The sequence below is a fragment of the Thunnus albacares genome, chromosome 20 (assembly GCF_914725855.1).
Source record: "Thunnus albacares chromosome 20, fThuAlb1.1, whole genome shotgun sequence".
NCBI lineage: Eukaryota > Metazoa > Chordata > Actinopteri > Scombriformes > Scombridae > Thunnus > Thunnus albacares.
The window spans coordinates 4,733,540-4,850,967 of record NC_058125.1 but is presented as its reverse complement, the minus strand read 5'-3'; the positions used below and the strand labels follow the sequence as shown (position 1 = coordinate 4,850,967).

Genomic DNA, 117,428 nt, shown 5'->3' with positions numbered 1-117,428 from the left:
TTTCATGTTTTGTTGGATTTGACATTGCTACTCTGTCAGAAATACCACAGAGGAACAATGTGTACAGTATATTTGTTTGTAGCTCACCCAAATTATTGGCTGAGAGGATTCATTGTTGTTTTAAAGCTGCACTAATCAATCATTTGATATTAATAATGGATCAAATGACTTCATATAATTCACTCCTAGTGATGCACCCACAGAGAATTATCACCAGACCAGACTGTAGTTCCCGGAGCATTTTAGCTTCTTTTAGCTCTCTGTTTTGGTTTTACAACCTGCAACTTCAGACTCATTCAACTGTCATCAACCTAAAGTTAGCAAGTAGCTGGTGAACATGGTGGAAAATTTAGCAGCTAAAGAACCAGATATTATTTTCAGGAGTTTATGGAAACCAAAAAGAGATAATGGCAGAGTGAATATTAGACTTACATTCAATCAGTAGCCAGAAACACAACTCTAAATGAAAGCTTATGTTGTTCTGTGTCTGCTGGTTCTGTAAATATGCAACTAACATGCTTGCTACAACAACTATTTATTATATGTTACTGTTGTGTTTCACTGCCCCAAAGTGGCCAAAAAACTTAATTGCTGCTGCTTTAATAATGCTGACTAAAGAAGACAGTCAGCTATGTCGTCCAACACTGGCTGCTGTCTTCTGCATCACATCCAGTATGTGCAGTTATTCTTGAATATCCCATCTCCACAAAGCCTGAAACTGTGTGCACATTGAAGTAGAAGTGTTAGGGCAGACCCAACCTGTCAACCCAGCACACTACACCGGATTAAACTATTCTTTCAAGGTATAATCTTAGCATCACATGTCATCTTGAGAAGGGATTTTTCTTTTTTTTGTCAGTGAAGTCTTTCTAATCCCTCAGTCTTGTTTAGTTTAAAGATTACACATATTTAATCTTAAAGGGAAAGTTTGCCTTAATCTCTTATAAATCCCAGCGTGCTCTGCTTCTCATATCCCTTCACTTTAGAAACTGTTTCTCACAGACACACAACAGTCTCCACAAGAATAAGACTGCACTGCCAGTCACAGATTAGAGACTTTTAATGTTGGTTATGATAATCCTTCAATTTTCTTGCTTTTGGACAGAAAAGCATTATAGGTTTCTCATGACCCTCAAATCAAGAGGGACCACAGATATAATTATGTTACCAAGCGGATGTCGAAGAGAGATTTAAATCAGTGCAAACTTTAGGGAATAAGCATTACAGTTGGCCAGACAAAATCCTCTCTGTGCAAATGCAACAAAAAGCCAAAGCGAAGCACGAAGCCTGAGTCTTTGTACTGAAAATACATTTAGATTCATCTGATAAACGCAGAGCTAATAGTTTCTCGTTTAATTTTGACCATTAGTAATAGCTCTTTGTTAGAATGTCAGGGTGTCAGAGCCCTTATTGATCTGACTGGGTCTAACTGGAGATGTTAATAAAGTTCGAGTTCTCTATTGATTGTCTGCCTATTATCAATGTATCGGGGGTTAACTCAATGTTCAGTGTCAGGCGCTGGGCTGATGTTTTGGTTTTATTGCTATCCTTGTAAATAACGTAATACAAGACTTGTTCCCCGGCACACAAACAAAGAACTCGATGTGTTATTTCACTATTCACTGAAAAAGAAATTGATAATATGGGCCTGTAACAATGACACACTGAGAACTTTTGTTTATTGAGGATCCATTGTTAGTTGTGTGGATATGTAGCGTGTGAGCTCGCAGATCGAATGAATATGGAGGCTAATAACCGACATCCAATTTTCATTTCATTTGACTATAACAAATTAACCCGAGGTCTGCTCGCCTTTTCCTGAGCTTTCAACTGCATTTCAGTCGTCATGAAGATGGCTCAGTTGTCGTCACGTTATCTGAGCATTTTTATTCAACTTTTTTTTGAAAAAGTATTGATTGTCCTCCCCCTCTTTTTAAATTAATTTATACTCTTCTTGTATTTTTTTGTGTATTGCTTCAGCATGCTGACTGTTTCCTTATATAAAGTTAGATTGATGATGTATGTCCTGTTTTAAATGTTATGCTCCATCATTACTTGGTGCATGAGGTGATGTGCTCTCTAACATGAGCCCTGGGAACACATTATCATTTCATGAGCTTGATGAAGCAAGAAGCAAAAAGCACTGCTCATGTTGTTTAAAGGGTCCAACAGCGTCCATGTTTGTAATACAGGCTTTCTATTATAAATGTGAGTGTTTTTCTAAGGTTTCCTGTCTCAGAACACAATATTACTTTGATATTGATATATTTGTGACTTATTTCCATCCACAAATATGTTTTGAAAGAAACTTAACTCCATAAAATGTTCACACTGATCGTATGTGCAAAATATTCACTGACAAAGTCTTTTTTGTTTTGCTACACTCATCACAATTAAATCATGATTACCCTTTTTATGGTTATGTTTAAGCAACTCAAAGCTCTTGGTTAAAGTTAGTCTTGGTTAAATATGGAAAACATTGAATGGTGACAGCAAACAGGATATTTTCTACACTTTTTAGAAAATAATCTTTCCTGAATTTAAGTGTCTGGTTTCTGGCATCAGAGTCCTGTGCTTTGTTGTCTCACCACCCTCTTAGACTGCCTGCTAATGACTTTTATACAAGAACGAGGTAGCACTTTGTGGACTGGAAAAACATTGATCATAGTCCACACAACAATTGTATTTCTTTCAAGACATATTAGCAAAACAGGATTAACAGAAGACATTACACAACTGTTCTCTCAGGTTGAGTAGTTCTCCGTATGACAAGTAAACTGACCTTTATGTCTAAAATCGATGGATAATAACAGATCCTTAATCATATACTTAAGTGTGCTATCACAAATCATTGTGGTTTATTTTATCGTACTAATCTGTAATCTCTTTCTGCGATCACTAGCTAAAAGAAAGCTTTTAATTTAATTAATATAATTTAATTTACATAAAAAAATGGAGGCTATTGCACACATCACAGAAATAACGGACAAAAACACCAAAGCAGTAACTACAAAAGCAGAGATGCTCCAAGAAAGAAATTTAATGTGACACTTTGCACGTGCACAGATCTAAAGAAAATTGCAGAATAATACAGACGGTGACAGTTTGCAACCTGATATGAGTGTTTATGTGCCCTGGCCTAGTTGCAAACCTCCAGCGTATTGAGTTCTGATGAGCCATCCCTCTTTGTGCATATTATATGAGAGCTATGGGAATCTAAATGCAACAATATTGACACTGTGCAATTAGAGTGGGGTCATTAGGTCTGCTGCTATTTTAGAGAAAGAAAAGCAGGAGTTGCATCACTGGAGTCCTGCCTAGCTATGAGATGGAGAAAACACACACAATCCAATAAACTTGAACACACACACAGTCTCAATCCTGCCTTCATCTACCCACCTCCAACCCCCCCACCCCCATACACACAAACACACACCCTCTCCCTGCTCCTCATCTAAATTAGAGGGGGGTGATAATGGGAGGAGGGGTAGCTAATGAAACAGAAGGGGCACCAGGCGAATAGGGATTTCTAAAGCCTGCCTTCACTGGATGCCTTGACCCCAGCTCAGCTCCTCACCTTCTTGGCCTCCTTGGGCTGCCATATTCTGACCCAGGGAGGCTCGAGGAGTGGCAGGAGCTTTTCAAAGGACTTGATTGGATTTTTCTGTGAAAGGGAAAAAAACCCACTGTGCCTCTCAGTGCCCTGCCTCACAATGACGAAGAAGCTTGCGTGTGTGCGTCAGCATAGCTATCAACTTCTAGAGGATCACGCCTGAGTGACCCTTGGATGGCCTAGAATAACCTTACATAAGCTGTGTTAGAGGAGAAAACACACTTGTGCACACACATGCTCACTTAAATTTAAATATGTTGTGTTCAGTCATATTCTATGGATCTGCTTTGATCCCCTTGAGTCACTGGGGAGGGGGGGGGGACTGTTTCCATAACAACATTGAAAAAATGGATTAATACTCTCTTGGTTTTGATCATTTTGAACATCAGACTCATTTCCAATGCATGTCAGCACCAACACACACAAAATTAAAGGGGTACATACTGTATATAATTTTTTTTAGAAATTGAGTGAGTGAGTTGAGTCAAAAAAGTTGGAAATTTCATAAAAAAAGAAAGGTTGCAAAAAAGTTTTTGCGCTTGGTGGAAAGTTTGGTGTATCGGTAAAAGCAAAATGTGACAAAGTGAAGTGGAAGTGGAAAGATGAAGTATGTATAATTATGTATGATTAAGTAGGTATAATGTTTATTATGTTCACTATCTTAGTTTAGCATGTTAGCTAACATTTGCTAATTGGCACCAAACACAAAGCACAACTGAGGCTGATGGGAATATACATTTTGCAGGTATTTTAACCTAAAATCTATTTGACAAGTGGAAAATTTTACCTGATGATGGCACAAGTTAAAAAGTCAGAGGATCACAGAAATGATTGCAACACATCCCTGAAGGGACAAGAATGTGTGTTTCAAATTTCATGGTAATCCATCCAATATCTGAAAACCACAAATGTCAACCTGCTGATGGTAGTGAAGGAAAAGTCAAGGAAACAGCAATGTCATCAGGGTTCATCATCTGGAAACCATGAAAGTCTGTACTAAATGTGCCAATCCATCCTCTAGCTGTTGAGATATTTTAGTCTGGACCAACCAACTGACCGACAAACAGACAGTGACATTACTATCCAATGTAGTACATTTACTTGATAAAATTTTAGTTTAACTTTAATGTACTGTATACTAGAATAACAAAAATGAACCAAGAAACTGTTTCCAAGCATATAATACACATAAGTGTCAGAGTCTGTCAATACCTATGGTCCTCCTTGTGCCTTGTGGAGTAAAACACATAAAATCAGTGCCACCAGGGGAAACATTAAGGCAAAATTGCATCAGTAAAACATGTCTTCACTAGTATACCTCATCAAAACAGAAGGTACAATGGGCTTTGTGGTGACAAAATTGCCTGTCAAACAGAAACGACCCACTGTAGACTGCTTAATCTATAGATTTTTAGGCAGATTTTTAGCCTTAAATGTTGCCTTTTGTCACACCCATTCACATTTCCCAAGTGGCCCGTGTTAAAACTGTTTTGGTGTCTTGTCTCTTCGGTCCTAGTATGAGCTGTAAATAGTCCTGAAGGAGGCTCAGTTCAGGCGATGCAGAGAGGGACATGGATGGAGGAAGGGGATCAGGGTGGGAATGGGAAAGTATGGGAGACAGACGGAAGGCATGCATGGATGTAGACAAGGACAGAAGCAGGAATCCTAATTGTCTGTTAGGAAGACTTTTGTTCTCTTGCACAGGGCTGACAGCATGTTTCTTTATATACTCGCTAAAAGGTCCAGTGTGTGTGTGTGCGTGTGTGTGTGTCTTTTACATGGCCACCACTAACAGGTCTCGGATCACTGGTTATGAAAAGAGCGGCTGGTAACCGTTGTGTTTCTGCCGATGGAACTCTGCCCTTTGATTGGCTGGCTGGAGTTGTGTTGCCGCTGCAGGCAGGAAGGTTTATTTTGGATTTGTGAATGGAGGCCATGTGGGCTGTTGGGTAATCTTTGTGAAGAGTTACTGGGACCCAACAATATAATGGACCAAAGAACGTGGCCTCTGTTATGTACATGTGTTCCTATTTACCAAGCTGTTATTCAGCAGATTTCTTTGTGGTATGAGAAGAAGTTTAAAGGATTTTAAAGAGACATTTAATATGTTTTTCACACTATGTAGCAATTATATAAACCAGGGGAAAACCAATGGATCATGGGTTTTCAATAAAGATTAAATATTGACAAGCCACTCTTGTTCATGGGCAGTATGATCTTGTAAGTTTCAATGAATACAGACATTAAAACAATTATCAAAAACTTTACAGACTTATGTTTATGACAAATGGCATATATCAGTTTACAAAGCATGGAAATATAAACTGCCCAACAAAGGCAGAGAGCAGTAACTACAGAAGCAGTGAAGTTGAGAAAAAAAAGGTAGAAAGTTCAGGCTAATTGCGTAACAGATACAAATGTTTTAATTAAATGTCTTTTTAGGCTGATTGTTTTGCCCCCCGAAACACATTGCCACAGAACCTACATAATACCAAATACTTTATTTTGATTATTATTTACAACCAATAGTTCCTGGGGATTGAATAAAAATCTGTATTGCTAGGTTTCTGTACATCTATTATGAATATCAATATTGAAATCAATATAAGGAACTAATAGTCGAGCTGAAATTAAACAGCCTTTTTTGTCTACTACAGCTACAAACAGTATGTGTTCTATAAATCACTTGTCCTGTGTTCTCCTTGGAGAAAAATCTCAAATAACAAAATTGAGAAATTTATATTTTAAATTGTCCCCCCCTAGTTTTGCATCCTGCTACATAACACAAGAGCCACAGACTCTGAAAAACAACACACATTAGCTTTCCTGCTAAAGTCTCCTTCTTATCTAACTTATGAACATGAACACGCATCTTGTCCTGAGCCTTAGCTTGTTGAATGAGCCACCAGATAAACCTGCACTGCTAACATCAGTTGCAAATGTCACTTTGGTCCCATTAAATGCTGCTTTGGTCATTGCTCTTCAAAATCGACAAACTGTCTGTCCATTACTTGTAGCTACAGCAGTTTGTTTACTTTGTCTCTTGTTTCTTACAGCATAACACTGATAACCTGCCAGCTGACGTAAATCAAACAAGCCTCCGACACGCCCCTCCAGCCCTGAGACAACAAGAAGCATTTCTGATATTTTTTCTTCATTCTAATACAAAACTATTAATTTAATTTTATTACATTTGAAAAAGATGTTAAAATTATTTTTGACTGCAGAGGGATGACTAAATATGATTTCAGTTGGACTTAAATATATTTAAATGATGGATTTAAAGGACGGGTTCACAGTTTTTCAAGTGTGTCTTAAAACAACAGTCAGGTGTCCATATGAACAGTGAAAGAGGTTTTCCTCACTGTAATCATTCCTCCTGTTCATACTGGCTATTAAAAGATCCCCTTCAAATGTGCTTTCGGTGTAAGTGATCAAGGACAAAATCCACAGTGTGTTCACATTCATGGGTCATTTTGTGCAAAAATACATTTAAAAGTTGATGTGAAGCTTATATGAGGCTTCAGCAGTCTGAGTTAGTCATATCAAACAGATATCTGCCACATTCACAGTCTCTGTAGCATCAAATTCCCTCTTTGTGTTTCCTTGGACAGTGTTTCCCTGTTGAGCTGCGGTGGAAGTATAGTAACAAAAAGAGACTTTGGCACTAAAAAGACTGTAACATTGAAAGATATCTACTTGATTTGATTCATTTGGATGGAAGCTTCATATTAGATTCAGATAAACTTTTAAATACATTTTTGCACAGAAGGAGGACTGCGGATTTTGTCCTCCATCACTTATATTGTAAGTACATTATGAAGGGATCGTCTAATGGTCAGTATGAACAGGAGGAATCATTACAGCAAAAAAACAAAAAAACAAACATCTTTCAATGTTTATTTGGGCCCCTGAATGTTATTTTAAGATAGATTTGAAAAAATGTGAACCTGTCATTTAAAGGCAGCTTAACCACACAGAATTACATGAATTGCAGTTACTGCTATTCTGCTAATTACACTTAACAGGAATTCATATGTTTTTATTCTCCATTATAATTGGATTTAGCTACTGCTTCATTTAGTTGTGTGGAATAACAAATACATTTACCAAGATGTTAGTTCATTAGAATTGGTATTTTTCCATTAGAAATAACAGCTAGGTAAAAATCAATAAGTACATTAAGTTTTAGCTTCAGCTAAGGCTAGCTGTAGTTATCTCACCAGCTAGCTTTCCCTTGATAAAGCTCTAACTTAATTTTGTAGTTGCATATAATTAATGTGTTGGCTTTCTAAGGCATCATATGACGTGTGAAATATTTTGTTACTGTATCAGCCCATTGCCATTTGATGAATTTGGGATTGTTATCAGCCCTGATGGAGGCTCGGCTATAGTGGTCACCACAGGGACGCTGGGAGAAGCTGTGCTGGGCTCAGGGGACTCAGGGATCGATGGAGGGACTGCTGGCTGTGATCTCCTCTGCTAAGCTGAAATAATGGCAAACCACTCTAGTCTCTGTGGGAGTATTAGAGTATGTAGATAATGGCAAGGCTGGATTTGAGCAGCTTAGATGTGCCTTAAACAGAGAAACAGAGATCATGGAGACCATATTTTATACAAAATTATACAAAAACATATTATAACATTGATATTCCTACAAGAATCTAACATGTGGGTATTTAATATGCAATAATAAAATTAGTTTATAAACTTTTGCACATATTATGTATTAGAAATTGTTTTGATAAGAATCCCATGATACTATTTACTCCTCTACTCGACAGGGATGGGGGTAAATATTGGCAGACTGGGATTTCAGCTCTACAAACATTTATCTGGGACCAAGCTGCTTTGAGCTGAGTTCACATGTAGTGTGTTTTCCTCAGTTTTCCACAGGAAATGTGAAGTGGCTGCAAGATGCTTTGAATACAGCTGATCTTAAGAAGTGATCTAATCATCCTTGGAAGGTGGAGGGACCTCACCCAGGAAAAACCACAAGACAGCAAATACTGACATATCTACATTTATTGACCCAAGATATCCGTGTTTAAGGCTTACCATCGCTCACCTCATCAGACGATTCAATAAACTGCAGTTTGACAATACATCACGATATCCTTTAAATGTAGGTTTAATCACACTAGACATTGACTGACATGAGGCATCCATATTTATTTCATTTTCAGGCATTTCTGCAATAATAAGTTGGATATATCAGCTTTTAGAGAAATCACTGTTTCCTAGTCATAATTACAACTTGGATGTTAACATTTACAAGTCAGAAGTCAGACACTGGTAATTATGTGCATGTGAACCCCTGCATTTGGACCCTAATAGAGAGGAGCAATGTTGTTGGCCCCATCCATTTAATTCTTAACTGGCAAATCACAGAAGAGGCAACAGTTCTGGTGTTGTTCATGGAAAGGGAGTTCTGCTTCAGTTCACTCAATAATACTGGGAATTATAAACAAACTGAACCTCATCTGCCTCTGTCTCCATCTTAGTCCACAGGCCTTTTTCACCTCAGACATTTTGACATGAAACAGCAGCAACAGTATCAGATGTAAATGATAAAATGAATGATGGCTGAATTCCCTTTAGCTGCTTCAGGTTCAGGCTCCTGGTATTGCACATGATTCATGACAAGAGCAAGTCATGACTTACTGGGACACTTGAATTGAACAGAGCCATTGTTAATGTTATTAGTAACACCTGCGCTTTTCCTGCTGTGACAAGTCAAAATGTCTGCTGTGATGAAGGCCTAATAAAGGACCAGTGTGTAGGATTTAGTGGCATCTAGCGGTGAGGTTGCAGATTGCAACCAACTGATAACCACTCAAACACCCCTTCCAAGCATGTAGGAGAACCTACAGGGGCCATGAAAGTCGCAAAAAACATGAAAGGTCCTCTCTAGAGTCAGTGTTTGGTTTGTCTGTTCTGGGCTACTGTAGAAACATGGCGACCTCTGTGGAAGAGGACCCGCTCCCTATGTAGATATAAAGGGCTCATTCTAAGGTAACGAAAACACAACATTTCTTATTTTCAGATGATTATACACTAATTAAAACATACTTATGAATATTATAGTTTATTTCTGCTAATAGATCCCACTAAAAGTTACACACTGGTCCTTCAGAGACTTTCATGCAAATCCTGAAATAATAAATCTCTGTTCACTGCTGCTCCTCACATCTACATCCAATTTCATGCACTACAGGTTATGTAGGTGTTTGATGTATACCAATGTGTTGAATTATGAAACACCGGTGTAAATAATATAATTGATTATGGCTGCATATCATGTGTTCTAGTTGAGCCCCGTTGCTGCACATGCTGACTGACTGACTTGCTACACATAAACTGAACAGACTCATGATTTATGTGATTGGAGGCACTTGTGCATTACTATGCCTGTTGTAAGTCAAACTGTCTGAAAGGTGTATTAACTTTGTCAAGGCTGCTGAAGTTTATGTGTACATTTTATAAAGCATGAATTCCTCATGTTGATATTTTATATACCACCAGTCATTACACTGTGTGTGGTAACATGTTGAAATGGCAATAAATTTGATGAACAACCCATGATGATTTGTTAGGAACCCGAAACCCAAACTTTTGGATTTGAGACTTGGAAGACCAAGAATTGAGACTAACCTGTGACAAGCAATCTTTGTCTCTGTTTCTACAATGTAGTTTCACACAATGAAGTCATACTCGCTGTGGTGCCCTTAATAACCTCCTGCCATTGATTGGAAAGGGCGCTTCATAAAGACAATAGAAAGAGCAAATAGTCCCAAGACCGATTACCAGTCTGCATGTGTGTGTGTGTGTATGTGTTTATTGTGTAGATACAAGTGAGCAGTGTCTGTATGTGTTTGCCCATTAGGTGAGAGCAGAGTAGCATATGTCACAGCTCAGTCAGATGGGCGTCTGTCTCACTGGGAATACATGCCTACAGCTGGCCCCCACAGGGGAACACACACACACACACACACACACACACACAAACCCACACATGGAAACTACAAGAAAAGGATGTCTAAAGCTGTCCTTCATGCTTAACCTCTTTACAAGACAGGATTATTTTCACTGTATAATTAGGAGTTGTAGGGTGTTGGGTGGAATTGGGGCCATTGGCAACAACAAAAATAGTTCAAGGGACTTTCTTGAGTTGTCTTGTGCTGTTCAAATAGTGCCAACTTAACTCTGACTAAGCACTTTAAAGTCTGTGTATAGCAGTAATAAATACGTGCTCTGAGTTTGTCACACCACAGACAAATGTGTAATTAACCACCCAGCCAAATTTGAATGATTAAAAAAGTCGCCAAGTATATAAAGTTAGGTTTCAAAATTGTGGAAAAATAAGCAGGATTCTCTGCTCTGAAATGTTGGGGGTGTGTCTGCTGAAGGTGCTGAACGCACAGCCCAATTGAACAGCCTCTGAGTCAACAAAGCTCGTACCAAACTATTAAAATAGTTATGTATAAAAATACACAATTTAAAATTGGCCTTGTTTGTAGTTGTAAGGCAAGCAACACGGATGATATTTTGAAAAATAAAGTAATATTAGGAGCCACTGTATAATTTGGCACATATTTTGTAAATGTGGACTTGTTTCAGTAAAAATGTAACTTAAATGACCAGTTAACAAGCAAACCATCACAATAATCATTATGTTATGTTGTTATGGAGCTCAGTGCACTTAAAGTTACTAACTTCTCTTCTGAAAAGTCCTTGGTGGCTTCATTGTGGCTGTCACCCTTGAAGCTCTCACGCTGTGCTTTTTGGTGAAGTGCCGCCTGGCAAACACTCTCCCTCTGGCCGTGGACCTCCCAGCTGCAGAGCCGGTGATGAAGCCAAAGCCGCTGGCGGTGCCACCCGTCAACAGACACTTCAGCTGGGTTTAAAATAACTACTTGAGCCCTAACATTGACTGAAAATGGCCCCATTCACCAGTGACAGCAGATTATCCCATTGAATCCTACTTGTCTCCGGTGAAAGTTTGTAAAACTACCCAGTATAAAAATAGTAACTATGAGTACGTATTTTGTAACATGTATAATGTGTTTAAAAGAAATCTCTCATTTTCCTTTACACAGACTTTAATGAATAGTGATTATAGAAAATGTTCTTTTTTTTGCTTCATTCATTCAGCTATAAATAAGAGACATTTGTTACATTAAAGGGGAAGTTTACACCAGAAAGTGGCACAGTGAAATTCATTTGCAAAATATTTGCTTTAACTTGGCTCTTGGTGACATAGTGGCTACTTGCAGGGCTAGATGGGGAACTACTATAGCTGGCAGGATAACTGCTAATATGCTAGCCAGCTCCTTCTTTTTTCTGTGTACTGGCCTGTTTACTTCCCCCTGGCATTTTGTTCTCGTGTTTTGTACACCACTTCAATCAGTTCATTCAAGAGTTATTGAATGGGGAAAACAAGGTCCTCAGGCTAGTGAGTTACAGTTAGCAAGCTTGGTAGCTTGGGACAATAACTTCACTCTGTTTATTCAAAAGACATATTTCAATGACTTGATTTGTACATTGAGTTTCATAACTGTCTGCAACCCACTCCTCTTTTGTGGAGCAGTCTATACTGCAGCAGAGGGGAGTTAAATAAAACTGTGTGGTGTAACACAGCTAATAAGCTACGATAGCTTGCTCCAGTTTGGACCCTTCTTTCCCTCAAAGGTCAGCACTGTCAGGACGACTTGTCAAAGTTGAGCTGAAAAATTCAATGGATTCACTTTGTGCCATGGCCAATCTACTGATCACAGTAAATCAACTGGAAGCAAATGTTGCTGCTTTATATGCTGGTGCAACAAGGCTTTAATAAAAACTCAATACAGAACTCAAAACCAAACACAGCAGTAGAATTTGACAGCATTACTTCAGAGTGAACAAACAGCCATGCCGTGTTTTAAATATTACTACTGAATAAGAGACACCTCCATAGGGTCCAAATGTGTCACCGTGTGTTCACTCGTGTGTATTTCTGTGACTCCATATGTGTGTGTCCCATTAAGGGCCAATGAGATGAAGGCCCCCAGGGACTGGCTAAATTAACACGGTCATCAGTCTCCGGCTACTTGCTGCTGTCAGGTCCAGAGTCAGGGGGAAAAACAGAGGGACCGGATGGTGATTTGGGGGTTGTGGACATTATTTGGGTTGGACTGTGGACAAGGGGATGACATTGAATGCATACAAAGCCTATTGAGTATTGAGTAACGCCTGGAGCTATTAATAAAATTGGAGCTCTAGAGCAATAACCTCAGGAAGCTGATTTAAGGATACTGATGAGAACTAGTGGAGAGAAAATGATCCAGATCTGAGCCAAATTTAGGGAACAATCAGAAATCCTGCTTTGCCCTGAAACTAAATTAATATCCTCATATGAGTGGATTTCAAAGTTTCTGTGAGGAAAAAGACTCCATCAGCACTTGCAGGAAGGCTCCTGGTGCCCAAATTTGATGAAAGCTAGGAAAATACATTAGGGATATAATCCTGCGTGAGATTAGAGGTCAAAGGGGGCGCTAATCTAGTGGCAGGAGATGCAAGAGGGAAAATTTAATCCCTAGTTCAGCCATGCATGATACATTTTGGTTAAACATACCCCACTTACGTGATCTGACATGTAAATATGAGCTAATAAATACAGTATGTTTTGCATTGTGTTCTATTCTCTTGTTAGAAAAACACTGTCAGATGGGAAGCTAACGGGTCACTTGAAACAAATGCATGAATGATAATGAGCACAAACAAAAGTCCTATTGTTTAAATTTGCGAAAATCCGAACAGTGTGAAATGGCACTGTGAAGACTGGGTTTTAGATATTGAGTCCAACATGTTAAATCACTTTATATCCATAACAAAGTCCTTTTTCATTGTAATCAAATGAAAGCCTGTAGATAGAGTGCATAATTACTCCAACATTCATAACAAAGACTTTTGCTACAAGAATTAGTGGCTGGGAGCTAAATCAGCTGAGCGAGCTTGGTCTGCTACACCCAGTGGGCCCAAAGGAGACCACGGCCTTGCCCGGAGCTGCACCAAAGAGGAAACATTGAAAGCGGAAGCGGGGCAAGCGCGAAGGAGTGCAAGATAGGCTAACTGCTAACCCATACAAACCAGCGGTTCCAACAATCATGCTGGCTAATGTTTGTTCTCTGGACAGCAAAATGGATTATATGACCCCCCCCATCAGTGCTGGTCACTTGTTGACAAGCACCAGTTGTTTATATGTTTTTATCATTTTTAAGGGAATTTTTTGATACATATCTTTATCCTTTCCGTCGTTGTTGCACTGCTGTGGGCTGTGAGGAACAGCATTTCGGTTTTTTTGTATGCAAATACACAAGAAAATGACAAACTAAATCTTGAATCTTGAATCCGAGCTGTGCTTTGGATTAATTTTTCTTTTTTGTAAGCCGTGGAATGAGAAAACTAAACAGGACTTGCTCCACTGATACATCCAGTAGGTGTGGAGAATGTCTATAAACCTTTAAATGAGCCTGTAAATTTCACAAACACACACTTTTGTGAGAAGTCATTATTTTCATGACAGTTGGGTTTTATAAAAGGTGAAACTGGAAACTGGATGGGATTATTCCCATATTGCTATACTCTCTTTCTGTCTTTAATCCCCTTGCAGAGTATCCCTGTACAGACCCTGGATAACAGATTTATCTGGGATAACGTCCATGTTGTTACATAGTCTCCCCTCCTCTCAGAGACCAAGGGGAGCAATAATCCGTCTCTCTTTACGACGGGGATGTTAAACAATGCTAGCAGATGTGTCCGGAAGCCTGCGGAAATGAGGGCAGGCTTTCCAGCAGGTAGTCTTAATCTCTTTTTTTCCTGATCTGTCTCCCTCCTACGCAGACACACTCTCACACACTTTGTCTTTCTCTGCACTCTCTGCTTCTGAGTGCCGGGACATTAACCTGTTGTCTCTAGTGATTAGAGCCCAGTGGTGAGCATCGGTGAGGTTGGTTGCTATCAGCTGTGTGTGTGTGTTGGTTAGCGCTCATGCATGTGCATACGATCGCCCTTGTCAGAGCGTAATAATACATTTTAATGGCAGAAAACTATTCGGAAAAATAGATCATGCTGCTGATTCTTCTTGTGAAAGCCAAATCAATATGGAATGTAAGGTGTTCATGCTTCAGCTGACTGCAGACGGGTCAATACCAAAAATGCATTGAGACCCGGGGAGAAGCTTTTTGCAATTACAATTCATTATTATTCCATTAGGATCCATAGAGAAACAGTTCTGTCGATACAACGAGTCGTGCAGCACCTGCAGGCTCGTTCCAGCAAACTGTAAACATTGTCTGTCCTTCCATGGAAAAGCCTTTATCCCTTCAACTGTGTTAATCTTGTAATTTAAAGGGGTTAGAGGGTGTGGCTCAGCTGATTAGCCCATCTCTGCTGCACTGTAGAGATGTAGCCATACTGATAGGGGCGTTGGCACCATCAGCAGGGCATTAGGGCAGATTAGGGTCGGCCTAGGAAGTCCATTAAACCCCCTCGTCTCCTCTAGAGCTCAAGAGCAAGCAGGACAAAGGTCAACCAGGTGCCCTTGATCAGGGCATTGGAAAGGTAAACAAGGCAATCTAAAGGTCTTGGTGTGCTTCAATCAAAAGGTGATACAGTGTGTCATCCAGCCACATTTTGAAGACAAATCAAAAAGTCTGCTGTCATAGCTTTGTCGTGGCGACATCCCACTGCTTCCATGATCTGTCTCCAAGAATCTGTGTCCTTTGAGACGAGAGAAGTTGTGTGAAGAATGTAAAAAGAGAGACTGAGAGCGAAGTTCTCCTTTCAGACCTCTGAACACTTGGCCAGTTGCTGTGTAAAGTGGGTATGATTGTCCAATAGTCTGTTTTAGAAAGTTACAAAAATTGACAGACACAGCCTCCCCCGATTCTGCCATTGGAAAGGGGGTTCAAGAAGCTGTTAGATGATCCAACAAGCACTTGGTTTGAAGCTTACTGAGTCCTTCAGGTTGAAAGGAAATACTGGAGTGAAATAATACAGGTCTTTGGTGAAGTGTAAAGACTGTAAAGACAGCAACTGAAAACCTGACACCTGCTGAACTCTTTGAGCTTCATTCAAAGTCAGGGTACAAATCAGCAAGCTTGGATCCAACCTCCATATATCCCGGTGTACTGGAATTATGTTGTAATTCATGTTTATTGGAATTCATGTATAAGGTTCAGATGTAGGAGGAGTTGCTGTTCTGGAAGTATTTTTGCTACTGTAAATTTCTACTTGAATGTTTCTCAGTGCTCCTCATTATAGAAAAACAAGACTCTCCTGGATAATTTAACAATACTATATATTTTAACAATTTCATCTTTGTTTTTCTGTCAGTTTGGTATGGCAAATAGTTTTAAATGCTAAGACACCTATGAGCCTCAGACAAAGAAACTAAAAACTAATTAAAGGTACAAATTAGAGATGTAGCAAATTCAAAAAATGGGGAAAAAATAAATCAGCACTATCGTGAATTCATCTGAAGGTGTTTTCAGACTGAACACAGTGAATTTTAGAGCTGGTGCACCTGCATATGAAGTCAATGCCAAGACGCAGTCAATGTGAAAGGCAATTCTTCCTGCAGGGTGAAAATTATGGTGTTGAAAATGTGTTACCTTGGGAAGAAGACTAATGGAGACAACAAGAAAAAAAAAGGAAAGTAACAGGCAGATAACAGAAGGAACTGGAGGTCCTGGTGAGTTCTGAAAGCTGTCAGAGGTCTGAGCTGTCAACATGACAAATGTCCACACATTGGTACATTTCAAACTAGCTTCAAGCTGACGTCTGTACAGCGGGTACATTGGTTGTTTGGGCGAATAAACACTAACTGCAAAAACAATCCAGAAGTCAAATTTGTGCACGGTGAAAATTTGTTTCATATGCAGTCTGAAAACACCTTAACATTGATTCAAATATAAAAAATGATTTAAACTGCTAATTGTTTCCATCAGTTTTCTACAAAACACATTCTACTAACTTAAGCTAGCTGTTAGCAGCATACACAACAGTTTTAAGATCAGTGTTTGATGTTTCTCACTAAAATGCTCTTTGAGTTACAGTTCTGACTTCTCTCCTTGACTTTTTATGTCCACAGGCTTGTACCTTTGACTTTTTCTTTTTAAACCAAAGAATCACATACTCATCAGTTGCTCATCTTTTATACTCAACCACCAGAGTTTCAAGCCGTTTTAAGAAATGCTCCAACTGCCAGTAACCCCTTATTGTCTGTGCAGTAAATGAACAGCTGTACTTTTGTAATCCTCCTACTTGGCAACAATATGCTAAAGTTTAAATTTTTAGTTATTATCAGAAAAAAAATTAGACTTAGAATGTCAATCCCTTTGATTACAGGAGGGCTTTTTTCCCTGATTTGAATTTGCACGTGCCTACTTTACTGTGATTGGATTATTACAGCCCAAATATTAGAAATGAGAATAATGAGTAAGAACAGATCTGTGGTCAGAGGAACCTTTTGCAGAGATGGACTGATGGACCGAAATCTGATATTCAATAAAAAGGCGAAATTGGAGTAATTACCATGTTTGCAGCATATATACTTTCAATATTCTGAGGGAGAAAGTCATAATTCACTATAGGTTGTAAAAGCTCACAAATAAAACCTGGCCATAGCCTACAGACTTACTTAATTGAAACGGCTCAGTGGATCAGTGGACCATGACCTGTATTTTACAACTACACAATAACCTCACTGCAGCCACGACATGGAGGGGTCAAAGAAGCACCTTTGCTCATTAAAGCCAAAACCATATACACATAAAAAGGCCTGAGGGCTCACACAAAGGGATTGCTCAAACAAACACACACATACACTGACACACAAAAAACACACACTCACACAAACACAGACGCACACACTCATACACAAAACCCTCCCCAAAGCAGCATAAGTAGAGCTTATCCCTTCTTGGAGTGCTCTGATCTGATCTGGCACCAACCTCTCATCCCTGTTCACCCTATGGGTCAAACGCACACACACACTCACTCTTCATCAGGGCACTGCATGGTTTCTTGGCCGGTGTGTGGATCAATGACAGGTGGAGAAGGTGCTGGGGGAGCAGGAGGTGCAGGCCTCTGATCTGGGTGTGGCTTTGGCAAGACTCAGTGACCCTACAGGCCTCCGATCCAGGGACACAAGCAGGACTTCAAGGGAACTGCAGACAGTAATTAGGCCACTACTACATCACATATTCATTTTAGATCCAGTTGAACAGAAATGTAAGTGAAGTTACATATAAAAAGACCTCACTATCTCTTTAACACCCTGAACAACTGTGTTAAAATCCTCCATTTTCAAACAATACTGGCTAACACTTTCAGAATATGTTGCTATGATGCAGCTCAGAAATATTATTGCATGACTAGCTCAAGGGTGAATGAAACAAAGAAAACAGAAATAATCTTTCTTACATATTTTACATAACCCCTCTGTTCAGTTCAATTCAGTTCATAATAAACTATCTCTGTAAGGTCCACAAATCAATATAAACAGGAGAATGAAGGTAATAGAAAACAATTTTAATAATAAAGTTTAAAAACAATCAAAAACTATATGCTTAAAAATACATGGAATATCTATAAAACACATAAAGCACAAAAGCAAAAAAAATGAACTGTGAAGAATTGTAAGACAATGATGAGATTTCACTTGCTAAAGTGTCACAGTTGATTCTTTGTTGCTATCATTCACTAAAACCCTCTGCTGTCTGTCAGTCAAAAAAGACTACTACTCCAATCAACAGTCATGCTATTGTTGATGTTTTGAGCTAAATGGTAACATGCTAACATGCTCGCTGTCACAATGCTAACATGCTGATGTTTAGCAGGTATGTTTACCATGCTCACCATCTTTGTTTAGTGTGTTAGCATACTAACATTTGCTAATAGATGTATAAAGAGAACTGGATACAGGCGGGCCCTGTTCATTCCTGTGAAAGTTGCTCAGTGGCACATGAAGCCAAAAAAGTTTAACTTCTTCCGCATCTTTGGGGCCCAACAGAGCAAGCACACTAGTGATTTTCACCTGCTGAGTTAGCTACTTCCGGTTTAGCCCGCCGGCTAACTTGAATGGGGATAAAACGATTCAATCGTGTGGCTCTTCTAGACTTTCGAATTGTGATCAGACCTGACAGATCAAATTCTGATAGTGAGATGAGTCAGAGGTTCAGGGGTTGTGATGCTCCAAAAAGACTATCCGCTGACTTATAGACGTCTCTTTCACAATGTAAGTCTACAGGAAAAAGTCTTTTTGGGCCAAATAGCGTCATGTGATGTTGTCATCACACAGTTTGTCAAATTGGCTTCACAGCCCGGCACTGTTCCTGGGGGCTTGATTAGCACTAAACAGAAAGAACAGCTGAGGCTGATGGGAATGTCATTATTTTTGCAGATATTTGGTCTAAGTATTGGACAAATTGGACAAAAATATATTTGTACCAAATTTCATGCTAACCTATCCCATAGTTGTTAAAATAGATCACTAAAAAAAATGTCAGCCTCATGGTGGTGCTTCATGGTGGTGAAGAAAAGTCAGAGTATCACAGTCATTAGGATTCATTCTCTGGGGAACATTGATGTCTGAACATAATTTGATCGCAAATCATTCAATAGCTGTTAAAATGTTTCCGTCTGGACCAACCAAATGAGCAACAGACTGACTGTCTAAAATGAATAAAACAAGTTGATGTGACAAATTAGAATAAAAGACATGACACCATTTTTAAAGTGGAATAAATAGAATATGTGATTGTACGGTTCTTTACTTAGTCTTTTCTTTTTTTGTTTGTTTTGCTAATTTCTACTCTATTGGTTTCACAGACAGATTAGCAGCATTTTAAAGTAGGTCATTGCACACTGGATTGACACATGGCACTAGTGGCAGAATCAGTTTTAAAGGGTCAGTTCACCCAAATCACAAAAAAACACCCCCACATTTCCTCTCAATCTACTTGCATGGCTCGATGCCACATAGGGATAAGTGGGAAAATATGTTTTTTCCTAATTCGGTTCAACTGACCCTTTAAGAACACCACAAAAACCCCACTTCAGCATGGCCTGTCATGCTGAGAGAAGTTAATACTGGGTCCTTATGTTGGAAATGGATGATGAGGTCAGCGGTCAGTGAGTGCGGTTCATTAGTTTGCGACTTTGATTGGCTTGCAGGTAAAGGCCCTCCGCTGAGTGACTTATGGCTGTAATTTAGCCTTGATTACATACACCATTACTTTAACTCTAATTAGATTGTCACTCAGGGGGGGGAATGACGGATGTAAGGGAATTGCATATGCAGAGTTGATGACAAATATGTTGATTTTATGGAAGATCGGAAAATCAGAAACACATGAAAATTGAAGAATAATGACACAGACTGGAAATGTGACGTTAAACACACCCAAAACATCATCAGAACTGACAGCAATTGAATTACACAGTGACTCGTGTACACATTTTAAAAATAAAACACTTCTAAAACCTCTTCATTTCATACATTGGGATGCAGAGAGCTGCATTAATCAGGTTGCTGCGTCCCTGCGTCGGATAATGAATCACTGCTGCTGCTCCGGCCCTGACCCCGAGGTCACGCTTTTATAGATGACCACTTCATCACAGAACAATCTGCTGGGTGACTGCAGACAAAAGACACACAACCTCACCTGATGACCTTGCCTCATGATCCATGAAGAGAGGTTGGAGGATAAAATAAACATGAAATAAGAAGAAAGAGTTATGAATTTAGCACTTTTCGTAATGGGAGTGTATACATTTGGTTCCGCACCTCTTCATAAATGTCAAGGTGGAATAAAGGGATTGTTAAGGGTGATTTTGCTTTAAGTGTTCTTGAATAATTGGGGCAGTTAATGATTTTCTTTCTTCAGGGTCAGTTGAGCACTGCATAGAGTTTTCACTGCACTGATACTGTAGAATGATGAATTTTGGACATTTATCAATGAGGGAAAATCTAATTCTAGGTCAAAAAGTCTTGAAGATCTTTCACTTAATTTTGTTTTACAATTTTATCAGACTTTTTCGTGACATATTCAATCACATCTTTCTCTTCAGTAAAGTCTTTGAAACTAATCTAAATAAAAAAATATATGATTATCTGTGAAAACTTGACACATGTCAAGAGCATTTTTTTCTGCTGCTGCTCTAACTTTCTGGTAGGAAGCCACTGGAAATGTTTGGAAACTGAAATCCACAGTGAATCTTGAGGACTTTTGGGCGCATAACATACTTAAAATGAGTTCTGAAGAAAGCTCAACCAGACTGAGTTGACTTATTTGAATGTGCTCTACCAAACAATTGAGAGGACCATTATGATGATGGTTTTAATGAAAGAAAAAAGAAGTGGAGACCTCTACTGCACTTCTGTTTTTTGACATTCACACAATTTGATTTTACTCTCATAGTTTTCTCAGAAAATTAATTTGTCCAGTCTGATGTCAACTGATCAATCAAAATGTTAATGAAACAGGAAACACCTCAGTTTTAGAGGGACTAATAGTAGTTCATTTTTATCAGACTAGATATTACCTTCCTTTTCATTTAGCCTATAGATGTAAAGTGCAAAAGTACAAAGTAATGGCATGCAACTGAATTTCCTGTCATAAAATAGAATATATAATCTTAATATACCTGCTATGTTGTTTTAACAGGTATAATCCTATCATATGTGGTGATTGTAGTATTTCTTCTCTCTGAAACAAGTGGAAGACAGAAAAGTCCAATCACACAAAGTTCCATCTTGTTGAAAATGGATGGTAGATCTTTTCAGTCTGTCACTGCAGGACAATGCAGGGGTTTTACGGCACGGGTCACATCTGCTATGGGATAATGACAGGGGTAAGCCAAATGGAACATGAAGTATGTGCGTACTTGTGCGTGTGAGTATATGTGTGCGAGCGGATATGTGCGCGCGTGTGGTTGGAGGGGGGGAACTAATGAGTCTCCTATGAGCTATTATCCGTACCTTAGCTCCGCACTCTGCAATAATAAAAGCCAACATTGCAGAGCTCCCTAACCGGCCACTGCAACACAACACACGCCTCTGCTAATGCAAGTGATAAAACATCCACTTATGATGTGCAAATCTCCACATGGATCAAAAATAGTAAATCAGCAGTGCGTTTCTTGAGTAACATTTGTCATTTTTTAAAGAGTTATTTCCACCTTATGGTGTTTTTGGGAAAACTATGATCAGGGAATCAAGTTGAACTTAAAACTCTAAAACATTTCTGTATGAGACCTGAAAATGGGTCCACACAGACTGTCCTCCGGGGTCAGGATCAGCTGACTATTGGCAGCTGCACCATATAGTCTAATACTGTCTGACTGCTAAGCCAATTATGTGATCGGTCTTAGAGTGCAGAGTGATAAACCCAGTTCCAAATGACCCACACTTGTTTACTGATAAATCGCTCTGACTACGTCATTTTGTTTGTGTGACTGATTATATATTCTCAGATAAACTATTATATGACAGAAAGTTGGATAAAATACAACACACTATCAATCAATTATATTAGATGAGAGTGATAATGGTACATATGAGGTATGGGACATTATCAGCGCACTGGATCCATCTCATCCCAGGTTCCTATAATAAATAATACTGGAATTAAACGCCTCAGGCCATGACCCTCCAATCTAAGGTATCTAGAGAGAGGGGGTAGGGAGGGGTGGGGGTGAGAGAGAGAGAGACACACACACACACACAGAGAGAGAGAGAGAGAGAGAGAGAGAGAGAGAGAGAGAGAATCCCCGTGAGATGAGCCGTGTTGGAGCGACCAGAGTAATCCCGCGGAGTAGAAAGTGAGGAACATCCCCGCATCCCGGCTCGGATATTAAAGCTTTATTCTTCTCCCCACGGTGCCAGGGTGGCTGAGTAAGTGGGCGCATTTCCTGGATGTCACGCAAAACAAGCAGGTTGCACTGATTTAGTGAGGCTGACGGGTTGGCTGCTTTTGGGGGGGGCGAGCGGCTCAATGCGCAGCGGACGCGCACCATGCAGGAGGAGGAGGGCAGCGGAGCGCACTGAGAGAGACTCTCCAAGAGTTTAAGCGGTGTGTTAACAGAGATAGAGTATGACGGGATGTGAGCTGAACTTGCGGTAGAATGGCCCCTTATCTCACATGGATCTCTGAGGGATGGCAGCTTTTCACCACCACCACCATCATCATCACCACCACCCGAGCGCGGACCTGCGGCGGCTCTTCCACCGGCTCACCATCGCGTCCTCTCTGAGCATCCTCTGCTTCTCCTTGGTCTATCTCCTCACTGGATGCTGCGAGTCGGAGCTGACGGAGAACTCTGAGATCAAGCCACTCACGCGCGAGTTCCTCGTGTCAGGATGGCCGTACGAGAGAAACGGTACCAAAGTCGGTGCTACCGCGGATGGCGAAGGCGCTGTCACCGGTTCGCTGGAGGCGAACAGCTCGGGGAAAGAATGGACAGCCACCCGGAGGTTACCCCAGGCTCTGATCATAGGGGTTAAAAAGGGAGGCACCAGGGCTCTGCTGGAGTTTCTGCGGCTCCATCCTGACATCCGCGCCCTTGGTTCGGAGCCGCACTTCTTTGACCGGCATTACGCACGTGGACTGGACTGGTACAGGTACGCACACATTACGCAGGGAATCCATCTCAGCAAAGTTACTGAAACTACTATTGAATAGTATATGTATGCAGTAGTTGCACTTTATTTCGGCATTATCTTGACTTTCTTTAAGTTTAATTTCTACACTTTAACTTTACATAATTTATTTTTGTTTAGAACATTTTTCATCCATTTGGCACCCAGTAGTCGACTAAAACTTAGTGATTGACTCTCTTTGTTATTTAAATGAAGGACTTTCACTCGAGTCCCGCTTTTTGTGTTTGTTTGTGCAAGTAGAAAGGTTTTATATCATTGAAAAATAAGTCGGAGAGCCAATTAGGATCCTCCAGCTTCCACTGGAAGAATTGAATCTCTTTGTGTTGTTTGCATACCCAAACATATCCACAGCTATTCCGCCGAGGTTTAGGTGACAAAGAGACTCTGCCATCTGGCTATGCCAATCTGTGCATGTGTGCATGTGTGTGCCTGCCGTGTGTTTGTGCATGTGTGCTTGTGTACGTGTGTGTCTGTGTGTGTACAGTAGAGAGAGAGAGAGAGAGAGAGGCCTCGCAGGATGAGTCCTCACAGAGCTGCAGAGTAATCATCTCTGGAGCCGGAGCCAGATGTTACTGTTGTCATGTGGCTCTGTTCTCAGCCTGTTCCATGCAAACTTGGAAATACTCAGAACACACACACACACACACATACACATGAATGAGGTTCAAAGGGACCAGAGTCAAGTCACTCAAAAACTAGTTGATCTTCATTTCGGGAAATATTTTCTCAACTGGCAGGAAAATAGTTTTCAGCAGATCCAGGATTTCAGTTGTCAGGGCTGCATTCTGTTTTTTTAAAAACTGTGCTTACTGTAAGTAGATGCACCTATAGACCCACAAACATGCTCTAAATATGACAGATTAAAAATGCATCCAAATCTGGACTGTGTGGCAAAGCATTAACCAGCTTACAGTATATTACTGGGGCTCAGTAGTGGCATTGGCTCAGTGCCTCTTTGGCACATCAGCAACTATTTAACCTATAACAGAGATAAAGTGAGAGGATGAATCTCTGCTTCCTTGATGGAGTTTACGTTGATGTGACCGTACGCATGCACAGAAACACAGTGTCAAAGCTGTGGGATGGAAACAGAGCTGGAAAATTCAGAAAATATAGAAGCACTGGAAGAGACACTGTAGCCTCTCCGGTCTGCCAGCTGTGTGTGTGTGTGTGTGTGTGTGTTCGTCACACCAGGTGATGTGAGTGTGACACCAGATTGTCACGTCTTCCCCTCGGGCCAGATGGGGCTCGTTGCATGTCGAGCCACTTGACATCACTGTCGGCTCTGTCAATTGACCTCTGACTCCAGGTCACTTTACGCTGGGAGTTAATGATGTGTTCACACCACTTCATAACACACAGCACACACCCAGAATACATACACAGATAAAGGAAGTGAGACTCTTTTTTGGTTGTTCACACAGAAAAATGCAAAAAAAAAATGCTTGTGTTTAAACAATTCTGAATTCTTACTTGTTTCTTAAAGGATAATTCCAGTTTATTACAGCTTGGGTCTTATTTATGTGTACATATCCATCCCTTCTATCAGTTATGATTCAATTATTCTCTCTTGAGTTACTGTTGAGATCTATTAACAGAGCAAAATCAACAAAGTCAGTTGGAGCAAAAAATCAGTGATCAGCCAGATTATATAAACCACCTAAAAGCCAAACATGAGTGCACCAAAAATGTTAATAATAATCTGTCATTGGACAGGAAAACTTTGTACACACAAGTATGGAAAGGAGAAAAGGTCAAAATTGAATGGCTGTGTGAAGCATTATTACAATGTTATCTTGTACACTGACTGTGGGTTTTGATGTTTTGAAAATGTTATAATGGGCACAATTCAGTGGCGTTTTTGTGACGTTTGTTGTACTTTTTTGTTAAGTGTTACCTATCATATCTAAGGGAAAATTCTGTGATACAGAAATTGGAAAGTGACTTATATCAGAGTAATCTTTACATATATTAAAAAAAATCTTACTAACTAGAAGTTATATTTGCATTAATATTCATGAAGGGTATGCAGTCATATTTTGGCAGTAGGTTGGCTTGTCTTTATTTAATGAACGTCTTTCAAAACCATGACTCTTGTCTATCAGCAGCAAATGAGGAAGTAGTGTGACGGTATTATAGAGTGACAGAGAGAGGAGGTCGTGGTGGATGGATGGTGACCATGATCGTTTCCTAACCTTAACTAAGTGTATTATTGCCACCATGACGTTGAAGGTCCCCTCATCTTAAGGAAGTAGCAATTTGAACCCAAACCATGATGTTTCCTTAACTTTAACCAAGTATTTCAACATTAAACCTTCCTTAATTGTGCCTAAACCTTGCCAAACCTTAAGCATACTAGTGTAAACTCAAAGTACGGTTTTATTTTTGGAACGGTGATGTCGTCCTGCTGAAAGGCGCATCAGATGAGAAAACATTTAAATGTGTCATTCGGGAGAACATGGACATGGACGTACGGTATTTTGTTGTTAAATTTCAAGGACTTGTTGGAACTGTGATGGATGTTACAGCACAGTTTGGGTAATACTCTTACAGTTCACCTTTGTTTTTTCTTCCAAATAAGTTGAGCTGACTTGGTGGTTTGTTTAAAACCTGATCGTCTGACGGCTTATGTTTATTCCCCCATCTGACCTCTTTTTAGTGATGTTGCTGTGTTTATGCCAGTTTAATGTCATACAGCTAAGAATGATGGCCAAAGCTTTAAAAATAACACTCAAGTTGTAATAAACAAGAAGGATCCTTTCAGTGCAGGCCAACAGTACACATTCATATCACTAAAGCAAACAGAGGGTCAGCTGTAGTGCCTTCTGTTTTGACATTACGTTTCTGTACAGATGTTTTTTTCCTCTCAAACCCCATCAAGGGGAATCAAATGGATGATGAGATATACTACATCTTCCTCAGAATCACTCCTCCGCTCTCTGAGAGTAAAATAACATTTCACTTCACGAGGGCAATTGAGATCAGAGCCCCTGACAAAGATCCTCTAATGGCGTTTGGAGCGGAGATTGGATCTGGAACAGCGCTGCGATGAGCCCAGAGATGGACTGGAAGTTTCCTCCTTACTGTGTTGTCTGGGATCGATAGCTCTATCTCCTCGCTCTGACCTTGGGTTGACTCCAGCATTAGAGCGGTTCACGTTGGTCAGCTCGGCTTCTGTTACAATTAGCAGGAAGCTTTATCCTACATTGGCATAATCCCCCCTTGTAGGCACACAGGGGTCAAGTTACATGCAGCTTTCCTCTCTCTGTAGCTCTGAAGGAATCCATTAAAATTATTCAGCTGAAAAAATTCACATCTCACCCATGATGCTTTCTCACTGAAAGATGGGAAGACGGGTGAATGGTGGAAGAGAGGGGGGGAGACAAAACAGTGGGAGAAGAGATAAGGCTGGGGTGAGCTGGAGGTTAAAGGGTGAACAGTGTTACCGCAACCTCACACATCCCTGCTGACCTTTGCTTCAACTGTCATTCAGACTGTCATCAGAGCTGGGCTGAGCTTGGCTGACCTCTTCAGGTTCTGCCACAGTCTAGAGACCGCTCTGTCCTCCAGACAGCAGGGCTGGTTGTGTTTTGTTCTTGAGGTACAGCGAGATTTATCGATATATTATTGACTCTGAGTTACTGGCAGAGCTTCAGCCAGAGATTGCACTCAGTGTTTGTTGCTCACATTTCTGTGAAGAAGCATTTTTTAGAAAAAAAAAAAAAAACACTTTTCAAGCGAAGCAGACAACAATTTTTTCATAACGTCTCCAACAACTCTTTAAACCAGTCCTCAGCAAACTGTAAAATCCATCAAAATTTAAAAAATCTGTCATGACGTCCTGAGTTTTAGGTTGGGTCTGGACCTCTAAACATGTGACATTAAGTGACTCATCAGAGATGGCATGTAGCTATGATAAGCCATTGAGCACACTGCTTAAAGAAGGCTACACTTTGTCACATAGTACAGAGTGAGTTTGAGACACTGTTGAAGGTTGTAATGCTTCAATTTTGAAGACTTGTTTGTTCGTTAGCAATATGCTCAACTGATTGGAGCCAATCCTTAGTGCTTGTTACACGTTCTTCTGCTTCCTTCAGTCTCTCTCTGGTGACATTTATCACTTCCTTAATGGAATTGTTTATTGTCTACTCAAAAATGTTTGATTTCCATTGGTATGGTCGATATTCATTTCACCCTCCCCTTCATTTTAAAGGTTAGGGTTAGCCAAGGGGCAGAGATTAGCTGTCTTATGGCTGATGTAGTTTTTTTATTTGCTGTTATTGTTTTTGAGGTTTTTATGACTGTCTTTCAACACAGCCCAACTCTTTGTTTTCCTTTGAAAAAAAATCTGTCAAGTTTGATCAATTTCAAGAGACATTTAATGTAGTTGCCAGCAGTTGTGGCAGCAGTTGTTGTGGCAGCAGTAGTTGGCAGAAGTGTAGGTGGATGTCTCCAAGTTCCAAATACTTTTGGAAGTTTGTGGGTTTTATGAAATAGTAACTTTTTCAAAGGAATGAAAAATCTTTTCTGTATTCTATGTCTGAGGCCTCAGTTTGTCCAGGTGAATTTTTTTAGACACCATGCCTCTCAGGACATCCACTGACAGGAGGGGAGGGCCTAAATTACTCCGTCTTTTCAGAGTCAGCTGCTCCGATGGCACGGACTCATTTGCAATTCATATTGAACTCGTTAAGGGAGGCTTTTCAATTCATACCCATACATTGGCGCCTTTGTCCTCCCATGACACAGCACATGGTGCTACTTGTGTTTTTGTGTTTGTACAATGGAATATAATTGCCATGCAAATCACAGAAGAATGGCTGCCAAAACATTTGATGTTCAGCAGGATTCAGGGGGCGGGAATTAACGACAAAACACGAAAGGCAGATTTTGTGATGCATTGGATTTGTTGATCTGCAGGAGGGGAAAGTGATTGGTATCGAATATTTTATATTTTTTTCTGTAATTTTAGCATGTTTTTTACTGCAAACCATCGTGCTGATGTGTGAAGTAATTAAATCTCTAAGAACAGATAGATTTCATTTGGATGTCATGCTGTGGTTTTGTTTGTTGTGTGAGTAGCTGGGGTTCAGGTGTGGTCTGTCCTGTTCCTGTACTGTACTGGAGGTGATCACCATAAGGCCCAGACGGGTGGGGCGATCTGGCTCTCATTAAGGCCCTCCCCTGGGGTTTGGAAAGCAAAGACGGGGGGGTCCGGGGCCCCTCTATGATGGATGATGGATGTCTCCTGGAAGTGGACAGGGCACAGCGACAATGGACCGACCCCTTAATGGTCCCCCATACAGGGGAAATGGATGAGCGGTCCCCCAATAACACACACAATAACACACTCATGCATGCATGCAGACATATAGATACACACTCAAATCTGGTATCTGACTTGTAAATAACCGGTCAGGTGTGTATAATGAACACAGCCGATACTCTGTTCTTTGATTGGTTATTGTTTCCTCCTTGGATCAAACATCAAAGATAAACAGACCAGATTTTATATATTTGATCTAGCACACCCTCCAATCGCCAAATCCTTTCTGCATATTTCCTGCTGTACATCTGACGAACATTGCAATTGCTTCACATTTGTTAACACACACACACACACATACACACACTACATGACACAGCATGCTACTGATGGGGCTCCAGAGGGTCCTGGCTCCCCCAGTCTCCACCTGCCACTCTTGGTCCCAGCTGAGGCCCAGTACTGCATTACTATTCTCAGTCTGTCCCCTTACATTTACACCAACACCTCCTCGCTTCATACACCCCTGTCATCCCAATACACACTCCTGCCTACTTTTCCTGGCTGCACACCATCCACGCCTTCCTACGGGTAGTTATCCTAAGCCCCCACAGGATCAATAGCCAGTGGCCTTGGCTGGTCCGGGCTAATTCACCAGGGAGGCCGGCTGAAATATTGGGAAATGGACGACAAAAGAGAGGTTCCTCAAAGGCAAACAGAGGCTTATGATAAGCTGCTGGATAATCCCTGTGTTCATCATACTGGATGTTTGATCTCACACTCAGTAGTAAATGAGCAGTGTAAGGATGTTGCTAAAACAGGGTTTTTAAACTGCCAATTAATGCAGCTATTTTTTTTTTTTTTTTTTTTTTTTTGGAGGGATTTCCTCTGTAACACATGGTGTCACCAGCCGGTTCTATTCACCTGCCAGTGAAGAGCTCTAACGCTTTGTGAAGTTAATACTCCTCCCCTACTGTGCAAGCACCCACACCTACCACTTTTGCAGCAGTAAGGCGAAGAACCCTCACCGACTTCCCACTCATAAACCCAGCCAACTGTGTTTGTTGGAAATCACAATCAAGCCGGAAGTCCTCCAGCCAGAATCTGTACCCCACCAGGGGGAAATGTGCAACTTTACCCCTGCATCTGCTGACACACTTCTCACCAGAAGCACTGACCTTTTGTTTAATCACATAAGATGACCTGTGCTCATGCTTTGCATGGAGTAATTCAGAGTAACATGCATGCTTGGGTCAACAAAGCATGGTTGTGAGACTGTGGTTCATGTTCCACCTCCAACCAACAGTCAACATTGATTTCTTTAACCATTAAAGTGATGTTTTCCTTTTCCTTTTTCTTTCTTGTCTGACTTGCATGGTAAGCGTACAGCACAATGCAGTGTGTGCAATGAAAGGTACTGACTTTATCAGATGCACTGTTGTCACTGTAGTACACTGTTTACTGTTTTATGAGGCAGGTCTTTACAACTCCAGAAAGTTATCGCAGTGGAAATCATATTATCTCGTGTTGCAACAATTGTCAGGTACACAGTAGAACAACGGCATTCATGTTACAAAGGCATACAAACAAATGTGCGCTTGCACATATATGATTGGATAAAGTAGTGCCACGCTAGATGAAGCTGCATTGAGTTGCATCATGTTGGCAACGGTGGTCACATTAAAATGAATGAGGGCAAACACAATACTGTTGTCTGTTCTAACACTGTCTCCGTCCACCCACAGCATGAAAAGACAAGAGAATGCAATTTATCAGTAAATTTTTAATCAAATCGAAAAATTAAAAATTAAAATTAACTAATCGAAAATCTAGATGGGAGGAAATTTATATATTTGAATTTTAATTTACTCAGATGTCTCAGAATCTTAATTTACATTGATCTGACAAAAAAGTATATATAAAGACATATAATACTTTATAATTTATATAATAATTGTATATGTATTAGTTTTCTATTACAGATTTTAAAAAAGAAAGTTACTTTTTTCCATGCGTTCATTCATTCGTCATAACGTTGGTATTCATGACCAGGCTAAACCAGCTGACTAACCCACAGAGCGATTGTCCTTTTAAGCCTTAGAGATGTATTTTATTCTGGATCCTGTATGTTTATACAGTATATCCTGTTTAAGTAAAAAACAAAAACATTATTTCTAATAATTGCTAAATCATTATTGGTATATTTGCTTGAGGGTTCCTCAATTTCTGAATTAATTTATCATGTGTCATTGCAACCTAAATTATTTTATATTTTTTGCGGCTAGCATTTATTAAGTGATAAAAATGAAAATAAAGTTACAGATGTCACCTCAGGATCACAAAGTTTTCTAAGCCAGAACTAGAACAAGGCCATAATAAGTTATTAGAAAAGCTAACAGCTATTTTGTCTGTCAATTAGTGTGTCTGTGCAAAGCTCATAGCAGAAGCATATTTATAATAGATCTTCTCTTTTGATGGTGCTCTTAGGGGCAGTAATTAGCTCTTTGTGCTTAGGTAATGGTATGGGGCTCTTGGCTCTAAGGCTATTCACAGACAGATTGCTAATGGAGGCGCGTTTGTATCCACTCCCATCATTCCTTCATCAGTCACCCAGCCCTTTCATTTAAAACACTCTAGCAAATGCCCTGAGATACACACACACACACATACACACACAGATGGATCAATCTGTAAAAGGTCTGGTAAAAATCCACCACACCCACCCTTTATGTCTTCAGAGAGAGAGTGTGTGTGTGTGTAATTTTGGATTTTAAAAAAATGTGTCTTTGTATATATATCTGTGTGTGTGTGTTAGACTGTGAGAAATGGGTCCTTTGGGAGGCCAGAAGCTTGGTAGCAAATGCTTGACTAACGACTGAATAATCAGTGTGTGTTTGTGTTTGTACTGTGTGTGTATGTGCCCATGTGCATGTGCATCCATGTGCCTTCTGCGAGTGTGTGTGTGTGTTTAACAGACTGTGCGGCTCCTCCTGTTCAGGGTATTGGAGTTAAAAGGGAAGTCTTCAGGCTAAGTGGTGATAAGCACTGCCTCACACCGATCAGATCAAATGAAATCACTCTGTGTGTGTGTGTGTGTGTGTTTGTCAGATTCATAAAAGTGAAGCCATTTTGGGGGGATGGATGTATTGACAGGAGGTCGTGTTGCAGGTGCATCTGAAACCTTAGCCGATACCAGAGGACAGGCAGAGCATCCTGTCCTCACTGTATCAGCCCTGTGTCCCCTCTGGTCTCTTTCTGTTCGTCCTTCTTTCATTCACGTCTCATTTACTGTATAACTCCTTGGGAACAAATGTATTGACTCTCTCTTTGTGATACATCCCTAAGATAGGAAAATACATGAAAAAACAAGACACCTCAGCAGTCACTCATGAGTTTTCTCATAATGAGAAAGGGACAACAAATTAAAAATGCAATAACAAAAAACACAAATTATTGCACTATGAAACCTCATTTAAGATGGTGGTAGCAACAGTGAACAACTTAAAGCAGCATTAATAAATAATTTTATATTAACAATATATATATCAATGTATAATGTGAAAGGTGTTGTTTGTAGTGACAAACAAGGAGAGAATTATCACCAAACTCTGCTCCCCTAAGCTCTAAGGAGTGTTTTGGTTTTATAGCCCGCAATTTTACTGTTTTTGTTCAGTCTCACAGCTCTCATCAATCCTGACTCTAGCCACAGCAGGCAGCTGTATTCTACATTACCAGCCCTGCGCCACACAGACAGACAAAATTAGCAACTAGCTTGTGAACATAGTGAAGCATTTAGCAGCTAAAGAGCCAGATATTCCCCTCAGGAGTTGGTGGAGTCCAAAACATAAACTCTAAATGAATATTAATGTTACTTCATGTCTGCTGGATGTGTAAATTGGCAATTGTTTGCTAACGTTTGCCATAATGTCAGTGTTTTATTTACAGCTAATAGTGCCGCCCCCCAAGTGGCCAAAAAGAACCCCCAGCTTTAGTTTGGTACAGTATAATAGAAATAGTAAAGGTTTTGGGGATTCAAATCTGATGAATAAACCTGTATCAGAGAACCAGAGAATACCATATCAGTGGTTTTGCCTGTTTTTGTCCAGTTACTCCAAATCCTGTACAAGTTACATCCTAGTAAGCCAATGGAAGCCACTGGTTTCCATTAGCAAACTCTAGAAACCTGCATGTTATGTAATCCATATATGTGAACATCAAATCTACATTAGTTTTTGTCAATTACATTTTTGTTTTGAGATAATGCAGTGCAGACTTCAAATGCAAATCAGTCTGTATGTAAACTGCCTTTATACAGTGATAATGTTACTTTGACAAAAATGCACACTTAATATTCACTGTGATGGATTTCAAAGTTTCAAGAGCCTTCTTATTGATTTTATTATAAATGTATGGTAACCAATGGATGTCTACAATGTTGGGGAAAATACATCCAAAAATCTGTATGGTATGTATTCAAAAATGCTCATTATGTGTAGTTAAATAGATAAAACACACTAGTATGACTCTTGAAGCTCTATTTAAACAAGGGTTGCTGATTCAGAGCTGTGTATGACCATGCCGCTGAGGCTGTGTGTTTGGTCAGTCAGGTGTGTGGCAGGTGTGTTGGCAGATGTCCCCAAGTCCCCAGCCGGTCCTGTGGGGCCTCTGGAGTCATTTATCTCTAAATGAGGCCCATCTGCTGGGCTCCTAGTGTAGAGGTGAGCAGAGTGAGGCACATTCAAGGAAAGACTCCTGTGTTTATGTAGCCTGCTGTCACTTGCCTGTGCGTCTGGAGATCTACTGTATGCACATTGTTCAGTCTGTCAGAAGAGGTTTGAGTGTTTTGTAGTGGTATGTGATTTGATCACCAAACACAATGCAATGGCATCATGAAGGGTTACTTCACTTGAATACAGCATACTTACCTTTCAAGCAAACATTTGATTGCGTGCTTCACTTCTGAAACCAATTTGCCTTTAAATCCCAACGTAATTAGTTGTAGAGATTTAACAAAGGTTCGACATTTTGAGAAAAACATTTATCCACTTTCTTGCTGAGTGTGGTTGATACCACTCATGTTTTTTTGTATTTATTGCTGAGAGCAAGGAAACAGTTAGCTTAGCTAAGCATAGACTAGACATTGAAAAAAAAGCCCCCTCAAGGGGAACACAGGGAGTAACATAACAAGTTTACCCAAAACCTTTGCAAAAATGGAACCAAAATGGTAAGAAAAGGCTGTCCAAACACTTTAAGTGTAACAATGAATAACATTTATTTACAGAAAATGATAACAGATATAGACCAGCCAAAATTGCAGAAATGGAAGCAATCAAAGGCATCAGGGTCTCCAAGGCCAAAATAATAAGCAAAAAAACCCACACTAACTAGAAAATAAAAAGCTCAATTGGTCTACAGAAAAATACTAAGCTCCCTAATTAACAACAAAAAGGAGAAAACAGGGGAAACAAAATAAATGTCAGAAAACCCCTACAAGGCTTCCTTAAAGTTACCAAGACTAGCTCAACAAGGCACTTCTACCAACTAGTCAGCAGAGACAACGGATAAGCTAAATAGAGCTGCATCAAGGTGCTATAAAAAGAAAAAAACAACAGAGTTTCAACGATTAGCAACAAGCTCAACAACAGCAGCTTCAGTCCAACAGCTCAGGGGCCAAATGGCGAGGAGCACTGGTTCTGGGGGTTGATATACAGCTCCACTGAAGTCCAAATGAAGTTCACGTGTGGGTGATCCAAGCACTCAGAAAGGAGTGTGGCAGATCTAAAACACAGTGAGAGAGACAGCTCTCTTCCAAAAAGAGGCCAGAGGAAAGTCAGTGGATGTAACAAAACACATATTATTTTGTTTAATTTGTACACAAACAATTATGTAAAAACACTCAATAAGCTATTGTATTCTGGTTTGATATTCAATGGACAGATATGAGAGTGCTATAGATCATCTCATCTAACTCTCATTTAGGAAGCAAAATAGCATATTTTTGGAAAATGTTGCATTATTCCTTTAATATCAGCTTTTTTCATATACTATGTTGCAATGTTACATACTAGCCAACTGACACACAATTTATCAAGAATGTTTTCATTTGATGGAATAGTTTCCCCATGAAAACCTTGGTTGTAACTCAAATGTAAATATTCTAGATACATTGTGCTTCATTTTATGACAATTTATTTATAATTCACCATAACATATGGACATATGAAATATTGCACAACCTTGGGATCTTGACCAAAAAAGGTCCTAATCTTAAAATGGTCAGCAGTTCTAAAGGACCAGCCAGGATTGTAGGGCTGACAAGAGAGAAATGTTATCTGATATAGACAAATCAAGTGTTATTGGTCTGCTCCTCTATTGGTATTTTGCCAGTAATTTGCTCCTAGTACTTAACATATTTCTTTTGTACTTCCAGAAGTATGATGCCTAAAGCCCTGGATGGCCAGATTGTAATGGAAAAGACACCTCGCTACTTTGTTACCGTGGAAACGCCAGCAAGAGTCCACGCTATGTCGCAGGATGTGAAGCTGATTGTAGTTGTCCGTGACCCCGTGACCAGAGCCATATCTGACTACACACAGATCATCTCCAAGACCCCCGACATCCCTCCCTTTGAGAGCCTCGCCTTCAAGAACCGAACCACAGGTACAATTCTGGGGTTTGAGTTTGTTCAGGTAGTCTTTGCTAGCCTTAGCTTTGCTTTTCCTTCAACTTCTTCAATGTTGTCTTTACAGTAATCAATTAATCACAGTTCTTGCAGTCTCCACATGGTATCTCCGTAGCCGCTGTAGCCACAACTTGTTGACCAACAGGTAATTTTTGAGGAGGTGCATGTCAGCTACAGAGCTTATGTGGCATGTGCATAGGCTATGTTGCTATGCCATCAACCCTTTAAGCATAACTATAAATCCAGCTTAAAAAGCAGTATGAGGCAACTCATTATCAGCAGAGAGGTAGAAGGGATAGAAACGTTCTTCTACTTGGTCAGGGTCAAAGGAAAAGAGCCTTCTTCAAGCCCTCTTCAGCAGAGGAAGAAGAAGGTATGGTATATTAAAAGCCTACAGTATATTTAATTAAGTGCCAACTGATTTTAACCTCACAGGTTATTTATGATGGTAGATAATACAAATACCTACTTTCCTTTCTCTCCTCTCTGCATATGAGTGCCCAAAGAATGTTTCCATTCCTTTCTAACCTGTTTTTCCATCTTCAAGGTTCCCTGGACGAGAAATTGACTGAATGCTTGGCCTTTGCATTCTCTTTAAGTTCTTATACATGTTTGTCTCTCCAGTAGAGAGGCAGGTTTGAAATGCCAATAGCTATGATGATTTTGAATACTGTATCTCACTTTTGTCTCCAGGTCAGATTGACTCTCTGTGGAGCCCGCTGTGGATTGGCCTCTATGCCCAGCACCTGGAGCGATGGCTGGCCTGGTTCCCCAGGAATCAGATCCATCTGGTCAGTGGTGAGAGGCTCATCTCTGACCCGGCTGGAGAACTGGGGAAAGTCCAGGACTTTCTGGGCCTCCAGAGAATTGTCACGGACAAACACTTCTACTTCAACAAAACAAAAGGCTTCCCCTGCCTGAAGAAGCCAGAGGGCAGCAGTAAACCACATTGCCTGGGGAAGACGAAAGGGAGGACTCACGCCTCCATCGACCCGGAGGTGATGCAGAAACTGAGGGATTTCTACAAGCCGCATAACCAGCGCTTCTATCAGATGGTGGGCCAGGACTTTGGATGGCAGTGACCCTTCTGATTAAATGAAACCAGTGGCTTTTCTTAGCATTAAACTGCTTTGGGTAGAAGGCTGTGCAAATCTGCCGACTGACTGAGACAGATATAAAAACTCAAAGTACAAAAGATCCGGAGAGCAGAGCCAATTATCTGTCTCTGACCAGCAGAAGGGTATCTCAGAGACAAAATAAAAACCCAGTGTCAATACATTCACCTCTATCAATCAATCATCTTGTTCAAGTGTTTGAAAGACTACAGCATCATTTTATATATCATAGATGTTCAGTAAAAAAGGTGCAGTTTGTGGCACATAACAAAGGTGTCCCCTCTCACCTCTCTTGTTTGGTAGGCTACTTACTCCTACCAAAGGTGGTTAAATAAAGCATTTGTGTGCAAACTTAGTCATGAAACTGTGGTTGCTATAGGTTACGGCTGTATTAGTTGAGTGGTAAAATACACAGTGTAGCTTTTAGTGTCTCCGGTCTGCAGTTTAATCCTGACGCTCTAGTTGGTAGGCTGTAGTGGCACAGTGAATCCAGAACAGATGCATTTCAACATTCCTGAATTTCCATAACTTTCTTTTTTTACTACCTGTTTGTTCTTCAGTCTCACTGGTTAAGAATTTAAGGGCAATCAATGCATACATGTTGAGTATTGTCCTCCAAGCATTGTTCCCGAAAAGGGGGGGATGAATCTTTTATGTGGCGAGCAGCAGAGGGGTGAGCGAGAGAATCTTTATATGAGCTCAGATTTGACTGAGTGGTTTTGTATTCTTGAATAATGAATGTGGATAAATGGATGTAGGGGAACTGGTGTGGATCACTTGCCTCTTCGCCTATTGGCACATTTCTGTGCTAGGCTTAGGTTAGCATCTGACTGCAAAACCACCCTACTGTACCTTGAGTAAAGTAAAGGGACCACTGGAGGACAACCAAAACAAGACCGGGTCAAATCAATGTGAGAAGTTCGACCTAGTGTATAAATGGCCATTTCTTTGGATGTGATGTATGAAGCTTTCAGGCTTTGTTAATATGAGAAGGCCTGCTTACAGGGTTGTCTGTTTTCAGTTTGCATGTATTTGCACTAGTTTGAAAGCATAAAAAAATAAAACTATTTTAAGCAAAGAACTTGCATTTCAATTTGTGGTGCTAATTTTTCTCACATTTCTTCCTTTTTCCTCATTGTTTTCCTCAAACTGCTGTTGTTATAAGGTCCCATTGAGCCTGTAAGGGCTGGATTTATGTTTAATGTGAGTGCAGACATTAGTGCAATTGCTTTGCAAATGTAAATCTGTTTACATCAGAGATGCAAAGGCTACAAACTGTCGCTTAAGAGCCTTATTTTGATGAGCTGCCAAGGTTCTGGGAGTCCCTGCCGTAATGTGAATGGAATTGATTTAATGACATTTCTGAGTTTAGTTATTCTGTTGGATTGTATGGATGATTCTAGTTTAAAATGGTAATTAAATTACAATAACATATTCTGATATTTGCAATCCTATGTGTCCCTATGTTTTAATATATATGACTGAATGAATGAGCAAATTCAAATGTGATGATTAAGAGAAAATACATTCAACAACACTGCTATTGTCAGAGTAAGACCACACTGCCATCTTGTGGACAATGAAGGACGCCTTTCTGAGTAATGTGAAAAACTCCATCTGCAAACATGGTAAAAACAAGCTGCTTCTTTATTATGACGTGCCCGCCTCATTTACCTTTAAATTATGTATTCTCATAGAAATTTATAGCTTTATTAATATCAATATATTAGATTGCAAATAATTCTCCACAAAAATATAACTAAAGAACACTACACAAAAAGTGCCACTGTAAATAAGTCTGACACACACGAAAAGACACAATTCATGCTTCAGTATTTACTGCAACCAAGGGTGATGAAATAGAAATAGAATTTAAAACAGAACCAGAATAAATCTGAAAGTTGTCTACATTACATTTCACTTTGAATAGAACAAATGAATTAAGTACACAAATATATAATATACATTTTCAAATGCACTTAAATAACAACAATCCTGGTCAGTGTTTCTCAAACAGTACAATTCTGAATTAACTCAACAGCCAGATACATAAGAAAAGTACTCAATTTATCAAGTAAATATTACATAGAGAGCTTCAAAAGAGGCGTGCTCCTCTCGCTGATGAGTTTTGGCAGTTTGCACAGACAGCTACACGTTTCCTCTAAAGCAGTATTAGTCAGAGAAACAGCATTGACCCCATTAAAATGTTGTGAGCACGGAGCATGCTGTTTGATCAGAGGCATGCTGCTGTAAGTAAAGGCACTCAGCATGGCCTGTAGGCTTCCTTCACCCATGTAGTCCTCTCATCCTTTACACGTTACACTTGTATTCCTCTATGGGTGAAGCAATAATCCTCAGGCCCTCTGTTACCCTCTGTTACTACAATTCCTCATCTTGGTCCACTGACAGCAATTCTGCTAAACACTTCTTCCATGGTGAGACACAAATACTCGGTGAATACTGCAACTGCATTTCAGTATGAGGAATAACACCTGATGATGTGTGTCTTAGGGCATTTTCAAACCTGTAATTTGTTTTCTCTGGTCCAAATCAGTGGATGAGCTGGTAAACTTGTTGCGTTCTCCCTTTGGTTTGGTTTCTTTTCACACATAAATAAATTCAAACTAACCAAAATGCATCACTGAATGCCACACGAGAACAATCACTCCACTGATTAGTCAAATGTGTCTGGAGTGGGAGCAAGGACATAAACAAAAGAAGAGGTCCTAGCTGCAGAAATATCAAGAGGACAGTGTACTTTGTTGCTAGTACAGGTCAGACGTCGATTCATTCTCTGGCCATGTGCTAGCAACTGTTGATGTCACTCATCCTCATCCCAGCATGCAAAAGTGCACCCAGCTACTGGAGCCATTTTGCTCAAACTCACAGAGTATGCCTTGTAGTTGGGTCAGATCGAGGTCAAATCACATTCCCAACATAAATGAACCATTTCAGAATTTGTTTGTGACCAGAAGGAGGCTACTTCTTCTGGTCACAAACAAATTCTTTGTCTCAGATCTGCCCAAATGAATCGTACCAAAGAGGAAAATGAACCAGAGCAAGATCCAACCAGACTAAGCAACACAGGTTTGAAAACACCCTTAAACTTCTTCATGCTATTTGGTTCAGTTGTTGGGTGGGAGGCAGTGTACCATCACTCCAATATACAGTATGTGTACAAGAATCAGCAGGTGGAGCAACTTGCTCTCCTTATGGGCTGTCCAGCAATGTGTATCTACATCTGAGTGAGTCATGGACACACAGCTTTAGCAACTTTGTACATTTTCCACAATGAATAAAATCCAACAGTCAACAAGCCAAAAGGCTTGAGAGTCATTAGAGTGTGCTAGTTTTAGATGGAGGAGAGTTGGCTGTAGGGCTGTGACGATAACTGCATTACCGCAATACCTCAGTCATGTGATGCCTACCGCAGGGTCAAGCTCATTACTGTCATCACTGCACTTTTAAAAAAAAATGTCAACCACAACTGTCATATACAGCAGTCTAATGTGCTTGTGTATATACTGTGTGATATACGGTAATACAGTGGAGACATAGGAGGCTACGTGATATGTTGGAGAATCTGTGTTGCCTCAGCTTGCTCCATGCACCAGGCCGCAAGACCTCTGCATTGCCCCATAAGAACAACCGCCCAGGGGACACTGAAAGCAGTGTGTGAGGAAGTGGAAGTGCGGCAAGCTTGCATCTAGGCTAGGCTAAAGGCTGACCCCAGTTGACCAGCTCTCCCATCAGTCTTCCTCGTCAACATCCACTCCATCGACAATAAAACAAGACTGCTTTTGACCTCCTGGAGAGAAATGACAAACTGCTGTGCCCTCATCTTCACTGAGATGTGGCTGCACAACAGTCTCCCCGACTTCGCTATCCAGCTAGTCGGGCTAAAAGCTCTCCAGTCGGACAGGATCTCTTCATTGTCGGGTAAAACCCGAGGCTGTGGCCTGTGTGTTTATATTAGCAAAAACAAGTGTACGTAAGCGAGGGGAGGGAGGGCAAACCGCAGGGGACATGTTGCTTTTTCCCCACGGTAAGAAAAAATCCATACCGTCACAGCCCTAGTTGGCTGAGGCATACCGTCAATCAGAAGGCTTGGATTAGGCCACTGTCCTCTCCACAGAGTTTTCTCTTGAGCTGGCTGTGGGTTTGGTAGTGAAGACTCTTGTCCTGTCCTCAGCTTCAAACTCCCTTTAACTCACAGGGTTTTTCTTAGCAGTATTGCTTGAGTAGAGGTATCTGTTTACACCTACTAACACAACTGTAGGGTTGATGTGATGGGCTCAGTGGTTAAAAGACTTGCTGTTTGGTTCAGCACAGGTCCTTAAAGGAGCTACATGTAGCATTTTAGCATCAATACATCATCACCACATCAATTCTGAGACATTAGTATTGTTACTGTAAACAAACAAGACCACTATTGAGTCTTATTTTTATGTAAATGCTACAAAAATGCATGCTTGCAAAGAAAGTATGCCCCAAACAGTAGTTCCCAATCTCCTGGCTAATGATGATACTTGGCCACAAAATATTTGCTGATGGGCTGCGAGGAAACAATGTGATTCAGAAAAAAAAGCTGAAAACTCATTGTTTTCATACCTTATGGGTATTTTTGCAGTAATTACCTTGAATTTTGGCACTGTCTATATGTGCTACGTCTTTCCCCATCACTCAGCCCAACAACAACAGGATGCTAATTTTCCACAGAGGTACGTCATCACTCCCTTACCAAGTCTATCTGGTGGATGTATTATAAGAGCTGGATACCAAACAAAAAACGGCGCCCATTCAGTCCAATAAGAACTGCTCAGCTGGCGCATACACCAAAAAAAATTTCTAGCTCCCGGGTTTGCTTCCGCCTTGTGTGGCCCACTGAATATGTGCAGTAGTGTTTCCCCTGCTGCCCCACCCATGAGTTCCCGCTCAGCCCATATTTGCATTGTGATGACGTCATGGATTTTTAAATCGCATTTCTCGGCTCGAGGAAAGTTTTACAAATATAAAACCTCTATGGATTGAAATTTCATAGTAAAAAGAGTCATAATTGACCTTGTTTGGAGTTCGAGGTGTCCTGTCAGCAGTTTTACAGATGTCTCTTTTACAATGGTGGTCTATGGGGAAAAAGCTTTTTAGGCCGCAGGGGGATTTTTTACTGCAATACTGCGAGTGACCACTGGGAAAACTTGACTGCAAGGCTGAGCGGTGGAGCCCTATCCAGCTCTTATAATACATCCATGGTCTATCTGCATGTGAGTGTTCCTAAACTAGCTAGCTAACATGAGTAAAAAAAACAACAAAAAAACCCCCAACAGTTTCAAAGACCTTTGGAGATTGTTTAGAGGACAACGTTGATAGTGAAGTATATTGCACGCTTTTAATTTTCTTTTATTAATTAAATGTATCCATTGTACACTACCTGCCCAGCATCAAATGGCTGACAGAAAAAGTTAGCAATGAGCTTGTGACTATAATGGCGCATTTAGGAGGCTAAACACAATTATATTCCTCAGGAGGAGACCAAAACAGAGCTAGATGGAGAGTGAATATTTAACTTACATTCCTTCAGGTGTCCAGAATCATGACTCGGGTGGATGTTGCTGTGTCTGCTGGTTGGTTAAATAGGCAGCTGTTTGCTAACATGTTAGCCATGTCAACTTTGAAAGAATTTCTTGTCGCTCATAAGTGGCCAAAATAAATAAATAAATAAATAAAAATTAATGCAGCTTACAGCTCTCAACCATGGTCTGATTTTGTTTACAGTAAGTACTGTATCACATTAAACATGACAATGGCATGCTGATGTTTCAAAATGCTACATGTTGCTCCTCTAGCAGTATTCTTCTCCCTGTGGGTCAGGCAGGTCATTGAGGTCCAGGAAGATGGAGGTGTTGGAGAGTTTGCGGCCGTTGGATGACAGGTCCAGCAGCTCCTCGGCAGTGCTTGGCACAGAACTGATGTACATGTCCCACACCTGCTCTGGAGAGTCCAGCTCCAACAGCTTCTGCTTGATCTTCAGGTTCTTCTCAATGTTTCTGCGCTTGTGCTTGAACTCCAGGATGGTTTTGGTGTAGCGGTTGATGGTGGTGACTGAGGATGCCATACAGGCTGTGAAGGAGCTCCACGCCAAACTAAAGGAAAGAGACATAAAAAGTGTGAGTCTAATTGTTCAAGAGGTAATAAAATCTCCCAAGAAAAAGGGCAAGAAAAAGAGGGAAAAAGGAAACAAATTTGAAAATTATTTATGATTTTGACAAAACAAGCCTGTTTCCTTAATGTCACAAATAAAGAAAAACAGTTTATTATTTCATGATCCCGACATAACAATTACTCCATCTCAACAAAACAAGCTGTCAAAGCCATTTTTGTTAATTATTATGTGACAGGGAAACAAAACTTATTATGATTAGTGAGAGACAAAACAAAACCTAAAAAATTAATTCCATGATTGTTTTTGACGACATTCCAAATTACACTGATTTAAATCATAAAAACACCATAAATAATTAGTGTAGTTTTGGTCTGAGGCTGTTTGTCATTGTAGATAGTTCCAGAGGAAAATTTAATGCTACAACATACAAATGAGCACATTAATATTCACATTGGTGTTTGAGTCTTAACCTGGTCATTTATATGAGAATCTAGTTATTCATCACCCTGTATACACAGTTATGCAGTATCCAGGGTTTGTATTGTCTGTGTCATTGCAGGTTTACCACCCAACCACAAAATCTTACATTTACATGCCACAGTCTCCTGGCTTATATCAAAGTACCCCAGCTAACGTTCCGGTTTGTCAAAACTGGTGTTTACATGTACAGAATATAACCAGGATTCTCCAAAATACATATCACAACCAGTATCCTGTTGATCTGGTTTTTCTGGTTTGAGTAACATTAAAATTGTAACACAGTTCATTACAGAGCTATGAAATCATTTCTGGGAGTTCACACCAGTTTTGGCCATCAGTAGTGATATAAGATGGGAAACTTCAAACTTCAGACTTAAATGTGACAAAGATATTGTTTATGCTTATTGTACATAAGATATGGTTATGTACAAGGGCCATTTTGCATGGACATTCCTGGACTAGTGAGGTAAAATTTTTACTTTGTGTGATTCATTCATTTTTTTATTTTACCAAAACAGGTTAAAGGGTAATATTAGTGATGCTCAGTGCAAATTGTTTCTTATCTATATAGAAAAATGTTCAAAATATGTTAAAAATTATGAACATATTGTCTGAAATAAAATAACTACAGTGTAGAAAGCCCTATGTAAAGAAGAATTCAACCAAATGTTAAAGATGTGTTGCGTTCAAGTACATTACTATTAACTATAGAAATGAGTCGGTTTAAAGGTCTAACTGAAGAGTAAAGGTTTGGTTTGTTATGTAATTTAGGTGAGACAAAAAAAGAAATCAGTTTAATGTTTTATTGCTTATTCTATGGTGATTTAAGGGCTACACTTTTTAGTATAATGTCCTTCATCTTTGATGACTTATTCTGATGGGATGATTATAAACATTGACTTGTCTAGTAGGGTTGTTTGCTCCTTTTAGTACCTTTTTTGAAGCTGGAGGGAGATTGCGTTCTTTGGTTGCAATGTGATATGTTCATATATGTGTACAGTATGTATTTATTTCTGTACCTTATCTTCCATGCATCACTTTATATTATTCATTACATGCAAATCAAAGCTCTTCTTAAACAAACTAAGGCATTACACAAATAAAATATATAGCTGTCAACTTCAGATTTTACAGGAAAAAAACCCAGATATCATTCATGGGGTCTGAAGTAAATCTTGATAGTCATAATCTCCACCCAGAGTTATTGAAAGAAACAGAGGTTATTAAAATTATCTTGTTACAAGACCCCCAACTCACATGTATGACCAGCTGTAGTCCCATGTCTGAGGTTTCCAGTCCTCCGGGCCCAGACTAACAGTCAGCTGGAAGGCTGTGGTGAACATCATGTGTGCTACCATCCCCAACAGACCTGCCACACAAGAGAACAAGAGATGATACGGACGTCCTCATCTGAGGGAAGAATGCACTTCTCTTCAATCACCACTTGGTGGCAATATTACATAGTATGAGGCTGAGGAGTCATTGTAACGGTATATGTAAACCTGCACAAATGAGTAAACTAATCAACAAATGAAATGTGTCACATAGATGAATTCCTCCTATATACAGTCCAAAAACAAAGAGTCCAAATGAATCTCTCTATATACTAATATTCAGGTGATTTTGAGGCTCATAGTTAGTCATACCTGATGCTGGTATTTTTTTGGCTGCCTGTTTGGGACTGATTACATCACCCGACCATGATCAGATGTCTATATCAATGCACATGCAGAATGCCAAGATGTCTTGATTGGGTGAAAACCTGATCTCTAAGCCTGGACAGAAATTCAAAGTGTCAAAACTATGTGCAGCCAAATAACCACAAGATGTTGTACTATATACTGCATGTTTTTGTTTGTGAGGTAAAGAGAAAGAGAGTCAATTGGTAAGAGAAGTGACGGTGCAGATTAGCTAATTTAAGAATGCTGCAACTGCTTCTGTCTGTGCATTTATACTTCCACTCCTCTTATTGTCTCTTTTCTCTCTTCTCTTCTTCTCCTCTAGCTTCTGTTTTCCTCTGTTCCTGTTCTTTTTGTTTTTTCCCTTTGTGTCTGGGTTTTTTCCCCTCTCATTTTATGTGCCAGATTTTGTCAGATGAAGCGCAGGCCCTCCTCACACACTGGACTTCTCATTGCCTATAAAATAGAGCAGGAATAATAAAAAAAAAAAACCCCAGCATGTGTAGCCGACCAATCCGATTACCACATAAGCCCCCCCAAATCCCTGGACTGAACAACAGCGCACCAGATTCAGCACCAAACACCTAAATTCCCATCTCATCCCTATCAATGCTCATGTATATTCCTAAAGATATCTTACACCCGCAGTATTATCATAATTCTATGCAGATCAGAGACAGCTTTGTGTCAGGATGAGCAGAACAAATCTGAGATCCAAGTCTTGGCACGTTCTGTGATGTGGAAATTATGCGTGTTCTTCTCATTCAAGGTCAGGTTCCTCCGTGTGAAGTCAATAAATGTCAATCCAGGTCGTTTATATTTAGCACCAAAGCACTTAACAAGGATACGCAGCATCATGGATGTGACGCCTCTGATTACAGAGAGAAAGTGAGTAAATGATCCTGATTCAGTGTCATTAGTAAACATGGCCTTACCCTTCAACTGCCACTAGGGGGCAACAAGTTTAACAAAGAATGAATGAATAAATAAACAAGTAAGAGGAAGGTTCTTAATGGATTTATGAGTTTTTTATGTTGCATCTTAATTAGGACATGCCACAAAATCCCCTCATAAAAACATGTTGTGTACAAGCCTAAATGAAAGTTTTAAATATTATGTCCTCATTATTATGGTGTTTGGAAAAACCTAATTTTATTTTGGTTCATTTTTGGAACAAAAATGAACATAAACTATGTGTATAAAAGGTGGTTAAACCCCACCTAGGGTTGCAAGATGAACTTGAATTGTAGTGAAATGATTCACAAGATTTAAAAAAAGCAGAAAAAAATGTATGTATATATCTGTTACATAAATTATGGTTGGAGTTTTTTTCCCTTTAAAAATAATAAAATCAGAAAAAGAATCACTGAATTAGTCACGACTATTAAACATGCAACCAGTGACAAGGGGTCACATGTAGAGACTGCGAGAACAGTGATCTTTCAGCGGTTCATTGCATGTGACACTGTGACAATCTGTGTCACACTGTACAGAATAAATTCTTAGGCATGTCAGTATGTGCTGTGAATGCTCAGTGAATCATCGTGCTACGATGCAGCCAGAAAAAACATACTGTGCCATATGCAATCCTGGTGTATGAGTGGTTAAGACGCGTACCGTATAACCTTAATATTTATTGCATGTCATCACCCCTTTCTCCCTGTGTTTCCTGTTTCTTTGTACCGTCATACTATAAAATAAAGAAAAAAAAATCATTAAAATATATATGCAAGTTGAGAAATGTCATCAGCTCACATTAAACATCTGCACTGCTTTCATGTTTTGGAAATGAAGCAAACAATGTCATGTCGGCAGGAGTTTTCTGCATCACTTTATGCTGTATTCTGATTGGCTGGTTTGTAGATGAAGGTAGAAGCAACAAACAGAGACGTTAGGGTCACCAAAGCTATAAATGAGCTTTTGGTGGCAGTTCTTGCAGTGCAATCTAGGACCACCATGTTGGACAGACTAAAGATTTCATCATGTTTCTTTTGTGATTGTCAACTTTCATCAGCACCCAGAATCAAATACTGTATAGGCACCTTAACAATAAATCTGGAGATATTCTATATTTCTGTTATTATCAACAAATCCAAATACCAAAACCAACAATGAACTGATCCTACTAACAAGTGTTGCTAGTGAAGTCAAAGCCTGATATTCCTTTGTACCATAGAGCTCCATTGTCCAAAAACTGTTGAAACACAATGAGTCACAGCATTGCACTGGATGACATCCTTCATTACCATGAACACTGTAATTTAGAGACACTGCTCTGCTGCTGTTAATCTGTGGCTGTGGTTAATCTTTTAAAAAAACTGAAGTTATATATTTATGATCTGTTTTTAAAGATGTATGTCTTTAGTAGGAAACAATGGGCTTGGGGCTGAGTGCTACAGACAGGGTAGGGATGTCAGTATTGAGAGATGACAACACATTGTTGGTTTTCTTTTCATGAGATTTGTTGAAATAAGAAAAATGTAGACTATACAAGTGAATCTACATTACTTACTCTACATTGTCAATCCTACATTCTTACATGGTTTGGTTGGTTATAAACAGTAGTCTGTGTTTCTTTTGCATATGTGCAGCACAATCAGTTTAACCGAACAAACTGCTGTTTTTGCAGAGACGGTAAAGTTAATCACCCACACCGTAAGTTCATTTCCAACAACAAAAAAAGGATCTCTTAGTCTTTCTTCCACACTCTCCTTTTTTCCTGTCACATACTCTCACACTACCTCTTCATACTCTCTATAATAAAGGTTAATCTGCTCCCTTCTATCCTCTGGACCTCATTACCATAACCTCAATCTATTCACCCCATTAAAAACAAACAACTTTTAAATGCCTTTCTTAATTCAGAAATTTTACAAGCAGACTAAACACTTTGTGATAAGCTTGGGAGGTTGTTAAAAAGCCAGCATGCTGGGACTTATGCTGCAAAAAAGTGTCTTTTTTTTTCAAGAAGGTTACACTCAATATGAAGTTTACAAGGTTCACCTCCCCTTTTATGCAAACAGCACACTTCTCCAGACAGCGAGTCACTCATAAATAAAACATTGCACATGCAGACGGGGGTTGAGAGGTTCAGCTACTGTTCAACTGAAAGTTAGAATGGGCAAAATGCCAGGGCAAGGTCATGAAAACATAACTCAGTGAAGCTTGAGTTTGAGAGGCTTCAGCAGTGGGAGAGCATCCTGGGTTCAACTCCTGTCAGCAAAAATGAAAAGATTAGGACACCACGACTGGATGACTGAAAGATGGTCAACAATTTCTCTCTGTTGTGATATATTTATACAGAATATGTAAAGTCTGTAAGTCATCGATTTTTCCTGCCTGGTGTCAAATGTACCTAAACCCAAATATTTCCCATCAATCTTTCATGTCTCAGGTGTTTGGGAAGAGGAGCCAGTGGTGATTTCTGCTATGATTTTGTATTAAGTTGATATAAGACCTTGTAAGATTTCCAGGAATTGTTTGCCAAGGCAGAGGAGTCAAGTGGGAGCTAGTTAGGATACATTTCACCATGTTACCATCTTTGTTTGGGTGGAGCTAAAAAACAGGAGAATATTGAACTTATCTTCACCAAGTTGCCAGAAACACGATTCCAGATGAATGCTGATGTTGCTAAAATCCACTCGTTAGGAATGACTCTAAATCAAAGACTATACAGTAGATAATGGCAACTCACTTCAATACAGACTGGTACTAAGTCTATGAACCAGTGTCTAATGAAGACTAGATCAGGGGTTCTAAACCATTTGTAACTTAAGGCCCACCTCTGATTGTTAAAAAAAAAAAAAACCTCAGAGGTCACCTTCCCATATAAATGAGAAAAAAATAAACCGGGCTGTAAATATGTGTTATGCCACTGTCAGCTGTAATGACCAAAATAAATATTCTGCTTACCCTCAGTGAGACACTTGAGCTTGCTTTTCGGAAATAATGAGATCAAGACGTGGGATGGGTGAGAGGCTGACATGCAGAGTAGCATTCAAAGTTGCTTTCAGTTTGTTCCTTGCCTTTGATTTTGTGACAGTCACAATGAAAAACCCTGACTCACATAAATAGGAGGTGGTGAAAGGTAACAGAAATTTGCCCGTTATGACAGAGGGGGATACTGACTGGCAGCCAGTATCCAGAGTGAAGCAAGGTCAACTTGTGTGAGCTGAAGCTTCAGACTGCTGTCTGCTGATAGTTCCATCAGTTCATTTTCCAACACAGTGGACAGAGCCATGTCTTCTGAAGCAGGATCCCCAGAGAAAACTAGCCAGCTAGCCAACAGTGGCAAAACACGTTTGTCTCTACCTGATGATGTGTCATGATTGGTGATATTGAAATGTAACTGGTCATTGAAATTGTCCATTTTAATTTGACTTTTTTATTTATGTGAATTCTTGAGCACATCTCTCTCTATAAAGCAAGGAATCTCTGTCTGTCTGTCTATCTGTCTGTATGTATGTAAGTTTGTCCCTCGCATATCTCGAGAACCATTGATCTGATCTACCTCATACCTGGCAGGTGGATTGCTGGGGAAACAAGGAAGTGCAATGTCGATGTATGAAGTTGTTTGGTTGAGCAGTTCTCAAGAAATATATAAAAAATACCTCATAAACAATGTTGATTTGCTTCTTCTTCTGCCTGTGAAGTCAACGAACAGAGATATGGACAGCACCACTCTGCCATTGCAACCTACAATGTGGTTGGAGGTAGGATTACATCCACAGTGTTAATGACTTGAAAACGTTTAAGAGACTTAAGCTCTACTATTGAACTGTGTAACGTTACTGTGAATGAAACTCAGCATGTACGTGCAAGACTTAGTACTCGATGTCTCAAGCATGCTCAGAAATATATAAAAATACCTCATAAACAATGTTGCTTCGACAATGTTGATTTGCTTCTTCCTCTGACTGCGAAGTTAATGAGCGGAAATACAGAGAGCACCACTCTGCCATTGCAACCCACGTTGTGGTCAGAGGTGGGATTACATCTGTAGTGATAATGACTTGAAAAAGTTTAAGAGACTTAAGCTCTACTATTGAACTGTGTGCTGTGAACGAAACTTGGCATGTATGTTCAAGACTTAGTGCTGGATGTATCAATATTGCTTCTGCTTCTTCTTTTGCACATGGATGAGTGAATGAGTGGAAATACAGACAGCGCCACTTTGACATTGCAACCCACATTGTGGTCGAAGGTGGGATAACACCTGTAGTGATAAGAACTACCATAGAGAATGAATTAAAAAAGTTTATATATTTATAGTGTCTACCGATAGCCTGCATCACAGGCGTTTAGGGAGCATTTGTAAATTGTAGCATCTACTGATAGACTGCATGAGAGGCGTTTAAGGGACGGGCACAACTCTCTCTAGGTATTGAGCAGTCGGCCCATTCAGCATCTTTTGAATGGGCACTGCACTAGTTTAGATATAAAAAGAACTAGCTTTGTAAATTCCAACCCCCACACCCCCATTTGGCAGTACCACTGCCTCGGTGGCCCGTTAGATGGCGCTCTGAGGCCCACCTGTGGGCTGTGACCCACTGATTGAGAATGGCAGTACCAGATGTAGGAGCCATTTTGTTTGTTTTGTTAAAGAACTACAAGACATCACAGTTTGAGTTAAAATGACGCAATCACTGTACGCCTGTCATTCAACAGAAAAAGACACAGGTGTGTGACATGAGGATGCTGAGAAGAAACTGTTTTTCAACCACTCACAAGCAAGCTATACACTAAAATATTACATTTGTTTTCACTTTAGTTTTTGATCATAAACAAAATTATTTTGAGTACTTTGGATCCACTATGCGCACTATGCAAGCATAATGCAAGCATAATGCACTGCACACTTCCATGCACTCCCACTTATTCATTCACTCATTTGCCCTGCTGCAACCTGACCAAAACCCAGACCTTCAATCAACCCAACTCAGCAAGTGAGTGATATACAGTATATATTGCGCATATTATGGAAGCATGTTGAAATGAAGTCCGTCCCTATAGGTATTCATTAGGATTGACTGAAAGCCATGACACTAGATACCAGTGAATCTGCATACTGAACAATTTCTAAATGAATCATTCCTGATTAACTCTGAATCAGTTGCTAAATGACACATGGTAAATGGACTGTGCTTATATGGAACATTTTGCAGAACAAATAACCCACGCACACACACTCATACCCTGTTGGTTGCGGAGCTGCTCATCTGGAGCAGGGTCTTCCTCAAGGACACTTCAACATCAGACAGTAAATGAATATGAATTACTGATGGAAAATAGGCTTTTGTTAATGTTTTAGATGTAAATAGTCACAAACTGGTATAATAGTTTATAAAGTATACAGTTGTTTTTTTTCCAACTATATACAGTTGGGCACTGTAGTTTTTAGCAAATGTTACTCAAATAGGAGGAAATAGCACAATTGCTGGGGACTATTTTCAGCTGCGGATGAATACACATTTAGTAAACTTATGAGTATTTCCAGCAGTCGGAAGGTGAATGTGGAATTGAAACTAAATAATTAATAACATTGTGTGTGAAGGAACACACCAGCCAATTTAACGGTGTGGGTCATTGATGTGTTTTGTATAGTTTTAGGACAACAATGGAGGTCTATATCACTGAGGCATAAGATATATCGGGCCTTGGATACACACACACACACGCACAATATTTGTTAGTAGCAATTAATTGTTGGTTTTGGTGTTTTCATGGGATTTGTTGAAAAGGATGTTGTGTACTGTACCATACTGTTAAGTGTTACGTTTCCTGAAGTAAAAATATCCTTCCCAGTTATTTGTAGGAACAGATGAGCATCAAATGACACTAATGAGACACCAAGCAAGTGACACAAAGTTTGAGGGATATTCAACCAGTGAGGGTACAGCCTCTTCATTGCTTCACATGCCAACAAGATCAAAGAGGACTTACCAGACTCTGTACTTTGTCTAAAATCAAAGCATTAGTCAGACTAGGAGAATCCTATCTCAAATTCTAAGCCCATCAATATGCAGCCTTTGGCTCAGCGAGGTCTAAATATCCCGCATTCCTGAGGAGAGTTTCTTCAGACCTTTGTCATTGAAGTCAGAAGTGTTGCACACAAGATTATCTCAACTTTGTTGCTGATCAAGGGCATATACTTTTTGATCTTAAACTGACAGTGTTATGCCCCTGTCAGCTGTAAAGACCAAAATAAATATTCTGCTTACCCTCAGTGAGACACTTGAGCTTGCTTCTGGGAAATAATGAGATCAAGTCGTGGTGGGATGGGTGAGAGGCTGACATACAGAGTAGCATTCAAATTGCTTTCAGTTTGTTCCTTGCCTTTGATTTTGTGACAGTCACAATGGCAAACCCTGACTCACATAAATAGGAGGTGGTGAAAGGCAACAGGAATTTATTGCCTGTTTTGACAGAGAGGGATATTGACTGGCAGCCAGTATCCAGAATGAAGCAAGGTCAACTTGTGTGAGTTGAAGCTTCAGGCTGCTGCCTGCTGATAGTTCCATTAGTTCATTTTCTAACAAAAAGGACAGAGCCATGTCTTCTGTCTTCAGGATCCAATGAGAAAGGGTTCAAAATCTTAAGGTTTCCATGTTGTGGGTCCTCTGGGAAGTAGTCTGCAAACTTTTGTGACAAATGAGTCAAATGCTGGGTTATAGCACTGGATATGTTGACATGAGGAGAGGCTTCCAAAGTTTCACTTAGGAGTGAAAACATCTCAATCCTCCCATCTTTTTTCTTGAAGCCCTCAATTTTGTCTGAAACCAAAAACACTGTTATTTCTGCCTTTCATTTATATATTGAGCTGATTTAACTGGTCAAATATATCTGATAAGTAGGCCAGTTTTCCACAAAAGTGACCATCAGTATAATACGCAGCAAGAGAGAAGTGCTGCTCTTCCACCAATGTGTGCACTTCTTTTCTCAGTTCAAAAAAGTGATTAAGCACATGTCCACTCTAAAGCCACCTTACTTCACTGTGGTACAAGAGCTGCAAATGATCAGTATAAAGTCTTTCATACAGAGCAGCAAAACACCTTGAGTTAAGTGCATTTTTCTGAATATAGTTAACAGTTTTCACAGCCACGTTCATGACTTCATGCAGTTCTGGTGATATCTACTTTGTTGTAGACTTTCCCTATGTAAGAAACAGTGCGTCCACTCGGCGTCTGGCGCCCTCTCTTGGATCTGTTTGATAACACCACAACGTATTCCTGTCTTTGATGCAGTGCAAACACCTGTATTTCCAATCAAGATCTTTTCTGGTAAAGTAATCATCAAGGCAGCGCAGTACATTATCTGCCATTGTTCTTGTAGGAAGCTCACAAACAGTAGATCCTCGTGATACAGTCCCAGCAGTATCTTACAAAAACTAACAATGAAGTGGCATTGCTAATGTCAGTCAACTTGTCCAGCTGTATGGCAAAGTATGGGCTTGCCTTTATCCTTCAACAAGTTAGCATTCGATGTCATCACTCATGTCAACAATTCCTCTACTCATGGTGTCATTGGAGAGTGGTACTGACTGCATTTTGGTTGCAGCTGCCTCCCCTAGTAACCCTCGGCACATATCCACAGCACTAGTCAAGTGCTCTAGGAGCTACAAAAGCAGCAACCATAAAGCTAGCTCTCAAAGTGTCTTTTGACGGGGTTTTTAATGTGGTGATGACTTTCTGTTGTGCCTGAAGCCCGTCCCTTTTCCTTGGGAAATATTCTATTGGCTTCCCAACACATCCCGGGTGCTTTGAGTTTAAGTGCCTCTGGAGCTTCGATGGTTTTAGCGCCTCATTTGACAGGATTTCACCACATTCAACACACTGTGTTTTTGGCTCAGCATCACTGCCTGCCATTGTGAATCCAAATTTAATGTATTCAGGGTCATATTTCCTCCCCACATGCTTTGGAGCTGTTACTGGTGCAGGGTTGTCTCCCACATTACTTTCTCGTTTCAAAAAACAATCCATTTTGTGTCACTGCATCCGAGGGTACTTTAGCTAGCTAACAGTGGCAAAAACATTTATGCTTGGTGATGTGTCCTGATTGGCGTGGTGATATTCAAACGTAACTGGTCATTGAAATTATGCGTTTTCTGCCGTTTTTCATTGATGTGAATTTTTGAGCACATTTAGATAAATTACCAAAAAAATAATAATTTCTCAATTTTAAGCTAACCATTTGGCAAAACCACTGCCTCGGCGGCCCACTAGATGGCACTCTGAGGGTTAAGAATGGCTAGTCTTGGACACAGTTAAATTTGGCTAATATTTCAACTTGAGAAGTGTCTTCAGTTTAACAAGATACAGTCCATATCAAAATCTTTGTTGTTACAATTTGATTGCTATAAACACAAGGCTCCATACATTATCCCCCTATCTAGCCTGGTTTTTGTCTGTTGAGGCTTCAGTTTTATGGCGCAAAGTTGGCAAATACACTGAGATTCCTTTATTCTCTTTCCAGCATCTCATTGAATCTAGGCCCTCAAGAAGTCAAGCTATTCTAGAGTCAAAAGGCATCTTCACTTGTACTAGCAAGGTGTTTCTGACCAAATAGATACAATATATACTGTATGTTACAAATGTTAAATATCTGTGACCATGTTCAAAGTGTGGACCCAGGGTGTACAGGGGATACAATTCCTCAGCCTATGGCTCTTTTAGACATTTTCTCAATCTGACCTGTCAAGTGACTAAAACGCTGCAAGTCACTGCTACTGAGCAGAGTATCTTTCACTGCTGATTCACTGCCCAGGATGTGGTGGTCAGGCTCATTTTCACAGAGTGGATTAGAGAGAAGGTCATTGTTAATTCCTCCGCCGAGAGAGGGAGGCAGACTGCAAACTGGCTGGAAATCTTCTCAGGGGCTGAGTAGCTGCAACTGGCCTGAATATGTTGTGGGACAAATGCCAGCATGGAAACAAAGAAGGACTAAACAATAAATCAGTATTGTTAATGTTTTTGACTTGTGTACTTAGTTGTTCAAAATTGAAATTGACATTTTATATATTTTCTTGCAGTGATAAGTTCTGACAGACAGTCTTGGCACTGTAATTTGATTGGTGCAATATTTGTCTATGGCAATGAAAAGTTGGATTATTGTAACAATTGTTGTATCAACATTTATTGGTGTTACAGGCCAGTCAGTAATGCACCACAGAAGCTGACAGCGTTTAGGAGCATGAAGCAGATATTTAGAGATGAGTTTGACAGCTGCAACCATCCACTCCCAATAATTTGATTAGATATATCTGATTCTCAGTTTGATGGCAAGAAATCATGATGTGACTCACCTGAGAGCACAGTGAATATGGCAGCGAAGGCGTTGAGCTTGAGGCCGTCGATGACATTGCCAAAATGACACACCTCTATTGACATGAGGATGCCTCCAGTGGACAGCAGGAGGATATACAGGCACTCTGCAACAATGCACAGCCACAGCACTCCTGCGGAGAGAGTTGGAGTGATAGCAAAGGAATAGCAAAAAGGAAGAGAAAAATAGATATTCATGTTGTGGGGGTGGGGGTAGACATGGTTGAGTGAATGATGGAGGGGGTGTAGGTGTAGGGAAAGAGATGAGAAATGGGGGGTTGGGGAATTGAGAAAGAGTATGGGTAAGCAAGGGCAAAGGAAGATACAGGGAGGAAAAAAGAAGTAGAAGGAAGGGGAGGAGAATGAGTCGGGAAAGGTGGACAAGTGACCCTGTCACCCATATCATTAACCTTCACAGTCAGAGAAAGGATATATGATCTACCAAGAGACGCGCAACATCCTGAGCTCAGGTCAGTGTGCGTGGTAGGATGAAATATCAACGGATTTAAAAACCTGCAAATTTAAGCTGTGGTGTAATTGCATATAACACCAAAGGGCAGGTAGTTGTTGTGTGGTTAATTAATCACAAGGTGGACTAAAGTAATATGCCTGTTACCCAAAATATCCCTGTATGAATGATGAATAGAGTTAAATCCTTCAGCTAAAAGAGACCTTTTAACCTGCTCTAAATTAAATTCCACACCAAAGTAAAAGATTTCTCCACTTACATTTATAGTAGCAGGGTGGGGAGGATTAAGGAAAATGTTATTAGAAGACATTTAAAGCCCTAAAAGTGGCTGCAATTAAATGCATTTCATCAGAGCTTTCGTTTTGCTTTGATATATCTAATATTTTAATCATATGATACCAGCATGTAGCATAGCAGCATCAGCAGATGAAATTGCAGCAAAAGAGACTGAAGCTCTCATGCGGATATATGTAAAGCCAATGAGTTGTGTGATAACAGAGCTCCATCATGTCTAAATGCACTAGCATCTAAGCTGCTGTTTCAGTGTACTCTTTGTTTCAGGGTCAGTGTCTGGTCTTTTTTAAGGAGAGGCAAACATAGAGCAGTCTGGCGCCAGACCTCTGAATCGCTGCCCACATCATCCTATTTTTCTGGTGTTGTGTTCATTCATGGCTGTTTACAAAGTTAGAAAAACAGCCAAGCACATCACAGCTTTTTAGGCAGGATTAAGAATGGGAAAACATAATTTTCCTGTGCTAGACAGGCAGAAAAATGGCAACAAGTGAGGATGAGTGATGAAACTACACTGTTAATTGACTCCAGAAAATGAAGTTAAGTTTGACATTTTGGGAAATGCGCTTATTTGCTTTCATGCTGAGAGTTACAGTAGATGAGAGAAATACCACTCTCATGTCTGTGCATGAAGTACAGGTACTGCAGTTTCCATGTCCAAATGAAGGCAATTAGCTTATCTTATCAAGTAAACCGGATGCATGGCGAAACAGCTAGCCTGGCTCTGTCCAAAGTTAAAAAATACACCTTCAAGCACCTCTAAAGCTGATTAATTAACATGTTGTATCTAATTTGTTTAATCTGTATAAAAAACACAAATTTTAAAACAACATTTTGTGGTTTTACAGGATTACATGTTGTAGCTTTTTCTGATGAACAACAAACCTGTGTTCACCATTGTATCTGTGCTGTTTTAGCGGATGGATAAACGGATAGTTACAGCACATAACTCCTCCTAAAAACATAAATTGTCATTTTTACATTTCTATTTTTCTACAGACTAAATGATTGTGATACAAGAGAGCCAAGCTAGCTGTTACTGCTGTTCCTGGTCTTTATGCTAAGCTAAGCTAATCACCTCTTGGCTCCAGCTCTGTACTTAGTGCACAAACATGAGAGTGGTATCGATCTTCTCATCTGACTATCACCATGACAGGGAATAAGCATTTTGAGGCATTAAAGTGGGCCTGAACAGCGTTCTGGCATTTTCAAAAATAAATTGGATTGGCAGTTTCATACAAAATAATGTAAAGCAAGTTCATTTTTCGTGTGCTGCATCCTGGCGTTCCTTCCAGCTGATGCCATTGAGACACTCACTCAACAAATCAGAAAGTAATGTCATCCCACGGCCCCGCCCTACATTCAGCACACGTCCTTCTTTTCCATCACTTCCCCTCAGTGGGTTCATACATGCAAATGCTGATAAAACTTGTGGCTGCAGCATCTAGCTAGCTACAGAAGGGGAGCTATTCTAAAGTTGTTTTTTTCTGAAGTGGTAGGTAATTTCAAATGCAACGTTTCAAACTTACTCAACAAACTCAACAAATATCCCCAAACACACAAGCTGTTAAGCTAAGCTGAGCTAAGCTGCTACGGGGGTTCTTGACTGACATCGCAAGCAGCGCTGGCCAGGGAGATAGGCAGGCACACTTACACCCCGACCAGCGGTGCTGGCAATGTCAGGAATCCCCTACAAGGGCCCTGGTCTGTCTGAGCTCACTGTTAGCGCGGGTGGGGTGGGGGTTGATTTTAGCTCTGCCACACTGGTCCTGCTTCTAGTATGATGAGCATAAAGTGTCCTCAAATTGGGATGAGTATTTCCCAATTAGAAAGTACATTGTTAATGTTAATGTGTGATAATGATAAAATTTAAAGCTTGGATAGGTAATGTCATTCATTTTAGATTTTTTTTTAATGAGACAGTGGATATGTCTATGATGAGTTGTTGAAGTTATCTGGTTAATTCAAATGCTGCACAGCCCAGAGCCACAGCAAGAAATGGGTGCTAAAGAGAGGGTCAGCTGATCACATAGCCTGTCCACAAAGAAAACAAGTCCACCAGAGCTCACAGTGCAAATCAATTTGGGAGTTATTTTGAGGCGAGTCATTTATCCCTGCTGCACCGTTACACCCGATTTTAGGGTCCCCCACCTGCCAAATCCCACTTTAACCCCTGAGTGTTTTTACCAAAATGTGAAAATTAACTTTTAAGACTTGTTATTTTTCTGCTTAGCTTCACTTTTTTTCCTAAAATTTCAAACAATTTCTTAAAATGGTTATATTTCTTTAATATAACATACATCAGAATTAAGTGCTTCTGGCAGCCGCTACTGCAGCTTCCATGTCAATTGAAAATGACGATAGCAGGATGGATGCGTCACTCGCTAGTGTCTGACCAGGGCAAAACAACCTTTCACAAAGAAAACAGAGTGAATAATGACGTGAAAAGAAAAAGGCAATTCAATCTGATTATCAGGCTAAACATTGCAGATGCACTGACCGGCAGGTTTCAGCACAGGGGGAGGGCTGAGGGAACTGATTAGAAGGGATGAGACTCTATGGAAGTGATTGATTTGCTAGAAAAACACTTTCCTTATTACCTAACAGTGCAACATATTAGTTAAACCACACTTCTGTGGTGTCACTCCTCCAGGAACTATTGATTTTGCTAAAATACTGATGATTCAGCCTTGTTGTTGACTTCATCACAGAAGATGCAGAAAAAGTAAGATTTATCTGTTTGCCTCAATGTGCCATGATAGACATCCGTTAATTGCAAGAAACCAGCATTAAGTCTTCTGATGGTGACTTCAAATTCAGTGTAGACTTTTAAGATGAACAGCAGCATACATGTGGCTCTTGGTGGCCAATTATGATCTACCAACTGTCTGCTTGGTAAAGGGAATCAATTGGGAGAAAGGCTTTGACATCGTTTCATCACAACAACAAAGGAATTTCTATTTCTTTTCAAAAAAGGTCCACTTCAGTCAAAAATGGTCACCACAGAGCTAAGCAGCTTACTCAGATCAATCAGGAAACAGCCAAAATCATGAGATTTCATACAGCAAGACGATTTGAAACCTGAAAAAGAAGGTTTGTGTCTTTTAACTTCTCTTAAACCCATGAAAGCAGCAAAATAAACTTTTTCATTAACTGGAGGATGTCTTGCTGCTTTACTGCTATATTTTACAAACATCTTGACATTTAATCTCTGCAAAAATGACAAATCATCCCATGTTCCTTTTTCACCGGTGAGATGGCATGACCTGTCCATATGAAACTGAATCAATGGATGGACAAACAAACATGTATACTGTTACATTTGTTTCATGCAACAATATTTAATAAACTTGTATGCTTACCTCTTTCATTGGAAGGTGCAACATAAAGGAAACTTCTGCAATTTTCACCTGTAAAAGATTGCAAATGAGACACGTCATTGACACTCACTGACAGAATAGCACTACTGCAACAGGCTGATGAGTGAGACAAGGGGCTTCATCTGTATTCCATCAATTTTCCAGATTTACAGAGAGTCACATTCAGGCTGTTTCACTTTGTGTGACATAGATAAAGCTGTGATTTTCAATCACCATTTGATCCAATCTATGAAGGGATTTCCTTTTTGTGTTTGTGCAATAACAAGCTCTGCCACCTCCCCCAGTATTTCAAAATCTCTGATCTACCCTGTAGCTGTGTTCTGGCCACAAGTGTGTGGGATTTCACTGTCTACAGAACAAATGCTCGTATGACGTTCTAGACACACATAGCCATGTATTCCTAGATCCACAGTTGAAGGACCATGCAGCTCTCAGATGGCTTATCTGGACGTGACCCATGAATCAGTTGAGCAGCTTCCACAGACAACAGTAAGTGCTGTACTGTAGGTAAGAGAATAAAACATCAGCTGTGAATTGGATATACTAAGCCTTTAATCTGGCTTTTCTCCATGTTTTTCAGAGGCATTGAAAAAGAGCTGCAACGAATACTTGATAGTATAGTAGTACTTGAACAATAATGTAGCACATACATGTTCTGTCAAAATGTATGTGCTACATTTCAACTAAGGATATTTTATGCTCTTTGGTTTTCAGACTTTTGATCAGACAAAACAAGCAATTTGAATATGTAAACTAGTGATGAATATTTTCTGCCATTTTAATGGGCCAAGATTAATGGAGACAACAATCAACAGATGAATCAGTAATTAAAATAGTCATTAACTGAAGCCCTTTAAAGAAAAAAAGATCCTCAGTTCAAAAAGGCGGCTCATATTCAGGTGTGTTTAGAGGTGTTAAGATTTGAGATAATACTCTTTTTGTGATATTTATCATTTAACTTTAAAATGAATTTCTGAGATTAATTACTAAATGTAGCCTGTGTTAGAGCAGGTTTAAACGTGCTGAAGGAAAATCCTATTGAACGCACGACTTTGCTTCATTTCAGGTTTTTGCTGGATCGACGCGCCTCTCCGCGCGCACCGCCCGCGCTCCCAGCATCAACCCGGCGCCTCCTCTTTCAAAAACTTACCGGTCATGTTGATGTTCTGCTCGCAGGAGAACCAGATGCCGGTGTGAAACTTCCTCATCACGTACTTATCCTCCCCGGTCTCCCAGATGTACTGCACCAGCCGCGTGTCGTTGAGGTTGGAGCTGTTGAACCTGATGCAGAACGACTGTTTGGTGGTAACCGGGCCGGTGCAGAACGGCTTCACCACTTTCCGCGTCCCCTCGCACCAGTAGCTGGTGGTGAGAGCCGACACGGCGAGGAACAAGGCGAGGAAGTTCAAGGTGAGAGCCAGCGACGCTCTCCGCCGCCGGTCTATCCCCATAACGGCGACCGGAGAAGTGAAGGCGCGTAACTTAATCCCTCGCCTTGTATGACACCGGATTCTGGCGATTTCTCTTCAAATCCTCATAATCCGGTTATTCCCCTTAATATATCCGCGGCTAATTATCGTGGCGCGCCTGGCCCCAACCGTGCGCTCTCACATCTGCTCCTCCAGCGCAGCTCACTCTCTCATTTTGTAGGCTGCCCCCATACCCACCTGATACACACACACACACACACACACACACACACACACACACACAGACACACACACACAGACATACACACACACACACACACGCACACACACACACACACACGCATGGTCCTCCATGGGTCCTAGATGGAATTTCTCTCCCTAAAAATCATCACATGTACAACAAACCATTTCATAGAATTTAATGATGCTTTTCTCTCTGTAAATCCACTTATTTCATATGCAGCTGCACATATTTCAGGAATTTTATTGCCTGAGTATCTAGACACGAAGCAGGATGATGCATCTTACGTGCGTCAAAGCAATTAATACGCTGAAACAGGCTGTACTGAAAACAGGTGGCATCCCACTGGCAATATTTAAATAAAACTTGTTTAACAGTCATATGAGCAATTTGCTCAAGTATATATTTTGCCAAAGAACATATGACATGATTCGTTATCATGTTATCACTCCAGCACGTTAAAGCGCCTGTAAAAAAGTATTCAACCACATTTAGGCTTTGTAAAGGGCCATTCAAGCAATTTAGTATAGCACTTCTCTGAGGTTTAAGATTAGAGTTTGAAGCAGCAGAGGCTGATTTCTTGACACATTTTAAGCTCCAAAACACTGGTTCCTACATTTCCCATAATGCGACCAATGGCCTCTTTTTGTTAAAGACCCCATCTGCCTGGTCAATACTCACATTTTTCAAATATCTTTCAGGCCCTAAATTTGTAACACAGGCGTTATGTTACACGTCTTTAATCTCAGTTCAAACTGAGATTAACCTGATGGCATCACTGATACATCCTCAGACTGGACAATTCTCCTCCAGACAAACCTCTTAAAAATGCAAAATCCATACTGGACTCTTTTTTTTCCCCACAAATGACTAATTTATATTAACAAACAAACAACAAAGCTCCTCCAGAGCCATGGAAGACATGATACAGTTGTACTCCTTATGGAAACTGGCCTTTATGTGTAAAATTGACCTTTATGTTTTACAACAAAATGTATCTTAATAAAATACAGATAAAGCACAAAAAAACGATGGCGTTTCACAAACCTTATTATGACACCTAAATCATCACTGGTGCAACCAGTTATAAGAGGATTTTAAAGGCACTGCATTATTTCCATAGGTGCTGTACAGTATATGTTTAAACTTCATTTATTTGAACGGTTAAAATCAAGTAAATTAAACAGGAATGATAATGGAAAGTAATGCACAGGAGAGGAGAAAACCCCTAAACGACTTGTTCATCACCTTTGCCAAAATAATATAGAACAGTATTCACAATGTCAAAGAGGTATATAGGTTATAGCTTAAAAAATAACAATAATATCATATTGAAAACTGACCTCTACTGGTGACATGTTTGAGAAATGGAAGAGTTGGTTGAGTATAAGTGATCGACTGTATCAAATATTTGCAAAATATCATAAATTGTAAGAAGCTGAATTTCAAAGCAGGTAGCTGGCTCAAGGTCACTGTGTGGCAATTAGGTTGTGGTTATTTTAATGAATTGCAAATGTGTTTGTTAATACTTTATGCACTACAAATGTGCAATATAAACTGAAATGTCAAGGGCCTTGAGGCGACAGTTTTATTATAACTAGTCTTGAGGCCCCTCTCTGTAGATGGACACTGAGGTACAATGTTCTTATTTAATAAATAAAATTGTGTTTAATCAGGACAACACAGACAGATTGGTAATTATGAACTAATATATATGATGTTCAAAGAATGAGTGAAACAGGGGGTCAAAGAGCTTATTTTTGCCTAGGGGCTACCTGCGAGGACCACTGGTGCATGATGTGATACATTTTGGGATTTTTGAATGACAAAGAATCTCATCCTGAATAACAAAAGAACAATGAGAAAAAATGTTATATAATGTATATTTAAAAATCTCTCTCTCTCTCTACTGTTTTTTTTCTTTTGAAATGTGAACCCTTTAACCCGAACAGTGGAGCAGCTGCAAATCCTGCATAAATACATGTTTCATTTTTTTTTGGGCCAGAACATCTGGGACCTCTAGCAGATCCCTCCTTGAAAGGAGAGAAAAAATAACCGCTGACAGCTAAAGTTTATCACTCTACGAACAGACAGATACCACCGCCACGTAATTGCCACCGGGGGAATAGCTCTGCTGGAGCTGGGTCAGTGTGGGCAGGACCGCTCTCAATCAGGAGAGGAGACACAGAGAAATCTATGAAGGTGGTTGGTTAAACAGTTGGAGGTGTGAAACCCAGCTGCCAATATCTCCGGTTTGTCCCGAGTCCCTAATATCTCTGACAGGTTTTTACGAGTGTGTATATGTGCTCGTCTGCAGATATTCAGCACAACGTGGTGTCAGTCAGTAATTTCCTCTGTCTTACATGTTGTAGATATGAACAACAGTGGGAAAAACTGTGTGTGTGTATGTATGTGTGTGACATGGGGAATGTGTGTTAAAAGGAGGCTGTCGAGGAACTGCAAACGCTTGTCCCGTGAGATTAAAAGTCATCATTCTTTCCTCATTGCCCCCCCCTCCTTTCTTCTGACCTACACTACCCCATTACACACACACACACACACACACAGCAGCAGTTTCACGCTGCTGTACCCACAGAAGCGATACAATACAGCCGTTCAATTTCAACCCCCTTCACACTCTTCCCGGCGTCGAACTGTAATCATCATAATTAATATCAGTGATGTATGCACTGCCTCTGCTTCCCGTCACACCCAACATATCCTCACTGTGTGTGTGTGTGTGTGTGTGTGTGCGCATACAACTCCCATGGGGCACGAGAGATAATCAATAGTGGGTTGCATGGATCTGACATACACTGTTTGAGCCAGCATCCCCAGGCCTGTTATCCTGATTCGAGGCAGGCTCTCTGTCACCTTCAGGTTGATCTATACGGTAGCTGTAGAGGGGGGTTGTTTGGAGGGGGGGTTGGACTCACTTTGACTGGAATATCTCGCCAAGGGCCAGTGCCGCTGCTTGACTCATTCTCTGCCCCGAAGCCAGGAGAAGAAAAACTCCCAAGGACGAGCGGTGTGATATATTCTCATCACATGTGATGACCTTGTGGGAGCCTGATAAAAGATCTCAGGTGTCTTGTGTGCTGGCTGTTTTTTTATCAATATGTGAGGATATGTGAGCAATAGAGGCGCAGAGATAAATACTGGAGCGGTGGTTTGCATAGTCAGCTCAGATGATGGACTGTTGGAGTAAAGGGTGCTGCTCCTGCGTGAGGGCAAAGAAGCTCCATGTCTCTTCATTTTAATATTTGATTTATCTGTATACATTTAAATTTGTATGTATCAATGGGAAGTTGACAGAGTGCTGTGTTATTTCCCAGCAACACCATGCTTTACATGAAACACATTTACATTTGAAGCTGTGTCAAATTTCAGGGGCTGGATCCTCTAAAGTTCACATTTCTTGGCCTAATACTGAAAATCATAACGGACTGATGAGCCCTGTTCCATTTTAAAGCTTAAATGCATGGATGCTTTAAACTTTTTCTTACATACCTCACAGATTGAGCTGCATATTAATATAATATTGCATCATTTAAAGATGACAAAATCAAATGATTATTTTTTTTACAGTGAGACAACAATGTCTCCATGAAGCCAAACAGGAAAACACAACATCATATGTTATCAGTAGCAACCTGGATACCGGTAATGAAAAAATGTGACACCATTGCAAACCTGGAGTCTCTGCTGACTCTATAAACTTCTTAGTGAAAAAAAATGAGAAAAACAGCAACTTTCAAAATTTTTGACATTTTGACATTGTTGAAAAGAAATAGTTTGAGGTATAGCAGGGAGCTGAGGGCTTAAAGGGCAGGTTCACAGTTTTCAGGTGTCCATATGAACAGTGAAAGAGGTTTTCCTCACTGTAATCATTCCTCCTGTTCATGCTGGCTATTGAAAAGATCCCCTTCAAATGTTCTTTCAATGTAAATGATGGAGGCCAAAATCCACAGTGTGTCCACACAGTCATTTTGAAGCTTATATGAGGCTTCAGCAGTCTGAGTTAGTCATATCCAGTGGATATCTGCCACATTTACAGTCTTTAGTCTTTAGTTTTAGCAAATTCTCTCTTTGTGTTTCCTCAGACAGTGTTTCCCTGTTTAGCTGCGGTGGGAATATAGTCACAAAAAGAGGGACTTTGGCACTGAAAAGATTAATATTAGCTTCAGATAAACTTTTAAATACATTTTTGCACAGGAAGAAGACTGTGGATTTTGTCCCCCATCACTTCCATTGTAAGTGCATTATGAAGGCATCTTCTAATGGTCTGTACGAACAGGAGCAATGAGTACAGCAAGAAAAACGTTTCATTTCATTTGGACACCTGGCTGTTGTTTTAAGACACCCTTGAAAAATTGTGAACCTGTCCTTTAACTGTGTAAAGGGAAAAAAATTAGACAAGGAGAGATACATCCTTTTTTCCCGCCTGACTTCTCTGCAGCACTCATATGGTATATCCCATAAATCACAGCCTGCATGCAGGTCAGTTGTTTAATGGAGCATTCAGGTGATCCTCCTCAACTCGTTAAGTTGGGAAAAAGCACACACACCATGTCAAATTTGTGTTCAGGTGGTCATCAGTCACTAGTGTGTACTACATTACTATGTGCTTGAACTAGACTAATAGAAAAGCCACTACACCATGGAAATAATGGAAGCAGGTATAAACTCCACCGTTCATTCCTGCGAGCAGCCTGCATGTGTTGTTACTTAGATGAATAGAAGTTATACAGATATATTTACCTACACAATGTACACTATTAATCACACCTGGTTCAAATCATTCCCTTCAGTTCATTCTAAGATTCATACCCACTGGCTATGTAGTGCAGTCAGGTTGTTTTCCTATTTTTTACAGTAAGCGATTGCATCAGCATTCAGAATGAGATGATGTTACGGTGCTGTTTCTGTCTGCAGTTCAGTCTGATTCTAAGTGGATGTTTAGAACGACATTCCTGTGTTAACAACATGCAATAAAAGACATGTCTTTTCAGTTAGAACTGAAATTAGTTGATTAATCAATTAGTCAATTAATCATTTAGTCAATCAGCCATTTGATAATCAATTAATCTTTTGAAGCAAGCCAAAAGGTCAAAACATTTCTGAGTTCAGCTTTCTTATGTAATAGTAAACTGAGTATTTTGGGGTTTTGGACTGTTTGTCAAACAAAACAAGACATTTAAAAACGTCACACTGGGCATCACACTGATGATTTTTTAAAAAACTATTTTCTGACATTTTATAAACCAAATGATTAACGGATGAATCATGAAAATAACCGACAGATAAATCACTAATGAAAATAACTTAGTTGCAGCCCTGGTTTCAAGTGCCAGATAGATGATGAAATACGATCTAGCAAGTCCAGTTTGAGGAATGCAAACACAATATCAGCCCCATAAGAACCAGACCTGACAGATGTAGTCCATCGGGACTGAAAATGGGCATCTGGCGTGACAATATATTGTTTTATCCTGTGTAGCATGTCATAGTGGATGACAACCGACGCCACATCTGGGACGCCTCAAGATGTCCGGACAAAAAGATTAGCATGTCAGAATTTTTCTACCTCCTTCTGCTAAGCACGACAACTTCCACAACGTCTTCCGTGACATTGACCGATAGGTGCACAGAGCGCTCTTCTGTGCAGAACTGTAAACATGCTGAAGAGAAAGAGGAATGATGTTGGTGATGCTCATGCTGTGAGATGGACCTGTGAAACTGAGAAGTTAGTGGCACTAAGGCAACCAGACAGTCACATTATACACGCACACCATACACACTACTTCAGACACCATTGCTTGTTTACATTCTTGTTCCTGGAAGTTGTTCCTTGGCACCTCCCTCCAATGACATCACACAGGTTATGAAAGACAGCGGCTATGATTGGTTGTGTACCAATCATGTCTCTCAGCCAAGTCAGGGCAAGAATATATGACTCTATAAAAGCCTAATTTGACATATGACATCTTATCAGACAACCCTGCAGTTTTGGGGGGTTTTTTGTTTGTTTTTTGCTACAGTCAGGCAGAACGGGGCTTATGTGAGTTCAGTCTGTTTCAAGTTTGAAACTATTTAATTCATAGTACAAGACTGAGCCTATATAAGCAGAGTTTATAAAGGTAATACCTCAGACACCTATCTGCAACAGAGTTATTGCATCATGATTGTTTATGCAGACTTCTCGGTCTTTCAGCTTTAAACAGGAAGCAACATATTGTATATCACAGTTTAGCTGACTACGGCACTTCCTTCACCTCTGAGAAGAACTCCGATGCTTAAAGCTATGAATTAAGTCAGTGATAGTGACAATCCAGTATACTAACTTCAGCTTGAGGACCTGGTATTAAAGATTCATTCATTCCCATTCTGATCATCTCTATCTAATGTGTGGAGATGAAATGTCACAGATCATACTGTAATCTCAGGGTATCATAAAAATCTTGGCAATGTATGAGCAACTTCCTGATGATGCACTTATAACTTTTTGATTTTATGATCCGACCAAGGGCTCCCAAATACATTTTTATTTGTGGTCTGTCTGAGGCTAGACTGTGTCATCAGATCCTACACTTCATAGGTTCTGTCTTTAAAGAGCACCTTGCACGTTGAATTTTTTACTGGATTTACAGTTTATGTATCATGAAAATTATCCTGTGAGAGGATAATGTATGATTTTATTACTTTAACGAGATATAAAGGCAGAAATTAAGATGGAAAAGTTAGCATTTTGAGCAGCGCCCTTTCAACAATGTGTCATATTACGTCACAGTAGGGAGTTCCTCTCCCCATCCCAGCTGCAGTACACTGTGCAGTACTAATTACTAATGAGTCTGAGCTGTCATCATTTAGAGACTTTGTATTTTTTTTTTGCTAGTTTTGTTCTGCATTTGTCATTTTTCATCATCGTGAATAATGGTGTTTGTGAGACAGCACAAATTCCAGTCTGTCAGGACCTGAAGTCCACTTTCCTTGCAGGAAAAGCAGCGGCTAGTCTTAGTGCAGATGAAGAGAGGGACTCACTGTAGACAGGAGGGTTATGTTATTTGTGTTCAAGATGGGATGTCGAAGCCAGAACTGTGTGAGGCTGATAGCTGGTGAGTTTCCTCCGGTAAACACAGCTGCCTCATCAGCTCCGCTTCAGAAGCAGCACTGCACCAACCGGAGATCAGAGATTCAACTCCACGAAGACATGAACTGTTGTGGTAAATCCTTGTTTCTAATGTTTGTAACTTCCAAATCAGTCAGCATGCTGGCCTGAATTGAGAAGAAACATCTGATGAATGTTTATTGTTGTTAGGCAGTGTCACTAATCTGTAAAACCACCAGCTGATGAGGGATAGTGCTAACACAAGATTGGCTCGGGGTCCTAGCTGTATGTGGACAGACATCCTTGTGGTCTTTGTTTGTTAGCTAATGTTAGCTACGTAGCTATCATTAACTGGCTAACTTATCTAATTTAAGAATATTGTCCTTAACAAAATGCCATGAGTTATGTTTGTTTGTGTGGAGTTAGTGCGTGTCTTGTTTTGGAGAATTTATTAATTTTGCGGGTCCTAGCATACATGCTACAGCTAAGTGGTGCGCTGCCAAAACATTCTGGGTGGAACTTGCGCTCTAAAATTATTGTTCCACATATCAGAGTAAGTGGATTATTAAACTATTTTGACAGTTAATTGTTTGGGTCACGGAGTGTATTCTTCGTACGACTGTTTGCACTGAATCATAAGTTCTGTACTGTGATGGTTAGGACTGGTAAAAAAGTAGTTAAAAAATCTTGTGCACAGATGGCTAACTGTTTTCATTAATGTACATTAATGTGTGTGATGTCGTCTGTAAACGCAGGACCCTGAGCTGATCTGGCAGGCCGAGCTAATCTGGTACCTACAACATTATGACGTTAATTATTAACTTAGGTTATCTAATGCAGGATCCTGGTGTCTAGTTACATAAGTTGGTCACTTTGTTTGTTCAGTTAAAACATTTGTAATTTTTCTTCTCAGGTGATGTAATGTAGCTGTGATATAAGGTTTTGGGAGATGCTGCATTAATGACTGGTTTAAGTTGGCTGTTTTTCACATTTTCTTTTCACTATATTGTTTCTGTTCTGAAACAGGTCCAGGGAGGCTTTGGGTGCAGACATGAAGGAGAGAGAGTGGAGGACCTGAAGCTGTGGAGGCCAGCCATCATCAACCAGTTAGCAAATTCAGTCAGTCATTTAATATAACTTATTATTTAGGTCAGTGCATGTATTAAATATTATATCACTGAATGTGATCTAAATATTTTTATCTCCCCCAGAGACTCCATCAGCCCTGACTACTCCACCTCACCAAATACTCTACAAGAGCAGCGCTGCCCTGTCCTCCCCTGGTCTGGGGTCCCTGCCAACAGATCACCAAACACCAGTAAGTCAGCCTGAAACCTGCACAGCCTTGACGGTTTAACACAGAACTTCAGTGTTGAAATGCAGCACGAATGTTGTGGTTCTCAGTTTGCAGTTTGACATGATTACAAGTCAGATTAATTCTATAATTCATACTCATATTTACCAAGAGGCTACATTTTCAGTTTCAGACAGGCTTTGTTTATTTATTTATATTTGAAACCTGAGGAAAAAAAAAATTAGATCATGAATGATTGAGTGATCGGGTATTTTTGAACATTTTCACCATTTACTCATGGTTATTAAATAAAAAAATCTGTCTCATGATTGTTTATCTGTGAATGTATCTGATGTAGAGCCAGACACAGATTGAAACATTTTGAAATAGCTAATTAAACATTGTGCAGTTTTGGCGGATCTACTCTGTGCTTTCTAGATGTTTTGAAAGGGTAAATTAGTTTGACCATATATGTCTGAGATACATCACTTACAAACTTACGTTCAGTATTTTTGTGTGCATGTCTTACCTGATTCCAGTTAAATATATATATATTTTATACCAGTCTTTCAAACTGTCAATCTATAGGTCAGTGGTTGTCTACTGTTACTCTATGTGTTAAAAACACTTATTGATCAGTTTGATGGTGATAGTTACTTTTAAGTTAGTGTTCTGAATTTTGGTGGTGGGATTAAATCTTGGTTTACATTTGTATTATATAATATGTTTTATTGTACTCAATGCAGTTGGAGAATATTAGAACGCACTAATAGTTTTTATTTATATAGATTTATTAGTATTGGCTGCTGATGTCTGCATGCCAACTGATAGTTAGTATCTGATAATTATGAAGCTGCTCTTAACAGCATAAAACATTTTAATACATCCAAACAATTGGTTGTCATTGTTATAATTTTCATTAATTGTCACCTAAATGAGGCCATTGAAACCCTCTGTAATGTCCTCTGTTGTCCTATTAAAAGTCTAAATTAGAAACATATCTCTCTCTTTATCTGCCTCTCCCTCCTGATGTAACAGTGGAACACTGTAAAACGTAGTGTGGAGATGTTACGCAGTGCAAGATACGACTGATACAAGCTGATACTTGCACATCAGTTTCTGTTATGGGTAAGTATCAATACTCCTGCCGGTATTAGGCAACTAAGACTAGTTTTGTTAAAGCCTGATACATGACAGCAGACAGACATGAAACTTTACAATGTTGTGATGTGAACACAGCAGTAGATATCATTAGCTAACATTAGCTAAAGATATGTACGTGTATATACATATCTATAAGCTAATCCCGGTCACTCACCAAGACACCTGCCCAGTCTTCCACTGGTTCTCCTCACACAACTCAATTTCTCTCCTCTGACTGTTATTCCTTCTAACCCTAGTCTGTTCCTGGTCTCTTGGACGCCTAGCAGGCTCATAATTATAAGGCTGTCGTCCGTCATATGCATATGAATAAACATTTACAACCTCTTAAGTGTCAAAACTAGACTAGAGATCCATTCATTTCTTATCACTCACTATTCATTCTTGACTGTTCTCCCTTTTGTTACGTCACTTCTGGAAGTAATGCGGAAGTAAAATTCTCTCACAAAAACAACTCCAGAAGTCACTGTATTGTATATATAAGTATATTGTCATGAACATTTAGTTCCTACATCACTTTCCTACACATTGATTAACTGGGGTCTCCAACTTGCAACCTCTAACCTTGCTCTTTAAAACACGGAATGTAAATTATTATATAACGAGAACAGTTACATTTTATTCTTGATTAATTGCAGTTTTACAGACCAATTTTATTATAGTGCCCGAGTGTCTAATTTTAATACACTTAATAATTGAATGAGACAGATTTACATAATGAAGATAATAACAGTGAAAGTAATAACATTTTATAGTTTGGGCCACGGCAGTATTCTGGACACATTTTCCTTCAATTATCTAACAGGCTCATTTGAATAGAGACGCGCAGTTTATGTGAGTGAACTACCTTTAGGTTCATTTGGCTGATTGAATTTTAGATTCATTATTCATGTATTTGCATACTGCGGTGTGATTTGCAAATCAGATTTCTACTATAACTATAAAGACGTGTTGTGTTGCTTTTGTTTGATTAAAACTGCCTGACAGGCCTCCATAGGCAGTGAAACGTGCTTCTGAGTGCATACGCAAGCGAACAAATTTACAGGTGAGTCACTCGCTTTCCGTCCTTCCTTCCTCTCCCTTTCTTCTCTGTCTCTGTTGATTCATGTCTCTGCGTCTGAGTCTGAGCTGTAACTAACAGACACACTGTGACAGATGCTGGCAGCTGACTCATTCTCCTCCCTCCTCAAGTGCATTCATTTACATAATTACTCTCTTGCCATTGACAGTGGCCATATACTCACATATTAAATACATATATGCGCACACAGCACACAAACACTCAAGCCCTCAAGGAGCAGTTGCACAACAAAGTGACATTCACTGGTCCACGTGAAATAGGTGAGTCTAGAAACTTGGTGAAGTAGTGACTACTCGCAGGGCTAGTTGGTGAACTGCTGTATCTGGTTAACCATCTAACCATGAACTCGTTAGCTGGCCTGGTCACGTTAGCGCTCACAACTACTCCCACAGCTTCTCTCTACTTTCTCTCAACTGTTCTATTTGACGCAAAATATCGGTGCAGATTTACCATGCCCCCACAAACTCATTTTAAGCTTGCTGTTAAAATACTGGTGTGTCCAGGCATTTACTCATGGCTAAATACTGCTCATTTATTCTTATATTAAAGAGAAAGAAATTTAACGTTCATATGTAGAATTAGAAGATTTCTGACTTAAGCAACTACTGGTAGTAAAAAACACACCAAAAGCAACATGTAGGCTGCATCACTAATTGCATGTGTGTGACAGGATGTGAACTTCTGTCTCCTGCATGATGATCATGCTACACACCTGTCCACCACCCTTAACCTCATCACCCTTCCCTTCCCTCCTACATAAAGGCTCCATTACTTCTGAAATTGTCATTGAACACTGGCATTGTGCAATTATTCAATATGAATATTATTAGGGATACTAGGCAGACCCTAACTTTGGCTCAACTGCAACTACCTGTAACCTAATGCATTTGACTAGTAGAACATTTTAATGGAGGTCCAGAGTGGGAAGAACTATGAAGAAGGCTCAGTTCAGGTCCATCAAGCCCCTAATTATGGCCAATGATTTATTTGTTCTTATATTTTTTTCCAAAAAAGACAGAGCTGTGTGTAAGTTTTGAAAATTTCTGACTTTGGTGATTGCTAGTGGTTGAATAAAAACACAGTGGCAGACAACACTGGACACCAATACATCCCTACTTTAGATCCAAACCCTGGGATACTGAGGAATGAGCTGGCTAGAGGCAACACAGAAAAGCAATGTCTCATTATTCTAAAAACATGAGTAATTTGAAAAACACTACAGTCAGAGAAAGATTGTGCACATAAGGGCTTAAACAATTCATAAATTCCTTTGTTCCAGTTGATTTTCCATAGGAAATGCATGAACTGCATTTTGTCATGGAAGTATGTTAATAAGGGATGAAATGCATTACTGTATGAGCACAAAATGCATCATTGCTTGCGGATTGTCAGTTTTAATGCTATGCAATATGTATTACCCACACAAAATAAAGATCATAAAGGAATAATTATCACAAAGTGAAAAAACTCAAGCTAGAATAATTACATTTACAATGTAATTAGCATACATATTTCTAACATATCACTTGTGTGAAATCTGAGTTGAATGTTGTGATATTTAGCTAGCGTAGCATACGTAAAACACACTCAAAATTCAATTTAAATGCCACACATTTCATGCCACAAAATAGCAGTTAGTGTCATGAAAGTGCATATCATGACAAAAAAAGTTATTTATTCCATTATTTAATTATTGTTTGACTTTAGGTTTAATTTGCTTTCTTCTTTTACAAAACATACAGTAGAGTTCATGACTAAATCTACTCAGAGAGTCCACTCTTTGACCTGCGTGTTCCACCAACCTGCTGCCTCAATTATCTGGTTTGTTGACATACTATGAACCTACTGTTCCCCACACGCACACACACACACACACACACACACACACACACACACACACACACACACACACACACACAGTAGACCTCTGCTCACTGAAGAGGACTCATCAAATCCAGCTCTCTACCATGCGACTTTTAGGTTGACCACTACCGCTGTGGCCGTCGTTTTATCATCGCTTCCCTCCAGACCCTCGTTATCTCATCTCCTCCATGTTTCCCACGGCTGATGATGTGCGCTCACTCTGGCTGATTATGAGCACCTAGTAATGACTCACAGCTCTAATGCATCTCATTTGGTGAAATGGACAATCATTTTCAAGGTTGAGGAAGTGCATTTTCAGCGAAGGCTTGTTTGTGAGTGTCAGAGGTATGAGCGTGTACGAGTGTGTTTGTGTGTATGTGTGTCTATGCTCAATAAATGTCAACATGAGTGTACTCAACATGAGTGTACGACTTGTAATGGGGAGCATCCCTCACTGCGTGTCAGTCTCTCACTCTGTCATTGCTGAATGTCAGACCTTCTCTTCCTAATAAACTAATCTCACCCGAGGTAGAAACTCATCCCCCTTAAATGTGATTTACGGCTGACAATAATGTTCAAAGTGCATCACTGACTCGTTACCTCCCTGGCTAATGGAGACGCTTGCAACGGTCTTCTTCTGAGCCAGTTTGTGGGAGTCATTACTTCTTTTGCCCCAGCTCAGGCTCTTATAGCTCCAGTTCAACACAAATCATTAATCAATCTTAAACATGCTGTATTCACTGTTCCAGCAGGCTGTCAGAGGGCTGGGGTATGGGTGAAAAAATCAGCACCCGTTTGATGAGTTTATTGGCTTTAGAAATCACACCTATAATTGTTCCTTTAGGGCAAACTAATATCCAGTCTCCACAATTTAAATATTTACAGGAATAATGTGAAAAAAGCAGTGGCATAGGCAGAAATTGTATTTTGAGTGGGCCATCTTTTCCCAGAAAAACTGACTTAAAAAAAGTTAGAAGAAGAAAGTAGAAAAAACAGACATACTGAAAAACCAGCAACCACTTTACCTTGCAGCATCCTGCATCACAAGTAACAGTAAACAAACACTGCCTATCCAACATGCTCAACCAACAGAGCATCAGTTTATAAAGGCTGTACACACCAGTATAGAAAAGAGCAGTCTTTTATAGCCTACCTAGCCTAGAATACAGTATAAAATATGGCTCTACAGTGCACGGTACTGTTAATTAACTATTTTATTGCACAAAGTGACAACTAAACATAAACCCAGACAGCAGAGAAGGTATTAACGCACATGTAACATATTCCTCATGCATTCATTATAGCCTACAGTCATTGTTGCTCCAGCACCACAGTCAGCTCACAAATAATCAACCACAACCACATTTTACAGAAATATGTGTCCTTACACTCCATTCTCCAATCAAGAGGACTGTCCATACCACTTTGATGAGAAGCACCTTGATTTTACATTCTCGACAAATACATAAAAATTTGGCTGTGAAGGTGGTTCATAAATTGCACATGAATTGGCGGATGAACCTGGGTCAGGCTGACTGGGAGAAAGCGCTATACCGCCAGGGAGGAAGCAGCTGGGCTAAACTTGTGTGCTAATGAATAAATCTTATGGACTCAGATGATGGAGGCAGTGGGGTTTCTTCACACACACACGTACACACACAGACACACACAAAACAAGTCAACAATATATTAATTATAAATTTCCTTATATATTTTGGCTGAGTGGGCCAGTGCCGCCCAGGCCCATTACTGGCTTCACGCCTGGAAAAAAAGTTAAAGTAATTAGAAATTATGTTATTATTCTACTCATTTGTTTTGCCAAAAATGTAATTAATTGTGTTTGTATGACTTGACTGAAAATGCAATTTCTGCATATATTACATTTTTTCAGGTGAAGGAAATGCTATTTTCTTCTGTCGCATGACAATGTAGCACCTACAAAACACAGAACTCTTACAGTGGAGATTGTGTTTTGTGTCTTTTTTTAGAAATAAAAGTGAGAAAGTAAGATAAATCAATCATTCCCTCAGTTTTAATTTCAAATCCTGAATCAGAGATACCCCAGAAAGTGATGTCTTCTGCCACACAAACAATAGTAAACACAGGTCAAGATACACAGAATAACTTTTTCGCAAGTCACTACAGACTATTTTCCATTAAAACGCTGCTGACTGGGTGTTTACCTCAGTTCCTGGATAAGTGTCATCCTTCTGAGTTTGGCATTTTCATAACTCTGTATAGACGTGAAAGTGTAAATACAACAGCTCAGTAACTGAGTTGGGGCCTGTTAGAAATGACATTAGCTGCTAATGCTAACATGATGTGCCTAGTGTTTACTGCTTCTATCTGTAATTTTATCGCATGTCACCTTCTTAAATGAGCAGTGAAGTTTGAGGTGTCACCTGTATATTGTTTTATTATGAAGATACTGTGAAGAGAGATAGTTACTTAAACAGATTTTTTAACAGCTGTGTTGATTTTTTACCAAATTGCCTTTTTTTTTTTTTTTACAAAATGCTATGATTTGGGACAAATCTTATGCGCTGATGTAGCTGAATCTCTGAGTAATTGGTTTTCTGATATGTATCAGCACATCTTTAAAATAAGATAAACAATATATATCAAAATCCATGGAATACAAAAAATATATTTTTATAAGTTTAATAGAAAACCATTATTGGCTGTGATAAAGTCAGTGCTGACAGTGTACGGGAATTCATCCTTTATTATCACATGAGTTAAGGTTAGGCTTACTCTCCTAGAAATTATGTTTATATAGTACTAATTTGAAACAGCAAATATGTTTTGGAGGAAATGTAATGCCACGTGTCTGTTAGAAATAATAATGATAATAATAATAATAATAAGAAGAAGAAGAAGAAGAAGAAGAAGAAAATGCTGTTAATTGACATATCTGGCAAGTCACAAAATGTTGATACTGATCATATCAGTGAAATGTTCACCGACAACATTTCATTTGCAGAGATTAAAGTGTGATTAAACTTTTTAGGGTTATGTTTAGGCACTCTCAGCACTTTGTTAAGGTTAGGGAAAAACAATGGCCTTGGCAAAATACAAAAAGTCCACAGTCATTTGAGGCACTTTTCATATGAGTACACATGAAATATGTAGACAGTGAACATTTTGCAGACGTGTCCTGTATCAGAATTTAACAACATGGCAGTGTATCAAAAACATTTCCACTAAAAACATGATTCGGGTAGTATTATGTTTCTCTGAAAATAAATTTGCACTTGTAAATTTTTTATATACAAAGTAATGTCTAGGAGGCGGTTTTGGTGTGTGGTCTTCCAGGAGAAAACCGGTGTAGTATTGTCGATCAATATGTAATAAAATAAGGCAGATCATATATTCTGACCTCCAGTTATTTTTCAGTTAAATGTCAACAGCAGCCCAACATATCAGTCCATCCTAATCCTGTGCACTCAGCTCGCTGAATCCTCTGTGTAGTATAGATCAAGATCCAGCAGCAGTCTGGCTCTATGTCCCTTCCTCCAGCTACATGCCCACTTCCCCAGTTCCCTCAGTTGCCATACTCCACCAGTCCACCAGATGCCCTCAGACTTTTGTCCTTGCTTTCCAGATCCTGCCACTCCCATCTGCCCTACAATCACTGCAATCACCTTATTCCCCTCACCTGAGCTTCCCCACCCATTTCCCCACCTGCACCTCATATTTCACATACCGGCCCCTTTGGTACCTTCTCAGATCTTTATAGTTGTCATGTTGTTCTTTGTCAGTGCTTTTGAGCTTCTTTTTTCTGTCTCCTCTTACCTGGACCTTTGCCTGCCTGTCTGGACTCTTTCCTGTTTCATCCCTGCAACTCTGTGGATTTTATACTACTGCTGTTTGGACTTGCCACCCACCCAATTGTCCCTGCCTGCCTCTATGGTCTGCATTTGGGTCCTTCCCTTGCTGGCTAATACACACCACTCTGACAGAATCAGCATGGCTCCCAGAAAAAATTACATTTCTTCATTATATTAAAAAAACATAATTTAAGAGGTGTTACTCTTACTTGCGGTTGCAAATTATTAGTATATAAACATAATTTCTAAGAGACAGGATTTTAAATGAATGGCTGTTTGGCATTAGATTGTTTTAAAATTCATAGTCTTCATTTAAAAAAGTGCAGTATATAATACGTGATATACATAAATGTTGTGTGGAATTCCAGACACCATCACAAAAGTGCCAGGCGGCTCAGTGGCCTACTTTTCAACAGGCTGATTTTGTGGAGAAAGAATCTAATCCCCCTCCTTTCACTCTTCTCTTGTTTTTTTGGAAGGTTAAAGGGGGTCTCAGGTGGCGGGGCACACTCGCAAATTACACAGCAGATAGGAGTGTAACAGGAAAGCAAGGACAGTTATAGGGCTGGAAGGAAAATTCAAAGCCAGGCTGTTACAGGGTAGCGAGGCCAAAGCCAGATGGAACAGACAGGGATTATGCCTCTGAGACCCTGTTTTTACCAGAAATATACATCTGCAAAATAACAGCCTACCACTGGAGAGGATATTGATAGGATGTAAATGGTGATCCGCAGTCTCAGCAGATGGATTTCTTACGAGATTGGAACACCTGGTAGGCTGCTTAATGGAAATGGCAGTCAAGTTATTGAGAGTCAAATGTCAGACAATGTAATAAATGATTGTGTCACAGGCTATTAGAGCGGCACAGCTTTGGTTGTTAATTTAGATCAAGGAAGCTCTAACTTTTTGACATGACAGGCTAATAGCACAAAAAATGATATGGGTAATAGGCTTCAGGCCAAAAATACTGGAAATTTAAAGGGTCGGTTCACTCAAATTACAAAAAACCATGTTCTCTCTTATCTCTTATGGTACCCAGCCATGCAGGTAGTTTTTATCAGGTTTTGAGATATCTGCCATCAGCCTCATACAATGGAGGTTATTGGAATTTTGTTTGTAGCGCTCACATGATATTTAAAATTCAACAGTAACATATCTTTCCAGAATCCTTTGAGGTCTCCTGATTTAATCCAGAGTTACAGGCACATTGTTTCTTGAAAGAGATGACACTGTTAGGCTTTTTAAATTTAAACTTAAAATTCTATTCACTTCCATTGTATAGATGTTGTGGCAGAAACCTCAGAGAGGGAATCTCTGTGGCTAGTAGGCTTGGGTTCGGATAGCTGGCTGCATTTGGGACATAGTTCCAAGATTCAGTAAAGTAAGTAAGTCAAGTTCTGACTAAATAAGGAAATGTTTAACTTGTGTTGGGGGCCTTTGAAGGGCTGCAGAGGGAATATAACAGCAGCTGGGACAAATATGATAGCTGCCGTGTGTTCTGTAGTGTTTCTCAGTGTTATATAGCTGCTTTTATGGGTGGATCACATGACCCTTTTATATGCTTCATACTTCACAGTTTTAGTTGCCTTCATGTAGCAGATGAGATATTAGCCAATATGGCAGCTGTGGAGGGTCAATAAGCTTTTAGTTACGGTTCACTTAGACCTTGGCACCGGCCTGAGATGTATGACCAAGTAACATGGGGTCTGCTGTATCAATCTTACTGCTGGTTGGTGCTCGGCTAATTCAATTAAACCGAGCCTGCTGCATTTCCCCTTTGGGGAGTATGAAGTGGATGAAAATAATGAATGCTTTAACTCGATTGGAATTGCAAATAGTGGTATTTCTGTTTGAAAGCGGAGCACTTGGCTTCATTGTGTGATTGTTCTGGGTGGAAATTCAGCGAGATTCAATCAGCCTCAAAGGACATTAGAGCAGGGTGATGAATATTTCCATGCAGCTAGGTAATCAACTAATAATGTTTTACTGAATATTTTGAGTTATTTAGTGATGGGTAAAAGATTATTTCTTGAACAATCAGAAATAACTAAAAGAAAATCAAATTAATCAAATCAGAAAAAAGAGCATAAAAACTAATGAATACATATATTTTCGTTGGTATTCTCAGCAGAAATTAAACCCCTATTCTAGGAAGTGTCAGACAAAGGGACTCACTGTTAAACTGACAGTCGGAACTGTCCAAGGTAGATGACAGAAAAATTATAATACACTGGCTAAAGTTGTCTCATTGTCACATTAAAGGAATAGTTAGATATTTGAGGGCTATATGCTTATTCGGCTTCTTGCCTAGATTGATACCACTCTCGTCTGTATGTTATGTTCAGGTTGTTCAGTTGGAGTCAGGAAGAAATTAGTCTAGCTTAGCATAAGGACTGAAAGCAGGGGAAAACAGCTAGCCTGGCTCTGTCAAAAGTTAAAGAAGTACACTTATCAACTGCTCTAAGGTGCACTAATTATCAAGTTGTATCTTATTTGTTTAATTTGTACACAAACTCATTGTAGAAGGAGTCGCGTGGTGTAACTACTTTTTGGTGAACAACAGCCAAGTGTAGTTGATGTGCACAGCATCCCTAAGTCTTGTTGTCACAGTGCTGTTGCCAGGTGTGCCATCACGGTGCCTGTACAGAGACCTAAACCAAAACCACTGATTATTGACTCTATCAGGCAAACCAAAAGAGATGCTGCATAGAAGCACTTAGCAGAGGGATAAAATGTGGTTCGTCAAGAAAAATAATGCCATCACGCAATTCCCCCAAACACCACAAATAGTTGGTTTTACATTTCTATTCATGTGTGGATTCAAACAATCACAAAACCTGTTAATTTCTGAGCTTTGGGGGCATTTTTTGGTGCTTTTCCCCCATGCCTTTATGCTAAGCTAGGCTAAACACAACCTCCTCCGGGTCCTCACACACCAACATGAGATTGATATTGATCTTCTTATCTCATTCTCACAAAGAAAGCAAATAGGAATACTGTATTTACCAAAATCCCCCCACAAACACCCTCCCACCCCAACTCCCCCAATCCTCCCAACACACAAACAAAACTGAAACTAAACTACTATAAAGTTTGCTCTGAGTGCATTGGTGGTGTTGTCTGAAAGAGTACAGACCAAGAGGAATGCTCATTTGAAAACTAAAAGTGTGAACTGAAATGATGGCACTGGAGGAAAGGTCACAGGGAAAGGTCATAAGGTCAAAATAAATAGGTCTCCTCGGGTAATGTGAGTATGTGCACAGTCAAGTTCTTGCCAATCTGGCCATCAGTTCACTCGACCCTGGCTCTTTGACAGAGATAACCAGGCTGCCACCCTGTCTCCACTGTGCCTTTATAGACAGATAGGAGCCACACAGAAATATAGAAAGCTGATTCTTTGTAAGTTACTTTCCTCCACAGGTCATCAGTTTCCTACTTTTGCATCCTTCTCTGCTTTACATTTTCCCTGAGGAGTGAGTGGAGAGATACTCGACAATGCTTTCATGTTTAGGTGTTATTGCTATTTATGTGACAGATCTATCGCTGCCTCTCTGTGCTAGCAGCATTAGCTGTGTGGCAGTCAACACTTTGCTTGCTCCCAGCAGTGAAAAGCAGCCGTCAGCACATTAAGTCACGGAAGCCCCGAAGTATAAGGAGGTCCTGCTTTAATACTCCAGCTCCTATGGCAGCAATTCAGCACTGATACTGTCGAGGTGATCATTTCAGTATGTTTACTGTCAATAAAATGGTTGTGCAGTGAAGTCAGCTGTTACTATATTTTACTGTTCGAACAAGGACAGTTAAAAGATGCATATTTCAAAGATGCTGTGGAAAGTCAAGATGCCAAAGTGCCTTGCAGTGCTGAAAGCATTTGATTTGAATTCTTTAAACTCACATAATTTAGGTCATTACTGTCTCACTGTGGGGAGAATGAAACTCCAAAAAAACAATATACATGTGTCAGCACTACCACAAATATAGATAACTTATTATGTGGAGAATAAGAATGCCTTTGGAGTGTGTTTTACAAACATTTTGAGAGAAACGAGGAGATATAGGATAAGTGTTAACACTGGAGTGACTCCACTTATGTTAGTCAGTTTCAAAACCTGTATCCTGATATGCTGGGTTTCATTCTCTGATATATGGTTCAGCAACCTGACCCGGAGCTTTTTTCAGGCTATTTATGTATATTATTTCCAAACACAGCTGAAAAAGGAAATTCTCTTTCTCTTTTTCTTTCTCTCACTGACTCTGCCAATAGTCTGCATCAGTGCGTGTCATGTGTTGCAATCAGGGAGAGGTACAAAGCATAGCCAATGACTTGTCTGGCAAGCTAGCAGTTAGTAATGGATGAAATAAAGCAAACATTTACAAAAGGTTCTTAAAATCCCAAATGATTCGGGGAATGCCATTGTACTGTGGAAACATTATGACGTGGTTGTGACAACAATTGAAAACCTCCAACCTTCCTCTGAAACTCTTAAAGAGCATTGAGATCATCTGTACAAACTGTTGACAAGTTCAGCTGAAAGATGCTTTGAATTTACCAGCAACATTCATCTGGCCAATATTCAGAAAAGGTGAAGTTGATCTACAAGTCGGTAAGGCAGATATAACATGATTTTGAGATACTGTTACATGCTGGTAGTTAACTGCAATGTGTGTACTGCCTGTATGGGTATGGGTTAAGCTCCAAAAACATTGGATCCTACATTTCCCATAATGCACCTTTATCACATCTTTCTTAGACCCTCCCTCTCTGGTATAAATTTGTAGTCTCCATGATGACATATTCAAAATTAATGTAGCTCCTCCAGAGCCACAGAAGACATTATGCAACTGTTTTCACATGCTGAGTAGTACTAACCATGACAAATAAACTAATCCTGATGTGTAAAATCATTAAAATACCCCTTTAAATAGGAGTCTTTGGATATAATTTGATTGCAACCATTCGATACAAATGAAACTGAGACTGCTTCTCTCCACCTCCAGACTAAAGCTCAATAACTCTCCTCCTGAATATGTCTTTCATTGTGTCTGTTCCTAATTACTCCCAGATTTCCGGACACTGTCTGCACATTGTCAAACAAGGACAGTGAAGAAGTGTGTCTCAGTCCTCATTTCTCACAAAGACACCATGTCTCACCTGGAAATAAATAAAGTGGCAGCAGACGGCTTTCAGGAAAGATAATACGTCAGGTTGTAAGTCACCCTGAATTACAAAAGGTGGATGAGATATTGTGTTGCAGAGGACAACAGAGAAGTCAGATTGATAAAAGAGTCTGATAGTGTAGGCTGTGACCGGGCTTAAAGGAGAAAACAAAAAATGCTATGTAAATGGAAGAAAAGGCTGAAATCTAAGTAAAAGTAATGGTTGGTTGTCTGGATTCTTAAGAAAGAGAAGTGAGCAAATGATGGCAACTGAAGGAGACACTTGAGTGATGAAGCGATAGATTCGTAGACTGCAGGAAGAGATAAGTGAAGACAGTAACAGTGAGCTGTGAAAGGAGGGGACACCTTGTTGAATTGTGACAGGGCAACTCATCAGCAGCTAAGCTCTTCTTAAGCTCTGAAAATATCACCATAATGAAGATGGCACTGATTTGTCTCAGAGGACAGGCTGATATGAATGTGGTGCAATCAGAAACGTGCATGGAGGCTAAAAGATTTTAACAAGGGCTCAGGAGAAATATGATGAGAATTTTGACTGGAGCTGGCATGAAAAAGTGTTTTTGACACTGATAAGACACTGTACCCATAGCCAAGATGCAATAGCTGTCAAGTAACCAAGCTAAATAGAAGGATCTCACTGTGAAATAAGACCATACTGACAGCCAGGAAAGCAGACATTCCTTCCTATGTTGTTCATCTGATTAAATGTGATGCAGAAAATGACACAAGTGATTTATTTTTCTAGCATTGTTTTAAGTTATTCTCTGACTGATTTATTTATTTTATGTCAGGATTCAAGGCTTTAAATCTGTTGCCAAGAGAGTTAAAGATATACAGTTACTATATAAAACTGTGTCCCAGTTGTACTCAGCTCTAAAACATTTTATAGAGACAGCAGATCAGAGGAGCAAAACAATTTAATGTTAAAGCCTCTGTGTGTAAAATTTATGTAGCATCTTTAAAAATTTTCTGACAGCAAAGTCAGTGTAGTAGAAACATTTCTTAAATTCTAGAGAAAATATGCAATGCCTTGTGTCGCTTTCAGAACATTCATCCCAGGAAAACACAATTTTTGATGCTGCCACTAGGGGGCGCCAAGGTTGGAAATTTTCTAGTTCTTAACAAGGCAGCTTTAAACTGAATATATGCATACGTGGATTTGAAACTAGGACATCCACAGATTTGTTCCAGGTATCAAGTCCAATTTATCTGGAAGTTTCATGATATCTGTTCGATGTTGGAATTTTTTCATGATGTTAAATGTTCATACACAGTACTGTTGGGTCCTTTTATGTAGCATTCAGTCTTGCAGCATTCAGTTTTGCCTATGTAGGACATTTGAGGTGATATACAGCAGGATTTTTAAACTTTAGGTGTAGGATCTTCAGTGGATATGAAATATGAAGGCCTCTTACAGTCCCATGTTTTTATGAACTTTCTCTTTGGATAGATTCCTAACCCCTTTTGAGATCTTTTTAGAAGGTATCGAGTTTTTCCAATAAATGACTGATGTTTCCAGATTTAAAGACAACAGTCCATTTTGCTGTTACTGGAAGGTTTTTCTGAACATAATTTCATCATGATCTTCTCTATGTTCCAAAGATAAGTTGTTGTTTCTGATACCTCTACCTTCTCTATATGTACATTTTAGTCTTAGATTTTTTGTCTTGACTCTATATTGTATTATGTTGTTTTATTATCATAATGACAAAAATAGACATGACATGATTATGAGCCTCTGAAATGATTGGAGATGATGTACAGACTGGCAAAGACACAGTAGCATCTTCATTGGTTGTACTAGTTGATCAGAATATACATTTTTTGGGGGATATTTATTTAACAAGTATAAATTGCTGTCAGCACCACAATATTAAGGAATCTGAGAATGGCCGTGCTTGCAATTACTTTTTTAATGCTATTATTTCAAGATCACAAGTTAATTATCTTGTTATCGCAAGATAACCAAGCTTGTTTTCTTGTGACAACGGGTTGATTTATGTGGTTTTTCTCGAGAAACAAGCTTCGTTATCTCAAGATAACGAAATACCGTTATCACGAGAAAACAAAAGGTTGTTTCCTCTTATTACTTATGTTCATCAGAGATCAGGAGTACCATGCCAGCGTGCATAGATAGTGTCTTGACAGCTGTAACAATTGATTTACGCTGAAAAATGTCAGATCAAGGAGTAACCATTATTGATCAACGCATCAGACTGTACTTCAATCAAGGTCTTACACAGGCAGTAATTGCACTGTGTCTCTCTGTTAGAGATAACATTCAAATCAGTCCTCATCATTTAAGGAGAAGACTTTCATGGCTGCAACCTCACAGGCGAGTGCACTTCAGTGATCCTTCTGAGACTGTTAACTTCATTCGTAACCAGATAAAGGACCAGGTCTGATGATGCACGAGAGGTGCAGATTAGTTGGCTTGCGTCTTACTCAAGACTTGATTTACGAGGTTCAATCATATCATGACCCAGAGGGCGTACAGCAACAAAGAGGCGCAAGACTTCGGAGAAGATCTTATAGTGTCCCAGGGCCCAATTATATGTGGCATATGGACTTTTATGATAAGCTCACCACTTTTGGATTGGAGTAAATGGGTGCATAGATAGGTTTTCACGTCATATAATCTGGATGCAAGCAAACTCTTCAAATAGTATCCCCCAAAGTCACCACAGCCTACTTCATAAGCACAGTCACTGAACTTGGGGGATGTCCAAAGATACTTAGATCAGGCTGCAACACTTCCTCTGAGAGGATGACACTGATGCTGTCCATGGATCTTGTGTGTTACGTGTTAAGAAAGTACAACAAACCAAAGGATCTGGTGGGGATCTACAGGAGTCAGAACATGGACTACTGAAGGTATGTGTTCCAGGAGTTCCAGGCAACTGGGGACTACGGTGGGGATTTTATAGACAAGGGTCTCATTCAATTCTGCTTTCTTAAAATTATTGAGTAAGTCCTCCACATCTTCAGGTTTTTATTTTCTAACCTATCTTACCATGTCTCAGGGCTAGTGTTTTGTGTTGTTTTAAAAATATATGTGACTGGTATAGACTATATATTGGATTATTTCTAACCGTAAAATCTCTCATACAGAAAGTAATAGTAATTATAAGAAATCCTGATTAACAGACAGTAGGCCTACCTCTCTTATCAATTTAAATGCTGCAAATGATTACAGGATCCCCAAACTAATTAAATGTTTGACTTTCCTTTTATAACCTATTTCTGAGCCCCTACATGATCATGGAAAAACCTTTTTAAGCACAAAAGGTTTGCATTCTCCTACAATCATATAAACTAGAGCTGCAGCAGTAGGCTGCATAGATTATGTTGGGCCTGCCACTGTTGTTCCTCGATGGCGTGATGATGTGTATTATAAAACCGGCACCTGTGCAGTCTCGTCCACTTCAATATAATAGAGATTCAGTCTTTGTGGAATAGGGCTATTCTGTTCAGCATAACTAATCCAACCACATAAAAAATGTGTTTTCATTATAATTAATAATTAATATTTTTTTACCTAGGGCTAACTGTATTCTGAGTTAACCTGTTTCTTCCTCCGTCTGAGAAAGAGCCTTGTGCTCAAAACGTCACAACAATAAATAGAAGTCCTTTGGAGCTATTTGGTGCGCGGATCTCTCTGTTCAATTCTACAAAGTATTTTTGGATCCAGCACCCATCTTAATGGCTATTGGGATGTCCGTGTCTTTCGTATCATTTCTTATCCTTACATGTTTGACACTGTAACCTGTAAAAACTTTGTTTTCATTTCCAAAACAATGTGGCTGAGGTCTAATTCATACATCCCTTCCTTGTCCTCCTGATCTAACAACAGATTTGGGTGTGTTTGGAGCCAACAGTCCTCTGTAGCTCTGTTTCTCTCTGCAGCTCTGTATCACGCTAAGCCCCGTCCACTTTTTAGCGGTCCAATCAAATGCAAAGGATTTGATTTAAATCCCTCTTGTAACTGTACACTGCTCAAATATTCTGTTTCACTGGGTAATACATTACAGTACAGAAGCTAAAGACGCTCTGACTCCTGTTCCATGGGGCCTTCAACCCTGGTTAGCCTGAAGTGGCGCTGTCCAAGCCCCTGTGGTGCTGATTAGACTGTTCACACGCAGCAGCTTGTTTTCCTTTCCCTTCACATCCAACTATAATGACTACTTGGAGTCTTGGGCCGGATTATCCTTATATGGCATCGGCGATTGCCCCGATGCACCAGGCCAATTTGCCCTGTTGGGGGGCACCTTGGAAAAAAAAGAAAAACATAAATAGAAGGTATTTTTCGTTTTGGTGATCATAAACAGGAGATACAACATTTATAAAGCAGGGGAGACCAGGGAGAGTTGTAACATGGGACAGCTGTAACACCTAGAATTCCTCCAATCAGAAACAAGCTATAGTGATATCACTCACTTTGCACATGCTCAGTTAGATTGTCTTCTTGCTTACAAAAAAGGGGCCACATTTGAAACTCCCAGAGAAAGTTACCAGTGAAAGTGTTTTGGGTTTTTTTTGTTGTTGTTTTTTTAGGTAAAAATTGAACTTTTCCATCAGATGAATTTTTTGGATACTGTCCTGAAATCAAATGTCAAGGAATCCGAACAAGTATTATTAGAATCACTGATTTGTAAGCTAAAAACAGAAGTGGCTAATGTGTCAAACTAGCAGTCAAGCTAGTTCACATAAAGTGAAAACATGGCTGGTGATAATGAGACGGTTGTAACGCCTTGTTACAACCATCCCTGAACCAAGTTTCATTTATATTTTACAAACCGAAAGGCCTACATTAGATAGATAGATAGATAGAAAGATAGATTAAATGTAAAATGTTATTAAATTACATGCTAAGTCAATGATAATCAGTTGCATGCTAATAGTCAGTGGAAACAAATCTGATTAAGATGAATACTGCATTGTGTGCCTGGAGAGCTACTCTAGGTCAAGGGAGGTCTGGCTCCAGTGCTGGTCCTGTAAAGCCTGGGCACACAAGGACTGCACAGATGGAAGTGACTTTTGCACTTGCCATAACTGTGACTGGGAGTGATTCCATCAATGTGGACTCCCGAGTGCTGCCCCTCTCTGTTGTTGGGAATGTTGTCCTCAAACGAATCCATTTTGATTTCATGAATTAACTTTTTTGAGGATGTGCATTCTACTAATTAAATAACTTTCTTGCATTAAAATTTGATGGCTTCCAATCTTTTTTGTCATGTACTGTGAAAAAATGTATGAATTATTTCAAAAATTAATGAATAGCCACAGTAACGTGAATGATAAATAATCTTTTTCATTTTGAGTATTTGATTGATTAATTATGTATATTTTAGACATGTTACAACTGTCCCAGTGTACAGGGACAGTTGTAACAGTGGAGTGGATGGAATGGACTATTCCAGTGTAAATAGTTCTTGATTTATCGGGAAAATCATTCTTAATTATTATTATTAAGAATATGAATAATAAGAATAACATGTGAAAAATGTCCTTTTGGGGGGAAGTAGCCACTGCTGTGCTTCCTTCAGCACTAGAGAGGCGTAGAGAGCAGCAAAGAGAGAGACGGTGTTTATTTCAGTAATAACAGTACAATTAATTGCTGATAGAAAATATATTCAAAGACCATTTTACTAATCCTCCCTCCTGCGGGAACAAGTAGACCTTCATATTCCTGAGTGCTACAGTTAATACATTACTATTCCTTTATAAATGTTGTATCTGCCATTTCTGACCAGGAAAATGAAATGCCTTTCCTTTGGTGGATTTTGAAATGAAAATTAAGTCACTATTCTGTTTTCATTCCTTTAATTTCTGTTTCTGAAAACAACACAACAACAAAACAATCATAATTTCTAATAGCCTACACATTGCAATACATCGTCTCAATGTGCTATTCCTTATATCTTCACATCACCTCACCTGGTGCCCTGTGATCATTCAGCTGTTGAAATGATTGCTTGCAACAGTTGTTATTGGGCTTGCCTTTATTGGTATATGTATGTAATAATTTCTTTAGACATACTCTGTACTGGTTTTGCATGTAGTCCTTATACAGGCAATTTATGATAGAAATAATGATATTTAGCGTGACATGTTGCATTAACAAGAAAAAAATGGAATTAATAAGGGGAAGGTAAAAGTATTAAAAACCCCGTGGTGACCCTTTGGGGACTCAGTAGCTTTGATCAAATGCCCATGTAAAGTAACACTCATTTTCAAAGTTATTATAAGTTTTGAAATGCTACATTGAAATGTTCATGTTTGCTCATGGGACAACCATTGCATTCAACAGGTGGAAACAGGCATGATTTGTATCATGGAAAACCATTTCTGATGTACAGTGTGCCTGAGCTCTATCTTGCACAAGATTATCATTCAGTAGGGTGTGACAGAGTGGACATCATTCTGCAAGAGAACGTCTGTCAGTGGAAAACAGCCATTCCCTGCGACCTTGATCTCTATGAGTTTTGTATGCTGGTGATGGAGGAAAACAATATAGCACAGTGTCATAACGCTCTGGTGGCCATAAGATTTAACAGAGACCTCAGACCTTCAATAAGAGCACTCCTGCCACACCCTGATCAGGTATATCCTATGTAGCATATAGATTCATAAACAGAACCGCAATGTCCATGTCAAATATCCTAGGCCTTTGCATCAGTTGAAGCTGTGTTGAAATAGTGTTTATTTAGATAATATATGATTTCAGTGTAATGTGCACTTAAATTCTTTAATTGTTGCACTTAAATCCTTTAATTGTTGCAATTAAATCCTTTAATTGTTGAAACTCATTTGTTTTCTCTTTCAAACATTACAAACTCAAAAGCCAAAGAAATCATTCAGTGATCTAAATCAAATTAAGCAAAACAAATACATTTTTTTCAAAATTGGCATAAAAAATTAAATGTATATATACATATATTTCAAGTGTGGTAAGAAAAAATGTTATCTAGAGCTCTTTGAACTCCAGGCAATGTTAAAGGCTGATTTATCGAAGGTTGCTCAACACTTTTTATAAGTTGCATGTTTCGACAGAAAACACAGAGTCGCACAACATTTTCAATATATGCTTCGGCAAGCTAGCTAAACTACTTAAAATAATTAAAAAAGGATGTTACAAGTTATCTAAAGTTATAGACCAAAATATCAATAAGGAAGTTCACTGATAACTACAATCCCCATGGTGATGTTAGTAACGCTACCCAATCACATTGCGCAACAAAATATGACTGTCTGTAACATAACAAGATTCTCCAGGTGTGCGACATGAAAGCAAAGTGTCAAGTGACACTTATCAAGTGTAGTGACCTACCTTAAATCAGCCTTAACTTGAAGATCTTGAAGATTAGAAATTCCTAATACTAGAATTTAAACAATGAAAACAGCAACCACACACAAATAGTTAGCCAGTTTTTACACACAAGTTTGCCAAGAATACAGAGTGTTTCACTTCTATCTCTTGTAAGAACAAAATGTGACTTTTTGTGTGTGACGTTTTTACACAGTACCTTAAGTTGTTAATTTGAATTTCAAAACATTGACAAAAGATCATCTCTCACTATGGTGCATGTGTCCTCAAATATTTAACATCATCCACTGGATTACACAAACTGGATAATAGAATAAAATAAGATGATTTTTCATTTGCTGTTCAAGCAAACAAATCCATTTTAGGACATATCCATCACCCACACTCCACTCCTCAAATTCTGATCTAAATTCTACATAGCTGTTTTAGTTACACGCCAGTTCCAAAGAATAAGTAGAGGTGTGAGCCAAAGGCTGTCTTGTGAACTCAGAGAGGTCTGTGAATGTGATTTTAATGGTGTTAGATAACAACAAGTTAGACCCTGTACAGTACCTGAGGAGCAGGCCAAGCTCCTTCTCATCTCTTTCTCTTACAAATCTCAAGAGTTGATTGGAGGTAATTGTCTGACATTTGACATAGGTCCTGGGAAGTGAATGCATTTTGGTAATGTTTCTTGCCTTGGGTTTCAGATCATCCAGAATCTCGTTCAGTCCGTTGCCACTCATGGATTGCCCAATAGACCTAAGAATTGGCTTCCAACACTTAAAATAAATAAATAAATGCTGGTTCTTGCACCATCTCTTTGTGGGCTATTTCCTCCACCAGTTTTGACAGATTTTCTTCAGTTGGGAGCACAGTGCAGTTGTGACTGCTGAGTATGCTGACGAGTTCTTCTATATCAGCCCCTTTGAAGTTGTTAACTGCCTCGGTAAGCACATCCTTCTCAGTTGCGCTGATGTAGTTGAAGAAAGCCTCCATTAGACTGCTGTCTGAACAGCAGAGTGATAGAGCCTCTGTGAGGAATGGAGGGGCAAGTTGGACTGGGAAGTACTGAAATTGCTGCCATCCAAAGGCCAAGATATGAGCCACTTTCTCTCTTGGAATGTGTGGTGCAAACTGGGGATCTTGTAGGTTGTTCCACAGGTCTTCGTTGCATAAAACATATTCTAGAAATTTGAATGAAATATTAGCATCCAGTATGTTCTTGTCTGTAAATGCTTCAAGCATGTCATTAACACAGTGTACTAGGTGGATCACAATGATTTGCTTCTCAACTATATTCTCTGGATTTCCAAAGAAATCACTTGCCATTGTGCTGGTGGAATATGGTCAGAATCCATTATAGGAATAAGATGTTCTTCCATCTCAGCTACCACTGCTGCCTCTGTTTGATTTTCAAATTCTGTGTTTGCCCTGCCTGATAGTTGGCTGTTACTGGTCACTGGCTTGGGTGAATCTGGATTCACTGTAGTCACCACAACCGTTGTTGGCGGATCAGCATTGACTTGTAGAGATGAGCAAATCAGTGTGTCAGCAAGATCATCAAAAAGGAATGTTTGTCATATCCAAATATGACAACTTCATCATCAAAGGACAGATTTATTGATTGAGGCTGTCTTGATGTTTGAGAAGCAAGAATAGCTTGGAGTGTTGAGGTAGTCGTGGGGCTGCTCCAAGTGAAAGACCTAGTGCTGGACTAAGATCTTTTGACAGGACTGGAGGAGACCAGTGATGAGCTGGGTGAATGTAGGCTGGATGAGGATGAGGATGCATGTGTAGCTGACTCAGGTGTGTTGAATATGTCAGGTGAAAGGAGCTTATCTGTTGCATCATTAAGCTCAAAATCACTACAATCTCTTGATCTTCTGATTAGTTTGCGCGTACAAAGTTCCAATTGTGACATTGGCCTCAAGGGGATCCTCAGAACCCAGGACACAAAGCATGAACTCAAAGTCCTATAATTTGCCTTTCTTTGATCTCCTGTGGGGGGAAAAAAGTTGTTCCCTTTTTCAAGCTACCATGTCATTTTACCTTACAATTATCTCTTTTGTTCCACCTTCTATAGGCCGTCTTATTGTTTGTACATAGTCTTGGTAGTTCATCCAGCCAAGTTCAATTTTAGAGTGGCTGTTGCTGGTTGCTGTGGCTGAGGCTGTGAGTGGAAGTTTCATCTTCTGTCTTAGGCGATTTATTAACTTGTTTTTTCTTTGCTCTGTATCCTCCATTTCATTTGAGGATAAGTCCCTCCAGTTCTTGGCAAAGGTGCAGTCTCCATGTCAAGGAATATAAATTGAGAGTTTCTCTTCTCCAAGGAGCCTTACAACATCTTGATCAACCTAAAACACAAAGGCAAATATAATGTCATTAATGATAATGATCATAATGTCATTGGTCACTACACTCTCAGAAAAGAGAGTTCCAAAAGGGTTCCTACCGGTGTAACAACACGTTATTACTCATTCACAACATCTGCCACGTCTAGACAATTTTCCTGAATTGTTTTATTTATTCAGTCTCATACATGCTTATATTAACACCATATTCATTAAAACATTGCAATATTTACCTGAGAAAATGTGTCGAGGTTATGAATAACAACATTAATTGGACATGGAAATAAGTTAATTTTCTCCAGAAGCCTTAATTGTGCACGACTATGCTCATAAATTTAGCTAAAAATAGGAACCGTCTAAAATAATGGTGAAATGTCAAGATTACGCCAGCACAGTGCTTTAAGAGAGTTGATGGTCTTAACTGGTTTAAGCAGGTTAACCTGGTTGGTCAGCTGGATCTAGCTTTCAACCAGCTGTGTTTAACTTGTCAGCTACACAAAGCCACCCCAAGGGTGACAAATTTCCTGCCTTAAGATGGTCATCATCAAACCTTCAGAATGACTATTATTAGCTGGTTTAAGCTGGACACCAGTTGGCCCACCAGTTCAACCAGCTTGAAACCAACTAAGATCATAAAACCTCTCAACCTGGTCTAAGCTGGAGTTTTTTTTTTGTTTGTTTGTTATGTTTTTTAACAGCAAGGGTATGTCCTACCTTTCCTATTACCATTAGCCTAAAAGCTATTAGCTTTATGTCTTGTGTGTGCAGTGTAGTTCTCCTCAGGAACACCCCTTTCTCTCAAGGCTGAGAGAAACTGGTCCATGTTGATCAGGCTATAGCACAGTGTAGTTAGTGAGATGTGCCACCGCTGAGTGCATATCTCTTGAAACTTCTTCCTTGAGTGCTCTTTTGTGACAGCAATTTTGTGATAACTATTATGAGTGCACTATTGTAGCATTGGTTCAACATAATGGACAGTGCATGGAGGAATGATATGCAATGTGCCAGTTAGTATTCATTTTCATACTGTGTCACAATCTTCTCTTCATCCCTCTCTGCAGCCATGCTCTCTCATCCCCAGTCCTCTGCATTGTTCTGTCTCAGGGTGCTTCCCAAGTGTCTTAAATTGCATCCACATTTCCCTCACTTGCTTCTTTTCCTTGCGTCTTAGTTCTTCCCACTGTGGATACATGGAGAGACACAAGGAAACCAAGTGAGGAGAAGAAACGAGGAAATGTGTTTTTAGAGAAATGAGACGTCCTTTCCTCTGAAGCATCACGTGAAGCAACGTCTGTTTCTGATGACGGCAGCAGCTGATCACAGCTGGATCAGCTGTCAGTTGGCTTTAACAGCTGTAGCGACTTTTGATGGAGTTTGTGTCTGCACACGTGCACCGTGATAATACTGATAAAGGTGCACAGTTATCACTGCCAGAGCAGCTGTTTTCTCTCTGCAGCGTCTTACCTGTTCAACAAACACCTGCACATGAATAAAAACCTGCATTCAGTATTTATACTGTGTGCTGTGTCCTGCTCAGAGGCACAGGAACATTTCTACTGGCAGAATGTGTTTATATCATTTATTAATTGTTTGAGTCTTGTATATATTGATATTCTGATTGTGAATTCATTATTTAATAACTCAGAATATGATCAGAGTGTCTTTTAAAATTATTTATTAGGCTAAATTTTTCAGGGAAAATGGAAATTATGTAACACAAATCAAACCCAAAGCTCAGGAATTTTCAGCCTCATGTGACTGAATGGAAATGATGATAAATGATGTAAAATATAAATGTGTTTCTGTGTTTCTTGCTGTCAGACAGACTCTTCTTGACTTTAATTTTATCCATAATAACAGTTAACGGGGGAAATAACAGATCATGAAAAGAAAAATCTTTCTAATAAATGAAGTTGAAGTTGTTTATGGTTCTTTTGTTGATCAGACTGACTGAATTAACAGAGTTTTAACTAGTTGATGAATCAGAAAACAAATAAAATATGAAGCTTGGGAGTGATAAACTTGAGTTTAATCTGTTATCTGACTTCACTCTGGTATGAAACTGCAGTGATGTTGTGATGTATCAGAACAGTCTGATCAGCTGCAGCGTCCAATCAATAACTGATATCCAATATGGAGGCGTGTCGGCCGGTAAAAGACTTCCGTGAAGCCTGCTCTTCTGTATCCTCGCTCATAACTCCTCAGAGATCCCTCCTCGCTCCTCAATCCTCAGAGCAGAAATAAGAGACTTGGGATGGCCTTCAAAGTGGCGGATCAGGACAACTTCGGGGTCAAGCGAGGATGGAGGAGCTAGGAAATATCAAATAAGAGACTAGGGATACATCTCAAGTCTTTTAATTTATGTCTTCTCGCTCCTTGCTCCTCGCCTGAACCGGAAGTTGTTCCTGATGCGCCATTTTGACAGGTGTCCCAAGTCTCTTATTCTGCTCCGAGGAGCGAGGAGGGATCTCTGAGGAGCGAGGAGTGAGGAAACACAAGAGCAGCCTTCACCAAAGTCTGACACGCCCCCTTATTGGATATCAGTTATTGATTGGATGCTACAGCTGATCAGACTGATCTGATACATCACAACATCACTGCAGTTTCATAGCGAAGTGGAGACAGATTACAGATTAAATATAAGTGTATCACTCCCAAGTTTTATGCTTTATTTGTTTTCTGATTCATCATATAGTTAAAAATCTGTTAATTGTCGGTCTGATCAACAAAAGGTCCATAAACAACTTTCTTCATTTATTAGAAAGATTTTTTTTCATGATGTTATTTCCTCCATTAAACTGTTTCTTGCTGACAGATAGACTCTTCCTGACTTTAATTTTATCCATAATAACAGTTAAACACATTTATATTTTACATCATTTATCGTCATTTCCATTCAGTCATATGTGAGGCTGAAAATTCCTGAGCGTCGGGTTTGATATGAGTTACATAATTTCCATTTGCCCTGAAACATTTAGCCAAATACATATTTTCCAGTGTTCAGGAGAAATGATCATATTCTGGATTATTGAATGATGAATTCACTATCAGGATTATCAAAAAATACAGATGCAAATAATCAATAAATAGTATAAATGCATTCTGCGAGTAGAAATGGTTCATGTGCCTCTGAGCAGGGCACAGTATAAATGCAGAATGCCGGTTTTTATTTAGGTGTTTGTTAAACAGGTAACTGCAGAAAGGAAACAGCTGCTCTAGCGGTGATAACTGTGCACCTTTATTAGTATCAGCACAGTGCACATGTGTACAGACACAAATACATCAGAAGTTTCTACAGCTGTTAAAGCCGACTGACAGCTGATCCAGCTGTGATCAGCTGTTGCCGTCATCAGAAACGGACGTTGCTTCACATGACGCTTCAGAGGAGAGGATGGCTCATGTCTCTTAAAACAAATTTCCTCGTTTTCTCTCTCCTCGCTTGGTTTCCTTGCATCTCTCCTTGCATCCATCCGGTAGGAGGGACTAAGACGCAAGGAAAAGACACAAGTGAGGGAAACGTGGATGCAATTTAAGAGACTTGGGATGCACCCTATGGATGTACCCTCTGTCACCAGCTCCTGCTCACTTCTCCCAGGCTATGCACTTTTCTCTGACTCCACAGACCTGCCATCCTCAAACTGTCCACCAGATGCCCTCGGACTTTCCCTCCTTTTCCCATCTGCACACCTATTCCCACTTTTCATCAGTCGTGCAGTTACCTGGCCTACTCCGCCCACTCCTCACCTGCAACTCATTCTCTCATCATACACTCACTACTTGTATCGACCCATTTCTTTTGTTCTTTGCCACGTTGTTTAGTTGTCATGTGCTTTGTATCTTGCTCTCTAGCCTCTGTATCTGTGTTTGTTTTGTCTGTTGTACCTGAGACCTGTTACCAGTCTGTTTGGACCTTGCCTTCTATTGGACTTCTGATTCTTGCCTGTTCCTTGTTGGATTTGTTTGCCTGTTTGGACTGTCTTCTCTGGTTTTGACCCTTGCCTGCCTCACCATCCTGTAAGACGTCTGCATTTGGGTCCTCCCCCTGTATTCCTGTTACCCTGCTTGCACCAGCTGTGACATACTGACCAAAATGAGCCAGCAGCCAGGAAAAAGTTCGTGAAAAGAATCTGATATATTTTGTTATGAATTTAAACCGAATGGTAGCATCAGTGTTTCTTGGTGAACACCAATACAACACAAATATGAAACACAAAAAGAGGCTGCCCTGAGAGTGAACGGCAGACCGACAGCTGTGGCATTTAAGAGGAGGCTGAGCTGTTGCAAGGGCAAGACTACTGTTACCAAACCAGAACTTGTCCAAACATATACACTGTGTGGAAAACACATTAGCAAACTAATGTTAGTTGCTGCCAGTCAGTAAATTCCACTCATTTTTGCCTGTTAGGTTACATATCAATCTACTTCTCCGCAGCTTGTGCACAGGCCCATGTTGTAATGACAACAAGTTGGGAGAAGGAGGACGCTTTGACAAAAAACAACTAACTATAAAACTAAAGATTTCCAAAGCCTCCTGTTTCAGGGTCAGCTAGCTAACATGTTGGCAGAAGTTAATGTACTGAAATGATTTGGTGTCATAACTTACATCATCAATCTTAATCTTTCACCTCTTCAGTGGGTGTGGGTGTGATCTATTTTCAGATTACACATGACGTCCCGCTAAATTAGCTATGCCATAAATTTGTTGATAAAAGTCCGGGGTCACAGTCAACAGGTGTCTGTAGGCTATGTGAAGCTCTCATCTTTGGCTAAGTTACTATAAAACAAGATTGTCTGCTCTAATGATGTAACTTCAGCAAACAAAACTACACATATGCTTTGACTTGCTGTCCAGTTATCCTCCCCTGACATGAAAGTGATCTTGAAGGCTGAAATCAGATGTGATCAAATGAACCAGACACTCATTTTCAAGTTCTCCATAATTCCATTATCTCGTTTTCTCGAGAAAATGGCCTTTTGTGGCCTGTTAACACAAGAAGAGGAGCTCTGTTATCTCAAGATAACATATTAATTAACCTGTGATCTTGAGATAACGGCATTAAAAAAAATAATTGCAAGCACGGCCATTCATGGCTTCTGTAAAATATTGTGAATCACTGCAATTTTTCAGTTTACAGTGGTATTTACTAAAACTATAGATGTAAAGAAGCCCAGCCATTGTGATTAGATTACATATGAAAATTAGGTAGGCAGAACTGGCACACTTGTCCACAAACATAGTGTGTCTCAGCTGAAGAGAAACGATATGGGATGCTCTCTAGGAACTGCTGGGATGTGCAAAGTGAGGGTCATCAATTTGACTGTTTAGTGCCCAAAAAAGAGCCACAAATTCTCAGTAAATATCCGTCTTAGATATCAACCATTGAACAAATAACTGCTGTTATGTTCTAGGCTATGTAACATTGCTTTCCAGCAGCAACAAATTATGTCTGTGCCTCAATACTTGTTGTGATTAGTTTGAGCATTTAATAATACTGAGAGAAATGTTTCTCACAGTGTGACCATCTCACAAAGCCATCTGGATTCTGAAGCTATTCTCAACTCTAACAAGAAGAAAAGCGCCTGGGGAAACACTGAAGTCTTCTCAGCTGATAGCTTGAAAATGATGAAATGTGAAGACTCTTATCTGACCTCAAAAACCCACATCAGTTGATCTTAATTTTGACACTACATAACTAGGCTGACACTGTGTCCAGCACTGGCTCTGTGACTCATCCGTCAGAGAGGCTGAAAGTTAGTATCAGGTCTGAAATCTCCTGGGTTAATGAAGCGCTGCTGCATATCAGGCGTGCAGCACAGAGCAAAAATGGCCTGGGATCTATCCTGGCAGGACAGGTTCCTGATAAGTGTTTTGGTGAAAAGAGAAAAGCAGATCAAGTGAGAGGGATTAAGAGTTAATGTGTCAATCTGGGACACACAGCTGTGATTGACAAGAGTTATGTAATAAGCCAAGGGTCACTGACAAGTGACTTCTGTTGGACAAGCATACACAAGGTATGAATGGAGAGGTCTGTCAAACCAAATAGACAGCAAAGCAAATTACTTTGACTTAAATAAATTGTTGTACATGTTTTTTAATTATCTTTTTTACTTTTGTAAAACCTAATTATTAAATAATGTCATTAATCTTTGGCAATAAGTTTATCCAGCGTATCTGCTCAGGAAAACACGGACGCCCACAGCAATGATATTTGTATGGCAAGTCTCTGAACTTCACAAGCATCTACTGAGGACCTTCAGATTAGCACACTTTAAAAGAGACACAAACCAACTAAATGGAAATGGCAACTACAAAGTTGTTACAGCACGTTTCACAACACAAACACTACATAAAGTAAAAATTGATGAAAAGGTAATTCTGCTTTACGGTTCACTGTCTGCGCTGCCATATTGCTGTGACGTCAGGTGTGTTTCTGTCAGCGAACCTGGGCTAAATAGATCTTGCCCGAGTTTCCGACTTGGAATTCCGACTTGAATTACAATTCCATTGCACTTTTCCATGTCAAAGGTTGTTTTTTCCCAGTTTCAAGTAATATTCCAACAGCAATATTCCACTACACATTTCACTTATTCAGTTTTACCTAAAGTAGGTTGTATGACTCACCTATTCCTCTGATGGCTTGTGTCTGCAACAACTCTTCCGTGGGTAGTGCTAGAATACCACACAGAACTCCTAGAAGTCTGGGTTCATCAGGTCTCCTTTACCTCACTGATGGCATACCTGCACTGGACGACAGCCTTTTCTGCAGGACAGCTCTTTGAAGTGCTGGAATGTAGCTGTAGTTCTTCACTGCCTTCAATGTCTGCAGTGTCCACTTCCTTGATTTCATGTTGTAAAGCTTGCAGTACCTTATTGGATGGTAAGGGTCCTTACATTTAGCTTAAGCATTTGAACTTTAGAAACATTTTTCTAGTTTTGATAAACAATATGAATAATTATTATTAATTATTGATCAGACTTATTAAATTCCTACCTGAATGTTCACTACATGTCTAAAGCACAAGATGGCTTCATGTTGGACTCACTCAAATGATCCATTCACTTGGGTAATCTGCCAAGAGTAGTCCAGGGCAGCCAGCAGGACCCAAGCTCCATACACAAGGGGAGAATCCAAAGTGCTTGCCAGCATACGTCAGAATATAATTGTGAATAGACTCCTGCTCTGCAGTTGAACTGTAACACTGAAATGCAGACGGTCAAATATTTTTACCCATTTCTTTTCATGGTACTACAGTGTCCATGTGGTCAGTAGCTTAAGTTATTATATACCAGTAGATACCAAAATAATAGCACCCACACAGACAGACTGACCTGAAGGTCAAGTACATGTGGACAGACTTGAGCCAGTGTTCATTCGGGAGAACTTCTGCCAGTTTCAGATGAGCGACGGAGTACTTCTGCATCCAGGGCTTGTCTCTGTTGACTGTCAAGGGGCTGTGTTCTACCACCACATGGTGCAAGACTTCAGTCCAAATATCCTGCAGGATAAACAGTAACCAAAATTCAGGATAACACACAACACAGGCAATATCACAAAAAGCACAATAAAGGATATTACCCATTTCCAGAGAACCATTTTTGAATGATGAATGAGCTTCATCGGCCACATACATCACTATAACGGAAACAATGGTAATTGAGCAGTCACTTTTTAAAAATGACAGTAACTTATAGTGTCTGCTTTGTCTGTACAGGCAATGCACCTTAAAAACAATGTTGGTTACAGCACATAGTTTGGACAGTAGTTACAATATGCACTAAAATCTGTAAATATTATTGTTGACATTTACAGTACACATTTACAGTGGTTACAAAATACTTACAAAAAATGCGTCATAGTCATCAGCCATCTTGCAGCAGTACCAGAAGTGATTGCAAATTCCTTTGTTCCACTCATAGATCATTGTGCAGGCTTTCTGCTGCAAATGCAACAGAACACATGTAGCTATAGTGTGGATAGTCTGTTTACCAGACAGAAATTCTATTCAAAACAAAACCATTAGCTTTCAGTATTTCTGGATGTGCCAGACTAGACTGTGGTATTAAGAGTACCAAGAAATGTAATGTCATTAAATTAAAATTTAATGTCAAGGAGAACTACTGAATGTACTCAACATTGTAGTGGAGGCCACAACTGTACTGTCTACAGTTGTAGCCTCCACTACAATGTTGAGTACGTTCTGTAGTTCTCCTTGACATTAGATTTTAATTAAATTTTAATTTAATGACCATCAGCTTACATATTTGAGTTGGTGAATAAATGTACATATTCCTTGACAGATTGTTGTACTGTATCTACATTACATGTATAAAATAAAACAGTACACCTGCACACCACAATTTAACTGAAAATCTGTATGTTATGACATTCTTGTCATGCCATTGTTTGAGTTTCCACCACTGAAATTATACATATGCAGTTTCAGATAATACTCCATTGGACACTTATTACACTTACTGCATGTATATTTTTACCCAAGCTTTTGGATCCATGCCACAGTGGAGTAAGTAATAAACTCTCCTGTCTTTGTATTTGCCCTTAGCTGAAACTGTCAACAAAAGAAACATAACAATGTTGGTGTTAATCACACATCATCACCATCACACAGTCCAAACCTGCCGAGAGCTAAAGCAGGAAAAGAGTCCCCTCAGCTAGCTGGTCCTGAGGCTCAGTCCAGACATCTTAACATGCCCCAGACACAGACCAGACCACATCACCAACCCAATCAGCCCAAACTAAATTATCAACCAACAAAAAGAAACTATATCACATATTGGAAGGAAACAACTAAAACAGAGTAAATTAAAATGTTATCTGACCCTAAAATGAGACCTCACATTAGCAAATTATCGGACCACATTAAAAAATCATAAATTAAGAAAAGCCTTGACTAAATACAGACTCAGTGAGCACAGCGTAGCTATAGAGAAGGGCATAGACGGAGCTGGCTGCCAGAGGAAGAGGGACTCTGCTCCCAGTGTAACAGACAAGCGGTAGAGTCAGAACTTCCTCTTCCTCACCTCATGCCCCAAATACCAGGCTCTGAGAAATGAACATTTTCCCAATATAATAAAAATACACCCTGAATTTGAATACATAACAGACATAGAGAAACTCCTATATTTACTTGGGGAAATGCGCAAATGTGAGATGACTGCAGCATAACTTATCACCTCAAGCCATAACCTGAGGACAGCCAGTGGAACCTGAAAAACAAAACTCTTTATTGACTTCTTTTAACTGTTCAATTTTTAATCATTTATTTATTTTTTGTATATGTCAGTCAACCTAGTTGGTAGGCCTATAATTTATCTGGTTTATTAAAACCTGACTAATATATGTACATTTGATTTGTAAATAAGTTAATGATTACATTTTGCGATCATAACCTGGTTATATATTCGATGTTGCTATACATAACTTTGTTAATATAATCCTGTAAAGACTTTAATTATTTGATAATTTTGAATAATTCCTTGCTCTTACAACCACTGATACTGATACTGTGGGATGGAGGGTCTAATGTAGGAGTGACACAACCACCCAGACCCTCCTGTCCATGTATTGATACACATACACACACACGCTAACAACTTCAACACACTCTTCCCCAGTCTTTCACAAACACACACACAGAGCAAGTGTCCATTGTTTTCTGCTATTCTTTTGATTTTATGAATTGTACATTTTTCTTTTTAGTGTCATTATTACTTGATGCTTTGGCAATATTGTCTTTGTTACACTTACATCTTTTAACATTATTGTATTTATTTATGTGTTGTTTGTTTGTTTGTTTACAATATTTGCCATGTAGTTAGCTGAGCACTCAGTGGACCAGCAGGAACTGCAGGCAGGCATCCATTTTTCCATCTTTTGTGAGGTCCATGCCGTGATAGCTGTAGTTCATAACACCTGGAATTCAAATCAATCATTGTATGAATCTATAAATAGGCCAATTAACCAATGATAAATAATGATAAAATGAATAATTGCATTTTTTTAATTATAGAATGAACAGTGTCAGTGTGGTCAATAGAAGAAGTGTGTCATTGGCTGGCATCCAACAACCTCAACCAATACATGGAGAGATTCCAAGGTGGGAAACAAAGTGGCTGTTGTCTACAGTTGCCCTCTGTGCAATCAGCACACATTTTCTTTGATTAAACAAATTTGCTACATTGGACTCTACCATGAGAATGATGCCACATTTTCATTTACAGTACATGTGGCCTGAATGGATGTGCACAGGTGAACAAGTGCTTCAGTTCAAAAAGATCACATGTTTCCAGAAAGCATAAAGATCTTTAATAGTCTGTAATGAAAATGGAGGCCAATTGGAACAAATCAAATACTACGAAAATGTCCCGAAAACTATACGAAAACGATAATGTCCTGGTGCACACCAGAGAATATCGAACAGAACACCTTGTCAAAGACCTTAAAAGGAACCTCTGTTTATTCTCAAAGTGAGAGAAAAACACTGCATTTCAGCTGTTGTCCACACTGATATTGTAGAATACTTGAAAGTAATTCTTCAAGAACACACCAGCCATTTTTCAGAGGCACTGAAATTCCATCTAGAGTAAAACCTGCAGATCAACGTAGATGAAGATGATGACCTTGGTGAACTCTGTCTCAAATCTTTGAGCAGTGCATTAAAGAGATCAGCAATGAGTGGATGCTGCAGCAGTAGTGGACAGAAGAGCTTGGTTACATATCACCACTGCATTTGGAGATGAATGGCCAAATTCCTTAAGCCTACCTCCATTATATCCCCCTCATGGCCCTACTGCAGAAATTGGCCAAAAATGAAGATATCTGGGCAATGCTCAACTCTCAGCCTGCAGAGAAAAATGAGGACATCCTGGAGAACTATACTGATGGGGAGCAGTATAAGACTCACCCGCTCCTTTGTAATCACAACAACATCCGGCTACACTTCAGTGTTGATGAATTGAGATTGTCAATCCCCTTGGAGCCAACAGAGGAAAGCACAAGCTTACTGCTGTGTATTTCTAATTAGGAAATCTTCACCGTTGCTACACATCAAAAGTCGAGCACATCTACCTGTCTATCTTTGTCAAACAAAAATTCATCCATACAGATGCTGATGATGTGTTCAGGTCTCTCATGGAAGATGTCAGGCACCTTGAGACAGAAGAAGTGCTGTTAGAATGTAATGGAGAATCGAAGCAATTTTTTGGAACTATTGGCAATTTTTCAGCCGACAACCTGTCAGTTCACGCACTTGCAGGCATTTTGAAGAACTTAAGTCAGGGGCGTATGTGCTGGTTTTGCATGGCAACAAGAGAGGAAGTGCACTCTAAGTTCAGGGAAGAAGAGCATGTGATGAGGAACAGGAACAACTGCTCCTTACATCTCAGGGCTGTGGAAGAAGATGCAGAGAATGTTTCAGTGTATGGTGTGATTCAACCATGCTGTCTCTCTAGTCTAAACTACGCCCAAGCTGTAATCACACACATCACCCACCTGACGTAATGCATGATGTTCTAGAGGGTGTTATCCCTTCTGTTCTCAAGAACATCTTGAATGAGATGATAAGAGAGAAGATGCTTATCATTGGTCAGTTGAACTATGAAATTGACAACTTCTCGTATGGGTGGTATGATAAAAGATCCAAGCCCCAACTCATTCCAGAGAGGACACAGAAGAGTGGTGGTCAGCTGTCTGGGAGGGTGAATGAATGGGATACTGATTTTATGGACCCACATAATTGAAAAATCCAAATCCAAATGATTCCTTCATTCTATAGTAGTGTTTTCAGTCCTGAAACAGAAAATGTACCTGTATTCACAGATTATTCCCTTAGGTTCTCTCAGTGTCATCTTTATCATATTTCCCAATTCATTGTCTATGGAGCAGCTCCAGACTTTATACCTGATGACATCACAAGTTCGAGTGCTGTTCATATTCACTAATGTTTTTTGACTGTCATGGACCATTATGAATCCTTAAACCTTAATCTTTCTATAACTTAGACATTACATTTCCATTGATGTTCTTCATAAACTTTGAGATTTTGGCATTGGCAGACTGGACAGACTGGAGAGGAGACTGGGAGTCATGGAGGGGGTGCAAAAAGTCTCAAGTGTCACCAGGACAAGATGCGGGCTGAGTACCTTAAGAAACACTCCAATCTGTAGTTGCACTTGAGGAGTATCCTGCACTCCAATTTTCCAGCAATAATAAGTCACATTATTCCCTTTTCATTCACTCAGCTCTAAATGTGTGTGTGTTTGTTTGTGTGTGTGTGTGTGTGTTATTCACAGCTCCTCACAGAATTGCAAGATCAGCTTGATGTTGACATCGATCACAGCATCATGATGGGAATGGGCAAAGTGGCAAAGAAAGTCACAGAAGTATGTCAGCAGCAAACAACTGGACTAGACCCCCTCTCATGTATGAAGAAGAATGGATGTGCAGAGGAGTCACACAGAGGTAATATATCTATCAATAATAATAGAAGCATTTACATGGACAATTTCTGGCTCCAATCTCTGTAATTGTGTTTTGATATATGTAAATCTGGGGTTGTCTTTGTTGGCATGTCATTTTTATGTTTTTTATTTATCTTTCCAACACAAGGTCTGCAAGTGACCCTGGCTATGTTCCACATTTATTCAAAGAGAACCCCAGCGCCCTCTACATGATCAACAAGAAGGTATGCCTATAGTTACAATCACACATGGTTATTGTCAGTTGGTCAGAACACTTTCCAGTTAATTCTCAGCAATGCATATAACATTTAGAATGTTGTTTTTGTTTCTGCACTAGAAACCAGGGGTCCCAACACCTGTCCTCGTAATTACAGGAAACCCCTTTTTGGAGGCTAGTTTTGTGGTGCATTTGAACTACACAGACGTCCTCAACCATCAGGTTGATGACATCATAATCGGGCTGTGGACCTTGATATCTATTTATTTGGTTTTCAACATCCAGAACTACAAGAGGGTCAAAAACACTCTTACTTTCATTGAAAAGTACCTCATGTCAAATGCACCTCAAGGAAAGATCTCGTCCATTGTCATCAAGATGGCTAACTACTTGTTTTCTTAAGCAGTCTCCTGTGTATCCTCCCTGAACCCCATCTCTCACACGCAAACATACTTCCATGTTATTGTCTTTAGTTTAAGCATCAAATGACATCCAGTCTTGTATTTGCATTGATCTATATAGTCTTTATTGAACTGAAGTTTAAGCATTGTGGAGGAGAAACCATTTGTAAAAGAAAAAAAAGAAAAAGAAAGGAAAAATATATTAATCAGCATGTTCTATTGTGTCATGTAATATTTAAGACATGTATTTTTGTGAATTATATATTTACTTAAATTATGTGTATATTACTACTGCTGCAACAACTACTACTTCTAATATTATTATTACATGTTTTATGAATGTTGCTTTGTTATTATATATATCATATTCAGTAACTTGTGAATTGCATCGGTAATATTGTATAGATAAATTTGTTTCAACAAAGAACTGTATGTGTCATCACTCACTATATTCTGGTTATATAAAATGTCTCTGAGAAAATATTTGAGCAATATTAATAGTAATAATAATAGTAATAATAATAATAATAATAATAATAATAATAATAATAATAATAATAATAATTTTTATGAGTTCAAAATCTGTGAAGAATCTTTCTGAAGGCTTTGTCCAGGAACCTTTTTGAACTGAAAAAGCTCCCCAAAAGTGGCAATGGTGAGGAACCCCAAAAGGTTCCTTGAGGCTCTTCTATTTCTAAGGGTGCAGATGATCAGACAGGCTGCAGTTCCAGTAGTAAGGTGCATAGTGCCGAACACCAGTCTTCCCCAGTTCAGAGTTTGTATGAGGAACTTTTAAAGCCAACCTGCCCTGTGATCTGGTGTCATGGTTATTAACTCTGAGCTCAATTAGGATGTTAAATAACTTGGCAACTTAGATGGCAGGGCCTAATAAATGAAGACATAGGTTTGCTGGTGCCTTCTAGGTGTCAGTGATAACCATCCAACCTTTTCATATAAGTCACAGTGGTGGGTACGATAGCTGTCTGCTAAAATGAATCAAATGGCACTGAGATAGATAGCATCCAGGGGTTTAAGGGTGGTGGCAGCAGCATGAGCATACAAGATATCTCCATAATACAATATGGACAGTATGGTAGAGTGTATAATGTGTTTGAAAAGAGAAACAAGCTCTGTTCCAGTACAAGAATAAATTTGATTTGTAGGACAACATGAGTGTTATAGGACAATCTGCTGTCTGACCAGTCAACCAACCCCAAGTATTTATAGTGCTGTACTATGTCAGTTAGTTCTCCATTTAGAGCATGGATAGGAGTGGGGACATTGACGGTCTGTGCTTTTGTGAAATGCACACATTTAGTCTTTTTTGAGTTTAGAACAAACTTTAAATCAAACAGAGGTCTGGAGGTCATCAAAAGCAGACTGTAACCTGGAGAAGGCCTGGTCTGCGGTAGGGCGGATAGCATACAAGATTGTATCATCTGCATAAAAATGGACATTACAGTGCTGAGTTGAAAAATAAATGTTATTTATGCATAGAGTAAATATCAGGGGGGCTAATATTAATCCTTGAGGGACACCTCTATTAATAATTTGGGAGCTTGATTTGAAACCATCAGCAACAGTTTGAACTGCTGCCGATGGTTGACTGTAGACTGCAGACTGTAGCTAACTGCATAGTGATCTATATCCAGGGCAAACTGCCAGTCAACAAAGCAGTAATAACAAAAATGTATCATTTATTGTTTCATATATAGCATGATTCCATTTCAGTACAAGTAAACTAATATAACCAAAATGTCCTGAAAGGCTTTAATTGCTTTAAGGGATTGAAGTCATTATTGCTTACCATTTAGAGAGCCAAATATTTGGTCCAATCAGCCTCCTGAATTGCTACAACAGAGGTGGCTAGTCCAAAGTTTGCATGACCAGTAGTCTTAATAACAGCCACAATAAAAAGAGTAATATTAAAAATTACCAGAATTTCCTTGAATTTGGAAGTAAAACTGAGGGTCATCTATTATATCAACAATAATCCTTCATTGCTCAGGGATAACTCGCAGCCTGCATCTCCGTCACTGTAACATCTGAATTTCCCTTTGGGGATTAATAAAGTCTTATCTACAAGTATCTTCTTAAAAAAAACAATTTAGTACAAAATAATTGTACATAAATGGATAATGACTGTGATGTAATCTTTTCTCGTCCTTGTGCCACCATAATTGAAAAAAACAGTTTCTCACAAACTGAAAAAGGATCAATTTGATGAGAAATGAAAAATATAAAGAGCCCAGCATGAGCAGATTTTCCATCAGATTGGTGGGAGTGGCAAGGGATGGCTGAGCCAAGATTATCTGGTCTAGACAACAGCAAGGAAGCAATCAAGCTTTGTTGACAAGAAGGTGAAAGCTCAGTGACCGTGTTGGGACAAGAATGGTGTTTAGACACAGTGGGCATGCTGATCCTATACAATACAGTGGTCTCATGTCAATCATTGAGTTGTTTACTTCCACAAACAGAGACTGCAGACTCATAATGTATTCAGCTGGGAATTGACCTTTCATTAAACCCCTCCCCTGAACAGTGATTGTCCAATTATAGCTTAGCAACTGTAACTAGGCACAGCAGGCCTATGACACTATGGATTTCTTCACATGTTGAAGCGTTGTATTGAAGGCTGTAGTAAGAGTAAGAGCATTTAAAGAGTAAAAGTGTAGGGAATGGATTACAGGTAATGTTAAAAATAAAAGCCCAGCTCATGAATACCACATCCACTGTATTTACTCTTTGGATGCCATTAGAGTTCAGGTTGATGTTAGCAGCTGTGTCCTGCTCTTTATTGGATTTTACACTCCAGCAACCCCTGCCAAAGTTAGCTGAGACAGTGTTACATTTGCCAAAAATGTCAATTAGCCCTCATTCTTTCTCCCTTTTTTTCCCTTATAATGTTAAGAGTGAAACATACTGTTTGTACAAGTATGTAAGCTAAGCAGCCAAACATGGTTATGTTTGATCTTAATAAGTCTGATCTTACATTTCTCTTTATCATACTTATAACACTTTGACAAAGGACCTCTACACTGCAGCTCAAGAATGCTATTTCTTTATGTGCATGTCTTTTACATGGATCAACTGGTGAGGATGCTAACTTTTTGCCCATCACATGCAGCCTTAGCATTAGTCCTTTAGCACGACATCATGTATGTAGCCAACAAGTGCAGATTTAAGACTGCTTTTACAGGGTTCTCATTTCTCTGAAGCTGTTTGACCATCTGACAATCAGAAAAATTGTAATTACTGACTTAAGATTTGTAGCTACATTATAACAGTGACTTGTTGATGAAAATTTAACTTAAATTTATCCCAAGATTGATGCAAAAAAACTAAGCAGATGTAAAAAGGATGATCCACCAAAATCCCATTCCTCACTTAGTCAGCCTCCAATGTTCTCTCTCAAACAAAACTGGTTTTGACTGACACATGCAGCACTGGGTGGGCAGAGGCATGTGGCAGGAGCTTGGCCGGTGCTGTGGAGATCAAAGTCAATCACATTTTGCTATGTATGGGAGCAGCAGGGGGTATTATGGCTACAGTATAGGCTTGGCAGGCTGAGCTATATTAATAAGGCTGGCGGTTCTTCATCCTGGCTCACAGTGAATTCCCCAGCTGACTGAGCTGAATGGGGCGCCTGGATGATTCCCTGGGACCTTTCAATTTGCCACTTTTCACACCTGGTTCCAGGGGAGGAGGGGGGACACGAGTACAAACCCATAATACCCATATAAAATTGTGTGATGCTGCATTGCATACGGTTAATAGCTGACATACATATAATATTCCTAATTACAGCTCTCAAAATATGTGCAAACACATATTAGAAGGAGCCTGTAGCATGTCCCAGAGGAGTGGAATGATCCATGTTTTGTTTAACACATCTCTCGCACAGCGCAGTGCTTTGTAGTTGATTGCCCGGCATGGTATTTAACACAAGAGCACATTAGGACGTGTTCTTACCGACCACGGTGTGGAGAGGCAGAGATAGAGAAGCAGAAGGATCTAGGGAATCATAGTATGATCAGAAAGGCACTCGTACACCCTGAAACCATACAACACACTGTACCCAAGGGTTCACTGCTGCTCTGACCTAGATACACTACTTAAGCTTGGGAGCACTGGGGCAATTACTGAAAAGAAGATTCCACAGGCACAATGCCTTAATTAGACATGCGGTTTTAAATGCTGGTTGATGCTTGTGAAATTAATCAGAATAGAGAATGGTGAGGGAGTGGGGAAAAGATTAAAAGCTATGAGAAGGAAGAGAAGTTATCATGGGAACAAGCTCATTTTTGTGTTATGTACATTTACTGTAACTATATCTCTGCCAAATAAATAAATAAAAACAAGTGATTTCTTGGATGCAGGTTATATTTTCCCCCCAGCATTTCTTTCAATACCCTTGTTACTCCGGGGTATCCAAAATTGATTACTTGTGCTTACTGTGCTTTGCGCATGCCTTCATTCCTGCTGCCTTTTTACTTTTGATTCATCATACAAGCAACAAACAAGAAAACAAGCAACAAGTATATATGCAAGCTAGAAGTAGGTCAAGATGGTTGCTTCTGCTGTCTAGAGCCACTCATCCAGGGTATTAGTTCTCTCCCTATCAGATGTGCTTTGGCCACAATCAGTTCAATCAATCCCATTCAATCCCAGACAGAAAGTGATAAAGAAAATGGGATTTATTTGAGTGTACTGTTGTGTGGTCTGACAAGAAGAAGAGGCAGAAAGTTATGAAAGACAAACAGAAACGGGGGGTGGGGGGATGCAGGTGGGGAAAAAAATAAGGCAGAGGGTTGACATGCAACAAATGTCCCCTGGCTGGCAACTGACCTGTGGACTCTGGTTACATAGTATGTGCCTTAACCATTAGGCCACCACGGCTCCCATGAAAGACAAATAGGAGAGAGTATACACACTGTCATCCACAGACAGCAGTGCAGTGTTAGTTACTAGAAGAGGAGGGGAGATTTCAAGGATGATATCATGAAGGAGTACCAGTAACCAACAATAAGAGTTTCCAGCTAACTGACAACCATAAAAAGGCATCATAAGCAGTTGGCCGGAGTGTTTATAAAGATGGTTCCAACCCTGATTTTTCTGTTTCATCATGCCTCCTTCGAAGTGAAGGATAAACAACATTAAAAAATGAATACACGAGAAAGGGCTGCACACTAAATCAATCAGTAAGGCCAGTTGTGTCACAGACTATAGGCTTGTTTCATAGACTCTAATTTATAGCAATGTGGCTGGTGAAAATTTGAATTGCAGTATTGGTTGATTGTTCTTGACACCTCTGGGACACGAGTATGGAGCTCAATTTTCGAAACATATAGGTTTACATCAGTTGAGTTAATGCTGGTATGGATACCCTCTTTACAGAAAAATTCTGCTTGTTACTTTCAGACTTGAATGCTCCTCCTTTTATCCCTCTCTTTGTGCTTGGCTTTTGGAGGAGGATCAGTGAAAGCGGTGAACAGGTGTGAGCAGGTGTGCTGAAGGGGTTTGATCTCTCCCTCTCTGGCCTCATTCATCTCTCTCTGTCACATCCAGCTGTGGTTCTCTGTTGCTACCTCATTGTCATTCTGTAGGGGCGTCCGTCCTCCAAACTTATCTGTAGAGGAGCTGGGCTCTTACACTGATTATACAGATCTTCCAGGAAGAGTAACCCACAGCCAGCTCCATCTCAGACATTATCTCCTTGTAGTAGGTGACAAAAAGAAGCTTTGCCCCCTTCACAAACACAGAGAAATATAAGGAAATATATGGAAATTTTAGGACTATTGAAAATGCAGATATTTTTAAACTGTTCCAGCAAGTTTATGTTTTAAATTTTCATGTGAAAAAAATAACTAAACTAAAATAGTTCTAAAAGCCTCTTAAAGTCCATTTAGACCATGAGACATATTGTAGTTGGCTAAGGATGCAGTGTCTTTCCAGCACACTCACATATGTCTGGGAGCTGCTTTCAGTATATTATGGTCAGTTAATGTTCAAAGGATAATTCCAGTTTATTACAACTTTGGTCTTAAATTTGTTTGACTATCAGCCCTGTCAGTTGTAATAACATCAACATTGTAGCTTTGGCTCCATCTGACTTCTTATATAGTATAATGTTACTATTACTGATTTCCATGACTATGAAAATGAGATCTAAGTTGTAACCAAAGCCAGTGTTGGGGGTGATTAATTTTGATAAAAGTCCCTTGTACATTGTACACAGATAAACAAATGCTCATGTGCACAGATGTACGTGCATATTGCATGATCACACAAGCACACTGGTGTACACGTGTTTGTCTCCCTGCTCTGGGGAGAAGATACCTGACACCTCTTACTAGAACAGTATCATCCTGTTCTAGGAGAAGGAGGTGAGTTAACAAAGTGCCCTTCAGACAGCCATATGGCATTGGACTGACGTCACATGAAATAAACCACACAGGGAGCAAAAGACTGGAGTGATACTATTGGGTGTGGAAGCTCAGTACCATTAGGAAATGAACAAACTGATGAAAAATTAGGGATGACAAAATTATTAATTAGATGCAGGTACGACATGATTAATGATTTAAAAAAAGCAAATAAATGAATTAGAGAGTCAAAATAATGAGATAGTATATAGTATTATAATTATTCAGGCTGTGCATCTACCCCTTTCATGAGACTTGATATGCATCTAGATACATGGTCCACAATCTCAAACAAAAAAGATGCAGATCATTTGTAATTATTTAATACACTGATTCAAAGCTTTTTTTCTATTATTTGATCCAGCTTTTTCAAGAATTTGAGTGTATTGGTGTTGAGAGAAACATCAATACTCCTTGAACTTTTTCTAAGTCACATATGCCCCAGAACATTATGTCTACTGCCACGCTAACAATCGTAAACAGAGCCAGTGATACTGAACTTTTAGGTCTTTCCCCAAGATGGATGAAAATTTCACAGTAATAGTGAGCAGACATTGTTTAACTAGGTTTCAAAGTCAGTCTCTTCCATGTAAATTATTCTTTAACTACTCTATAAGAGCGCATATCCTTGTACATAAAATAGCTCCAGCGGTAAATACCTTTGACTGGATGTTCTGTGTGCCTTTAAAGCGTTAGCTGCTGATGCTAGCCTTACTAGCTTCTACCACTAACATTACTGTTAGCACCCAGTTTTACTTTCGTAATTAATAGCAAGGTGTGTGGTACCACCAGCATATTTGATATTGTCATGTATTTTGCTAACTGTAAATAGCATAAAGACTTAAGGCAGTATTGAATACAATTTAGTGCAACATAATTTTATTGTGGAAAAGTTTTCAGGTCAATGATGCAGGTATGTAGTAGTGAAACATAGCTAGCTAGTAGAAGAGTGGCGGGTCACAAATGCTTTCTAGAAGGACATAAAATACCAAGAGATTTATGTGTTAAGAATTTTGACACTTGGACACTACACGTATCCATTTTTGTTTAATTTCACAGAGAATTTGGTTCAAATTTCTTGTTTATCACTGTAGGCACATCTCTGACTCCTTTTTCCGTACGTAACAGTTTCTCAACACCCCTAATAAATATGCAATACGAAACCATGCGGTTGACTCACCATGTCATTGAATTTTTTTTTTTTTACATTCCTCAATTTTTATCCGTTTATTTTCCTGGTGGGAATTGACTTCTTTAGATGTGAACCAGGTTAGTTAACAGGAAAAACCTATCAACATTCTGCAGCTTTTCATTGCTTTGACAGATGGGAAAGAGTATGATGGCAACATTCAGCAGGAAGTATTCACATTAACTCTCATTTCCTCTATGATGCATATTTTGTCAGATAAGCATGATTGCTTATATTTCTTCAAAGGGAAGTAGGATGTTCTGATTGGCTGATATACCTTGACTGACCCAAATTAGATCCTGTCCTTGCCTCCTCCTTTTTTCCTGCCATTAGACACAACCAGACAGCTCCATGATGTAATCAGTAAAATGGTGTCAGTGTCCAGTCAGCACATTTTTCCCATAGGCAACACTGAGCTCAGGGATTAACCCTATACTGTATATATGGTAAGTGCCTTGTGCTTAATATTAATGGACAAACATTTATTTCCCATGAGACTTTGAAGATAAGACTTCCAGAAGAGGAAAAAAGCAGACTTTCCGTTGAAGACTATTTCTCTAGGCTTTCGTGTAATGAATTATTAAAGGATTGGAAGGAAACCAGGCTGTGAGGGTTCATACACTCTGGATTCATTAGGTGATGATAAGTATTGGCTAGTTTGCTTTTTAGCAGAGATCTTTCATCATCCTCAGGGACTGTGGTGGATTAGCATGAGGCAATTTTTATTTTAGCTCTTATGCTTCATGTTTAGCTATTCAACAAACACCATTAATCACTGCTGAGGTGATTACTGTCACTTAAATGACCTTTCATCGAATGCTGAGGCAAGACAGTAGCATCACGGTACATACATTATCCACATTTCAGTGCAATATAAAGACTCACACCATATATTTTCACGGTTCTCCCCTTGCCGTTTAAAATTACCGTAATAGAAATACTCAGTTTTATGCTCTAACTACTTCTTTTGCCCTCAATATCAAATCCATTATAGTTCCTGTGTGGTTATTACAGTAGTTAAATATAGTCTAATCATGGGGATAAGAGCCAATTTCCAGCTGCAGCCGCCACCTGCCAGCTTCTGCACTGTCATATCAGGGAGATGAAGAGGCTACACTCACTATGAGGCTTTGTCAAGGCAAAAAAGAAAATCTCCCCCTCAGAACAGAACAGAACCATGTGCTTTCACCCTTGTCTCTCACCCTGGTCCTGTCCCTGTGTATAGCTGTGTAGTTAGCTAGAGGGAAATCTGAAGGAGGTTAATTTAAGTTGCAAAGATAATATCTACATTATCGGCGTTTGGCACCACTCCAGCTCCCAAGTAGCCCAAGTCAGCAAATGAAGCTGTCCTGATACATTTTAATGACGTGCACTTTCGGCAGAGGAAAATTCATTTTGGGAGGGAGGACAAATTTGTGGCCATTGTTCGAGGTCAATCAATATGGGTCTAAAATTGCAGACAAGTAGGTTGATTGTGCTGTTCAAAATAACCCATATAACTTACAAAAATGAATATGAGCATTTTCTGATCGGTGACATGGTGGTGCAATGGTTAGCACTGTCGCCTCACAGCAAAAGGGTTCTGGGTTCAGACTCACTGGCCACCTGGGGCCCTTCTGAGTGGAGTTTTCACGTTCTCCGCATGTTTGCGTGGGTTCTCTCCTGGTACACCAGCTTCCTCGCACAGACCAAAAACATGCAGATTTGGTTAACTGTTGACTCTAAACTGCCCGAAGGTGTGAATGTGAGTGTGAATGGTTGTCTGTCTCTATACTATATGATGGCCCTGTGACTGACTGCCAACCTGTCCAAGGTGTAGCCCGCCTCTCACCCAGTGTCAGCTGAGATTGGCCTCAGCTTCTCCGAAACCCTCCAGAGGATGAACGGTAAAGAAAATGGATAGATGGATTTTCTGATCTGCCACTGGTTATGGTTATGGTTGGGTTTAGTCTACCAAATATAGAACTACTTAATTAAGGTTACAAAAAAAGATGCTCATGGTTAAAAAACAAATCAGTTGGTGTTTTGTACTGTGGGTGGCACATCAATCAATGTCCTACATGACATTTTGAGGGGCTGTTCTCTGTTTGTGTGGTGTTATGGAGATAGAGGGAACTGGGTAAAGAAATTATAACAGTTATGAGGAAAGGTATTGGAATAATAGAGAAACGCAAAACAATATATGATGGAAGAAGACCTTAAATACTAAACAGAGTGTGCCTATCCCATGTCTTTCCACATTTAAGGAGGACATTTCTCGATTGTGTATTAAAGTCATAGTGAAACAGATGTTAGAGTCTATCTGAATCTGTAAAGTGGCATATTTCCATGTGAAACTGAAACTGAGGTTTGATAACACAGAAGTTGGTAAATTATTTTTTTTATTTTCCTGTGTCTTTAAATGCTTACTGGTAGCCTTGCTCATTGTCTATGGTCCTGTTTAGAAAAAATACTGAAGAGATGTTCCGTATGAAATTCAGAATCTGTCATTTTATCTTGGACTTTTGTATGAAATGGGGCACTATGGTTCAGTAATGGTAATTGTTGTTGAATTGTGATAAATGACTCAAAATGTTGTTGCTGTTTGAAAGCTGTGCCTGTAGAGAATGGTGTTGTGTTGTTTATGTTGAGCTTAGCAGTATCAAAGACCCTGAAAACCTATTTTCTCAATCAGCTTCTTATTATGAGTAATGGGGTCCTAGATGGAAACAACATTTTCTGCTAAAGTTTGAACGGTTTTGGTTATTTAACATAAGAAATGTCAGTATTTGTGGTTTTTGCTTGTGCTCTACTCATTAGTTTGAAGTTTGTGTGTAGACCCTGCATGGAACCTCACAGACATGGGCAAATTCCAGTATTTTAATTAAGTATAAATTAATCTTTGAACATGTACCTTTGTGTCTGAGAGAGAACATTTATTATTCACACAACCACAAGATGTTGCATATCAGGGAAACATAAGCATTGGTCATTTCAAGCAAATTTAAGCTGTTGTCTTTTTCTGCTTAAAGCAGTCTCAGTTTAAAAGATGAATCTTTGCTACTGTCATATCAATCACAATTACAAATCAACAATCAACTGTGGTTGGAATCAGTTATTTCAGCATATGTGATGACACTCCAACCTGTATTAGAGTGTCATTACATTGGCAGAGATAACTGATGTTCTGTCCTCTCGAAAAAATCCTTGAAGTCTGATTACCAGTAGTGTCTTCTCTTCATAACAGAGATCTGTTCAAATGATAAATATCAAGGGATAGAAAAGAGATAAAGCTTAAGAGTGGGAAGAGCTGCAGAAGCATTTCTGGAGACTCAGACCTCAATCAGTCAACAGTCAGTCAGATAAATGAAACAGAGGGAAGCAATCTGACAGTGCTGCTCCTCTCCAAAGAGAGGTCATGCTGCTATAGCAGCACTGCAAGAACAATGTCAGAGCTCAAGCAGGTGGTTTGCAGGCACCACTTGACTTGTACTATACACTGGTAAATGTACTTTTCTCAAGAGTCACCAAACTGATGTGGTGTTGTGAAGAAACAACCATTCTAACACCATGTACATGATCCCTAACAATGCTGGAATTTATATTCTGTAGGAAGGAGAGAATAAAAGTTGAAAAAGACACAATGTTATCAGTATGCATGTATTATACCCACCAGCAACCAATCTGCTTTCAAAGTCAACATACAGTACTTTAAATTGACTTTAAATTAGATATTTAAAATGAGAAAACATTGTTATGGTTTTCTTTAAACATCTTGATGTATACTGTATGATGTAAAATATGTTGCTACAGCATTAAAATATTTTTACTGTATTGTATTTGGGTGTTATAAACAGTAATTTGCTAACTCCTAATAGTAATAACACACTACTCAATTCTACCCACTTTTTTGGAGGTAAAATCAAATATGAGCATGTCTACAATGTTATCAATAATTCCTCATTATATATGAAAAGAGATCAAAGTTGAGTCAGGAAGTTGGTCTCTAAACTGAAAATGATGTTTACAATGTACAGTTTGGGCTTCATTTTACCATTTGTCTATAACCTGAGGGTTTGTTCATAATCCATAGACCCAGTCTTCTTACTGCTCGTGTTTTTTGTGTCCTGTCTGACTATTTGTCAGTGAGTCACAGTGTTCCCAGATCTCAGCAATTATTTAGGTGAGTATACACTGTTATCATATAACTGTTAGAAGGGATGGCCGAAGCTTCAAAAATAAGACTATTGAACCTGAATTTTCCTTCAGTTCAAGCAAGTGGAAATGCAATTTACCTTTGCAAAGGAGGAAGAGAAGTTAAGACAAAAAAAGTTTGGACTGCAGAACAAAATTATAAATAACAACAGAGAAGGAATTATACACCTTGTCTACACAGACTGTTTTGTCTTAGATGCTATTCTGGTCAAATAAATACAATTCTATTTCAATCAATACAGCAGTGTACAACATGGCTAACAACACAGCAATACTACAGTTGGATGAAGCTAATCTCTCAAGCTGCTTTCACTACATGACCATTGTAGACAGTGTGTGACTGTTTTCAAGCAGCTGGTATAAACTGGATGATGCTGCTGCATGCAGAGAAAATGTCATAAGTGAAAGTAGATTTTTATGTTAGAATTTTTGTTTGTTTTAGAGCTGAAACATACTGTGCTCTTGCCTCCAAATTCTGTCTGTTTGACATAAAGAACGAATATGCTTTTCTGATTAGGTTTT

At 39.5% G+C, this 117,428-nt stretch overlaps 2 protein-coding genes and 2 long non-coding RNA genes across 4 annotated transcripts; 2 read left to right on the top strand and 2 right to left on the bottom strand.

Moving 5' to 3' along the window:
* The first annotated feature begins 22,436 nt into the window (after positions 1-22,436).
* On the top strand, positions 22,437-37,909 carry hs3st3l (heparan sulfate (glucosamine) 3-O-sulfotransferase 3-like). Its single transcript, XM_044338614.1, has 3 exons — positions 22,437-23,279; positions 35,012-35,241; positions 35,957-37,909. Exons 1-3 carry the CDS (start codon positions 22,816-22,818, stop codon positions 36,343-36,345), a joined length of 1,083 nt encoding a protein of 360 aa, XP_044194549.1. The 5' UTR covers positions 22,437-22,815; the 3' UTR covers positions 36,346-37,909.
* Positions 37,910-41,635: 3,726 nt separating this feature from the next.
* Positions 41,636-60,838, bottom strand: gsg1l2b (gsg1-like 2b). The gene is made up of 5 exons (XM_044337824.1): positions 60,307-60,838; positions 59,139-59,186; positions 54,998-55,150; positions 44,276-44,387; positions 41,636-42,518 (listed from the first exon to the last, which is right to left on the bottom strand). The coding sequence occupies exons 1-5, from the start codon at positions 60,605-60,607 to the stop codon at positions 42,218-42,220; spliced, it is 915 nt and encodes a 304-aa protein (XP_044193759.1). The 5' UTR covers positions 60,608-60,838; the 3' UTR covers positions 41,636-42,217.
* Positions 60,839-67,638: 6,800 nt separating this feature from the next.
* Positions 67,639-69,176, top strand: LOC122971664. Its single transcript, XR_006399543.1, has 3 exons — positions 67,639-68,050; positions 68,962-69,054; positions 69,147-69,176. It is a non-coding gene; the product is annotated as an uncharacterized LOC122971664 (long non-coding RNA).
* A 19,765-nt stretch (positions 69,177-88,941) lies between these two features.
* LOC122971928 lies at positions 88,942-101,421 on the bottom strand. Its single transcript, XR_006399590.1, has 5 exons — positions 100,480-101,421; positions 99,333-99,940; positions 98,995-99,202; positions 98,625-98,869; positions 88,942-92,005 (listed from the first exon to the last, which is right to left on the bottom strand). It is a non-coding gene; the product is annotated as an uncharacterized LOC122971928 (long non-coding RNA).
* Between the last annotated feature and the right edge of the window lie 16,007 nt (positions 101,422-117,428).

Excerpts from the sequence above, each read along its gene's own strand:
- hs3st3l (XM_044338614.1), top strand. The coding sequence starts at position 22,816 with ATGGCAGCTTTTCACCACCACCACCATCATCATCACCACCACCCGAGC. Across the intron at positions 23,280-35,011 it reads CGTGGACTGGACTGGTACAG|AAGTATGATGCCTAAAGCCC; the intron begins GTACGCACACAT and ends TTGTACTTCCAG. Across the intron at positions 35,242-35,956 it reads CTTCAAGAACCGAACCACAG|GTCAGATTGACTCTCTGTGG; the intron begins GTACAATTCTGG and ends TTTTGTCTCCAG.
- gsg1l2b (XM_044337824.1), bottom strand. The coding sequence starts at position 60,607 with ATGGGGATAGACCGGCGGCGGAGAGCGTCGCTGGCTCTCACCTTGAAC. Across the intron at positions 55,151-59,138 it reads TGCACCTTCCAATGAAAGAG|GAGTGCTGTGGCTGTGCATT; the intron begins GTAAGCATACAA and ends CTCTCTCCGCAG. Across the intron at positions 42,519-44,275 it reads GACTACAGCTGGTCATACAT|TTTGGCGTGGAGCTCCTTCA; the intron begins GTGAGTTGGGGG and ends TCTTTCCTTTAG.